The sequence below is a fragment of the Corythoichthys intestinalis genome, chromosome 2, assembly GCF_030265065.1.
Source record: "Corythoichthys intestinalis isolate RoL2023-P3 chromosome 2, ASM3026506v1, whole genome shotgun sequence".
Lineage (NCBI taxonomy): Eukaryota > Metazoa > Chordata > Actinopteri > Syngnathiformes > Syngnathidae > Corythoichthys > Corythoichthys intestinalis.
Window position 1 is genome coordinate 55,011,675 of NC_080396.1, and position 115,842 is coordinate 55,127,516.

The following is a 115,842-nucleotide window of genomic DNA, read 5'->3' on the forward strand; positions in this document are numbered from 1 at the left end:
ATCATTGAATTTTCGACGTGTTTTTTTCTTCTTCAAACTTTTAAGCCCTACTATTTACAAAAAGGTATTATCATATAACACACTAGTAATATGCAATACTTTCAATAATCAGGTCTGTCTTTTTTTGATTCTTAGTTCCCTTATGCCAGAGACAACCAAAACCTTGATCATGATGGACTGGTAGGTCTAAACAATGTTTTCAGTTGGTCGCATCCTCATTTGGGACATAAAAAAGTGCTACTCCTTTTCCTTTTTATTGCATTTTTTCTTTGATTATCATACAGATAAACTAATCAAGCTTTCGCAGACGAACCAATGTCAGAGCTTCTTTACCTTATCACCCACTCCCTATGGCATCTCGCGGCAGTCAGCCACACCTCTTGTTAGGTTTTGTGTTTGTTTTCTCCTGGTGTGACTTGTCCCTGTGATTGCCCATTGATTTCACCTGATGTGCCTTCTCCCAGTGTATCCTCCTGTGCTCACCTGTTCCTTGTTGTCTCGTTACCCCTTGTCTGCGTGTGTGTATATAAGCTCCCATTTTCGGCAGGCACGCCGACGGCCAGAGACTCCTACCTGGGGTCCCGTTGGGCCATCTATCGGGAACCCCCCCGGGGTGGTCTGCCAGGTCACCCAGGGTCATTGCGGCCTAATGAGGCTGTTCTGCCACCTGAACTCACTCGCCAGAAGCCTCGGCGTGGTCGTCAACGCCAACGCCATGCTGCAGCGCCGACTCCCAGCAGTCAAGTGCCTCCCGCGCCGACTCCCCGCAGTCTTGTGCCCACGCCGACTCCCCGCAGTCTTGTGCCCGCGCCGACTCCCCGCAGTCAAGTGCCCGCGCCGACTGCTCCTGTTTTCTCCTGCGACTCCGCTGCTGTCCCCCCAGAAGACTCCTGCGACTCCGCTGCTACCCCGCCAGCAGACTCCTGCGACTCCGCTGCTGCCCCGCCAGCTGACTCCTGCGACTCCGCTGCTGCCCCGCCAGCAGACTCCTGCGACTCCGCTTCTGTCCCGCCAGCAGACGACGATGACTCCGCTGCTGTTCCGCCAGCAGACGATGATGACTCCGCTGCTGTCCTGCCAGCAGACGACGACGACTCCGCTGCTGTCCCGCCAGCAGAAGACGACGACTCCGCTGCTGTCACGCCAGCAGAAGACGACGACTCCGCTGCTGTCACGCCAGCAGACGACGACGACTCCGCTGCTGTCATGCCAGCAGACGACGACGACTCCACTGCTGTCACGCCAGCAGACGACGACAACGACTCAGACGCTGTCACGCCAGCAGAGGACCCAAAAGCTGTTCCGCCAGCAGACGACCCCGATCCTGATCCGCCAGCAGACTACTCTGACTCTGTTCCTGGTCCACCCGACGACCCCGACTCTGTTCCTGGTCAGTCCGACGACCCCGACTCTGTTCCTGCTCCGCCCGACGACCCCGACTCTGTTCCTGGTCCAACCGACAATCCCGACTCTGTTCCTGGTCAGTCCGACGACCCCGACTCTGTTCCTAGTCCGCCCGACGACCCCGACTCTGTTCCTGGTCCGCCCGACGACCCGGGCTCTGTTCCTGGTCCGCACGACGACTTAGTTCCTGACCCTCGCCCCGACGATGCTGCTCCCCGCTTCCTGCCACGACGTGGCAGCAGGAACGACCGAGCACTACCTCGTCTGGGACGCCCGCCTGATCTGACCGTGCGGTCACCCAACGTCTGGCGCCCCGGGCGCCCTCCCAATCGACCCGTGCGGTCGGCCCATGTCTGGCGACTAGGTCGCCCGCCTGACTAACTCTGATGGGCTGACGTTGCGCTCTCCTCCGGGCCCTCTTTCTGCCCGCCATGTTTAGGTCTTTGTGTTTTCTAGAGGACGTCTGGGACCCGTCCCTTGACGGGGGGGTACTGTTAGGTTTTGTGTTTGTTTTCTCCTAGTGTGACTTGTCCCTGTGATTGCCCATTGATTTCACCTGATGTGCCTTCTCCCAGTGTATCCTCCTGTGCTCACCTGTTCCTTGTTGTCTCATTACCCCTTGTCTGCGTGTGTGTATATAAGCTCCCATTTTCTTTTCACTCCTTGTTGCGTCATTGTCAAAGCCTGTCTACGTCAATGTCCACGTCCATGGTCTATTCAGCATTATTCCAAACCCTCGTGTTCCGTGTAAGTTTTTCAAAAGCAGTCTTTTGTTAGTGATACTTTTGTTTGCCTCAGTGCTATCTTTTGATTACCACAGCCTTTGTTTTGTACTTTGTTTTTAGTTGGCTTTAATTAAATCATTTTTGCACCGTTATCTGCTACGCCTCAATTTCCCTGCGCTTGGGTCCACCTTGCCCGCCCGCACTTCCTGACACATCTGGATAGCAGTCAATCAATTTTTTTCTAATTAATTGGCTTCAAGCTGGATTTCTCTTGTCAGTGTATGGCACAATGACAATTTAAATGTACCCGTATGTGGATAGGGAAATCCTTTGAACAAACGCTCAGTTAAGTGTCCTCTAAAACTTAATTCTTCCATTTTATACTGCTTATCCCACTGGCCATCACAAGTCAGCTAAAGCCTATCGCAGACGATTTTGGATGGGAAGCCAAATAAACTACTAGACTTATTCCATGGACAATAAATCATTGTGGTGCATAGACATACACATATGACATTCACCTGTGGACAATTGAGAGTTTGCGGGGATGTTAACATGCATATTTTGAGGAAGTATTTTGAGAAAACCCTGACACTTAAGGGAATGACATGTATCCTTCACATAGAAAGACCTGATCTCCATGTAATATTATTTGATCAACACCCATTAGAGGTTAAAGATCAACTTGCTTTCATTCCAGTGTGCAAAATAAGACTGAATTAGTCAAATCCCTCCCATGACACTTTTGTGCCAATAGGATTGGCCACAGTGGGTGAACAGAAGGAGGATGTGTCTACCTAGCCTATAAGAAAGGTGAAGCTCAGGTAAAGCATCCTAGAGGTACAGTTGGTAACTTTTTGATACCTGAAGTGAACACAACAATGAGGACATCTCCAGTGTGATAAGGTATGACATCTGCTGTGATATTGCTTTTAATACATTACAAAATTGGTGTTTAACCCATTTTCTAGACTTATATTACATTTGCTGAAATAGAGACCATGAGTTGTTATTTTTAATGAATTTTTGTTTGCATGTCAATTCGTAACTATGTAGAAAAAAAGATCTCTATGATTACATTGTTGATTACACAGTGACTTGATATATACATATTGTGAAGAAGGTTGTGAATAGAGTCAGCTGAAAACACAGTTACCCAAATGTTGCCTGGTTAGTGCAGCAATAAACACTTGCATAAATTTGATAGTCAAATTGAAATACACATAGTTGTGGTGTTTCTGGGTATGAAATTAACTAGCTGAGCAAACAAAACGTTGAACCAAGTTGAAAGGAAGCATGCTCCCCTACATGTGTACAGAGGTGGAAAAAGAACTCATACTCTGTACTTAAATGGAAGTACAGTACGTGCCTTTGTGTGGTGGAAAAAAAACTTAATGAAAGTGTAAAATAGAGATTTTTTAAATAAAATATTTACTATCATCTTTTAACAATTCCTTTTTGACAAATATAAAATTTTCCCACTTTTGTACAGTTTTTAATTCACGTACTTTGAAAAATGAAGTGAGCTAGCATTCAGACACTGTTATTTTATCAGAACAAAGCTATATTAACATTGAGGAAAAAATATTAAATAGCTACAATATGTAATAAAACGGGAAACGGAAATTTTTCACTTTACCTGTATGCATTTTTTGTCCTCTTTTCAGATTTGACGGCAAATTTTGGAGTTGCCGATGCTGCTACATCCATGGAGGACATTAAACTACATTATACTATTGTCCTAAATTAAGGCCAGGAGTGGGGAAATTGCGGCAAATAAGTATCCAAAATACAGTCTCAATCAAGGTCTCTACCCTAGTGACGCAAACTCTTTTTATTTTCAAGCACTTGGACTAAAAAAAAAAAAAAAAAAAAAACGCTGTCAAAAAGGTAAATGTACTAGTAAAATACCTCAAAAATGATATGTGTTTTGTTACCTCCCACCTCTGCATATGGATTTAATAGTCTGAATATACTGTTGTATGGGTCATAATAAGTAACAATATTGTGGTCCACACACTGTCAAAAATAAAGATTAAACTAATGTCATATTATCAGAGCAAAATGCATCTGAACTAATATGACTTCTGGCAACCCATTGGAAAACATCACCTCCATAATTACCCTATGTTCCGTTATACGTTATGCACTATATTGGCCAAAGTATTTGCTCACCTGCTTTGACTCACTGATGAATTTTGTTAATGTTTTTTGCATGGGGTCAACCCATACTGTGTAGCTACAATAGCTTCAAATATCCTGGGAAAAATAAGGATATTATACAATATGTGAATTGTTTGATCATTCTTTCATAAACAATTTGTGTGGTTATAGGCCGATGTTGGATGAAAAGCCCTTGCTCTCAGTTCGGCTGTAATTCAGACCAAAGGTGTTCTGTCAGGTTGCAGTCAGGATTCTGCACACTAGTTACTTTAAATTCATCCTCACAAAAATTTGAACCTCCTTGTTCCAAAAGTTTTGACAATTCCATGCCCCAAACAGAACAGTTTGGTGAAAGCCTGTTCCTGTTCCAAAATGACTTTGTAAAAAGTAAGATGAAGACTTGGAGAGAGTGGTCTTTACAAATGCTGACTTCAAAACAATAGAACACATTTGGGATAAATTAGACCATGAAAAAAGATCCAAGCCTTGTATTCCAAATCAGTGCTTGACCTTACAACGGTGCTTCTGAAAAAATGGTCAAAAGTTCACATAAGCACATTCCAAATCCATGTGAAAAGCCTTGTAAAAACTGTAAAAAGTGGGCAAACGTCATACTAAAACTCTAGGTTATAAATGAGGTTTCACTTAAATTCAAGAGATAGTCACAGCCCGTGAGTGAATACTTTTGCCAATATAATTTATTTAGTTTATTTCAGCTTCAAGCAAGAGAACTTGAGGTCAATATTTGTTTCCCCGCCTCACCCTTTCTTTAGCAGATGGCTTATATGACAGAGATGAGGCTTGGTGGAGGTCGGGTGTCCTGGGGTGGAGTCGCCACCTCATCCTACCCAGAGGTGGACCTGGAGGTAATCGAGGAGTATCTGCAGGAGCATTCCCTAGAGATCCAGCCTGCACAAACACACACATTGCCTCTGACCAATGTGGTGCAGCATGTGAACACTCACCACTGCACCAGGATCATAGGTAAAGACGCACCTGGCATGTGAGAAAGAAATTACTGAACATTTTGTCAGCGTAGTTTCATCCTATTGACTCTCCATAGAGAATAGCTGGGCGGGTCAGCATGCCTATGAGTGGCACTGCGGTACTCCCAATAAGGAATATGAGCCAGAGGCTCCAACTCCAGCATGGCTCTATCCCCATCAGAACCAATGGGTAAGCTGAAAGTCTTGGACCTCCTACAAGTCCTAATAACTTTGTGAAGTGAATGCAGATATTTATTTCTATAAATGTCATGTACTTAATTGATTTGAGGATACAGTATTTGCAAAAAAAAAAAAAAAAAAAAAAAAAAACTTGCATATAATGAGGAAAAATACATATACAGTAGTAGCAAATGTGTTGATATATTATTGAACTCTTTTTTTTTTTTTTTTTTTTTTTTTTCCTCATTTCACGTTTGGATTTTTTGGGGTGGATGACATGCGATTGTGCTTTCTGGAACAGTAATGGTAATCTATATACCGTATTGGCCCGAATATAAGACGGCCCTGATTATAAGACGACCCCCTCTTTTTCAAGACTCAAGTTTGAAAAAAAAGATTTTTTTGAACACCAAATTAATTTTTGTTAGGGCTGTCAAAATTAATGCGTTAACGCGCGGTAATTAATTTTTTTAATTAATCACGTTAAAATATTTAACGCAATTAACGCATGCACGGGACGACCTACTCATGCATTGCCGCAAACAGACTAAAATGGCGCCGTTTTATGTATATTGGGAGCAAAGAGCCAACAATAATTTACAGAAAAATATGGCATATTTTAGAGATGGTTTGAATTGTGATTAATTGCGATTAATTTCGATTAATTAATTTTTAAGCTGTGATTAACTCGATTAAAAATTTTAATCGTTTGACAGCCCTAATTTTTATATAGAAAATAATTACAGTACATCCAAAACAAATGATTATAACAATACATTTGAGAGAAAAGCATGTTATTTTGCCTCATTCAAATCTTAATATCTGAACATTTAAATATGTAAACTAAAGTACAATCACATTCGTAAATGAATGGCTTCTGATTTTTGAAATGTAAATAAACCAATCTATTGTGATAAAACAACAAAATTGCAATAACTGCATTAACCATCAAAGTGAAGTCTAACTGTAACTGTAGTCTTGAAACGAATCTGAATAAGGAAAAACATTGCAATAAATTAATGCAAACTGGTTAAACTTGACAGTAGCTGAGAGCTGTCATGACAGAACATCGCTTCAATGATATCTGGCGCCATCTAGCGTCGTGAATGGGGAGAGCAGCTGAGATCTGTCATGACAGAACATCGCTTCAATGATATCTGGCGCCATCTGTGAATGGGTATCATGTCTAGACCACGAATATAAGACGACCCCCTCTTTTTCAGTCTTATTTCAATCCAAAAAACGCACTCTTATATTCGGGCCAATATGGTATATATTGTATAGATTACTCTATATTCAACACTCAGGATTGGTAATTTACGTATAAGAATTTTTTTTTAAATGAAAGAAATTTGATAAAAGATAGAAAGATAAAAACAACAATAACAGACCACATGTTGATTGATCCTGATCAAACTTGGCTATACAGTATTTCAAAAGAGTATTTTGACAGTGACGATCTGCAATTTTTTCAACGACCACATCATTGTGTAATTGTCACAACTTTCTAGGATCACGTTGCATGTCCCGATAAAGCCCAGGTATATATAGACTCAGACTCTCAGTCCAGTTGCTCCCAGTACCAGGAATGCCGTGACGACTCTTCTCCCAGCTCTGATTGTAGGAGCAGGCTGAACAATGATCAGCTACTTATTGCTCCTCTCTCAGGTACAAGTGTTGCCGGTTGTTAATACTCTACACACCCTCCATTGGTTTCCCAAACTCTTTTGCTTTGATGTATTCAACATCATTGTCCCTTCATTATTTAATTTACAGCCCCTTCCTCTTTGACAGGAAAGAGGAAGGAGCGACTGTTCCAGTTCCTTTTTGAGATGCTGCAGACGCCATCCATGCGAAGTTGCATTTGGTGGGTCCAGTCTTCTTTGGGCACATTTCAGTTCTCCTCCCAAAACAAAGAGCACCTGGCAGAGATATGGGGTCGACGAAAAGGGAACCGCAAGACAATGACCTATCAGAAAATGGCTCGTGCATTGAGGAATTACGCTCGCACGGGCGAGATCCAAAAAGTGAAGCGAAAACTCACATATCGCTTTGATGAGAAGACACTAAAAGGCCTCCAGGGAGACACCAATGCCATTTAGAATTAAATGTCTATATAAAAAAAAAAGAGTAAATTGAATACTGAGTATTTGAAAGGGAGAAAAAAATGAAACGTAACGTAAATCTGATAGATTGTCACATGATATCTACTTTATAAGTGGAATGTCTTTACTTCCTGATAGATATTGGGCCTCCTGTCTTTTAAGTTCTGTAATACAGATGTGTTAGTTATAAATGCATTCATTTGTGTCTATTACCTTTTTAACGATTGCAACATTGAATATTTTTAGAATTGCTTGGACATGTTTGTGTATGTGACTCCCCATCATCAGGCAACATCTTCTTCTAGTCATAAAACTCCTTAAAAGAGGTTTTTGTTTTGTTTGTTTGTCGGGATGATTTTCACTGTAATTAGAAGACTAGGAAACAGTATGTTGACCATTCAATTCAGGGGTAATGATACAGATTCACTTCATATTGTAATGTTTATTCAAAGTTAATAATTTAAATTTATTGCTCCCAGCTAAGGAAAACCCCTAACGATCTCTAGAAATTAGAATATTACATCTAAAACTAACACAATCTAACGAAAAAAAAAGGGGGGGAAATTAACCCCTTCTTGCCAAATGTGTCACATTTGATACTTAGAATTTCATGATTTTGAGACTAATTCAGAATTTTGAAATATCTTTCCTCAAATAAAAAAAAAATAATAATAATGGATGCAAGTCAACTATGTACACAAATATGTAACCCTTCTCCCAGTATGACTGGGTTGGAAATTGTATAATTTTAGGGTTCAACAAATCTAGATTCGGTAGGAGATTGGCAACGGCACTCAACAACATAAGACACACTGACAGAAGAACATATAGTTGAACACAACTGTATTATTGAATTTGATTTTGAACAATTTATAAACAGTAAAAGCAGTGGAAAAAAACTTTTTAACCTAAATAGTGACACCTAGAGTCAGTGAGAAAAAATAAAATTAAATTGCGATCGCTTTTTTCCCCTCTTTAGTCTGGTGTCAGGCCTGACCCCAAAAAAAAAAAATGAAAATCTGAGATCTCAGGAAAAAAAATTAATAATCCAAGGACTGCTGATGAATCCTTTTGTCCTACCGCCCTCAACGAACGTAGGTGGTCAAGGAACGTCTGCGTTCTCCTCTGTAGATTTTTTCCCCTACGCCTCTGGTGGCGTCCGTTGTTGGGGTTCAGTCCAGGTTACAGCAGGTAGTCTCTTCTCCAAAAGTGAATCAATCAACAACAAAAAACAACAGCCTGCACGAAATGTGCAGGTTCATTACTCAAGGTCCAAACAATGCAACACACATACCAGTAATGGATTAGCTAAAATAAAAATCTGCATGTTCCATGAGGAAAAAAAAAAAAAAAACAGAATGTAGCAAGGGTTATAGATATTAGAGCGCTTATTACATATATTATTATTTTTTCTTTATTACAAATTTGGAAAAAAAAAAAAAAAAAGGTTTCATTAAGATCTTATTTTTCAAATTTTGTGATTCTCTGACAATTGCTTCATATTGCAGGCATTAAGGGGTTAAAGGTATCATTATTATTATTATTATTATTTATATTATTATTATTATTATGGAACATTTTATGATATAATGCGTGAATCCCTGATTTTTTATTTTTATTTTTTTATAGATATGAACGTAAAACAGTATAGATTCTTGGTTAAAAGCAACAACAACAAAAAACGGGCGGCTAGCATTCATTTTATGTAAATATTTCGAAGTATGACACTAGTCTGTAATCCGACATGGCGGCTGTACAAAACAAATAGCTTTTTAAGTTGAAAAATCTTGTGAATAAATGTGTGAATCCCTGAATTTTGTATAGATATGAACGTAAAACAGTCTAGATTCTTCGTTAAAAGCAAAACAAAAAAAAAACGGGCAGTTATCACTCATTTTACGTAAATATTTTGAAGTATAACGCTAGTGAGCAATCTAATGTGGCGGCCGTAGCAGTTAATTTTTCCCATTGTATTCACGTTTCAAAATGCATGAATGGTGCGAAAAATATATTTACCTTGAATCCTTGACTAAGTCATTCTTGAGACACTCGTGCATACTCGTCCTGTTTCAACCTAAATCCGGCGTTCGAACGCAGCGTGTGTTTAAGGATAATAACTGCTCTCCCTGCCAGGGACCTGCCTCCTTCGAGAAGGCATCGCGCAATGTCTGGTGGAGGTTTCCCGTCAATTAATTATGAATTCTATGACACAATGTTTGAAGTAAAACAAATACTTTTTTTCCCGTGCTATAAGCCGCAAGGGAGTATAAGACGCACCTTCAATGAATGGCCTATTTTAAAGTTGTTTTAATATACCGGTATAGGGTGCACTGTCTTATCAGGCGCAGTAGTAGTAGTAGTAATAGTGGTCGCGGTTGTGTTATGCATCCACTGGATAGAGCTGCGCTAAAGGGAGTGTTATGCCATGATTAACTATACAGTGGGGCAAATAAGTATTTAGTCAACCACTAATTGTGCAAGTTCTCCCGTTTTAAAATATTAGAGAGGGCTGTAATTGTCAACATGGTTAAGCCTCAACCATGAGAGACAATGTTGAAAAAAAAAAAAAAAAACAGAAAATCACATTGTTTGATTTTTAAATAATTTATTTGCAAATCATGGTGGAAAATAAGTATTTGGTCAATACCAGAAGTTCATCTCAATACTTTGTTATGTACCCTTAGTTGGCAATAACGGAGGCCAAACATTTTCTGTAACTCATCACAAGCTTTTCACACACTGTTGCTGGTATTTTGGCCCATTCCTCCATGCAGATCTCCTCTAGAGCAGTGATGTTTTGGGGCTCTTTTGGGGAGTAGGGGTACAAAGCTACCTGAATGCACCACCTGGATAGATGCGATGGAAGTGATTGTGATTGGCTGAGGGTTAGAGTCATGGTAAGCCAATCAGAGCCGGTGTTTACACACACAAACCGGAACAACGCGTGCGGCAAACACACACGCAAAACAGATGCAGAGGGATATGATGGCAGAGCATTCAGAGGTAAATTTGTCTTTTACGAGGTGGAGATATAAACACTATTTCAAGTCAAAATACTTGAAGTACAGTAGGCTAGGTCTACTTGACCAGTTGTCTCAGGTTGTGAGAGTTAGATTTAATTGAAACTCACTTTATATTGTTTACTGCTGACTGTTATTTTATTATATTGTTTACTGTTTATTTTTGTTGCACTTCAAGTGTAGGATAAATCTGTTGCTGGTGAGAGGCAATAAATATTACAAGGTTCTATAACACAACTACCTGTCTGTTCTTTTCTATTCAACTGACTCGAATACTGCTAAGAAAATTTCAAATTCTTTGACATACAACAACTTCTTTTTAAAGAACCGGAAATAATTACTTTCCCTGTTAACTAGTTGTTTTTACTATAGAGTAATTCAGTAACTAACTCTGTTACTTTTTGGAAGAAGAAGTGAGTGACTATAACTAATTACTTTTTTAAAGTAACGTGCCCAACACTGGTAATTGCCACTGACTGCGCCAGAGTAACCCAGTCAAAGTGAATTTGATGTCTAGTCCTGTCATTGGCAGGGTAAGAAAAGGGTTAAAAATAATGAATACATTCATTATTTTATTTATTTATTTTTTCATTGATTTGGACAACAATAAACAATCTGGCTTGCCTCCTCGTCCTTAAGTCTTACAGTACCAACAAAGCATGGAGTGGAAGTGTGTATTTTCTCCGCTAGAGAGCGCACAAGACTGCTGGACCCATTGTGCTGTCGCCGTGCTTTAGCCACAGAATAATACGTTAACTTCATCACCATATTGGATGTGGAAAGCTCCAGCGATCTGTGAGGAGTCCTCGTTTATTTGCCGTGTCGCTGTAGTTACCTTTCTTAGGTAAGGCTGTTTAATGGCTTTTAAATTCTGTATATTTTACGATTTAGTCACCATAACAACATTTTTGAAAGTTTAATTTGCCGACTTTGCCTACTGTGAATTCTCCAATTGAAACTGGACTTCCACACAGAAGTATTGTCTAGTTTAGTGTACTACCAGGCCTCTAATTGATGTTGGAGGTTTGATCAAATTGGTAGATATTAAACTGAATGCACTTCAGTGGCGCCTCCAGAAATTTTTCATAGGGGTGGCCAGATGGGGCCACTTAAAATGTTGGGGTAGCCAAAACTAAAAGCCATAATTTCAGGTTTTCATTATATTATTGCAGTAAAAAGGTCAGGGGAAAACTATCAGAAAGACTTAAGGAAACGGCTACTGATATACTTTGGTGTATTGTGTAATATTTGATGTTACTAATGATTTAATGTGCATAGTCCATAACTGTCCAGTCAACATTTTGAGTTCCACAACAATTCTGTTTTATTGTGTTATGTATATATTAGGCATAAGGTGTACATTTAACTAGGGCTGTCAAACGATTAAAATTTTTAAACGAGTTAATCACAGCTTAAAAATTAATTAATCGTAATTAATCAAACCATCCCTAAAATATGCCATATTTTTCTGTAAATTATTGTTGGAAAGGTAAGGTAAGATAAGACAAGACGGATATATACATCCAACATACTGTACGTAAGTACTGTATTTGTTTATTATAACAATAAATCCACAAGATGGCATTAACTTTATTAACATTCTTTCTGTGAAAGGGATCCACGGATAGAAAGACTTATAAAAATGTGAATTTGTATATTGTGACTAAATATTGCCATCTAGTGTATTTGTTGAGCTTTCAGTAAATGATACTGTAGCGACTTAACTGTTCTGCCCAAATGCATGATGGGAAGTGGTGCAACCATGACTGTGTGTGGTGGCTGCAAATGCTATATCTTCTCTGTTTTGGGTATACTACAGGTAGGGGTGAAAGTGGCTAGAATTTCTTGCCGGAACTCCCCGACGTGAAAGTTGCCACAGAGCCAGAATTTTTTTTTTTTTTTTTCCTTCACTTTTTTTTGGGCGGGGGTCAAACCTCTTAAACTACTGAAATGCATAAAAAACTGTTTTATCACAGTTATTTCTATAAGACATAAAAAAAACTGATTTTCATTCAAAATTGTATTTTTTCAATAATTTGCAAAATAAAAGTAAAAATAAAAAATAGCAATAACCCCAACCTCCATCTCCTAATTTTTATTTTCCCTCATTTCCTCACATACTAAATGCCAAATCTCAATTTTAACTACTTAAGAACAAAGGATGTATATTAAAACTGAAGTTAATGTAAATATTTACTTTTTTTTTTTTTTTTTTTTAAATAATAAATATATAAGTAACATACATTAAGAAAAACAAGTACAAATGACTTATATTATGCAGAGTGAAATGGAATATATTTTGAAGATCACGCAAACATTGACTTTTTTAAATCATAAGGAATTGGCTAAGTAGCCTAACATAAATGAACAAATATAAGTCCAAAGTGCACATTGACAGCTAAGATGTTCGGAACCTCCCCATCAGAGCAAATAAAACTAAATATGATAAATAAGCCTCCTCAACGCTTTCGTTGCTCTCCATTTTGTGTTGCATTGCCCTTTTTTGTCACATCTATTCCAACATTTTTTTTTTTTTTTGCTGTTCCACAAAACATGCACATTTAAACCAGTTAGAGCAAACTATCTCTGCTGATCAGATATCAGTATGTCAGCCAATTGAACGGATAAATGAGTCCAGGTGTTTTGCTTTGCTGCGTGCATTTGCAGATTGACGTGACTCATCATCGTCAGACTCGGATAACTGCAGCAGCTGGGGAATAGAATAAATAATAAATATTGGTAGAAACGGATTACGCTAAACAAGCACTTTAATATGCTTGTTGTTAACACTTGTGTATGTAAATCTGATGTTGGTAGATTTTTTTCTTGGCGATGAAATGCATGTGTGGCATATTTTTTATTTTTATTTTTTTACATAGCGTTTTGACAGTTGCCGTTGTATTTTCGAAATCAAAGCACCGTGTACCGGAACAGCACTCCGGCCCTGAATCTTATACCGGAACTGTGTTTTGGCCCTGAATCTTATACTGGAACTGCGTTCCTGACCGTTCTGGCCCACTTTCACCCCTGACTACAGGGTGTTAAGAAAAAGATCAACTCCTGTCATTCTTCACCACATTGCTTCCCACAATATTTATACTTGCTGTGGGAGAGATGACAAAGCTTTTGCCAATTAAAAGCACGGCCCCAATGAATGCTTGTATCTACTCCACTCACTTGACACTGCCTCTTATCTCTGTATATAAGTAAATCGGCACCATTGTAGGCTGTTTGCGGCAATGCGTGAATGAGTCTTACTGCGAATGCGTTAATTGCGATAAATATTTCCACGTGATTAATTTTTAAAAATTAATTACCGCCCGTTAACGCGATAAATTTGACAGCCTTACATTTAACAAAATAAATGCATTCATTTGGGATGAAATGCATAACTGATGCTACAACAATCTAACGATATACTGGCAAGCGGGGTGGCCAACCAATTTATAGGGGTGACCGTGGCCACCCCTGGCCACCCCCTGGTGGCGCCACTGATGCACTTGTAGAGTGTTTATCATCATACTACTTAAAAAAAAAAATCACATTCGCTTATTTTGAGCTGAGACGTTTTGCCAGCCGCTTTGACCTGTCTATGTATATTTTTATTTTATTTTACCTATAAATAGACACGTTTCCTGAGCGAAACATGGGCGGCGCCATATTTGACCATTTCTGCTCCAAACTTCCGGTTTAGAAAGAACAACATGAAGTGCAGTGTGTTGAAAAAGTTTAAACTACAAAATCAAACCAGAGGAATCCACGGAATCTTCAAAAATGGATTCAGCTCGATGTGGATGAGACACTGTGACTTTCTGTGCTATGCGTGAACTCCTGGAAGCGCCTACATACGTATATGAAGTGGAATGTTTTGATCAGCGACCAGCTAGTAGCTACAATTCACCAGTGTGGATCTACCTCGCCATACGTCTTAAACCGAAACTAGCTGTAGACAATAAGTTAAGGATGTGCTTTAAAACAAATGATCCACCTAAAAGATTGTATGCTTGTTCGTATCACTTCGTTGATCATACATGGACAATATATAATATAACATCCTGTGCAGCCTTTGTTAACTTGAGGTGTATATTGATACGCAAGTTCAGTTCAGTTTAAGGTGCGTTTAAGGTCTCCTCCTGCTTCTGCCAGGTACACCTGCATTTGCGCAAATTACACATGCGTAGAAAGGAGCAGCCTTGTGTGTTACGTCATCGCCCGCGCAGTTTACCTCTGAACGGGAAAGTCATCACTAGCCGGCAGGAAATTTCAAAATTACGACACCTTCTAGACCAGAGGTCGAGAACTCCGTTTTGTGATCACTGTTTTTTTGTAAACGCAATTGAACGCATCACGCGGGAGCGAGAGTGAAGGGAGGCCATTCTCGGCTTTTACGAGCAGTCGCCGAGTTGTGATTGAAATAAATCTCTAGAAAACAACAAAAAGGAAAGCCTGACATCATTACTAGGGATGTTATAATCGATGCTCATTTGCGCACTCACCCCTTGGAAAATAACAAATAGAAACATATGGTGTGGCGATGGATGTATTTCCTGGAAGTGGAAACAGCAACAAGGAGGGCTTGTGCATAACAGTGGCGTTCCTGGAAGTGGCACAAAAGGCACATTAGTATAGCCCAGGGCCATATGTTAAGAGGGTTACGACACCCCCATAGGGATTCATTATACGATTTTACTTCGGGGTACTTCCGGGTTATGGAGCCTCGGGTAGTTCCAAGCATGGCCTTGACGAGGGCGGACCGCATTCATACGAATGGCTGGCTGTAAAGTATATTTGGAGGTAGGTTTATGAAAAAAAACGATCCCTTTTGAATTTTCAACAGTCTGTATTCTATCAGAGGCGCTTTATGGTGTATATGTTGAGCTTTATTTGTATGTGTGTGGCGCAATTATAAATATATATATATATATATATATATATATATATATATATATATATATATATATATATATATATATATATATATATGTACACATAATATATTTTATCTTGGTTGATGAGCGATTTTCTCCTACTTCTTAAGCTGAGTCTGCTAACCAGGAATGTATCGCCAGGGATAAATTCATTAAGTCACTACCTCTTTTAAATTGTCTACTCTTTCAGAGGCCGTTTGTGACGTACACACTCATCTGTATTTGTGAGTATTGGTAGAGTATTTGATTTCATCTTTTGACGACTGACCATTGCTATCCATTTTTTCTGCTGCTCTTGGTCCTTGGGGAAACCATGCTGCACTACCAACCATCACAGCCCACTGATCTGTGAAATGTTAGGTGTAAACAATGAACCATGACACCAATTTCACCAATTGTTCAATAGACAATGTGATTTTCTTTATCAAAGGGTAATAAGTTGTTATTGTTATACATTACACCATGCTGAGGACAATCATAAAATGTTGTTCCTGTCTCTTAATCATTTTGTGTTGCTTGGGTCCAAAATGAAAAATACCTCTCTTTTGCAAAAATTAGAGGCTATTTTCAAAATTTAGTTAAGTAATGCAGGAAATATTTGTTAAATGTCATTTCTTTGTGTTTCAGGTCAAACTAAGTTTATAAAAATAAAAAGGAAAATGTACACACACACACACACGTACAGTGCCTTGCAAAAGTATTTGGCCCCCTTGAACCTTGCAACCTTTCGCCACATTTCAGGCTTCAAACATAAAGATATAAAATTTTAATTTTTTGTCAAGAATCAACAACAAGTAGGACACAATCGTGAAGTGGAACAAAATTTATTGGATAATTTAAACTTTTTTAACAAATAAAAAACTGAAAAGTGTGGCATGCAATATTTTTCGGCCCCTTTGCGTTAATACTTTGTAGCGCCACCTTTTGCTCCAATTACAGCTGCAAGTCGCTTGGGGTGTTTCTATCAGTTTTGCACATCAAGAGACTGACATTCTTGCCCATTCTTCCTTGCAAAACAGCTCGAGCTCAGTGAGCTTGGATGGAGAGTGTTTGTGAACAGCAGTCTTCGGCTCTTTTCACAGATTCTCGATTGGATTTAGGTCTGGACTTTGACTTGGCCATTCTAACACCTGGATACGTTTATTTTTTAACCATTCCATTGTAGATTTGGCTTTATGTTTTGGATCATTGTCCTGTTGGAAGATAAATCTCCGTCCTAGTCTCAGGTCTTGTGCAGATACCAACAGGTTTTCTTCCAGAATGTTCCTGTATTTGGCTGCATCCATCTTCCCGTCAATTTTAACCATCTTCCCTGTCCCTGCTGAAGAAAAGCAGGCCCAAACCATGATGCTGCCACCACCATGTTTGACAGTGGGGATGGTGTGTTCAGGGTGATGAGCTGTGTTGCTTTTACGCCAAACATATCGTTTTGCATTGTGGCCAAAAAGTTCAATTTTGGTTTCACCTTCTTCCACATGTTTGGTGTGTCTCCCAGGTGGCTTGTGGCAAACTTTAAACGAGACTTTTTATGGATATCTTTGAGAAATGGCTTTCTTCTTGCCACTCTTCCGTAAAGGCCAGATTTGTGCAGTGTACGACTGATTGTTGTCCTATGGACAGACTCTCCTACCTCAGCTGTAGATCTCTGCAGTTCATCCAGAGTGATCATGGGCCTCTTGGCTGCATCTCTGATCAGTTTTCTCCTTGTTTGAGAAGAAAGTTTGGAAGGACGGCCGGGTCTTGGTAGATTTGCAGTGGTCTGATGCTCCTTCCATTTCAATATGATGGCTTGCACAGTGCTCCTTGAGATGTTTAAAGCTTGGGAAATCTTTTTGTATCCAAATCCGGCTTTAAACTTCTCCACAACAGTATCTCGGACCTGCCTGGTGTGTTCCTTGGTTTTCATAATGCTCTCTGCACTTTAAACAGAACCCTGAGACTATCACAGAGCAGGTGCATTTATACGGAGACTTGATTACACACAGGTGGATTCTATTTATCATCATCGGTCATTTAGGACAACATTGGATCATTCAGAGATCCTCACTGAACTTCTGGAGAGAGTTTGCTGCACTGAAAGTAAAGGGGCCGAATAATATTGCACGCCCCACTTTTCAGTTTTTTATTTGTTAAAAAGTTTAAATTATCCAATTAATGTTGTTCCACTTCACGATTGTGTCCCACTTGTTGTTGATTCTTGACAAAAAAATTAAATTTCATATCTTTATGTTTGAAGCCTGAAATGTGGCGAAAGGTTGCAAGATTCAAGCACTGTATATAAGCATTAGAAAGTGCAACAGTAGTCGTGACGATTAACCCAAACTTTTTGGGAAACAAGTGTTTTTATATGTCAGTGCGACAAAACAAACTTGTAACTACCACTTAGAACTTGGGAACAAGATATGTTATACATGGCGTTACCTTTATTATATTACCACAGGTTGGTGAATCAAGGAAATCTAGACATTCTCTGGAAAAACAGTATTCTAGTTGTGAAAAAAGAAAAACCTATATCATCTTGCATTTCAATGTAAAAGTCGATTTCCCCGTGCTCATGCTAACAGAAACATGATACGTTCACTCCACAAGATGGGAAAGTTCCCTTCTGCGTGTCAGTTTACATAGTTTTCAGTTGTCGCCTGACCACTCCAAATGTAAAACTAGCACTTACATACTGTATATGTCATATTGCAATGACATAATCAAAAAAGTACTTAGATAGGGGATTTTATCCATTTTTCCATAAATGTCGCAATTACAGCTGTCAGTTCCATTGCAAACCACTACAGCGCTGCTTGTGCTTGGAACTACTCACGCCCTACATGAATCACGTGACCACCTGCTGCGAGAACAAAGAGTGTTGTAACCCTCTTTCCATGGCCCTGGTGTAGCTGACATGCCGTATCTAATTACGTGTTTAAGGCAATTATCCGTCCTAGTGTAGACGTAGCCTAATTTGCAGAGCAATGGACACAACAGATTTTTAAATCAAATGATTTCCATAATGTCGACGAGGAAATGTATATCCAGATGCAAAGTAGGGTGTCGTCTTTTCACACTTCCAAAGGATGATGTGCTTTGTCAGAAATGGTTGGACTTTAGTTTTAAAAAGAACCCGTCTCCCAAAAAGATTTGCTAGATTTACACTCCACACACACACTCCAACAGAAACCTCACAGGTAAACTGAAGTCATTGTTTGCTTTGCTTTGAAAACACTACATTACTATCAGTATGCACTCGCTAGTTTATATTGTATGCCCAATCAGATACTTCCTGCAAGTCTCTCTCCGGGTTCAACACAAGATCATGAGGATTGCCCTGGAAAATATCTTCATTTGCCATTTTCCAAAAAGACGATTGTAAAAAAAAAAAAAAAAAAAAAAAACACTGCTGTGAAAATAACTAAAATAGTAAACGAAATGCTTAAGTCTTGAGGATAGCGTTGCCAACTCCCTGAAAAAAAAGGGACACCTGTATGGTAGAGCCAGCCAGCCCGATACCCGTCACTCTTTGGTAATTTTTTGTATGTGAAAAGTTATTTTTTATTATAATAATTATACTCAAAACTGAATCAATTAGGTACATATTTGAGTGATATAAGCACATGAAAAAAGATAATTATCAGCAATGTATTTTTAATACGAAAAGTACTACAATAAAATTAATATCTGTCATGCTAAATTTAAAACTTTATAATTTTCTGAGCCTGCTTGTGTGTGTGTGTGGGGGGGGGGGGTTGTGTTTTGGGGTGATATTTTTTTAAATACCTTTTTTAAAAAACGTGCAAACATTACTCTGAAGTTTTTTTTATTTATTTAAAAAAAAATTTTTAAACCAATTTAGGTGCGTTCATAGTCCCCTCAACAATAACAGTTTCACAAATGATCGCTCCAAATATAATGTGGAAATGCAAACTAAATTGACAGAACACAAAAGTGAAAATAAAGTACACAGAAAACAACAAGAAAACAAAAGATCCTCATTTAGAACATGATTTATTCGAGCTTCACTCAAACCTCTTATCTCCTAGGGGTCGGGAACCTTTTTGGCTGAGAGAGCCATGAACACCACATATTTTTACATGTAATTCCTAGAGCCATACAACATGTTTAAAACTAAAACTACATGTATTGTGTGCATTTTATGTAATTTCAACATTTTTAAAGTACAATAAGTGCCTGAATTTGTTTTTAATAACATTGTTATGCTGTTGCTAATCAGTGATGACTTTTTGTTACCATTAATGCGATTTCTGGTGCTGCATGGTTTTGCTGATGGCTTTGTAGTCTGGTTGATACTTGCTACTAAGTAGTACTTGATACTAAGCTTCATGCAGGCGTTGAGAAACTTAAGATGCGTCTCTTTTCATGTTCACAAAGAAGCGCCACGAATCCTGTTTTTCTCCACCATGCACAGAGCACCATCAGTGCACACCGAAACAAGTTTATCCATCAATAGATTTTTTTCTCAAGTGAACTCAATAAAGGACTTGAATAAATCCTCCCCTCTTCTTGTCCCTTTTATAGTCCTTAAAAAAAACCTTGCAATCATGCTGAACTGGGATAAATTGCTTACGTCTGTTGACACATCCAAAGCGAGAGAAGAAAACGGTGCCGCATTTTTGTCCTTCACTTGCGTTGCATCAATTTAATTTGACATCATGATGGTACGATCGTGAACAGTTCTTCCCGACAGAGGCATGTGTTTTATTCGTTTAATGATCTTGTCTTCATCCTGTCCATTCCTGCTCAAAAGTATGATTTTCCTTGTCTTTTTTTCCTTTTTGGCATCTTCTCAAAAGGGTTTCTAAAATTAGCTGACAATGGAGAAAACGAAACTGAAAACGAGGGAAGTTTACTTCCTGATCTCACACACATGCGCACATCGGCCACTATTTTCGACAGCAAAATACGGCAAACGCTCTTGAACAGTGTCTCTGCCTCATCTGCGTTGCCTATGCGATTGCTAGGTAGATAGACAGACAGACAGACAGACAGACAGACAGACAGACAGACAGACACACGACATGCATGTTTGCCACTTTCCCACCAAAATTAATGCGAACCGGCTTTCTAATTATGAGTGACCATCGCCTTTTTACGCAATGCACAAAGGGGTATAACGAAACTTTTTTTTTTTCTTTTTCAATAATTAAAGATTTGTCTGCGAGCAGGATGCAGCCGTCAAAAGAGCCAGATCTGGCTCGCGAGCCATAAGTTCCCGTCCCCTGTCCTACGCTCCTATGTTGTCGTCCGTTTTCCTCATCAGCCAGAGAACATCCTCGACCAATGAGATGAGCAGAATTGCAGCTCATTGGTCAGAAAGCAGGAGAGGCGGGGGAATGTGCTCCACTACGTGTTCTTGAAAAGCACCATATCAGTATTCGTTCGTTCTACAAATAAAACACTATTTTTGATTTTCATGATAATATAGAACAAATTCCATAATAATAATAGAACAAATTCCATTTTTCAAGAGACGGTTGGCAACCCTACTCAAGGATGACGTAGTGAAGAGGTCGCAATGAGGGAATGTGAGGAGGTTCAGAGGCAGAGTCCCATTTACAACCGTTTAAGACACCCATAGTGAGAAAGCAGTTTTCTATTAAGTTGTGTATGAAATACTTTATAAAGCTTTCACAAATCAACTCGACGTAAAATTCTTACTTCGATGTGCTTTAGGGGCAGTTTACATGGCGACTCTGGGACACAAAGACGCAATGACTGAGTAGCGGAATCGCCCCGCGTGCATATGGTGTCGGCGAAGACGGAAGGCAAAGACGAAAAATTCTGAATCCTGCCTCCAAAGTGGAAGAATTCGATTGCAGGGGATTGAGGGGGGCTTGCTCCGCATGAATATCAAAAGCTCCCGCAGCGCGAGACCGCGCCGATAACGTCAGCACTCGTACACATCAAATTGGGCGTGTACAGCGGTGCTACTAAACATTAAAAACAGCAAATATGGCGTAATGTCGGCTTTAATTTACTATTTTAATAATATTTTTGAATTAAATATCTTGAATGTTTCCATTTTTGTGCCTTTTTGAACAAAAGAAAAATGCCATTGCCTCTAGCGGGCGGGCATATTTTTTTCCGGGCTGAGGAGCTTGTTGGGTTCAAAGTGCATCATTCGCTGTCGCCTTGTAAATCTGCACTGCCCCCTACTACATCGTTTTCATGCGGAATTTCTACATTGTTCAAATGGAGACGGGGCCATATAAATGCAAATTTGAAATTTTTCGTATTCTGGGAGAGTCACCATGTAAACGGCCCCTATGAATGAGACTACAGTATAGGCCTGGAAAAATTCAAACAAGACTCTTTCCACTGGTCCTGATCAAGGTGTTGTCTATACCTTTAATTGGTCCCAATAATTACAATAACTACAACAAATAAGAGAACAAGAGTAGAACAATTGAATTATATTACACTAAATAGAATAGCAGTTGCTACGTTAATAATTAAACCGTATAAAGTCTTTGTCATTTATTCAACAGTAAATTTAATTTAAAAGGAAATTTGCAAGTGCAGTAAATTGACACAATGTTATCATTATCATTCATTACACAGGATATTCAATTTGAGATATTTTTTCTTTGGTAGTTTGCGGGTAGAGTTTTCAAATGTTAATACAGTATGTATCCCAGATTCCAGCTCATCTGTTGGTTGTTTGTGAGCTTGTCAAGGAAGGCAATAGACTGTATAGTTATCACCCGAGCAGGGTACAGACCCACTCACCAAACTACACAACCTACTACCTCACCCTGACAAAGCCCAGTTCAAATACACATCCACCTGTCAAGTAACCTAATAGAACACTTGGGAGTAAACTCACAAAACAGATCTCAGCAATCAACGGTATGTATGCTATCTGCACATGGTTCAGATTCAATTGAAGCCATTTTTACCAGGGAAAAGATTTTCTGAGTAAGCTGTTCCCTTGGGGAAGACAGTAGATTGCATAGTTAACTCGAAACGAGGCTACACAACCCTCACAACTATTCAATCTACTACCTCAGGCCCAAGGGCAGCATTCATGTTGCCTGATGTGGTGGAGCCATCAAGGTCAATCTCCTGTGATGAGAAGAGAGAAATTCACTGTAGGGTTATCAGGGTCCTCAACTCTCATACATTAATTGTGTTTCTCACACATTTCAGACCATTTTCAAGGCCGACGCCAGACCTTACCCCCCAAAAATTATGTGAATATTTACATTTGCTGTGCAACCATCATATCTCATAGATATAACACCGATAAGACTAGATGTCTAAAGGCGGAGTAAGTAACCCATGGTAACCTTACGTCAGGGAACTTCTCTGGCAGGCTATATTGTAGCAAAAGTAAGGTGAATGATTTTCTGCACTGAATTCTTAACAGATTTACAAAAAGATTGGTTTTCAACAAATCATATTGACATGGTACACAAGAAAGCCCGCCCATCTCATCAGACCATAGAACATGGTTCCAGTAATCCATGTGCTTTGTTGACATGTCTTCAGCAAACTGTTTGCAGGCTTTCTTGTGTAACGTCTTCAGAAGAAGCTTCCTCCTGGGGTGACAGCAGTGCACACCAATTTGATGTAGAGTGCGGCGAATGGTCTGAGCACTAACAGGCTGACCCCCCCACCTCTTCAATCTCTGCAGCAATGCTGACAGCACTCCTGTAACAAGTCACATTACATTTTGGAGGGAAAATGACAAGCAATTTGGACATTTAGGGATGTACGTTTTTTGAAAGGGGTGTACTCACTTTTGTTGCTAGGGGTTTAGATATTAATGGCTATATTTTGAGTTATTTTCAGGGGAAAATAAATAAACTCTATTATATAAGCTGCATGCAGACTAGTTTTCATTGTGTCAAAGTGTCATTTTGTCAGAGTTGTCCCATGAAAAGATCTACTTAAATATCTGCAGAAATGCCAGGGGTGTATTCACTTTTGTGATACACTGTATATTGATATTTTTACTGGACTGTACTTTAAGACAAAATCTCACAGCCCAAAGTTCTCAGAATTTAAGAAAAACATCCATATATAGGCCTGATTATAAGCCACATCTGTCCATGTTTTAATATTGGATATTTACATACACTGCTAATTGTACACAGAAACATTTGGTTGATCAAAAATATATTTATTAACCAAATTAACATCAAGACTCCAAGTGGTGCATGACACATGCCGCGGGCTGCAGAGGAAGCCGCATACTAAAAGGCCTACTCGTGTTTTTCAGTCAAAACCATAAACACTTAACTTTATGATAACAAGTCACTACATTTACAAATGGTAAATAGACAGTACTTATATAGCGCATTTATCTGCATGGTTACCATCCCCAAAGCGTTTTACATTAGCACACATTTACCAGAAAAGAAAGAAAGAAAGAAAGAAAGAAAGAAAGAAAGAAAGAAAGAAAGAAAGAAAGAAAGAAAGAAAGAAAGAAAGAAAGAAAGAAAGAAAGAAAGAAAGAAAGAAAGAAAGAAAGAAAATCCACTTAATCCTCTTAAAAATCCTCATCGTAGGCTATTTTGTTAACTTTGTAGCCCGTGTAATTGACTCGTAATTTTTTCGTAGCACATTGTGGCTATCCGTCCTCTTTAAGTCGGCCAAAACACCCAAGGCTAGCCTTAAACTGTTCTTCCGTAATGGCATCAAGCATCGGGACGAAGCCTTTGTCAGCAAAAACGTCCTCTGAATGCTGGTTGAAAATAGCTATCGTTGTGTCCTCTCCTCAGAGCAAACAGTGGATATGCATCGTTTAAAAGTCATTCTTTTGTAGCGGCACATAGCATCAGATGGCGCCCTCATCATAAAATCCTCATCTTTTTGATGAAGTCTGATGAGGCGACAGGAAAGCTTTGTCGCCGTTAATAATAGCAGCTGAGTACAGAGATGTCCAACAATCAAAGGTTCGGCTTAAATGATTCTTCTATTGTGGCAACATAGGTCTTCTCTTGTCAAGTTGGTATTTACATAGAAAAAGCTGACCTTCTTATGAACTAATGTTTTTTGAAGATGAAATACTAAAACCAAGCGAAGGATCCTAGTATATTTGCGTTAGAGCACACAAGAAGAGTGTTGTCATAAATTATGGAACACTCACACTGTTTGTGTGCCAGGCCGCAGAGTGAAATTAAATAAAATGGAGATGTCATTTTTACGTTTTTAATGTGAAAACATGAGGCTCATTTGCCCACCCCCCAAACACAAAAATCCATAAATAAGCCTCTTCATTATAAAAGTCGCAGGGTTCAACTTGAGAGAAAAAAGCAGCGCTTTAGAGTCTGAGAACGTATACAGTATTTACGTAAATTTTAAAATAATTTAAAATTTATTTATTTCTTCCCTGCTGTCATGTAAACAAAAAAGAAAGAGGAAACACTGTAAACATGCACAAACCCATGCGCACCGGTATGTACATCATCTCTAAACAATTTTTATAAATTAAGAACCCTGGTTATCTATCTGTGTTTTCTCTTTAATGCATTCAGGTAGGAATCTTAAATTCAGTTTTAGCCTGAATTGAACATTGAATTTAAATGATAATATTCATAATTAGGAATAGTGGTAATAGAAGAAAAGTATATTACGAGGTGCAGTAAAATATTTAATTATTAGTAAAAACATGAAATCCAAAAGCCCAGGAGAAATGTGTGAAGGACAAAGAACACGACTGAGAGAGAGAAAAGGGGAAAAAAATGATCAACTCCCTGCCAGGACCTAATTTCCGACTTTGCCAAAAACTGAGCTCATTCCAGCAGGCTATCCGTTTGGTGCTCCTAAGATAAAGGGTTCAGACACACACACACACTGGCACACCCACAAACTTGGCTGCCGCAAGCTGCCGCAGATCGGATACAGGGCTGGGATTCTTCCCTCCCAAAAAAAACAAGGAAATACAAAATGGCGACTTTCGCACCGGCCATTTTAGGTCTCCTTTTAAACCTTTTTTTTCCAACCCTGATGTTCCCAGATGCAGTTCATTACAATTAACGACAACCCGAACTTGTGCAAGGGGCTGGCACATTCACACTTGAAAGTCAAGCACGTAACGTCACTGAATGGAAGCTTACTAAGTATTTCAAATAGAGAAACAAATACCTGGAAGGTAATGGACTCATATAAGCGACTCAAACAGCCTAACGGAGGTTCGGATCAGCCCATCATTATTGTCCGCAGATACTTTTAGTGATTTGGAGTCCAGTCAGGCATTTTGCAGAAGTCGGGATATGTATTGGCATGATGCTAATAATTATACAAGTGCCAAAGGCACATTGACAAGCTAAATGTGTGGCCAAGAAGGAAACAGCCTCTGGATGCAGCTGTTTTCCACAAAGATAGGCAGTCATTGATATGAAAGAGTAAATTTGAGAGGAAAATATGGGTCATACGAAGGAATAGTCTCCTGTTGGGTAAATTGTGTGAAGTCATACCATTCCAGAAACTACTTAGTCAGTATAACTACTGTATATGCCAATGTATATTTAATTCAATTGTTCACTTAAGATCTACTTGTAGTAGTATGAAAAAGTATCCGAACCTTTTGGAATTTCTCACATTTCTGCATAAAATCACCATCAAATGTGATCTGATCCTTGTCAAAATCACATAGATGAAAAAACAGTGTCTGCTTTAACTAAAACCACTCAAACATTTATAAGTTTTCATATTTTAATGAGGGTAGCATGCAAACATTGACAGAAGTGAGAAAAATAAGTGAACCATCACATTTAATATCTCCCCCCCTTGCCAGCAATATCTTCAACCAAACGCTTCATGTGGCTGCAGATCAGTCTGGCACATCAATCAGGACTAATCTCGGCCCATTATTCTCTACAAAACTGCTGTAGTTCAGTCAGATTCCTGGGATGGTACGGCATGAATCGCTGTCTTTAGGTCATGTCACAGCATCTCAATGGGGTTCAAATCTGGACTTTGACTTGGCCACGTTTCAAAATGTGTATTTTGTTCTTCTGAAACATTCTGAAGTTGATTTACTTCTGTGTTTTGAATCATTGTCTTGTTGCAGCATCCATCCTCTTTTTAGCTTCAGCTGTCAGACAGACGGCCTCAGGTTTTCCTGCAAAACATTCTGATAAACTTTTGAATTCATTCTTCCATGAATGATTGCAAGTTGTCCAGGCCCTGAGGCAGCAAAACAGCTCCAAATCATGATCCTCCCTCCACCATGCTTCATGCTGGGGATGAGGTGTTGATGTTGGTGAGCTGTTCCATTTTTCCTCCACACATGACGTTCTGTGTTACTCCCAAACAATTCAACTTTGGTTTCATCCATCCACTAAATATTTTGCAAAAACTTCTGTGGAGTGTTCAAGTGCCTTTTTCCGAACATTATACGAGCAACAATGTTTTTATAGACAGCGGTGTCTTCCTCCGTGGTGTCCTCCCATGAACACCATTCTTGGCCATAGTTTTACATATAGTTGATGTGTGCAGAGAGATATTGGACTGTGCCAGTGATTTCTGTAAGTCTTGAGCAGACACTCTAGGGTTCTTTTTTTTTTACCTCTGAGTATTCTGCACTGAACTCTTGGCGTCATCTTTGGTGGACGGCCACTCCTTAGGAGAGAAGCAATAGTGCCAAACTCTCTCCCTTTGTAGACAACTTTTTTGACTGTCAATTGATGAACATCCAGACTTTTAGAGATGGTTTTGTATCCTTTCCCAGCTTTATACAAATCATTCATCCTTGAGCGCAGATCTTCAGACAGCTCCTTTGACTGAGCCATGATGCACATCCGACAATCAAGACAATTTTTACCAGGTGTGTAATTTATAGTAGGCAGGGCAGCTTTAAACCACTCATCAGTGATTGGGCACACACTTGACTTAAATTGTTTGGTAAAAATTGGTTTCAATTGCTCTTTCAGTCTCGCTAGGCAGGGAGTTAACTTTCTCTCTCTTAACTTACTCATTTTTCCTCATTGTTTGCATGCTATCCTCATTAAAATATGAAAGCCTATAAATGTTTGGGTGGTTTAAGTTAAAACAGACACTGTTTTTACATCTGTGTGATTTTGACAAAGATTAGATCACATTTGATGGTGATTTTATGCAGAAATGTGAGAAATTCATTAAGGTTCTGATACTTTTTCATACCACTGTAAATTTTAAAAAGACAAGGATGTGGGGACAAATATTAGTGTGTAATTATCAAAATTCATGAATTACAAAGCTGTTAATTAATTACATTTTTTTTAATCAAGCCCATCCCTATTATCTTTATTATTATTATTAATTTACAAATTATACCATCCACGGTGTTTGAAAGTGCCTATACTTGTTCCACAACTATTCATAATCAAATAACTTGTATCATTGAAACCTTGTTGTAAAAAAATATATATATTCAGCATTGATTGACTGTAACTCTGTAGTTTAAAAAAAAAAAAAAAAAAGTTTAACTCTATAGTTAAAAGAGCAGTATGTAGGATAGTCCATAACAAAATGCCATCATTTCTGGTGTATAATAGGCATTTTTTTCCAGAATTTAAAAAAAAAAAAAAAAAAAAAAAATGATGATAGGTTTTCACACAATTATGTGTGAAATACGAAAATTTGCTAAATTGTATTAGGGTTTTCCGGTTTCTCAGGATTGGGATTAAAGGTCTCTTTTTGTTCTAACATGATGTGTTCAACAATCTTATGTGAAACTTCGGAGTGGAGGAAAAATTCACTATTGTTGGATTGTCTTGAGAGACATACACTCTTATTGTAGAGCTTGGGCGTCAGATTGAATTTCTTAACGCAGCCATAATGTCTAAGGTCATACAATTTACCAACTCTAAAATACCGGGACATTGCCATTTTGCTATCAGCACATGACAAACATCGGCGTTCATCCGGAGACAATGCTCCAGTGTTGACAGCTATTAACTGTTAGCAAGGTAAGATAACACTGTACGCACAAAATATACTCAATTTAAGACCAGAAATCCCAATCTATCCAATTACTATACGGGCAAAAATTCAATTTTTGAGCTTGGATAATGGCAAATCGGGGGGAGTGCATAACTGTACAGTTTATACAAGTACAAAAGAAAATCATTTTATGAAGGGCGATTAAGGGAGTGCTTGCGTTAGTCAAGAAACTAAGGTATATCAATTATATTAAATGGTTTCAAGTGAAGGAAACACATTTTAAGAGATTTTTAATTATACTTGTATGTGTACAAGTGCTACGCCACTTAAAATAAGACCCCAGAGTTTCATTATATTTGCTACACTAGGCTATAGTGTCAAAGCGCTTTGAGTGTCTTAAAGTTGGAAAGGTGCTATGCAAGCGTAACTCCATTTACAATACAAAATAACTGCAGTATTGTAATGAGGACAGCACAGCCATTTCACAGTGATATTCATCCAATGGAAAACTTTTTGAGGTCAAGAAGAAAAAAATTAATAGCTAACTATAATAACTCAATAATAACTGTCTATCAATTGGTCATGTGGGACCTTCTCAATGTAGCAGTTGGTTGGTTACCGACTTTCAGCAGCACAGAAATGACTACATGATCTCATAAATCCATGTTGGCAACCTTCAAGCATACTGCTTGTGTACAGCACACACACAAAAAAAGAAGAAATCACCATTCCTTGACAAGATTGACGTGACAACCGTACATGTAATTTAGAAATAGCTGGAAAGTATTTTAATTTGCATCCAGTATCATGTTGGACTGGACTTAACTCCCTCATATTTTTTTATGTACCATCTTTACAAACATTTTTGGCAGTACTATGCTTCAAAATGTGGAGTACTCGTTTGTGGAAGGCCTCTTTCTTTTACGCAATCTTAACTCCATCCACTACTTTAGGGGTTAACAACATAGAAAATCTGAATAGAAAATTGAAAATAATCTTGATGAAATAAGCTGACATTAAACACTTAATTTAGCTCAAAGATTACGCTGGGTGGGTCACATTTATAAAAAACAAAAATAAATTCATGAATCAGAAGACATGAAACAGGCTGATCCAAGGGCGTACAGCAAAATACCCATCAGTCTTTTCTGTCATGAAGAATGCTTGGCACAAAAATGAAGCGATCACCAGACGACTGCAGAAGAATGTGCCTCTGTCAATCTTTTAGTCTCGCAGTCTCTCTCTGAGCGTTATGCCAAGAATGGGCAGTGTCTGTGTGCCTGGCAGAATTTCAATGAGGAAGAAGGGCGGCGGCATGGTTGGGGGAATTGGCAGAGGATTATGCCACATAATTGGATGAATGAAGAATTCCTACAGTTAAGATGATCTGAAAAGGATGCGTCTGGGTTGTTAGTTGCGTAACTTTACTTAATGTGTTTTTTCTCAATCCTTGACATCTTCTTAGGCAAAGCATTCCCTCAGTGCTCGCTTGGCATGAAGCATGGCACATGAGCACACAAATGCATGTAGAAGTAACACAGTTGTTTAACCTGAATCATTGGTTTAGCTCATCCTACTTTACAACAGGTAATTACATGGAAATACTGTATCTCTGACAGTTGTAAGGCTAACACATGTAACAGGTGGGCAAACGTAGTTTACTCAGATAATGTGCACATAAAGCGGGTCATTGCATCACTATCACATGGTCCCACTGTCTTTTCAAACATAGATAAGTCTATTCTAATAAACTGACCAAGCATAAACGTTGCAATCTTGATTTATGTATACATGTGAACTTGATAGCGGTTGAACCAACAAGCCGATTTTACTGCTTTGGATCAACATTTAGCACTTTTAAGTCTGCCCACTATTGGCCAGTTTAGAGAGGACTTAGAGTAAGACTTGCCTGTCTGTCATTAGACAATACTGTATGACTGAAAATAACAAATACATTGTAAAAAAAAAAAAAAGTAAATATGACAGAAAAAAAATGTAAATCTATCGCAGAAAAACATGTAAAATGGAAAAGTTAAATTAGCTGTAATATTTTGTAAACACAAAAACTGAATATAACTTTATTTACAATAAAAATTTGTTAAACCAATTTTTTGTATCTTTGACAAAATACTGTACTTCAAACGTAGAAAAAAAAATGTAGAACAAACAGTTGGATAATTCAGTAAAATTTACAACGTGATAGTGGTAAAATAACATTTTTTTGTCCAGTGCTTTTATTTGTAAACAAAGGATGTGCATGTGTTTATGTTCTGGTACTTTTTGATCACAAAAAATAAGGATTTCAAACATTAAAAGAAATGTTAAACAAACACAAAACATCTGTTGAAATGCATTGCGTTAACAGCAATTAACAGCAAACAATTAATAGCAATTGAATGTAAAAATGACTGAGGGGGGGCAGCTTTCTTCATGCTAATTTAACAGAAAAGGTCTGTTCAAGTTACAAAATTGAAATGTTTTACTAAGTTATACCAGTTAAAACTGTACAAATTAGTTTTACTGTTTTTTTACAGAGTCATTCTGTAACCCACAGAAAAATCTTAATGTTAATTCAACAGAAAAGCGCATTTCGATAAACATTATTTAAATGTTTTAATTTTACATACAATGTTTTTACAATTTTGTTGTATTTTAACAAAAATATTTTTTTGTAAAAACAACTTTTTTTTAATCTTCAACCTGTGTCATAATACATTTTATTCATATCCTCCAGCTAAGGCCGTGATGATACACGTATCAAAACCGAAATCTCGTCTCGTGGTGTGAAGCAATAGAATCATGGCACTCCTTCAAGCCGAGTTAAAACCAAATGTTCGCATTGGCTGGTAACTTGCAACGAGATGAACTGAGGCATTGGCAATGACCTGTGAGACTGCAAAAACATAAAGTGTTATAGCCCAACGAAGGGATAAAATTGCAGGTGGGTAGAGAGTGAAAGAGAAAGAGCGAGAGAGAGACTGCGTTTCTTCTCCATGCTACCCTGCGTCCTTGCACCTTTTCCTAAATTTGAGTCGGTGCCGTTATATTTCTCATTCACTCACATGTAAATTTGTCCATTTATTAAAACATTCTCATCAACTAGTTTTGTTGCTGACAAGTGATAAATGTCCACTTAGCCTTGAGCCGATTTGCCTGCAGACTAATAGAGCGGGCAAACAGTGGCGTACCGGTCTAAAATTTGTTTCAGAGTTGCAATGTTAGAAAGTGTACATTTAGCTCCAAAGTATGCTTAGTGGCTGTCAAAGCCAAAGCAAGGAGCACGGCCAAAAAAAAAATCCCCCTTTTAAAACTGACACGTGCTTCAGCAATATTCCTCTGTCTGTTTTAAGCAGTGAAAAACATGTCCAATCACAGAAAAGGCAAGAAAGGTGGAATTATTTCACATTGTTTAACATTTGACAAAAAGTCTTATTGTGAAGAAGTCATTTGCTGTAACATTTTCAAAATATGCTGCTAATCCATATGAATGAATGGATTCTCCAATATCTTTCTCTACTCTTCAATGCTGTTTCACTGGTAAAGGCACAGTGCATAACGTTCTTACCATGCCTATTCCGGGTTCACGATAAGAGCATCCCAAAGTTTTAGCAATACAATGGCAGCTGAGTCCCATAGTAAGATTGTGCCATGTATACGGTAAACAGTGTTATACTTGTATAGCGCTTTTCCAGCCTAAAGCCTTGTGGTAAATGGATGTATACTTGTATAGCGCCTTTCCTCCATGAAGGCACTCAAAGCACTTTGACACGATACCTATTGATGACGCAGCATCAGGAGCAATGTGGGGTTCAGTATCTAGCTCAAGGATACTTAGATGAGGTCACCAGGATGGGGAATTGAATCCACAACTGCTCTACTCTACTGTTTGCAACGTATGCTGTATCATATTACGTTTAAAAAAAGTTACATTAAAACTACCTATGTGTGCTCCATAGTTTATGCAGATTTTTGGTGACATTTTCAGGGACAAAAGTTAATTTTATCGTTAATATTTTTACGAAGAGAAAAAAAAGAATTGTTGATTTGATCAGTTTAACAAGCAGAAAGCTGCCAAAGTGTTTTATTTTTCACTTCCGTTTCAGCTAAAAGCACCACCCCTAACCCCCCAGCAAAACATTATTATTACTATTTTGGGGGAGGAAAATAGAGAATCATTATACTTATATTTATTTATTTGCATATATAAATTTTCAGGCGATTTGTTTAATAAAATGGTTGTGTCAATGTAATTTAATTTAAATATTTTTCACATAAAAAAATAAAACATTTTGTGTATGAAACTGTGGGTCAAGAATTGTGATACGAATAGGGTTGGGCATCGTTTGAAATTGAACGATTCTGGTTCCAATTCCGATTCCACGTTTCGATTCCGGTTCCCAACGATTCCCGATTTTGATTCCTTTAAAAAAAAAAATGCAGGGTCCAAAAAATTGCATAGTTTATATAAAAGTCTTAAGTTCTCGACATTTTTTTTAATTAAATGAACCTCTCACAGGGCTAATTATAACTTGTATATAAATATCAGTCTTTTAACTCGAGCAATTTATTTCCGCTCGGCGGTCAGGGCATCAAAACAAGGAATCGAAATTTATACATTCGAACAATTCTGGGAGCATTGGCGTGTTAGAATCGGTTCCCATTGATGCTTGATGCTCGATGCCCAACCCTAGATACAAATCGGGAATTTTTTTGTATCGTCACAGCCCAACAACTAAGATCACAACACTTTCATCGCTTTATGACACTGTGCCATTGTTGATTTGACCTAGACTAGACTAGTTTGACATATAAGGAAAAAAATGTAGAATCCAATTGGCTGGAAACTGGAGAAGTTTAAGTAGTTTACTCTTGAACGATAATATTTATATATATACATTTAGCAGTTTATGAGATGTTGTAGTTAGCAGAAGTATGAATGTGTCATAAATGTGCCAGGTACATCTAAGGTCTTGGAACTATGATGAGGATCATCAAATTTTACAAGAATGCCGTGCATTCTGGGGAGTGAACGTAGCTCAAAGCCATTCCCCGATGTTGTTATTGCTGCTTTACAGAAGAAACTAATGTTAGAAATGCCTACATTTTGTGAAACTCACCTTTGTTCTCCTCCTGATTGCAAAAGAACAGAGAAAGGTTCATTCAGACTATTTTTCCAGGTGAAGGAGGGAGTGCATTCATTCAGTTGTTAGATCTGTTGTATAATCATAGAACACATTATTGTTTGGGCCTTAAAAGCTGGGTCAAAATCATGTAAAATGGCATCATGAAATGGAATTTAAAAAAATATATTGAATGACATATAAACAGTAAAATAAATACATGCTAATTTTTTACAGCCCAGCTACAATGTCCCATCTTATAAAACACTATGCTACAGAGCACAAGACGGGACAAGCCAGAAAGGAATATTAACACTGATTAGTTCTATTTTCAGTCATTTGTTATTGGTTTTATGGTGAACCTTCAAATTGTGTCTTTACATGAAACGGGTTCATGGTTCAAAAAAAGTTTGGGAAATTTGGACTAGGCTACTGTACTGTGCTGAAAAAATATCAATGATGTCATCGATTAATTGATTCGAGTCATTGTCGTTACCTACTAACGATTAAGTTTTTCAACCACTAAAGCTTGCCGGTATAAATTACAATGCCATTGGCCTGTGTGTATGTCTCTTTTAAGCATGTAAAGCCATACACTGATATCATGATCAGATGTACGCTCAACATATACAATGAGCTTAATTGATTGATTACTAAGGCTACGTCTACACTAGGACGGATAATGGCCTTAAACGTGTAATTAGTTGGACGTCACGGCATATCGGCTACACTAGTATGCCTATTATCCGGATAAGTTGTTAGAATGCAGGCGGGTAATGTTACCTGCCGCCTACACGCCACCTAATATGGACTACTGTCTCGATGCAACATTCGGATACTCAGGAAGGGATGTCATGCGGTCGCTTTTTTTAGTACGGCATGACAGCGTGGTAAACAATTAAGACGGCCAGCTGCGGGGCTGGTCCTTCCTGACTCAATGCCGACCCAACATGAGTACTGTATATAAAAATGTGAAGAGGAAAATTAAACCCCGAAAAGTGATCTGCGTCGTACCCCCAGTCAAAGAGGCGCGCGATCAGTTTTTTTTTTTCCAAGATATTTCTGCATGTCAAAACTGTCGCCACTTCCAGGATCACCACTTTTATGCACAAGCAGTCCTGGTTGCGGCTTCCAGGATACGCAGCACCACACCATTTGTTTCTATTTATTTTTTTCCAAGTAGTGAGAGCGCAACTGAGCATCGATTGTAACATCTCAAGTAATGATGTCAGGCTTTCGTTGTTTTATAAAGATTTATTTCAGTCACAACTCAGCGCCTGCTCATAAAAGCCGCGCGTGCTCTTCCTTCACTCTCACTCCTGCGTGATGCGTTCAATTGTGATCACGAAAAAATAAGTGATCACAAAATAATGGTCTAAAAGGTGTAGTTATTTCGAAATTTGCCGCGGGCGAGTAATGAGTTTCCAGTTCAGAGGTAAACCGCGGGGGCGATGACGTAACACATGTGGCTTCTGCTTTCTACGCATGCGTAGTTTGCGTAAATTCAGGCGTACCTTGCAGAAGTGAGAAGGCCCTTAAACGCACCTTAAACGAAGTGTGGACAGCTATAAAAATAGTCGGCAAAATACCCTGGAGAAAATGATCTGTCCTAGTGTAGACGTAGCATAAGGATTACAGAAGGAATTCAGGGCAGATATCAAACTTTTGTTGATTGAACTTGTCTGTCATATTTTCTTTTTCATAATGATTGTGGCTTCAATGTATCTGATAGAAAAGATACTGTACATGGTCTAATGATGTATTGCTATTCTGTTCCATGGAAGCAACAGCACCTAGGGTTTGCACACACACAAGTACTGATACACAATTTCACACAAAGGCAAGGCATGAGTCAAATGAAGCAGCTGGAGCTTCCTGTTGGGGACCAGAAACTTCCTGTCGCCTTGCTACAAACAGCAACAGGTCAGCCACAATATCAGGCAATCGGCTTCAATCAGGAAGTTAGCCTGACTGCCTTCAGGAGAAACATTATGAGGAAACAGAGCAAGTTCATCTGAGGATACGTGAGGAGGCGGGGAGGGAGCTCTGCCACTCCCATTTCTCTTCCTATCTCCTGCACCCATGTTGTGTAATTTTTTTTTTCAGCGTTTTTCTTCTGTCAGTCTCACGTGACGTGCCTTACAGAATGACTGCCTGCTGAAGGCATTTATTTGCATCTAAATGCTCAAAAGTTTGACAGCAGGCTAATATGGCCATTTTAAACACGTGGCAACCAAGCGCCATCTTAGAATAAAATGCTATTGCAATATTAGCAAAGCTTTTAGAAACATACAGACTGTAGATATAGCTGTTCGTTTGTTCTGTTATAGCAAAATAGTCCCTTTTAGCCATCGAAATACGTATGGTGAGTAAAAAGACATTTTTGCTCATCCACACTTTATTCTTTTCTGTGTAAATTGGGTTCGTCCTGGCTCAGTTTCATGATTGAAATGATCAGACACATTCCATGGTTGAAGTCAAGACAAACAGTACAGTTACCCATTTCGAAAGACTGTTGCGTCGCTCGATTGTACAAACCAGTAAAAGATTTCCTCAAACACAAAAGTGCAAACATTGCATAAATGGAATGAGAAACATTGTGCTACTTATCACGAAAGCCATAGTGATAAGAGAATCACCAAGCTCCTCATTCACCCTGCGTTGTAGTTACTTTGAGAGTTAAAGTTATATTGACTAGAAAGCGTCCAAATCGTGAGGTTTGGTCAATTCTTTAAAAAAGTTCACGAACAGGACTGATACCAACCCTCGCCGTTCGACAGTGCGACACCTGCTCGCTGCAGAAAAATCATGAAAATATTGTTCACATCTTGCTCTGAGAGTGGAGAGGGAGGGGAAGACGAGATGAGAGAAGGGAGCCAAGAGAGTGTGCGGAAGGGACGGAAGAGACAGCAGGGAGTCCCGGAGTCCCTCTGAGCTTGACAAAAGTTTCTCCTGCTTTGACCATTGAGCAAAAATGGCGGCGTGCGGCGTGGCAGCTGCCGACGAGCGACACGTTTACAAGACCCGAGATCACGATGAAGGACGGAGAAAGTCGAAGAGCAATATAACAGGGCAGCGAAATAGACAGTGAGAGGTGTTTCAGGGTAAAAAGGGAAAAATACCTGGAGCCCGAATGTGAGCGGCAGCCTGGGCTGGAGGACTGAAGGAGAAGAGGGCCATGATGGCGGGAAGAAGGGAAAAGAGAGGAGTAAAGCACACCCTCTGCGAGCAACACCCCTTTTTTTCCCACAATCCCCTCCTACTGACGTGAGTGCGTCTGTTCATGCACAGGGTGACACACAGCCCTACAAATGCACATCCGAAACCAGCACTGGCAACTCGAGCGTACTGTGCACAAGAAACGAAGCGAGGCACCGATGCAAACTCTCGATGCGGCGGCACAAAAATGGAAACAAAACGGACACAATGACACAACATATGCATGTTGTAAACATCCGCATTAACAATTTGCCAGCCTTTGGATCGCCCTCTGCTCTGGCCTGGGTTGTTTGCCTCCATCTGCCTGCCCACTTTGGCACTGCTGCCAAGAAGGAAGCAGAGCGAAGGGAGGGTGTATGTATAGCTACAGAAAGAGGAAGGGAGGGACATGCTGTCGGAAGAGAGTGTGAGCTGAAAGAGGAGGAGTCGCAGAGGGGAAGCGTGGAAAGAAAGAGTGTTACAGTAAGAAGTCACATGAATTGTCATGAGCAGATGCAGTGGCACAAAACAGCAGCAAATTCAGCTGCTGGCGGCACTTGCATGTTAATCGCCTGAGACACACCGCTCGCCTTATTCTACCCGTATACTGATAGACAGATGGCAAGAAACGAACTCGCGCCATATTGTTTATCCTCCATGGTATTTGCCAGGTTCTAGAGATGCCAATGCCGCATTCCGCATGAAACAAAAGACACATAGTTAATTTTTGGTTGTGTTTTCCAGGCCCGATTTGAAATCCATTATGCATTCTTGCTGCTTATCACTTGGACATAGTTTCAGAGGGTATTCATTCATGAAACGGGTCCAAATTTGAGAGAAATTCCAAATTGTAGTCGCTGGTTTTCGGTGACCTCAGCTATTGGTGAAAACATAAATCCAGCTTCCCTGCGTCTGTCTGGCCACCAATCACCGGCCATGAAGTACATAGGCCAACCAATCTGATTTTACTCTGGAGCTGCCGTCTTTTCAAAAAAATGCAGAAAACGGGAAAGCATTGTTGTTTTCCCCCACCTACTTTTAACAAGCACTTGAGCACAGCACTTCATTGGCAGTACTGTACTACAAAACTCATGCACATATTTCCCAGGGTTCTCGCAGTCCTTGAAACACTCACCCAGGAGATAACAGAGAAAACAACGGTCCATATTCTCTGCTTCAACTCCACTTGAGCCTTTTCTTGGAGATAGGACTCACACAGGCAAACATACACACATATACGCACACACAGCTGTACTGTACTCAAACACACATGTGGAACTAACAATCCAGTTTTTCCATGGAGGCTAACAGCTTGGACAGCCCCTCGAACCTGACGTCACATCTCCTTTGTTGTTTATGAATTTATTTCTCTCCTCAGCTGAACTCTCTGAACCCAAAGTACCCACCAAGCTCCTCCCCTTCGCTGCTCCTGTCCTCCAGTCCTACAATTACCCCTTGCCAAAGAAGGCAGAGGCGTACAGTACAGCTCCAACGAGGCATAAGTGCCAACACAAAAGGGGGAGGAAGCTCGAATGTGACATTTTTAATGCTCGAGTCCTTTTTTTTTCTCGACGGCTGCCTCTCGTCTTTTCCTGCTCACTCAGTAAAAGTTTCAGCTGCATGGTGAGCCGGCCTCTTTTGGCACTTGTCCAACTACTGATTATTCTGTCCCTTTGTAAGAAAGAGAAGGCAGGAAGGACAACTATAGTGACAGCTGAACTGGTATTGGTAGTTGCTCTCAGGTGTTCTATCTTCATTCATACACAAAAAAGGAGCTTCTATTGGAACTATATGGAGCAAAAATTGAGAATTGTTTTTTGAGCTGGCTGTACAAAACTATACCAGCTGATAACAGGGGCCTTCACTGCTCACAACTAGTTCACAGAGGAACAAAATTGCACGCGCACTTGGCTTATTAAATGAGATAAAACATTATTGGCATATAAGCATCTCTTGCAGCTACAATGCCAGCTTCATAACAATAAAAACATAATAATCATTTTTTATACTTCATTTTTGGAGATGACATACCAAAGATTAACCTGAGAAAATCTGAATTTGAAAGGAAGAGGGAAACTTTAGCATACATGACATTAGATACTGTACATGCGAAATTTCAGATTCTTAGATTATTCACGATTCGGCCTTGGAAGATTCGAGAACGATTCACAATCATCCAAATTCCAATTATTTAACTATACCAGGTAAAGCGGAACTAAAACACAGTCAGCGCGGTCTTCGGGGCCCAATGAAGAACGGACCGAGAGTAAATGTCATGTTCAACTCATGCCGCTAAATAAAAAAAACAATAATACCTGACTGCGGCCGACAACCGCTACAAACAACGGCAGTTGCTAGTTGCTACAAACATACAGCCAGGTGCTACGGTAGAGTTCACATATATATATATGTATATATATATATATATATATATATATATATATATATATACAGTGGGGAGAACAAGTATTTGATACGCTGCCAATGGGAAAACCCATTGGCTGTGTATCAAATACTTGTTCTCCCCACTGTAGAACTAGATGCCAAATGACAGACGACGGCGGCGTTAGAACATGTATAGAGAAGTAGATGTGAAATGACAGACTTGCCGGTGTTAGTAAACAGCTGCCATCTTAAAGCAGTAGACTTCTCTGTAAGGCTCTGTTGTAGCGAACCTAATTCACTTTTTATCTAAAATACTCCTAAATCAGCTAAATCTTGAATTTATCTTTAAATGATGAAACAATTTTAAAAACGTTCACATGTCGAAAGTGGACAGAAGGGAAATTATGGAATAACGGGACCAATGTTAAAAACTTTAACGGTTGATTCACAACATTAAATTAATTGAATGTAGTTTAAAGGTGCTGATACAGAATGGGGACTTGAGTATTTTATTCACTGTTTTTAACCGTTAACTTGATACTGAAATAGTAGTTTGGTTTGGCCTGAGAGGATTTTTGAACAATTTTCGAACTAATCTACGAGACATTAATGGGGGGGGGGGGGGTGTCACGCATCAATAATGAATTTAAAATCGAATTGTAGCCTCTGAATCATAATCGAATCGTTAGGTGCCCCAAGATTCCCACCTTTAGGTAAAAAACGGTTGCTCAAAGAATCCGAATATGTAAATCAAAAGGGAAAATAATGTTTATCTACAGAAAATGACAAAACTCATGTGCGCTGCCATTTTGGGACGAATGTGGTGTCAGTTAAAGTATACCCAAGCTCAGTGCTTTATTTGTAAATCATAAGGTGCCGGAACGCAAAGTACATATGACGCAGGAATGACGAGACGGGCACAGGTCTCGGAACGTACGCAGAAAATGGTACTGAAAACAACAGGCAAATGCCCACTTGCCATGCTGTGGGACTTACAAGCCTCAACTTCAGATAATGTCCATGGTATAAATGTTATGACAACAATTTACATTTAGGCTATACTTCGCACAGCACGGGCAATTGCCCACATAACCACAGGTCGGACTGACAGTACACAGTCAGGAATTAATTTCTCAACAGGTATAACTTGTAAAACACACAAAAAAAAAAAAAAAATCAGAGATTACAATAGATAACACAAATCTCCCATTATTATTACTTATTAAAATAACGGGTGGGTTTGAGGAAACTCTCTGATTAGTCAGTTGCCATGTATTAATCACAATACATGGCTAGGGCCTCATCACCAAATGTATCTATTATAATTTATTCCAACAACTCAGTTGTAACTATTGTATAGGCCAGGGGTGGGCAAACTATTCCACAAAGGGCCGCAGTGGGTGCGGTTTTTGTTGCAACCCATTAAGAGGACACCTTTTCATCAATCTGCTGTTTTACAAGTGCAATCAGTCAATTGCAGTCAGGTGCTTCTCATTTCTGCTGAAACCTCATTGGTTAAACTATCTGTGCTGGGTCAGTTGGAACAAAGACCAGGACCCACTGCGGCCCTCGGGGACCGGTTTGTCCACCCCTGGTATAGGCCCATATAAGCAAGTAAATTGAAAATATTTCAAGGAACTTTCTATCAAATAAGTATACAAGTTTGACAGCAAATTAGCTCACATTATGAACATATTTTATGCTGATTTAATGTTGTGGTCCGTTATATAATCGCAATAGTACACTTAATGCTGTTGTTTAACGTCATTAGTGGTACAAGAGTGCTGGTAGCAAGTCTGCTTCACCTTGCACTAAGCTGCTGTCCAAACAGTTGTGCATCCCATCCCTGACCTGTTGCTGGATGTCCCACATTCTTGTCGCTCAGCACGCCCTCCTCTCCTGAATCTTCCTGTAAGCGAGCTACTGTCACGGTTCCGGCCTTTTGCTCTGGCTGATCTACCAGGCTAGCTGATGCCAAAGTACTGGCCTGTTGCTCCGGCTGTTGGTGGTCCACCTGGCTGACTGCTTGCGCTGTAGCTAGCCCCCACTCTGGGTGGCGCTGAACCTGACCAGCTGCTGCCACAGTAGCAGCCTCCTGTCCCGGCTTGGCTGGCTGTCCGTGAACCTGGCTAGCTGCTGCAGCGCTAGCCTCCTGCTGCCCTGCCCTCTAGCATGATCGCTGCAGCTGCCCTCATCGCCGGTTGTTGCTTTTCTGACTCGTTTTGAACCATCTTCCTTCTTTTTGAAAAAAAAAAGACAGTAAATGCAACGGTCTTTTTGGCATGTTGAAATACCATTTGATCCTGGCTGCTTGCTCCACAGATGCTGCAGATTTCCAAAGTTTTTCTTTTTTGTCACACGACAGGGGCCGGATCGGCCTAAATAAGTCCCGGAACACAGGGAACAGAACACATCCTCTTCCGGCAGGATCCAGCACAAATTAACCGCTGCCCAAGCTCCTTTGGGCTGGGATTTATGGACTGCTGGCCAGGATATACAGTACTTACTGTACTATGTTCTGAGGCAAAATAAAATGGCATATGAACTCCAAACTCATTTTGAGCAGTGAGTCTTTCTCAAGTTAATTCGTGTTAAAGAAACATGGGAACTTTTCCACCTTGATAAAATATTTTCATAACATTTGTGATAATATGTCGACTGAAAATTAGTTGAATGACACCTCTTTTATATCTTGAGGGGGTCTGCATCACTTTCACCAGCACTAATTTACTTTGAGGAGGATGACAGCAAACCACACACACACAAAAAAAAAACTATAAATGTGCTGACTGCTTTACGGCATACGTCACTTCCCACTTTCCCCATTCATTAAAAAGACAGAAGTCGATGCAAACGCTTTCCCGTGAATTCTGCAAAGATGGCAGAGCAACAAAAGAGACAAAAAAAATTGTCTGAGAAGGGGGAAAAAGAGAGAGGCTACTAGGATATAAACAAATTTCCTGAGCGAAACATGGGATGCACCATCTTTGACATTTTCTGCTAAGGATTTCCGGTTTAGACAGAAAAACATGAAGTGCGGTTGAAGTAAGCAGTGTGTAGACTAAGTTAAAAATACATAATCAAACCAAAGGAACCCACGGAATCTCCAAAAATAGATTCAGCATGACATAGATGAAACATGCGTTTGTTCTTATCACTTTTTTGATCGTTCAATTGACAAAATTCTAACAATCTGTGCAGCCTGTGTTAACATGAGGTGCAGATTGATGCGCAGGCCAGTTGAGGGACCAAAATGAGGCAAAATTACAAATAATATTACAGTTGCCGAATGCAGAAGGGCTGACACAGATTTTGTTGTTACAAGTTATTGTTCATCTGGTTAGATTATAGTTATGGTATTATGAGTTCTCACAAATGTACATATAATCACAAATAGTATGTCATTCTTTTTTATTGCAGATATTGATCGCAATATAACTTTTGGACAACATGATTCCATTTTTTGTTTCATTTAAAATGACTGGTGCATGCGCAAAACAGGTCAATATATCAACAATTTATAAAATTATTAGAAAAATATTAGCGAAGGTGGAGCATAAGTCAAGCCTTCCATCATCAAAGTAGAATGTACGTAGTCGCGATATATGTTCATCAACGTACAGTAAGTGTTGTTGTGAGGCCCATCAAGTTGTATTCCCTTACCTAACAGTGTTTTCCACCTGTAAATAAACAAACAAAAAACTCATAACACTTGCATTTATGCGTTTACACAATTGTGCCATCCTACACTGTGACATATTTACTGTTGCCATAGAGTGCACTTCCTGTGGGTGTGGTATTACAGTATAAAAGGAATCTCTGTGATGTCTCTGTGACATATATGCTGAGAAGCACACTGAATAAAGTGTTGTTCCATTCAAGTCTCGGCCTTACATGTACTTAGATTAAGGAAGTATATAACAAAAGTGGTGACGAGGACATCTGGACCTGCGTCAGCTCGGACGTGCTGTTTTGGGAGTTTGCTGCGGGTCGCGGTGCTCCAGCGGACAGACGGCGCCGACCTCAGCTTCCACGTCGTGACTTCGTGGGGAGGAGGACGAGCGGAGATTTCAAAGGGAGCGTAAAGGTGCTGTATAACCAGGCGCTATGGCGGGAGTTATCGGCTCTGTTGGTTCTTTTGATGAGCTTGTGGAACAGTGGAGCTCGTACACGGAGCGGTTCGGCTATTTCGTGGAAGCTAATGAAATAGCGGAAGAGAAAGTGGTGCCCACGTTTTTGAGCATTATTGGGTCAAAGACTTTCAATTTACTGAGAAACTTGCTTCAACCCGATAAACCTGGCAGTAAAACGTACAGTCAAATCGTGGAAACTCTTAATGGACATTTTACACCCAAGCCCCTTGTGATAGCAGAGAGATTTCGATTTCTCAGGAGAAATCAGGAAGAGGGGGAATGTGCCTGTCAGATAAAAACAAGCACAGAGAAAGATAAGGAAATGATAGACAAGAAGAAAACAAAGATGTCAAAGCAGTAGAGAGTGCCTCTACTTCCGAAGATGAAAGTGACGCGCACACCGTGCATGTAATGAATGTGGACCGGAAGTCAGGGTGTCACTGGGTAACACCAAAGTTAGAGGGTCACCCAGTCAAAATGCAAATAGACACTGGATCACAAGCATCGCTTGTGTCCTTCCACGTCTATAAACAGTGTTTAAGACACCTTCCATTAAGATCGTCAGACACTGTGTTCAAAGCGTACACTGGACACAAAGTGCACATTAAAGGAATGACTGACATTACTGTGCAATGCAAGGATCAAACTGCTAAACTTCCAGTGTATGTCACAAAAGGGAATTTTGCTTCCATCATGGGAAGATTGTGGATTAATGCACTTCGCGTAAATTGGCTAGAAGTTTGGCTTTCAGACAGTTCTTCACAACTACTAGTCATCCTGGACAAGAATGAAGAGGTTTTCCGTGAGGAATTGGGCAGCATGAAGGAAATTACAGTGAAATTGCACATTAAACCAGGAAGCAAACCTGTGTTTATCAAGGCTAGAACAGTGCCGTATGCTATTCATGACAAAGTCGAGGCCGACCTGGGTGCGTGGGTCAAAAGTGGTGTTTTGGAACCAGTCACCACCAGGGCGACACCAATTGTGCCGGTTCCGAAAAAGAATGGCGGAATTTGCACATGTGGCGATTTTTAAGTGACTTTGAATCTGGTGCTTTGTGTGGAGCAGTACCCACTTCCATTGATCGATGATTTGTTTGCAGGTCTGAGCGGTGGTCAAAAATTCAGCAAAATTGACCTCAACCAAGCTTATCTGCAGATGCATGTGGACAAAGAATCACGGGAGTGGCTGACAATTAACATGCACAAGGGACTTTTCAGATATTGCAGATTACCTTTTGGCATCACATCTGCTCCTGCTCTGTTTCAACGGGCTATGGATCAAATTTTGAGTGGATTGCCAGGAGTACAATGTTACTTGGATGACATTCTCTGCACCGGTGCCAACGACGAGGAGCATCTTCGCAACCTGGATGCTGTCTTAAAAAGGCTAAGGCAGTATGGTCTTCGAGTGTGCAAGGAAAAATGTGAATTTTTGAGACCATCGATGGAGTATCTCAGGTATGTGATAGACCAAAAAGGACTACACAAGTCTCCATCAAAGACAAAGGCAATTGTGGATGCACCCGCCCCAGAGAATGCGAGTCAGCTTAGATCTTTTTTAGGTCTATTGAACTATTATGGACGGTTTATTGCCAATTTGGCATCACTTCTTAAACCATTGCATGAGCTGTTGTGCAAAGATGTGAAATGGAAATGGACGAATGAGTGTAACAAAGCTTTTCGAAATGCGAAAAACGCCCTGATTTCATCAGAGGTCCTTACTCATTTCAAACTTTCATATCCAATACAGCTGGCATGCAATGCTTCACCCTACGGGGTGGGTGCTGTCATCTCCCATGTGTTCCCGAACGGAGATGACAGACCAATTGCTTTCGCATCGAGAACACTTAAAAAAAGCAGAGTCAAACTATGCTTAATTGGAATGAGAAGCATTGAGCATTATTTTTGGTGTGAGGAAGTTCCACCAATATTTGTATGGAAGGAAGTTTACTCTGTTAACGGATCACAGACCACTGACAACGATTTTGGGACCTCATGCAGGAATCCCTTCACTGGCTGCAGCATGTCCTCAGAGGTGGGCTTTTTTGTTATCAACTCACTCATACGACATCAAGTATCGCAAATCTGATTTGCATTGCAATGCTGATGGACTTTCGAGGTTGCCGCTTCCTGTCACAAAACATGAACCTACCTCAGTGGACATATTCTATTTCCGAAATGTTGAACACGCACCAATTTGAGCGTCGCAAGTGAAACGTGCAACTCGGAACGACCCCGACCTGTCAGTCGTACTGGACATGGTAATTAAAGGACAATCAAAGTGTGAGAACACCGCTCTCAAACCTTTTTTGGATAGGAGGTGGGAACTTTCTGTTCAATCGGGTTGTTTGCTGTGTGGGAGGAGAGTGATTGTGCCACAGTCATTGCGTGCTAAAATGCTTGCGCCGCTGCATGTAGGTCACAGTGGTGTTGTTGAAATGAAAGAAATGGCGAGAAGTTATTTTTGGTGGCCAGGATTAGGTAAACAGATCGATGAGACGGTAAAAAGTTATTCATCTTGCCAGAAGATTTGCATCAATCCACCTGCAGCCACACTTCTTCCTTGGGATTTTCCTGAGGACCCTTGGCACCGCATTCATATTGACTTTGTGGGGCCTTTTGAAAATTTGAATGTTTCTGGTTGCTATCAATGCCCATAGTAAGTGGCCAGAGGTAGCTATCATGAAATCCACCACATCGGAAAAGGCAATTGAGAAGTTAGGGGAGATGTTTAGTCGTTTCGGAGCCCCTGCACAACTCGTGTCAGACAATGGGCCCCAATTTGTGTCAAAATAAATGGTTGAATTTCTGCAAGCCAATGGGGTTCAACACATTAAGTCGGCTCCCTATCACTCGGCAACCAACGGCTTGGCAGAGAGGTTTGTGCAGACCCTCAAACATGCTCTCAAAGCATCACAAGGGAAATGTACACTCTATCAGAGACTACACGAATTTGTCCTCAAATACCGAACATCTGTGCATGCAACTACCAAGGTATCGCCAGCGAGCCTCATGTTTTCTCGAGAGATACGAACTGGCATGGATCTTCTGAAACCACCAACCCTGAGCGAGATTGTTCGAATGAATCAACGGAAGCAAGTCAAGTACAGAGACCTGCATTCCAAGAACCGAGTTTTTGCACCTGGTGACTCTGTTATGGCCCGGAGTTACCAGAGTAAGGAAAAGTGGGCCCCTGCCACTATCATTGCTCAAACTGGGCCTGTTTCCTACACAGTTCAAACAGCTGATGGTGTTTGGCGTCACCATGTGGATCAATTGTTGGGAATACCAGACACTACTCCAGAACTGTCTATTGATTGTGATGATGCTAGCAATGTAATTATATCAGAAATGTCTAGCTTACCGGATGTGCCAAAAATACTAGAAATGTCTAGCTTACCGGATGTGTCAAACCCAAACAATCCTGCTGTAATTGTGTCTAATTCAACCAATGCACAAACGGAACCTGAAACGGTATCGGAACCTGTTTCCACAAGTGGAAAATCGGAAGTGACTGTTGAATGTCGTTATCCTGCACGCGACAGATTGGATTTATAAGTAATGGGGGGAAAACAGGAGGTATTTTTGTGTTTATTTCTGGGACATGTTATGTAAGGGGTGGAGGAGATGTGACATATTTATGTCACTCTGCTGTTGCCATAGTGTGCACTTCCTGTGGGTGTGGTATTACAGTATAAAAGGAATCTCAGTGATGTCTCTGTGACATATATGCTGAGAAGCACACTGAATAAAGAAGTGTTGTTCCATTCAAGTCTCGGCCTTACATGTACTTAGAGTAAGGAAGTACATAACATACACGTACTGATTAGAGACAGGCTAGCAGCAGATAGCATGTGTTGCAGCCAAACCAGTACATTAGTTGTCGTAAATAATATTAAACATTATCATAATTACAATCATCATCGTAATAACAATATCAAAGACAACAAGTCATTTCATGCGCAAGAGTTTGGCTTTAGTATTTTTTGAGCGCTGGACACATGAAAATGCAGGGATAGGAAGATCATACCTTCCATAGCACAGCAGCAACATGTCTCCATAAACACCCCGTTTTTGTAATGGCACGGACTTGTTTCCACATCTGCCTTCATGAACATGTTGTCCTCCAATGTCATGTTGATGGCGGATGGATGTGAAATTTCCAAAGTGTCCTTTTTGAGGGATTGTGACAGCTCCACTGTTATTTTGGATAGAGAAAGTGTAAAACGGAAGTCGCGAGCAGAAATGTGGAAGTAAAGCGGAAGTACCTCGGAAACAAACATTGGCCAGGCTTTCACTGGTGGGGTGGTTAGCCACACGGTTGCTAACTGCCATATGCTATTGAAGGAATTTAGTCCTCCCAGCCCAAACCGCACAGGGAGGCCGGCAACAGAACGGAAATGTGCTCCGCAGCTCGACGCCCCCGAAGAGCCAGGCCAGGAGGAAGCTAAACTCCGCGCGTTCCTGTGTTAACCCTTTGCACACTGACTCCATGTTTCAAAAGCTTGAGGAACACTCGCCGAAAACAGGTTGACAATTTATTCGTCGACAATGGTAAAAAACAAGGCAAAAACAGACGACGGAGGGACAATTCTGGATCCAAAACAAGGCTACATGTTTCCGAGCAGAAGAAATCTGTCTTATCTCAGTGTCCAGTCTTTTTGAAGTCTTTGCTGATGCGGGTCTTGTCGAAGGCGTTTCTGGGCGTTGCTTTTGTGCCACCCCCGCTGTGGCCGGTTTTGGGCGGCTTAGGTTCGTGCGCGGATTGGGACGCCCGCTATCAACTTTGCTGTCCGGGCTGGTTGTGCTTGTTTTAGGACAAAGCGCTTTGTCCTTGGAGTTTTCTGGGAGAGCAGATTTGCCAGAGTTGGTGCGTCACTCCTGTGATAAGACGGCATTGTGTATCTCTTCTATTTCCTCTCATTAAACTATGGTGTTCTATTTATTTTATATTAGTAGCGTAGTCCTACCTTAAATATGAAAATGATACTATTTCCTGATTAATTATATTACGTGTGTTAGAGTAATGCAAACACTTAGACGGTGTCATATATATGTGTTAGACTATATATGTGTTAGACTAATGCAGACAATTATATGGTGTGTGCGATGACGATATCGTTTCCCCTTCAATCCCCCTCACGAGCCCCGACAGGGGATTGTAAAAACATGGTTGTGGCCTTAGAACTTAGCTTTGTCAAGTGGTGGAAGAAATGTAGCAATTAATGAACAGTTTAAACAGGGATGTGCGAAATTTGTCCCCCTCAGGACTCCTGTTAAGTACTCTTTAAAACAATATGATACCGCCTCAAAGGGTTAATCCTTGGTTGTCTTTGGTCCCGTGGCTATAGGCATCAGCTCACAGTGCCCTCTTTGTACAGGTGCATTGAGACCAATTTTTCATGATCAATTAGACGGGCTACCCATCAAGTTAGTCCTGTCGCTAGGAAAAATGAGATATACATTCAGTTAAATTTGGCCCCATAAAAAATAAAAATAATCTTTAGTTAGGAAAATGAGAAACACACTAAGCTAAATTCCGTCCATTGAATAACAACCTTTAAATCAGGAAAAGTGAGAACCGTACTGAGTTAAATTTTAGTCCAGTAAATTAAAATTTAACCGCCCCCCTTTTCAACTTCAGTAACGTTAGGGTCAACCACCACCTGTAGTAAGAGGGAACTGTGCGCAGCCCTGAAGAAAAAAGAATGCAACAGTGTGTCAAACATCTCAGAACAGCTTTTAAATGAAGAAAAAGAACAGCACTGACAAACTACTACATCTACAAACATGACACAGCAAAAAACATTCCCCCATTGACTAGAGAATGGTGAAAAAGCGGTACTGTACAAAAGCGGAATGTTGCAATACAGAAAAACTTGGACAGAATGAACTCGAAACTTGAAATAAACGTCTTCACCCCTTCCCAGTTGTTGAAAATGATGGACACAGACGCCTGTAGGCAAACTTTATTCCACCCCAATTAAAGAAAAACTTTATTCCGCCCCATTCACCAAAAAATGAATAAATATCCTAATCAAAAGTATATATATAAAAATAATAAAAGTTATATTCTCCACCCCAAATGACAAATATGGCTAAAGGCTAAAGAATAAAAACTGGGACTTAAAAATGGCACAAATCTACCGAGTACTATGATTTAGAACCTAACGAAAAAATAGTAGTCTTTGAACAAAAATCCCAAGAACAAAAATGAATCTATGGTGATTGTGGAAATATAAAACAACCCAGTGAACTTATATGACATGTGTCGAGGAATTACAGAACCCAAATGTGACTGCAAAAGATCGAAAAATGTGACGGAAAAAATAAACCCCACTACATAAACAATGTGTATTCCCACTACTTACCAACAACGTCAGGGGCACCTTTCCACACCACATTTCTAACAGCAACATCCGCATGTGAAATCAATAAAAGGGAAAAAGGAAAGAAAATCCAAACCTTATAGTGAAAAATAATATTAAAAAGAACAAATAAACGAGAGCACTATAGCGACAGGGACCATGACGCTAAACCTATTTATTTCCATAATCAACTGTCGCTTCCTAGGACATGGGTCGTATGGGAATTTGTTTATTTTCTCCCAGTCCGGATCCGTCATGGTTGCCCCCCACCCGAGTGGATCCTAGTGTAGCTGTAATCTGTTCAACTCAAAAGAATACAGAGCCTCCAACATATTTTAAAACACTCCCTAATTAAAGCATAGCACGACTTTGCCTTTGTGTAGAACACAAACAATGAGTTTAAGGTGTCTAAAATATAATGTGGTACCTACAGGAAAGTTAATCATTAGAAAGTGAACATAAAATAATAAAAGTAAAGAATCTTAATCAAATACATCTGGGACTATGTGGTGTACTTAAACTATGTCACGTACTCAAGTTTTAGTTTTTTTGTTTTTTTTACTGCTTGTCGAGACGTCTGAGGCACGGTAATCTCTCTAACATTTAAATACTCTCTCAAACTCAAAAAGACCGGAAAACATTCACCTCGACGAAACACAGCATCGTCAGCTGGGGTGAGTATAAAACCGTGGGGACAGTCGTGACGGCTGTCCCTTGGCGATGAACCATTATTTTGTGAGCACCTGTTCTCACACAACCACCAGCTCAGGGCTCGTGCGGCACCGCAGTCACAGCCCTGAGGGAATAGGTGGGGTCTGGAATCAAACCTTTGATCCTCCAACCATTGGCGATCCCTTCTCCCACCCGCGCAACCGGTGGTCCGTGTGCCGGTGCGATGGCTCCTCTTGTCACACCCAGCTCCAGCTCAGCTAGCGTTCAGGGTGAATGTCTTCCCATCCTGTCAACATACACATCTGGTGTTTCAGGGGATCGATGAATAGAAATAAGGATAAACTCAAGAATAGCCGATTTGTCATACTTACTTATCATAACTGGGCCTCTTTGTAACCTTACCACCTGAAACGTCCCAACAGCACCCGTCTCAAAACTCCAACATGTGATGTGGCAGATTATTATCCTTAACCCTTGAAATCTTTTGGGAAACAATGTGGTCAGGGAAAACTTTAGATCGTTGTAATGGCCTCTGCGTGCTCCTAAAATGTGTCGTGCTATTAAAGCAATGTGTGAAACTCCATATGTCTAAATGAGATTATGAATAGTATTATGTTTATAATAATTAACTGTTTTTTGGCCCTCAGAACTGTATGTTTAGAGTTGAACAGACTGTACAAGTCAATAAAAATTTACAGTTGTCCGCATCCATATTAACTTTCAGTAATGTTGTAAGTAATGTTGGTGTTATCTTGACCCACTTATATTAGCTTAATAATATTGATCGTCAACAACCCTAGTCACAAGGAATCATTTTGTCGAAAGATGGGAGTTATACATTCATTTCTACGGTGTGTGGTTGTCTACTACACGTTTAAACTGTTCAATGGTTACCATTGCAACAATCAACACAAAAACATTTATATGTCTTATTATTTCCAGTTTACAAACCCCTCATGTCCAATTCAGATCCCAAACAAAGCCACTCAGCAATAATTAAAATATTTATGTCTTGGAAAGTGATGCCTTTTCCTTTGTTCCTTATGTCGTTCAAAATATGTATCTTTCTCCCCTTTTGTGAAACAATTAGGTCCCCCGAAAATAATTGCAAAATAACAAACCAGTGAATAGGATCAATAGAATAAATGCAAGCCAACCAGATTGACTTTTTATTTAAAAAATGGAAAAAGAATAGAAATAGATAAATGAAAAATACAGTTAGCACAGACATGGAACTACACAACACTTTCTCCAATCCTTTTTTTTTTTTTTTTTTTTGAAAGATTATTCAAGTCCTTAAAGATAAAAAATCTGTTCCATAAAGGTGTCCAAAGGAATGGAAAAATATCACATGAGGATAATTCATCAAAAGATCAAAAACAAAAATCAAAAATCAAACATGAAAACATAAAAATTGTCTTCTACTGGGGAAATTGTATTTATAGGCAGTAGACTTGGAAAGGTATTCTGAAATTAAATTAACTCATCTCTAGATTCTATCTAATTATCGTTGTATCTTTCGAGTATTATTCTTAACTTTTAACATAAGCCATTTCCCCAGCATAATAACTTGCATTTGGCACGATGCCCATGTTTGTTTACATTCTCAAATTTAATTCCTCCCCTCTTATGTAATTTGTTAATTCGATTTCTACTGTGGTCTTTCTCTTAAAAAAAAAAATTGGTTGCTAATTTCCCCTATAATTTCAAAGCAACAAAATTTACCTACATTGGTCTTGTCTTTTCATCCCAGATCATGAAATTGGTGAAAATGTCTTATTCCCCTTTTTTTTATTTTATTTTATTCATTTCTTGATTTCTTTTTTGCAAGGATAGCCCAATTCTATCCGCAGGTGACCCAAAAGATTATATTTTAGTGAAATCTGGCATTTCAAGTCTTTTTAAAAACCTAAATCCACTTTTACATTGTCCCGTATATCAAAATTAACACATATAGGAGATTCTCCCTCCGCATTCTTCCGGGAGTCAATAGTGGCTAGGGAAGGACTGTCTTATCTATTGTTTTACCAAAACAACCAGAGACTTGAGCTTGAGATGACCCACTTTAAAACTTTGCTCTTTCCTAAACTTTAACCCTTTAGGCAAGGCATCTCAAACTTAAATTAGCTTCTATAGACTCCACATTAAACGGAACTACAAAATAACTCCAAAATCAGTTTTACGAAAGTGCAAAAGAAAAAGAAAATATACTAAATGAAATTATTTCCTTCAAGGGTCAACAATGAAAAGCAAATATCCAAGTTAAAATAAAAATGAAAACTAATAAGACTTACAATTTATCTCATTCTGGGAACGTTATCTCCGATGTAAATTTGGAATCGTGATAAGTGTTATGAAAGAACCATTTGCTTTTTTTTTTTTTTTTTCAAAGATGTTCTAGTTACTTTAAGGGGTGTTATGAATGTCAATTAGCTCAAATATTTACAATTCTTATATTGCATTGTTACAGGTTTTATAGTCACACCCTATTTGATAATTTGTCAATTAACTTTGGTCATGGCCTGTCTCGACAAAGTTGGCCACTTATTTCCTACTCTATTTTCATAACAGCAAAAATTAGTTCAATTTTAATTGTCTTCTTATATCAAAACTAAAATCAATAAAGTTATCCTGTTGTTCTTTGGATCCCAGCTGAATTCACGACAGCCAATTCTATCAACATGTGATCCAAAAGTGACACTTTCCCCATATTCATCATGCTCGAATCCCCTAAACATTAAATTTCAAACTATTCGTTATACTAGAAGCGAGCCATGATATCAATTCCCCGTTACTAATTTTAAGGTGTTCTTTGCTTGTTCGGTTTGCATGTTTGTTATTCTAATAATTGTAAGTTCGTGGTTGAGCGCATCACTTTAATATTCTTTTGTTTCTCTACATTCTTTTGTGAGTAAAAAACATCTTGTTAGAAAAAGCTTTTTTTTTTTTTTTTTTTTTTTTTAATCTATAACTTTACCAAACATCCAGGGACTTCAGCCCTCCTTACTCTGCTTGGCCTGAACAAGAGCAAGAGGGGCCTCCCGCCCATCGGCCCGCGCACCTCATTTTGAACACTGTGTTCCTTTTCTAATCAGATCTACTGATTTTTTAGAATTTTTTTACATGTTGTCCCTTTTTTGCTCTCAATTTTATCTTAAAGTGTTAAACAAGGACTGGAAAATTCCCAGCTTCAATTCTAGCCTCCCCTTATAATCAATTTTGGCAAAAAACCCAGCGGATGCCGTCGAGGACCCCATGTTGCAAATAGGGGCCACCGACGGCCCGCCCTCCTTATTTTGAACACAGTGTTCTTTTCTAATCAGATAGCCCAACTCCAGGCGCCATGCCAACGGCTGTCTCCCAGAACGTTAACAGGGGCGCTTCCTATTTTTTCGGCTTCATTCCGAACAACACTAAGCAAAACAAAACGTCCAATTACTTTAACAAGAGACTACACGACACCATAGCAACTTAACATTTAAACAGCAACAGTGGCAGTCCACCCCGGCTTCCCCATTTTAATTGTCATTTTTTGTCATGGTCAATCTTAGTGCATTTGTACAACCATCCATTCCGGGTCCCTAACCTATATTTCCGCTGGGCGAATCTAATCATGGCCATGTTTTTTCTCTCTCGAGGCTCTCTCTGCTGCTGGGCGTCACTCCAAGCACGGCCTTAACCTATCGTGTTTTGTCGTAGGAACCTGGGGCCCTCGTGAGCCACAAAAGGTGCCTCAAGACGCCACAGTGTGCCTTCCGACGGGTCTTGCACCCATCTTTTAAGGAGGGACCACTCCCCAGGGCGCCGCCACCCAGCTCACAATCCTCCGCCTCGTCAGACACGAGGTGGGGAACCGCCACGTTCCAGTCCGGGCGAATTTGACCCGGCCTGACGCTGCCTCGCCAGTCAATTCACTTCCTTTGGACAAGTATATGTCTATCCATATAAATATATATGCACAATTAATCACATATATATATATATGCATACACATACTGCGGGCCACAGCCCCCGTGTCAGATCGGAAACCAACAGTCACAATGAGCTTGCAACTGCCGATCCCTCGCGATCCTATTAACACTCGGAGGGGGTTCTCACGCACTAATCTACAATCTAATCTACAATTCCATATACATGCCCATATCTATCCCATACACATATATTTATATGTATATGCATACATGCGCATGTATATATTACGTGTGTCCCACCAGATCAAATCGGGAAAACAACAACCATCCGATGATTGTGTCGCCCAGACGCCAACCAGCATTAGGAAGGGAAGGTTGGGGTTTGGGGAGGGAGGGGGCGACTCACAACCCCTTCTCAATTGCCGTCTCTCGCAATTTAATCGGCTTCCAGAGGACACCACGCTTCCTAACCTAACTTATATTACGTGTGTCCCACCAAATCAAATCGGGAAACAACAACAATCCGGTGATTGTGTCGCCCAGACGCCAATCAGCAATAGGAAGGGAAGGTTGGGGTTTGGGGAGGGAGGGGGCGACTCACAACCCCTTCTCAATTGCCGTCTCTCGCAATTTAATCGGCTTCCAGAGGACACCACGCTCCCTAACCTAACTTATATTACATGTGTCCCACCAAATCAAATCGGGAAACAACAACAATCCGGTGATTGTGTCGCCCAGACGCCAACCAGCATTAGGAAGGAAAGGTTGGGGTTTGGGGAGGGAGGGGGCGACTCACAACCCCTTCTCAATTGCCGTCTCCCGCAATTTAATCGGCTTCCAGAGGGCACCACGCTCCCTAACCTAACTTGTCCTTTTATTTTACTTTTTTTTAAAATTATTTAAATTTTTTTATAGTTTTTTTGTGGGTTTTTTTTATTATTTTTTTTTATCTATCTTTCGCCCAGCCTAAACTACGCAATGGATGTTGTACTTCATGCACAAATCTATAAAATACCCCTCTAGTGTTAAGACTACTGTTACCAAACTAATTCCCCATATGCCAGAATGCAACATTCACCGTTAGACAAAACACAAAATGGTCGAAGGTCGCTTCAAGTCAACTTTCACCCGCCTTAAATTATGACAAAACGTCTTTTTACCTTTTCGGCTTTTAGCGGTGCACCTAAAAGGGCTCCAGTTGACTCTTCCGCAGCCGTTCGTCCATCCCCTCCGTCGTCTGGGCCTATCACGTCGTTGTTTATCCACAACTGGATTCATGACCTTATTACTACTCGTCCTACACACAGCCGCTGAGAACAGAAATGTTTAATCCGTCTGCAGGCAACCGGGAGATTGATTTTTGATTGATTGATGATTTTACGACACTGTACGGGTATGCGCCGGTCTTCACAGGAAATGCAGCGCTGGTTATCATGGCAAACACAGTCTTTCTTAAGGCAAAGCAGTACCGCTTTGTCCACCAGCGTCGCTTAAGTTGACTAAAACTGAAAACTTACAAAGTGGTGCTTTAATGTGTGCTGGCTTACAGTTTGGCCTGAGCCAAGACATAGCGTTTTCATTGGGAGATGAAAAATCAACAAATAGTTTAACATACTCACTAGTACATACATTTCACACACTGTTACATATCAATGACAAATATTTGGATGTTTACACATCATAAAAATTAAATTCTTTTATTTATTTATTTTTTTTTAAATTGTTGTACATTTTTGGGGGAGGGATCCACTTGGTCCATGGCTTCTCTCTTACTCTAAGGCAGTGCTTCTCAATTATTTTCTGTTACGCCCCCCCAAGGAAGACGTAAATGTTGCGCCCCCCCCCCCCCCAACTCTCTGCCACCACTGTAAATAGTATCATTCGTCTATATTACTATTATAAGTACGCCTCAGCCTAACATTGTGTCCTTTTTTTTTTCTATTAAAGAAAAAAAGTAACATAGATCAACTTATAATAAAGTATAACTTTTTTAACATTGTGTTGCTTGTAACAGAAAAGACTTAACGCGCATCAATTTGCCTGAAGTTAAAAAAAAAAAAAAAAAAAAAAAAGTCACATCCAAACTGTAAAAATACACTCAAGGTACATTTTTGACCATTTGATACTGAAAAATAAAATGTAATAAAATCAGTAAATAATAACAAATTCAAATTGATTAGAAACATTTACTCTTCAGGGCAACGTGCCAAAACATTTGACCGAAAAACAAAACTGAATAGAAGGGGGGGGGGAAAGTCTTTGCACAGAAGGAAAGTTTTTATTTTCGCTGATTCACCACAGTGCTCACTGGTTTACTGATATAACACTGACAAAGCGGGACGATTGTGACAATTGGCAATATTCGGCACATTTTCGCTGAAAAACAATCAAGCGACTTATCAATGAGATTGAGGTCGAATGTCTTTAAGTGGCGTCTTAACTGATTTGGCTTCTCCGCTATAATCATTTTTAGACTCAGTAAACAGTGGTCTTTCCTCATTTCCCACTATATTAAAAGTCAAAGGCAAACGGCCCCAAAAAAGCGCATTCTCGGCGGCCGAGGTAGAACCGTAGGTGAGGGCGGTGGTCGTGACGATCCCAAGCCGAAAACGGCACTTCTCGGCCGGACACGTGAGAACCGAAGAAGACAGTGGGTCGCTGCGTGAGTCCAGCTCTGCATGAGTCTCTTCCGTGTGCTCTTGCTTACTTCAAAAATACTGCACGCACTTTGAAAATGAGAGCGCCACTGCCACCCACGGAGTGGATGTGCAAGTACACTTTATTCTAGTACGGCAAATAAAAAATAAAAAAAATAAAAGCATGTTCCCCGAGGTCACTCGCGCCCCCCCTGGCATCGCTCTGCGCCCCCCTGGGGGGGCGCGCCCCACCATTTGAGAAGTACTGCTCTAAGGGAAACATATGCTGAATTTACATAACATGGTGTCAACAAATCTTTTTTAAGTTGTGAGAGGTAGTAATAAGATGATGGAAATGTCAATTGCATATATAATGAACATCTGAAAGACCAATTATCACTAATTAGGTCCATTGGCAACATGGAAATAAAAACAGCTTTTCAGAGTGGCAGAGACGCTCATCATCAATTCAGGATCATCAATTCACTTAATGTTGCACCAAAATATAGTGCAGCAATATCAGAAATATGTTTCACAGTGGAAAAATTGCAAATAGGTTGAAGTCACTATCATCTTCATCTACAGTGTATAACATCATCCAAAAGTTCCTGAGCGTGAGGGTCAAGGCCGAAAAACCATACTGGATGCCCGTGATCGTTGTGCCTTTTAAAAGGCACTGCGCCACAAACAGGAATACTATTGTAAAGGAAATCATGGAATGGGCTGAGGACGACTTTCAGAAAGCATTCGCGATGCAACATGAATTAATTGCAACATCATGGCTGCGTAGGATAAGAATCCAAGTGTTGAAATGGCCAGCCTGCAGTCCAGATATTTCACCTGTAAAGAAAATTTGGCGCATCATAAAGAGGAAGGTGCAAAACAGAAAGCTCAAGACAGATGAACAATAAGAGAGTTGTATTTTCAAACTGTTTTAAAAAGAGTAGTTGTTGTTTTTTTTTTAAGATTTGTTGACACATGATACAGTGGTACCTCTTTTTATGAACGTCTCTACAGACAGAATGTTAAGGTTAAGACACGCCTCGATGGGAAATATTGCCTCTTTTTCAGGATAAGAAAGGCAAAAATACAGTATGGCTGGTATTCGTAGCTCCCGGAGGTTACTGAACATAACATACTTATTGCTGCTCTGCCATTGGTTATTGCCAAGCATTTCTGACACCCAGTTGGATAAGTGGATGTGTGTATCCCAGCATCCTCTTACTCCCCTTGTGTTCCGACAGCTTTACATGGGTGTATTAACTTTTATTTTGTACTCTTGGTTTTGTTACATTATGAACAATCAGATTTTATGTTTATTGTGCAATAATCTAATTGTAACATGTACAGTGGGGCAAATAAGTTTTCAGTCAACCACTAATTGTGCAAGTTCTCCCACTTAAAAATATTAGAGAGGCCTGTAATTGTCAACATGGTAAAACCTCAACCATGAGAGACAGCATGTGGAAAAAAGAAAAACAGAAAATCACATTGTTTGATTTTAAAATAATTTATTTGCAAATCATGGTGGAAAATAAGTATTTGGTCAATACCAAAAGTTCATCTCAATACATACCTATGTACCCTTTGTTGGCAATAACGGAGGCCAAACGTTTTCTGTAACTCTTCACAAGCTTTTCACACACTGTTGCTGGTATTTTGGCCCATCCCTCCATGCAGATCTCCTCTAGAGCAGTGATGTTTTGGGGCTGTCGTTGGGCAACACAGACTTTCAACTCTCTCCACAGATTTTCTATGGGGTTGAGATCTGGAGACTGGCTAGGCCACTCCAGGACCTTGAAATGCTTCTTACAAAGCCACTCCTTTGTTGCCCTGGCTGTGTGTTTGGGATCATTGTCATGCTGAAAGACCCAGCCACGTCTCATCTTCAATGCCCTTGCTGACGGAAGGAGATTTTCACTCAAAATCTCTCGATACATGGCCCCATTCATTCTTTCCTTTACACAGATCGGTCGTCCTGGTCCCTTTGCAGAAAAACAGCCCCAAAGCATGATGTTTCCACCCCCATGCTTCACAGTGGGTATGGTGCAATTCAGTATTCTTTTTCCTCCAAAACAAGAGAACCTGGGTTTCTATCAAAAAGTTCTATTTTGGTTTCATCTGACCATACCACATTCTTCCAGTCCTCTTCTGGATCATCCAAATGCTCTCTAGCGAAGCGCAGATGGGCCTGGACGTGTACTGGCTTCAGCAGGGGGACACTTCTGGCAGTGCAGGATTTGAGTCCCTGGCGGCGCATTGTGTTACTGATAGTAGCCTTTGTTACTGTGGTCCCAGCTCTCTGTAGGTCATTCACTAGGTCCTCCCGTGTGTTTCTGGGATTTTTGCTCCCCGTTCTTGTTATCATTTTGACGCCACGGGGTGAGGAAGGAGATGAAAATCTGTGTTGCCCAACGACAGCCCCAAAACATCACTGATCTAGAGGAGATCTGTATGGAGGAATGGGCCAAAATATCAGCAACAGTGTGTGAAAAGCTTTTGAAGAGTTACAGAAAACGTTTGGCCTCCGTTATTGCCAACAAAGGGTTCATAACAAAGTATTGAGATTAACTTTTGGTATAGACCAAATTGGTATAGATACTTATTTTCCACCATGATTTGCAAATAAATTATTTAAAAATCAAACAATGTGATTTTCTGGTGGTGGTGGGGGGGGGGGGGGTTTCCACATTCTGTCTCTCATGGTTTAAGTTTAACCATGTTGACAATTTCAGGCCTCTCTAATATTTTCAAGTGGGAGAACTTGCACAATTAGTGGTTGACTAAATACTTATTTGCTCCACAGTATTTGTTATATGTTATGATGCATTTTTATGAGTTACAAAGAATTTATGTCTAAATTTGGGGGGGCTTGGAATAGATTAGGGCATTTACATGGAAAACACGTCTCTACCTACAGAATTTTCAAATTAAGAAACTACTTTCAAAACCAATTAATTTCGTAAGTATGGGTACCACTGTACTTAAAATCAACATACAATCCCAATTCAATACAATTATAAATGTTCGCAGTTTAAATTTTTATCCTGCCATCTGTTTTGTTCTGAACAGTTTTGTTTTCGTCAAGGATGATGATAACGAAAATATTTAGTCAACGAACACTTTTTTCATGACGATGATGAGCCGATATCGAGCTAAACATGTGTATTGGGAGACTAAAACATTACGAGACTAACGCCAGTTTTTCATCTGACGAGACGAGAACGAAACGAAAATGCACAATAGTTTCTGTCATGTTCACGATGTGTGACATTTCATGTATAGTAAGCCTGCATTGTAGCAGTGTCTGGTTGTGTCACTCGCGCTGTTCTGCGCCCCGCCCACTGCCTGACTCACCAGTGTCGTATCGAGTCACTCCAGGTTACATACACACTGTACACACAGTAAGATTTGTTTTCTGATATTGGCCAGAGAGAATATGCAATGTTGCTTTAGCTTTTAAAGGTCTGTGCTGAGTGATCATCACACACTAAATGTAACTCTTAGCGTTAATATAGCATTTGTGTTAGCATAAAGCTAACGCTAATGGCGAGAATTCTCTTAAACTCTCGTATAACTTTATATTTACATACAGTTCGTGGCGTCCACCCATCCAGGTGGGTATAATTCATTGAAAATAATGTACTGTTTTCCTGCTGAGTATGTATTATCACAAAGTTGGCGTTGTCCTTGTAGACGCTACAATTTGTGCTTGTCTGTCAATATTAATTCAAAGTAGTTGGAAACATTTATTTATTTATATATTTTTGTAATTTTAAAAAATGTTATTGATGAAAATATTTATAGTCAATGTCAACAACAAATTGGTCCAAATTAGTCTTGAGTTTTCGTCAACAAAAAGTAAATGAAGACAAACATATTTTGAGATGGCTAAAATATGACTAATATGTATTATGCTTTGAAAGACTAAGATGAAAATTAAAAGTGCTGCCAAAAACAACACTGGCTCTGAATAAAATATTGATATTTGGCACTTCAACATAATTGCATTCAGTTTTTATTGACAATTTGTATTGGTCCCAACTTTTTGGGAAAACGCTTTACAATAAAAAGCCATCCAGCAAACTATTGAATGACCAAATCTAGTGGGGAAATTATAGAGAAGTCAGAGTGCAACCAGAGTAATTGATTCTTATTTTTCCCTGAATGCAGAGTAAGTAGATATTTGAATAATTTTCTCAAAACAGGAAGTTAGTCACCAAAAAACCTGATCTCCACTGAGGCCTTAAGAACTCACAAGTTGCAAAAACCATTCATCATGTTATTTTAGCGTGGGTCAGACTGAAATACAAACGTTTCCCCCTCCGACTTCTATTAAAACTACAATATGTTACACATCTCCCAGGCGGTGTAAAACCAAATTTAACCATGGTGGAAATTTTCTAAGTCTTCTGGGTCAGTTTTATACAAGGCTCAACATGACCAGGGAAATACTGACATCTAGTGTTCATATGAAAGTTCAACAATTCCACTATGTCAACAATTTATATTGTTCTCTAAATCGTTTCCTCTTGCCATCATTTTTGTGTTAACGCTCATGTTCAAATCCTGTCACCATTTCTGTAGGCCCAATCCCTATAAAATTTAATCTGGGAAAAATACAAACTATGTCATAGTGCAGTGCGACTTTAAATAACATTCTGCTTGCATTGATCTAGTTACAGTGAGTGAAAATGGGCCAAACTGCAACTATAACACTTGCGCCACAAATGCTTTAATCTGCCTCACTGAGTTTATTGCAGGCAAGGATAGGTATATCATTTTAAAATCTTGCGTCGATCCTGCTACCGTTTGCCAACAGGCTGCTGTATCTCTACTATTTTTACATGTGTTAACTTGTACATTTTCTCATATTACCTTCGCCTTGTGTGATGTAAATCATTAAACAATCCTAAAGCAGGCCGATATGTTTTATTGTCTGGTGCAGTTACTTTACATGAAGTGTGGTATGTGTCTTAATGAAATTGTGTCATTGATCTTTTGTGTAATGAATGTGACTGAATACAAATCATTATCTATTTTTACCTTCCCTGTTCAACTGCTTGCAAACGCAGAATGGTAAATCCATACGCCTTTTAACGCTGAAACAATTTTAAAGTGTAACATAGGTGTTTAGTACACTCCCTTTCATGGCTGTTTAAACTGGGTGTTTGTTAAGAAAATGCAGCTGGACAGAATATGGTTTAACCCCTTCTTGCCAAATGTATCACATTTGATACACTCAGAATTTCATGATTTTGAGACTAATTCAGAACTTTGAAATATCTTTCCTAAAAATAAATAAATAAATAATGAATGCAAGTCAACTCATGCATCTGCAGGTTCCAAGAGAAAAAAAAAAAAAAACTATTTAGCAAGGGTTATAGATATTAGAGCGCTTATTACACATATTTTTTCTTCTTTTTTACAAATTTGGAAAAAAAGGTTTCTATACGACCTTATTTTTCAAATTTTGTGATTCTCTGACAATTGCAGGCATTAAAGGCTTAAGGCAGGGGTGAGTAACCTTTCTGACTTAAAGAGCCCAAAAAAACACATTTTAAAAATCGGATTCCTTGAGAGCCAAACCGTGTGTGTTCCTGTGCATGTGTACTGTATATTAATAATGTCACGACACTAAAGTATTCAATACAATTATCAGTACTAAATAAACAAAAGAAAATAATAATAAAGCACAATAAAATATCCTCTACTACCGTTACGATCAAGAGTAGCGCAAAATCAAATTTCCCTCAACAAAACTAACCATGCTCGACTGTTATTGACCTATGTGTGTGTGATCTAAGGAGACTACAAGCCCGCTGATGCTGTCTCATGTGAAGAGTGATACAGTCTCCATAGTGAGGAGAGGGGGGAGGCACAGCAACGACCATGTGGGTTGACTATTGATTCTTTTGCAATCAAATATTGTATCTGAATACGACATTTTAGTATTGATACATACTTATGACATGGTACAATTCCAGAGACCCCAGGTTTGAAAATCTAATTATGGGAAGATGTTTATCAACCCTATCTAACACCCCTCCTCCACCCATCCCAACAAAGACCCCAACTGTGTCTAATCCATACAAACTAGTTCCACTATTTATTTTTTTTTTAAATAAATTGATAATTACAAATCGACAAATTATTCATAAACTAAATATTGATTAATTAAAGGCATTTTTAAATTAATCTAGCCCTGACAGAGAGTTATAACTTGAAGGTTGAAGACAGTAAATCGAAGCCTGCCTGTCTCTTTGAATAATTTTGCTCAATAAACCATTCAGCGCACCGTTTCTCAAGCAGTCCGCCGGAAGCACTAACTCCCTCACTTTAAATTGACATGCATGGACATTTTCCCTCGCGTTGTCATAAACATTGAATAAAATAAAAGACACTCCCTCGCATAGTCGCAAAATCTCGGATATTTTATCCAACTTACGCGCATCAGGGATGAAAGCCTTATTGTTTGTTTGTTTCTAGGGAGTTTACAATATTGCGCGTTGTGTTATGAGAAGTGTTGTTAATAATGCCGTAAGAGTATAACAATGTTTCTAATGGCATTATTTTTTTCAGTAGTTAATAATCAAATTAATTACTTTTTCCATCTTTGCAACGTCGTTACAGTTACCGAGATTGTGACGGTGCAAGTTACTACAATCTGGTTGAATGAAGCGTGAGTTGTCTGATTTTTGTCACACATCAGCTGCCTGGGAGAGAGCAGAGCTGGAGAGGGGGAAGGAAGGGGGTGGTGACACCATTGCAAACGCGATGATGATTGGCTAACTGGGCGGATTTTGCCCTGCTTCACTGCACTCTCTGGCAAACACAACAAGACAGCAATAATGGCGACGGGCCAATACTTTACGGAATATTTAAGGATAGTGTTCTGCTTATTGTGCAGTAGGGCTAACATACAATTTCAGAGATTTGCGCTGGTTAATGGTCAGTTTACATTTGTGTTTTCTTAACAGACTAATATATTTGATCCAAAGAATACATACTGTTCTAAAATACTGTAAATTGTGTATTCAATCAGTTAATATACAAATCTTTGATGTGAAAGATGTTATACAAAGTATATTGTCGGACCCGTGCGGTCCATAAGGCGAGCTAGGCAAATGCCTACGGGCGTAGCAGCGTCCAAAAGGGCATCAAGAAAAATGTTCAAATATTATTTGATGATAGCAGTATTCAAAAAAAATATACAAGACAATAAAACAAAAGAACAACAAACCATATCGTAATAAGTCTTTAAATGATAATGAAATTATTTTTGTAGTGTGCCCTCTGCCCGTTTCTCTGTTTCCTGTGATGCGGTAACTTCACCACAGACTCTAGTCCCACTCACCCCCCAGCAGACCAACGAGCTACCTGAAGGTGCTGTTTTCAGTCTCCGCAATCAGGCGACATTACGGTGACAAGTCGACGTCATGAAAAGACAAAAGCCCTCCGGGTTGCATTTTGGAAAGAAGAAGAAAGAAGAGGAGCATAAACGTGAAAAACACAGAAGTTTGTAGTGATGAAAAACACTTTTTTCAACTGCATAAACACGTATACTTGGCGCAAATGAAAGCTAGCGGTTATTTAAATAGAGTTTATATGACATACTGTTAAAGCTAAATTATATTAGTCTGTATCATAGCCAGGCTTCTTGTTTTAAAAATATTTTCAGTATTCAGCTAGCTGTGGATTACTTTCAGTTAAATATACTCCCCCTCCCATTTTAGCGAAAGTTAGACAAAGTGTATGGAGGTCTAAAATTGTCATGCTGTTTTTCATGTGATGTGAAGCACTTTTATGTTGTGTTAAATTGCGCTATAGAAATAAATTTGCCTTGGCTAAAAGTGCCAAAGTTAAACAAATACACCATTAAATATGCAATCAATAATTTCGTAGTTCTGTGGTATGGAGGGCTAAAAGTGTCATGGATTTAAATGCAAACAATTTTCATTAAATGTGTCATTAATTCATTAAAATGGCAATTCCGTTCATGTAAAAAAAAAAATTAAAAAAAAAAATGTTTTTTGGTTGTCATACATTATTTAATTCATTATTATTGGATGGTCCAGTGTAGTTGCGGTGCTTCATGTATTTATTTTATTTTTCAATCTCGCCCGACAAAGTTAATGGCCAGATTGGAACACCTGATTGAGCCAGGTACAGTAGGCTGCTATAGTTAGGCGCTATTATGGTTGTGTCATGCTGGTTTCACAATCAACAGCTATATGACTACTATGATGTAACATCCCACTTTCGTTTCTTTGTAGATGCTCTTCTGAAATATTTTCCTTCCACCTCTACATCCTGGGCCAGTATCTTCCCACACACAAACTGCCAGTGTATAAAGAAGTGCACCTTCCAGAACAGCAGTCATACTGTATGTGCAACAGATGCTTTTGCATCTGTGAAGAAAAGGCGAGTAAGGTTATAGGTCAAGGTGAAAAAAAAAGTTGCATTTTAAAGTGTTCTGCGTGTGTGTTTAAACTGGTAAATAATATTGTAATAATAATTGTAATTTATTTTATTTAGTACGTTTGTTTTTGAATTATCAGAGCATTTTTCTTTTAATTTCTGCATTTGTTCGTTGCTGTTTTTTATATAATAAATTACAAAGAGATAATGTGCTTTTTCAGTGTGTTTGAATATTTGTTGTGAAAATAGCTATGGGGAGAAGGGGCGCCAGCAAATATGTTGCCTAGGGTACCAAATTGGTCAGGAACAGCCCAGCACATTGTAATAACGTGTAGAACATGAAGGGAAACGTCAGTTACTTTGCTGAGTAACTAATTACTGTTACAACGAAGTAAATGAGTTTCTAACGCAGTTACTTTTGGGGAGAAATAATTTGTAACTGTAACTAATTACTTTTGTTAAAGTAAGATTAGCAACACTGGTTTTGAGCACACAAATCCTGAGATTGCACCTGTCCCGTGTAGCTCACCTGCACTGACTTAACAACCAGGTAGGCAAATGTCTGAGTTAGTGATTTCAAAAAGTGTCTCTTGTTTGGAAATCATTTTCGCGTTGCCCTTTCACCACTTGGCCTAAAGCAAATATAGACATTGTGTGTTAGAAAGATGGAGCCTCCCAGTGCAATCTTTCTCACCTGGAAGTGCGACATTTAGGGAGCTTTCACACTACATCAGGAGGACCAGGGTCCGAATGGAGAGCTACCTCACAGCAACACTTGCAAATGAGTTTTTGAAAAGGTTCAGTTTTCACATTGTGCCAACCGAACTTTCCGAGTAGCATCACGTGGACAAATAAAAGAGGAAATACAGTACCTCCCTCCTGGGAGGGAAGGGGAGCGTGGAGTGTCACAGCATGGTGCTGTGGTGCTGTGACACTGCACGTAATCTAGCATAGCATAGCAAGTCACCGCTCAGCCAGCGGTGGGGTCGCTCCCTCCTTACACAATGATGAGCTAACTGGAGTATATAAAAAATGCATAGGGGAAATTAAACTACGAAAGAAAACCATGTGGTACCCCAAGTCACACAGATGTGCCATCGCTCTCACTGTCGTGACTTTTTGGACTGTCAAATTGTCCCTTCAGCTCCAGGCTGTGAAGCTGCACATAAAGTAGCAAAAGCGGACCCTGCTCCGTTTGCATTCACAAGCGAAGACCACCGAGACCACGATTTTTAGGCGTGGGAGAATGCTCGTTTTTTTTTCGGTGTGCTAAATGAGCATTACTGTATTTCAATAGTCGGGGAAAACTGACCGTATCTGTCTGGTTGCATGCTCATACAACTTTGAATACACATTGAATAAACAGGGATTATTTATGTCTGTTATTTGTGTCCTCTTTTTGGAAATCAAAATATGATCACCCTAGAATGATGTGCCAGCATGTTTAGTCATTTGTTTTGATGTTTTGATGCCTCTGGGTCACTTTCGTATGTCATTTAAATCCGATGCAACATTTTTCCAGAATGTAGCGCCAGTCTGAACTGTCAAGTCTCCCAAATCGGAATTCATGCAGCAATTACGTCATAAAAGAGCGAGAGAGACAGGGCGCTACAGTAGGGGTGCAGCTGTGCATTAGTGTTAGCTCCTTGTTTGGTGAAGGAGCAGGCTTGACAACAGTCATAAAAAATAAAATGGGTTAAGGATAAGCCTCAGAATGCTCGGTTTCTCTCTGCTCCAAATGAGCAATACTTCAAGATTGCTTACACGGCCGGGAGTCAGGGCAAACTGTCCATATGTGCGTGTGTGCATCATGTTCATCATTTGTTTCGATGCTCCTGCGCATGCGGGTCAGTTGCTCAGCGCGTCTCAGACTGCGAATTAGTGCGCATGTGTGATACCTGAAAGGCAGTCTGAACGGGCACGCCAAAAACAGATCCGACAAAAAACCTGAATTGTGCATTAAGACCTGCGGTATAAACCTAGCCTATGTGCTCCACGCGTTATCATTCTTTATTTTTAGCCCCTATCTCACGCCCACCCGAACCCTCTTAATGCCCGCAAATCGGGCCCACTAGAGGCCCAGGGGTGGCTGTACCCCTAGCGCAGGCACCAATATTGTTAACACTTATCAAATGCATTTAATTGTGTGCATGCATTTTTGTATGTGTATTCAAACTCCACAAAGGAGGTTCACAAATTCTAACAGCCACATTTGCACCTATCATAAAATCTGAGCGTAAAGACTCTGGGGGTCCAATTAAGAGGACTAAGAGGAGGGTGGCACAGTGAGGGGTTAACACATCTGCCCCACAGTTCTGAAATCAAGGGTTCCATTCCAACCCTCTTGTGTGGGGTTTGCATGTTGCCTGCATGGGTTTTCTCTAGGTATTGTAGTTTCCTGGTAGGCTGATTGATCACTCCAAGAAAAAGTATTGTTTGAAATCAGTTTAAATTCAGTATTGTCTAACAAGAAAAAGAGATAATTTTTATGATTTCGCAGTTTAAATCAAGCAGTTTTCATTTGATTTGAGGGTTTTCGGCACTCTCGTTTACCATAATTTGATTCTACAACCCCTAGCAAAAAGTATGGAATAACCAGTCTCAGACGAGCACCCACTCAGACATTTTATTATTGAGAACAAACCCACATAAAAACCTTGAAAAAATAATGAATTAGTTCAAAAGTGCAACTCATTGGCATTTAGAAACACTAAAAGAAATGAATAAAAAACATTGTGGCAGTCAGTAAATGTTACTTTAATACAGTGCTTCTCAATTATTTTCTGTTACGCCCCCCCAAGGAAGACGTAAATGTTTCGCGCCCCCCCCAACTCTCTGCCGCCACTGTAAATAGTATCATTCGTCTATATTACTATTATAAGTACGCCTCAGCCTAACATTGTGTCCTTTTTTTTCTATTAAAGAAAAAAAGTAACATAGATCAACTTATAATAAAGTATAACTTTTTTTAACATTGTGTTGCTTGTAACAGAAAAGACTTAATGCGCATCAATTTGCCTGAAGATAAAAAAAAAAAAAGTCACATCCAAACTGTAAAAATACACTCAAGGTACATTTTTGACCATTTGATACTGAAAAATAAAATGTAATAAAATCAGTAAATAATAACAAATTCAAATTGATTAGAAACATGTACTCTTCAGGACAACATGCCAAAAAATTTGACTGAAAAAAAACAAAACTGAATAGAAGGGGGGGGAAAGGTCTCTGGACAGAAGGAAAGTTTTTATTTTCGCTGATTCACCACAGTGCTCACTGGTTTACTGATATAACACTGACAAAGCGGGACGATTGTGACAATTGGCAATATTCGGCACATTTTCGCTGAAAAACAATCAAGCGGCTTGTCAATGAGATTGAGGTCTAATGTCTTTAAGTGGCGTCTTAACTGATTTGGCTTCTCCGCTATAATCATTTTTAGACTCAGTAAACAGTGGTCTTTCCTCATTTCCCACTATATTAAAAGTCAAAGGCAAACGGCCCGAAAAAAGCGCATTCTCGGCGGCCGAGGGAGAACCGTAGGTGAGGGCGGTGGTCGTGACGATCCCAAGCCGAAAACGGCACTTCTCGGCCGGACACGTGAGAAAGACAGTGGGTCGCTGCGTGAGTCCAGCTCTGCATGAGTCTCTTCCGTGTGCTCTTGTTTACTTCAAAAATACTGCACGCACTTTGAAAATGAGAGCGCCACTGCCACCCACGGAGTGGATGTGCAAGTACACTTTATTCTAGTACGGCAAAAAAAAAAAAAAAAAAAAAGCATGTTCCCCGAGGTCACTCGCGCCCCCCCTGGCATCGCTCTGCGCCCCCCTGGGGGGGCGCGCCCCACCATTTGAGAAGTACTGCTTTAATAGAGCAAGTGCAGGGAAACAAATATAGAATCACTCCATTCTGAAGAAAAAAAATATGGAATCACTCCATTTTGAGTAGAAAATACAGACACACCCAGTCAATTTCCTTTCCTTAATTGGGCCCCTGCCTCAGATTAGATCTGCTCATTAGTCAGCAGTTAAAAACAGTGCAGTTATCACACCTTGGAGGGCTGCTGGACCAGGTGGATTCACAAGAATCATGGCTCCAACAAGAGAGATGTCTCTTAAGACCAAGGAGAGGATTATCAAACTTCTTGAAGAAGGTAACGCTACACGAATGGTTACCAAAGATGTGGGCTGTTCACAGTCAGCTGTATCAAAAATCTGAACCAAGTACAAACAGCAAGGTTGTTAAAGTTAAGCGTACTTGTAGACCAAGGAAGACATCCAAACGTCATGACAAACAACTAAAGCCAATATGTCTTGAAAACAGAAGATGTACAACAAGACAAATGAAGAAGAAATGGGAGGAAGCCTGAGTCAAGGTATTTGGCAGAACTGTGCAAAATTGCCGAAAGGAAATGGGATTTTCATACATGAAAGCTAAAAGGAAACCATCATTGATACTTATACAGAAAAGAACAAGACTAATGGGCTAAGGAGAGGCAATCATGGACTGTGAATGACTGGATGAAGGTTATTTTCAGTGATGAGTCAAGAATCTGCATTGGACAAGATGATGATGCTGGAACTTTTGTTTGGTGCCGTTCCAGTGAGATTGACAAAGATGACTGCCAGAAGAAAAGATCAAAATTCCCTCAGTCCTTTTCGATATGGGGCTGCATGTCAGGCAAAGGCACTAGGGACATGGCTGTGGTTAAATCTTCAATAAATGCACAAGTTTACTTTGAAATTTTAGACAACTTTCTTATCCCTTCAGTTAAAAATATGTTTGGGGATAATGAAATCATTTTCCAAGATGACAATGCATCATGCCACAGAGCTAAAACTGTTAAAGCATTCCTTGGAGAAAGACTCTTCCAGTCAATGTCATGCCCTGCAAATAGCCCCGATCTCAGCCCTACTGAAAACCTGTGGTGGAAATAGAAAAAAATGATCTACAGCAAGGCTACGACCTGCAAAGATGATCTGGCAACTGCAATCAAAGAGAGTTGGCACAAAATTGATGAAGAATACTGTTTGTCACTCATTAAGTCCATGCCTCAGAGACTGCAAGTTGTCATAAAAGCCAGAGGTGGTGCAACTAATTACTAGAGATGTACAGTAACTTTTGATTATTATTTCTGTTTCTCATGATTCCATATATTTTTTCCTCAAAATGGATTGATTCTATATTTATTTCCCTGCACTTGTTCTATAAAAGTAACATTTACGTATCACCACAATGTTTTTTATTCATTTCTTTTTGTGTTTCTGAATGCTAAATAGTTTCACTTTTGAACTAATTCATTATTTTTTCAAGCTTTATATCTGAGTTTGTTCTACATAATAAAATATCTGAGTGCGTGCTCGTCCGAGACTGGTGATTCCATACTTTTTGCTCGGGGTTGCATTAGGAGTGGGAACCTCGTGGTACCTCACGATACGATTTGCCATACAAAGCTCACGATAGCGATGATCTGATGATATAGCGATTAGAGATGTCCCGATCGATCGGGTCCGATCATGTCATTTTCAAAGTATCGGAATCGGCAAAAAAATATCGGCCATGCCTTTTTTTTAATATATATATATTTTTTAATTAAATCGTTTTCTAATTGTATTTAATGTTACAGACATAATATGTTGCACTCATCCAGAGTCTTTAGTTTAGGCTTAAGGTAGGGTTATCAAATTTATCCCGATAACGGCAGTAATAAGTTTTTTAATAAATGTATCACATTAATTTTAACGCAATTAATGCATGCGTTGCACGACCCACTTACGCATTGTCGCGCTCAGTCTGTAATGGCGCCATTTTACCTATTTAGAGAGATAAAAGGCAGCGTAAAATGAGTAGAGTACATTTTGGCAGCCTTTGGAGGCTTATTTTAACTGGCTAAAGCCTTACAATCCCTCTCCCTACAATTAGAAATATCATGGGACACAATGTGGGGAAGCAAGGTAGCAATTGATATTTATCTTAACACCTTATTTTATTTCCCAATGCAGAGAAGATATATAAATTGGTAGCACTACGCACAGTCATGGTTCCACTTCCCATCATGCATTGGAGCATGTCTACAATATCATTTATTGAAAGCTCAACAAATACACTAGATGGCAATATTTAGTCACAATATACAAAGTAACAAGTCTTTCTATCCGTAAATCCTTCTCACAGAAAGAATGTTAATAATGTAAATGCCATCTTGAGGATTTATTGTCATAATAAACAAATACAGTACTTATGTACTGTATGTTGAATGTACAGTAGCCTATATATTCGTCCGAGTTTTATTCATGTTTTTCTTAATGCATTGCCAAAATGTATATGATCGGGAAAAATGATCAGAAATGACTGGAATTGAATCGGGAGCAAAAAAAAGCAATCGGATCGGGAAATATCGGGATCGGCAGATACTCAAACTAAAATGATCGGGATCGGATCAGGAGCAAAAAAACATGATCGGAACAACCCTAATAGCGATACAACAATTTTCGATACATTGGTCAGGAAATCAATCTAGGATATTCTACAAAAAACTAATAAACATAAAAACAAGCTTTTGCTATGAATTGGAATGAGTTTATCACTAGTAGACGTCCAATCCATTTGAACTGGGAGGGTGGCAGCGAATGAGCATTCGTTCATTCGCTGCCATCCCTCCCACTTCAAACGGATTGAATGTCTACGGCCGTCAGTAGCAGCCAGTGCCAGGCAATGAGTAATTTTGGGCCATTTAACGTCATTTACCGGATGATTTTCAGTTTTGGGGGGGGGTATTTTATGGGTCACTTGTTGTTTATTTTGTGTTAAAGAGCAGGAAGTGACCTGGGAATCACCCAAATGAATAGGCAGTGCCTCAAACTCAACAGGAAATTACCTGTAAATGCCCTAAAATAAAAAGCAAGTGACCTGTAAATGCCCCGAAAATCAGAACGAATGACTGTGAATGCTCTGGTTTTGAATGAACGAACGTTCCCAGTCTCAATGTATTGGTCGTCGAGCACAGTCGATGGCAGCCTTTTTTTTTTTTTTTAATTGTCACCTTTTTAAAACGATATCTCGATTCTTGACAGGAGCATATTGATAACCTTTTGGGATACAAAGTATCACGATATATATCACCTTTTCGATATTTTGTCACACCCGTAGGTTGTAGAATGGACTGCATGATTTGCTTTCCATGAACTGCACCCATAACACGCACAGAAATACTGTACATAAAATTGACCACCCCCTGATTTTTTATTTATTTATTTATTTATTTTTAATTTTATTACAATTCTAATGCTGTGCATACCGTAATTACAACTGTGTGTTTCATCCCATTTGTGTCGGGCGGAGGGGGGGTTATAATACTGTAAGTAATGTGTTCAGCCAGTGTGATGGGAGGAGTTTGTGCTGTTGTGCCCGGCCAGCAAAACTTTTGCTTTTGCTGGTGTTCGGGACGCCACGCCTCTGCCAGTACGTGAATCGCGCGCTCTCATTTCGTCGCGAACTCCTACTTGGCAATTCCGCCTTTGCTGTCAAATACATTGTTTTGCATCTTGTTCTCGCGAAGGGAGCCCCCCCACCCCCCTTTTCCTCCGTGGGCCGACCGAGAGGCGGCAAAGGAGGCAGGAAAGCCGTCTCAAGGTGAGCACGTCTTCTCCAGCAAACTTTCTTTGTCTTTATTGTGTCCTGCAACTTTCACGACTCGCCGCGCGATGTGTTCGGGGGTTGTGGGATAAGACACCGGCATGTTTGGCATTGTTCTCGCCGGTGTTTTGATGATTCAGAGGTTCGTGTGTGTTTGTGTTGTTGGGGGTTGCTTCGTGTTTCTCCCGCCTCCCAGGCAACTTTTCCCCAAGTCTTTACCAACTTTACTTTAACTTGCTTGTGGTATAATTAGCACGCGAGCTAAGCGCTTAGCATGCCTGCATGTTAGCTGTCACTTACGCGGTCAATTTAAAGCCGTATTAATGGGTCTCCACTTTGTGTCCGAGCCTTGTGGCGATACTCTGATTTCGCGTCCTCTTTTCTTTTTGGTCTATTTTGAGCACCTACCCGCCTTTTCTCAACCAACGTCAGACAGTGCGTTTTTTTCAGGCTAGCAGATGTGACTCCTCTGCTAAGAAGTTTTCACGCATACGTGAAAGTTGTTTTCCGATTTGAATCATTTGTACGCTAATGCAATCTCTGCTGCCAATTTTGCAGCTCATTGAGAGCTCGAAAGAAAGGTGGAAATCAAAACTTGAATCCTCCATTCTATGAGCGTGCGAGTGGTGGTCTTGTTTAAGCAAGAAGCTTGATGTTACAGTAGTTTACGTGAGTGTCTTGTCAGCGTTTGCTGAGCTCATTGCTTTATTTAGCCGTGGCCGCTATCCCGTCTCTCTGCTACACCAAACACCTGACCCTGTGGCCACAAGAAGCTACTGTATTCAGTGCGATAGAACGCTGACATTTACTGATCTTAAATGTACAATAGGGGTGTGACAAAATATCGAAATGGTGATATATCGTGATACCTTGTATCCCATAAGGTTATCGATATGCTCCTGCCAAGAATCGAGATATCGTTTTAAAAATGTGTCAGCGTCTTAAAAAAAATATACGTAAAGTAAAAAGGAACCAACAAGTTGCTACCAAAATCTTTCACCATAATAGTGTCTCATTGACGGTGCATGATGCCCGATCCATTCAGACTGGGAACGTTCATTCATTCGAAACCAGAGCATTCAGTCATTCTGTCCGATTTTCAGGGCATTTACAGGTCACTTGCGGTGCATTTTAGGGCATTTACAGGTCACTTCCTGTTCTGTAACTCAAAATAAACAGGAAGTGACCCATAAAATACCCCAAAAATCAACAGGAAGTAACTAAACATCAACAGGTAAACGACCTTAACCGTCATGCGAGATTTACATATTTTGTAACGTTTTTGATGCTTTCTTCTTTTACATCAAAGAGTAAGCATAGAAATAAAAACACTAGGGCAGGGGTCCCCAACCTATTCCACTAAGGCACACTGTGGGTGCAGGATTTCATTCTTACCAAACAAGATGACAACACTTTTTCCCCAATCTGGTGTTTTACAAGTGCAATCAGTTGATTGCAGTCAGGTGTGGCTTGTTTTAGCAGAAGCCTCATTGGTTCAACTGTCTCTGCTGGATCGGCTGGAACAAAAACCAGGACCCACAGTGTGCCTTGAGGACTGGGTTGAAAACCCCTGCACTAGGGATCTGAATAATCCCCCGGATTGCTTAAAAAAGCAGACGATCAAAATGGAACTGTGCCGTAATTTCTAAACTGTTGCATTAAGTGGCTAGAGAATTTGAGTACGTATGAATTCAAATTACATAATATGTAACCATTGACTTCCATTATAATTCATAATTTTTGGTTTATTGTACACCTGATAGGGCTGGGCAATATGGCCTTAAGCACGTATCACGATAAATTGAGCAGATTTACCTCGATAACGATAAATGACGATAAATTCACCCAAGCAGACTGTTATATAATTTGAAAATCTGAATCAATGCATGAAATACAGATTAACCATTTCTTGTTGATTTATTTAGCAGCTTTCAATTTAATATATTTAACAATTGTACATGCAGTCTAAAAATTGAGTATACAAAAAATTATTGTAAACAATAAGAATTCAAGTATGAACATTTAAAACAGCTTGTATGGCTTGAACAATGTACATTGTCAAAATTAATATGCCTGTGCAAACATGTCATTGTAACACAAATTACTTACATCTTGAACAGTACACTTCAAAAAGACAACTTACTGTTAATGGCTGCTGTGACATAATTACTCAACACAAGTGTTTACTGCAAGGTTTCAGGTTTTTTTTTCCCAGTGCATTTTTTAATACATACACACACAATAAAGCTGCATTGATCTAATGAAACAAAATTAAGCACATACAGAAAAATAGCTGGGGCCATCAAACAGTTATAATTCTCACTATTAGATTGCACTTAATGCTGAATGCTTTACCATCACAAAAGCTATCAGAGAAATCACACACAGACAAGAGATACACAATAACGTGATAAACTAATGCGGCATTCCAGAGAAGTGGGAAGTCGGATTTATCCCAATCGGATGGTACCATTTCCGATCTCAAAGCGTTCCAAGCAAATGTAAACAACAAAGATGGCTGATCGCGACGAGGTGTTTTTTTATTTTGGCCATCCAAATACATTTTGACCTCCAGCGAACATGCCTTCCTATAAGCGATCAAATAGTAGAGGAAAAACGACGGCTGCGTTATAGCCCACACTGTAAACTGGTAAACGGGTAGTTATTTTTTCTCCGACTTCGCGACTTGGACCTACCAGTTCGAGTGGCGTTCCAATGATATTTTCCAGCTCGGAGGTCGGAAAAGTCCGACATCCCACTTTTCTGGAACGCAGCATAATTGCTAGATGCAGTCAGAGACCAATCCACTCATTAAATTCAGCTGTTTCAACTAGTTTAGAGCCGCTATCTGACTCCATCACGTTCATTTGTAGCGTTAACCGCTAGCGTTAGCCACTAGCGTTAGTCTGTGGCTTGGCTACCAGTAGAAAGCATTGAAAGCATCCTCTTTGGAAATCGTGAGAACAAGGGAGGACAACGGGTGAAAGTCCGTCTGGGTGCCGCCAAGAGTCTATTTAATCTCGGGTGAAAGTTTGGCGAACCTCCATTAAGCAACACTCCATCACGTTTGCTTGTAGCGTTAGCCGCTAGTGTTAGCATACCGGGCTCGTTTGATTGGCTTCCTGATAACCACGTGATTCCATACGTAAGCACAATGTCTGGTTTCTTAAAGGGGAATGAACATAGCTGAACAACACAGAGTCAAAGCGGGATGAAAAGACTATTTTTTTGTTTTTTTAAATTACCGAATTTAACGTCATGGTCAAAATGACGTCGGTCATCGTAAAGAATTTCGGTACCGGTAAATTTTCGGTTTACCGCCCTGCTCTAACACCTGATGTAATTCATTGCAATTTCTGTGATTTTTGCATTAATCTATTCAAAGGCGGTCAAATACTGTGCGTGTTGTGCTTAAAGTGTGTTTGGACCGCTGAACCAACAGATAGCGCCAGAGACCAATTAGTGATTTTCCTTGCAAACCAACGCAAACATTGGTGCCCTTCTTTCGCTCCCCTACTGCTTGCTGCAAAACTTCATGGTCACGCATGGCTATGAATGGACGTGCATGTTCGTGCTCGCTCGCGCACGCTCCTGCACGCGCGCCACTTGCAGGAAGATTGAATTGGATAAGTGATTGACGGAAGTTTAGTGTCAAATGAAATCGTGGGGTTGTGTGGGTGTGTGCACACGCAAGTTGCAAGTTTTGTTTGAAATCCTGCACTTTCATTGGTCGAGACACCAGCCCATGTTTCTAACATCAAAGGAGAAGGAAAGGCAGCGATCAAAGCCCAAAAAAGGACGGGGTACTTCCTTGAATCTCAAATGTTATTGGTCCAGCGTTCGAATTTTGTTTTAAACTTATTGGCTCGTGAACTTTTCAGTAAAGTATATAAAAGGGTCGACCATTGGAACATTGTCCCAACTGACTTAGGCAGGATGGAGCGAAGATTCACAGCGGAGATAGCGATGAACAGAATTTATGTCAGTAAAACAACTAATAAACAATAACAACAATAATAACAAACTACTGCAACTACTAACTTTCAACAAACAACAATAATTACAACTACTAACTTTTTTTTTTTAACAATTCCAACAGTCTCTTTGTGTGCTTGTTGCATATAGCAACCCCACATGGGTTAAAGCCCCATGACGTTCATCACGGCATCGGGGAAAAAACAAATCAAAGGCAGTGATGGGGCTGCTGCAAGCATTATTCATAACATCCTTTCGAAGACGATGATTCATGATTGTGATGTGTTTGTATGATGTACTGCAAAAATGCCTCAAGTTGTCGCTATGTGCCTTGTTATGAATAATGCTTGCAGCAGCCCCATCACAGGCTTTGTTTTTTCCCGATGACGTGATGATGGTCATGGGGCTTTAACCCATGTGGGGTTGCTATATAGACCCCACTCACCAACGTCACACAATGACGTGTCGCTGTATTGTGCTGCCATATTGTCCGTCATTGTGTGTCCGTATTCTCAATGGTCTCAATTTATCGTGCAATTTATAGTGCAATTCATGGAAGCCCCGGTGCTTTCAGACACTGTAAACTCATTGGATGTGTTGCATAAAATGCGTTATGTGGAAAAGCTTCGGTCGATCCATTCGCCAGATCCATATTTGATGCCTAAATCGATATTTTTCGACCCCCTGTCTTCGCCGCGTCTGCCTGACATCTGCTACCCTGATATCTAAAACTATCTTGTCCACACGAAATCAGCCTATTCTCACGAAAGTTTGAAAAACTTTAAGAGCAGCACTCTAAGCAACATTACCCCGTGTGACCCTTGGCGACAATCAATGAAAAAAAAAGTTGACTGCGATGGCCGACGCTTCAAGGATAGGTGGATATTGGACTATTTCTTCAATAAGATACACAAAAACTGTGTCTGCCTCATTTGCAAAGAGACAGTCGCTGTTTTCAAAGCGTTCGATGTGACCCGATATTACCAAACAAGACACGGTGACATGTACAACAACATTACAGGGAAGATACGCAGCGAGAAATTATAGCAACTTGAAGCTAGTTTAATTTCACAGCAGCAGTATTTCGCAAGAGCCCGAGTGTCGAAAGAGAACGCCACAAAGGCGAGATTGTTGAAATTATGAATTAAAAAAAAAAATAATAAAGCAAATGTGACACACAGAAGGGCTTGCTAAAATTTGTTTAAATATATTGTTTTACGTAAATCAGCCAAGGTAGCCCCCCACATTTTTACCACGCCAAATCTGGCCCCCTTTGCAAAAAGTTTGGACACCCCTGTTTAACTGATGATCCATAGACGAGGCCAGCTTCTTTCACTTGTTACCAGCTAAATATTATTCAAAAAATAATGATGGTGGAAGAAATAAGCATCTTGAATTTGAAACTGTATGTTGTCGGCGATTAGCCTCGCAATGATCTTAATTGTGGTTGTCAGCCCAAAACCCTCTAAATATATATTAAATGGATCTTACCAGATATAAAATGACTACTACATAATCTGTGGTGATCGTTTGGTGCCCAGTTTTCTCGTCGAATTGCAGCAGTCCATCTCGCTCTCCTCTCCAGGTCTCTCGGAATACGGTAGAACTTCAAGTCTCTCCGTCTATCTTCTCTGTTACTGCAACCAACCGCCACACACACCTTCACCATTTTGATTATTAATGTTAACGAACAGAAAAACACGCCATAATAGGAGGAATTTACGTAGCGCTAATGCGTAAACACGACGAGCTGACGGACAATATGGCGCGGAGGCGTGGTTGTGATGTCATGTGAGTGGGGTCTATACAACAACCACACAAAGAGACTATGTTGGAACTGTTAAAAAAATAAAATGTTAGTAGTGGTAATTATTGTTGTTGTTCGTTGAAAGTTAGTAGTTGCAGTAGTTATTATTGTTGTTATTGTTTGTTAGTTGTTCAATTGACATAAATTTTGTTTATTCTAAATTCTTATTTGTGACTTTTTGACCATTTCAATGTTTTGTTTACATTGTAAAACATTTTCCACGTACATACACAATATAGGACATAATTAGTTCTAGTCACAACACAATGCTGCTACTACTACTTTTATTTTCCATAGATGGCATCAAAAGTAAATAAGTTGATTAAAAAATACATATGTAGGGACGCCACCGAACATTTGGAGTTGTTGAAATATTCAAAAATGACTTAGTTATCACACCTCAAAGTAGCCTTACGTATTTTGTAAAATAACGGAGAGAGGGGTGTTTTCAGTAAAACTGTCATTGTCAAAACAATTGTCATGCATAGAAAATGTTGTTGTTATAACTTAATGCTTTATTCAAAGCTCTAATTATGTCAAATGAAGTATTCAAATTTTTTTTCTACATATATTCAGCACAGTTAGTTTTCTCCATAGTCCTTCTATGGCAGTGGTGTCAAACCGATTCCACAAAGGGCCGCAGTGGGTCCTGTGGCCTATAGACCCTACTCACATGACGTCACAACCCCGCCTCCGCGCCATATTGTCCGTCTACTCGTCGTGTTGATGCATTACCGCTACGTAAATTCCTCCTATTATGGCGTGTTTTTCTGCTCGTTAACATTAATAATCAAAATGGTGAAGGTGTGTGTGGCGGTTGGTTGCAATAACAGAGAAGATAGACGGAGAGATTTGAAGTTCTACCGTATTCCGAGAGACCCGGAGAGGAGAGAGAGATGGACTGCTGCAATTCGACGAGAAAACTGGGCTCCAAACGATTACCACGGATTATGTAGTAGTCATTTTATATCTGGTAAGATGCATTTAGTATATATTTAGAGGGTTTTGGGCTGACAACCACAATTAAGATCATTGCGAGGCTAATCGGCGACAACATACAGTTTCAAATTCAAGATGCTTATTTCTTCCACCATCATTAGATTTTGAATAATATTTAGCTGATACCAAGTGAAAGAAGCTGGCCTCGTCTACGGATCATCAGTTAAACAGGTGTGTCCAAACCTTTTGCAAAGGGGGCCAGATTTGGCGTGGTAAAAATGTGGGGGGCTACCTTGGCTGATTTACATAAACAATATATTTAAACAAATTTTAGCAAGCCCTTCTGTGTGTCACATTTGCTTTATTATTTTTTTAATTCATAATTTCAACAGTCTAGTCTTTGTGGCTTTCTCTTTTGACACTCGGACTCTTGCGAAATACTGCTGCTGTGAAAAAAATAAACTAGCTTCAAGTTGCTATAATTTCTCGCGTATCTTCCCTGTAATGTTGTCGTACATGTCAGCGTGTCTTGTTTAGTAATATTGCGTCACATCGAACTCTGAAAACAGCGACTGTCTCTTTGCAAATGAGGCAGACACAATTGTTGCGTGTTTTATTGAAGAAATAGTCCAATATCCACCTATCCTTGAAGCGTCGGCCATCGCAGTCAACTTTTTTTTTTTTTTTTTTTTGATTGTCGCCATTTTAGAAATCACACAGGGTAATGTTGCTTAGAGTGCTGCTCTTAAAGTTTTTCAAACTTTCGTGAGAATAGGCTGATTTCGTGTGGACAAGATAGTTGTAGATATCAGGGTAGCAGATGTCAGGCAGAGAGGGCGAAGACAGCGGGTCGAAAAATATCGATTTAGGCATCAAATATGGATCTGGCGAATGTACAGACTGAAGCTTTTCCACATAACGCCTTTTATGCAACGCATCCAATGAGTTTACAGCGCCTGAAAGCACCGGGGCTTCCATGAATTGCTCTATAAACTGAACGACTAATTGAAACCATTGAGAATAGGGCTAAACAGAGACGGACAATATGGCGGCCGGATACAGCGACACGTCAGTAGGGTAGTAGGGTCTATAGCAACCCCACATGGGTTAAAGCCCCATGACCTTCATCACGTCATCGGGAAAAAACAAAGACAGTGATGGGGCTGTTGCAAGCATTATTCATAACATCCTTCCTTTCGAAGACGATGATTCATGATTGTGATGTTTTTGTATGATGTACTGCAAAAATATCTCAAGGTGTCGCTATATGCCTTGTTATGAATAATGCTTGCAGCAGCCCCATCACTGCCTTTTTTTTTTCCCAATGATGTGATGAAGGTCATGGGGCTTTAACCCATGTGGGGTTGCTATATACAACAAGCACACAAAGAGACTATGTTGGAACTAGAGCTGAAACGAGTACTCGAGCAACTCGAGTAACTCGAGTTTAAAAACTGATCCGAGTAATTTTATTCACCTCGAGTAATCGTTTATTTTGACAGCTCTAAGCATCACGTTTTGCTAGGACTACTTTTAATGCGGGACAACGCGCTGTCACGTGCGGAGAGGAAGAAGGGAAAAAAAAAAAAAACTTACCGCAGCCGACAGCCGCCACAAACGACGCCGACGTTGCTAAATACTAGCCCGCACAATGCTACATTGGTAACAGGCAGCGTCTGGCGCGTCTCATTGAGATCACATGTATGTTGAACTAGATGACCATTGACAGACTCGGCCGCGTCTGGGCAGCGTTTGTAAACAGCCGCCATCTTAAAGCAGTACAGCGCTAAGCGCTAATAAAGAGCGCTAATAAAGAGCGCTAAGCGCTAATAAATAAGATTAACGTTACTGTCGCTACTAGCTCACGGAACGTTAGCCCTGCGGAGGGCTAGGTTTCAATTAATTATGACCACTGTCGATGCGTGGCTAACGTGTCTTACATACAGGCTTTAACATAACATAGCATTGTGGAGTGATGAGGGTGTAAAATAAAAACGTAATCATGCTAACTATCAATTTTAGCTCAGTAGTCATTGCTGGATAAAACACCAAGTAGCACTGGTCCCTAATGTGCTCCAATACAGCCTGTATCATACATTTATTTTGAACACTGCAAAAACTCAAAATCCTATCAGGACTTACAGTTTAGACTAACTTAAAACTTAACTAGAACTTAAAAATGGCTTGACACAATGAGAAATTCAATTGAAACACGTGGGGAAAAAATCCAAACTTTTAAGTGATGTGTGTTATCAAGCGTAACGGCATTTTTAGGTAAGATATATATATATATATATATATATATATATATATATATATATATATATATATATATATATATATATTAATAAGATCTAAAAGTTTTTTGAGTGAAAGCAGTGAATTAGTCTTTTTTTTTTTTTTTATTCTAGTTACACCTGAGATGCAATTGTTGGCTGTTTTCAACAATATACAACGAAAATAAAGACATTGATTGACTGAAAATGGTTCAAGATTAGATGAAATGTCTTGTTTTCTCATGTATATGTATAATTGCTCTTCACCTAAAAATATATTTGTTTTATCCGATTACTCGATTAATCGATAGAATTTTCAGTCGATTACTCGATTACTAAAATATTCGATAGCTGCAGCCCTAGTTGGAACTGTTAAAAAAATAAAATGTTAGTTGTTGTAATTATTGTTGTTGTTGTTGTTCGTGAAAGTTGTTCAATTGACATAAATTATGTTCATTCTAAATTCTTATTTGTGACTTTTTGACCATTTCAGTGTTTTATTTACATTGTAAAACATTTTCCACATACATACACAATATAGGACATATTTAGTTCTAGTCACAACACAATGCAGCCTGGTATGGGAACACTTTGGCTACAGAAAAGTTACAGATGGCCGCGGCTTAGATGAGGAGGGCCAACCGACATGTAAAACGTGTTTGCGGAGGGTTACTGCCAAGGAGGAAATACCTCCAATATGATTTCGCATTTATACAAAATTAAAGGTTAGCAAACACTGTCATGAATGTTTTCAAACAGTTACGACAGTTAATTCCAGCTTGTTTAGTGTGTCTAGCGGTGGTAAAACGTGGTGGGTTTTTTTCTCTCTGGCAACTGTCTGTGTTGAGAAAGAGCGTGCGTGTATAATGTAAACATGATACGAGTCATACACACGTGATTTTTATGGAAAATAATTCAATTATTTTTGTTCTGATGGTAATAATGTTGCGCTGTGGCTGTGGGTTTAGGCTCACCTAAAGGACTGCATATATTTTATTTAGAAAATTTCAGTTATTTTTAAATTATTTTAAAAAAAAAAGTATTTTAACTTAACACTATACTTAAGTTCCAATTTGACAATGTTTTGAGAAAAACAAAATCCTGTTCAATGGAAAAAAAGTTGGGGTTTTTCTTTTCTTAACCCAGATATCTCAAAGCAACACATTTTAGAGCTGTAATTGCAATATCGTGAAACCATGATATTTTGGCTTAAGGTTACCGTATTTTTCGGACTATAAGTCGCAGTTTTTTTTCATAGTTTGGCTGGGGGAGCGACTTATGTGTGAAATTATTAACACATTATTATATCATTTCACATGTTATTTTGGTGTTTTGCAGTGACACTGATGGTTCGGTAGCATGTTCTTTATGCTATAGTTATCTGAGTAACTCTTAATAGCTACAGTATGTTACGTTAGAAAACCGGCCTTGTTTGCATTTCGTTGTTCATGCATCAGGTAACATCCTACTGTACACTTATTCAGGATGTTGTTCTCTAATGTATTTTTATTTTAAATTGCCTTTCAAGATGACATATCTGTTCTATGTGTTGGATTTTATCAAGTAAATTTCCCCCAAAAATGCGACTTATTTTTTTTCCCCTCTTCATTGCGGATTGTTAACCTGGTGCGACTTATACTCAGGTGTAGGGCTGCAGCTATCGAATATTTTAGTAATCGAGTAATCGACTGAAAATTCTATCGATTAATCGAGTAATCGGATAAAACATTTTTTTTTAGGTAAAGAGAAATTATAAATATACATGAGAAAAAAAGACATTTAATCCAATATTGAACCATTTTCAGTCAATCAATGTCTTTATTTTCGATGTACATTGTTGAAAACAGCCAACAATTGCATCTAAGATGTGACTAGAAAAAAAATTCACTGCTTTCACTCAAAAAACTTCTAGATCTTATATTAAAAAAAACATATCTCTTACCTAAAAATGTAATTACGCTTGATAACACACATCACTTGAAAGCTACGTGTTTTTCCCACGTGTTTCGATTTAATTTCCATTTGTGTCTACTGTAAGTACTGATAGGAGTTTTTGCAGTGTTCAAAATAAATGTATGATACCTGCTGTATTGGAGCACATTCGGGACCAGTGCTACTTGGTGACTACTGAGCTAAAACTGACAGTTAGCTTTATTATGTTTTAATTTTAAAACCTCATCACTCTACAGTGCTGTGTTTTTACAGATTAAATAAAGCCTGTATGTACGACACATTAGCCACGCATCGACAGTGGTCATAATCAATAGAAACCTCGCCTGCCAAAGGGCTAACGTTACGTGAGCGAGTGACAGTAACGTTATATTTATTAGTCTACTTTTAAGTCTACTGGTTAAAGATGGCGGCTGTTGCTGCCCAGACGTGGCCGAGTCTGTCATTCCGCATCTAGTCTTAAATGCATGCAATATCTATGAAACGCATCGGACACTATCTGCTACCACACTAGCATCATGGGGGCGTAGTTTTTAGCAACGTCGGCGTAGTTTGTAGCGGCTGTCGGCTGCGGTAAGTTTTATTTTTATTTTTTTATTGCTTCTTACTCTACGCACGTGACGTCAGCGCGTTCTCCAGCATTAAAAGTAGTCTGGGAAAAACTTGATGCTTAGAGCTGGCAAAATTAAACGATTCCTCGAGGTGAATAAAATTACTCAGATCAGTTTTTAAACTCGAGTTGCTCAAGTATTCGTTTCAGCTCTACTCAGGTGCGACTTAAAGTCCGAAAAATACGGTACTTACTGTCAAAATCTCATACCAGCACATGCCTAACCAGCATAATATATTGAGATCAAATACAAAAACTGGACAGTCCACCACACGCTTTGGGGGTTGGGGCAAGAACATATCAGCGCGCTCAGGTAAAAACAATTAACATTAGCCTTTGGTGACACTTGGTACAGAGGAACTGATTTTAGATGATTTGAGTCTGAAAATTTAAACTAACGTTTTTTTGGGGGGGGTCGGGGCGGTCACTACATAATTGTTATCAGAGAAAGATGTTGACCTGAAACTTCGGAGTTTGCCATCTTAGGCACCCCACGATTTGATTAGATTACGATTCAGGGTGCTACGATTCGATTATTGAACGGTGATCACGGTTATTACAATTATCACTATTATCGATGCATCGTACATTACTGATTAATCAAGTAGCCAAACTAATTTATGTCCATTATTTATTTAAAATAACCTAATAATTCAACAGGAACAATGGAAACATGCCCATACAACAAAAAGCTGCTCTTAAACTGCTTTTTTTTTTTATATACAAGAAAGTGCAAAATCATTAACCATTTTAAAGGCAGTACTTATTTCTCAACATGTCTACACAAAACAAGATGCTCTTTTTCACAAGAAGGTACAAAAACATTAGCTGTTTCAAACAGCAGTACTTATTTCTCTCAACAATACAATAAAATCTACAATGGTGGAATGAATTCCACATTTTCTGCAAACAAAGTGTCTTTAGAAATTAGACTTAAACATCATACTTTGTTTTCACAGATTTCTGTAATATTACGCATGTTTGTAGTGTTACCACTGTACTTAATCCTGGTTTTACACGTTCTGCATCTGGAATAACTTTTGTACACCACCAAACAACGCACAAATTGACACGTCAGCAAATTTGCTAATTAGCATAGCGCTCGGCGCTAACTAGTTACATCTCAAAAACAACATCAGTAAATGCCAAGCAGTACAAGAGGGTTTGTGTACTCACCTCTGATAGACAGACACGGGTCTTAGCAAAACACTAGGGACTTTTTCCAATTAACACAACATGAACCTACTGCTGGACAACTGAAACACAAGGAGCAACAAAACATGCAATATCTATGAAACGCATCGGACACTATCTGCTACCACACTAGCATCATGGGGGCGCAGTTTTTAGCAACGTCGGCGTAGTTTGTAGCGGCTGTCGGCTGCGGTAAGTTTTATTTTTATTTTTTTATTTCTTCTTACTCTACGCACGTGACGTCAGCGCGTTCTCCAGCATTAAAAGTAGTCCGGGAAAAACTTGATGCTTAGAGCTGGCAAAATTAAACGATTCCTCGAGGTGAATAAAATTACTCAGATCAGTTTTTAAACTCGAGTTGCTCGAACGAAACATCTCCCTTCCCCTCTCACTCTAAAAATATTTAATAAAGACAAGCATGACGTAAATGTGTTGACGAGCTCAACATCCCGTCGACGGTTAATGAAGGGTTAAAAAAATAATCATTAAAAAAAAAAAAAAGTAGAGATGCACGATAATATCGGTCACCGATAATTATCGGCCGATAATGGCAATTATGACGTCACACAGATAATCCAGATAAAACAAAATTCAACCGATAATGCAATCCGATAATTATGTACTTGAGTTAGCCTCCAAATGTGCGCAATCAACAGTTTTGTCCAATTCTGCTAGTTTTCAGGAGGTGTTTTTGCAGTGTAGTAATGTGATATAGGTTAGGAATGGCTTACTTTTAAAGGCATTTTTGTGCAACTTGGGTGTTTACTCTCTAAGTAATTGTTGCCAAAAGCTTACCATTACACATTGTCATTGCAATTGTTTAGTTGTTGGAATTTACTACTTGTTCACATTTGATGTGGGAAAAAATAGCATTAAATTACATTTTTGCACAGTAACATTTGATCTTTTTATACTTTAAAATTTTACATACATATTTGAATAGAATTATCGGCGTGACATTATCGGGTGGAAGAGGCAGGAAATTATCGGTTATCGATATCGTTTGAAAAATGTATTATCGTGCATCACTAAAAAAAAGTAGATGCGCGGAAAGTTGAGAATCGCGGACGCTAGGTATGCATAAGGGAAAGCGGCACTAGGCCAAAAAAGCACACCAGAGTGGCCAAAGCATGGACATATTTAAACTAAACAAAGGAGGGTACACTGTTGTGTGGAGTCTCTTTAATGCAAGCTTGCCAGCACGTCAGCCGTGAATGAACACCTGAAGCGCCGCCACCCAGTTGTAATTTTGGAAGATGATAGCAGACAACAAGCTGGCAGATCATGAGTCCATATAACCAGTGTTGTTAATAATGGCATTAGAATATAACCGTGTTATTTTTGTCAGTAGTGAGTAATCTAATTAATTACTCTACCATCTTTGCAACACCATTGCCGTTACTGAGGATGTAAAGGCTTGCGCTTGCAATTTGGTTGAATGATGCGAGAGATGTCTGAGAGACACTGGCAGAGCGGGAGGGTGAGGAGGGAAAGGGCTTGTGAAACCATTGCAAACGTGATGCTAGGTGGCTCGGAGCATTAGCATAGCATTCGCATTCTTGATAGCGTTTAGCATGGCAAACGTCTTTTTAAACATTCAGGCAACTCTTTTTTTACATACAGTTCGTGGCATTGAGGTGGGTACAATTAATTGAAAATAATGGACTGTTTTCCTGTTGAGTATGCATTATCATGACTAAGTGGGCATTGTCCTGGTACATGCTACATAATAATTTGTTTTTTATTACCAAAAATAGTAGCCAGCCATAAAATTTTCTTGATTGACGTATCCACCTTGTGTGATTTTGTTGTTGTTGTTGTATTATTTAAATTGAAAAACTGGCCTGCTTACTATAGTCCATGACTGCACTAATCTTACTTACTTTATATTATAACGTATTGTTTATACATGTAGTAGTATACTATAATATTAATGCTACGTATTTTTTATGTTTAGTATTTTTCAGGTGTCTTGAATCATGTTGGAAAGGAAGTCAGTGTTCTGAATCTCTTTACCTTCTATTCTTTTGCACTAGTTACGGCTATCAGCATTTGACCTCATTGTTTATTTGTGATTTGTTATTGTTATTTTTGTGTTTATTTGTACTTTAATTAATAAATTAAGTGTTCCAAAATGCTTTTTGTGAATTATTAAGCGTCAACAAAAATTGAATTGCTGGATAAGTTAAAAAAAAATAATAATAATAAAAAGAAAAAATATTAGAATAGTCGACTAATCGTAAAACAAGTCTGCTGACTAATCAAGAGAAAAATAGTCGTTTGGGACAGCCCTAGTTGAAATCAAATACGAGTATATCCGCTGCTGCTGTTTTCTTCCGGTACATGCGTGACGTCCGCGTGTTGTGCAGCATTAAAAGTAGTCCGGGCAAAACGTGATGCGTAGAGCGGGCAAAATTAAACGATTCCTCAAGGCGAATAAAATTACTCGATCAATTTTTAAACTAGAGGTATTCGATTCGTTTCAGCTCTAATCGGGATGGATTAGTGACCTGTGAATCATGATATGAATGGTATCGCCAGATATGAGGCAATAGACACCTCTAGTGACCAGTAATGAAAGCTGCATGTTTGGACACAAAAATTTCCCTAAAGATTTTTTTTTTGTACAAAGTAAGAAACTATTATTGCTTATCATTATCTGCAAAACTATGTATTTTTAAACAAATGTATATATTTTTTCCATGAAGTTGAATGAATATTTAGGATGCTGGATTGAGGTGAAAACATCAGAGCTCTTCATGGACCCATAACAGTTATGAATTCACCACTGTAAAATCAGTTAAAAACATACAAAAATGCTATTTAGGTAACTAATCGTAGACTGGGCCAGATAAGACATGTAATAACCATGTTTCAACTAAAATTGAACTGTTTCTGTTTTTCATGACTATATTCCTATTCCTAACTCTTCAAAGACATAGAGTTGGTTTGCTTCATGAGAATCACCCTAATGTGCAGTCCTTCCCTGGATGTCTCTCTCCATAGCTGCAGGGGCTTGGGTCTTCCCTGCTAAGAAATCCAGCATATGCCAGTTTCTATACAGAAAGACCTGTTCCAAAATATAACACATCCAGTAAATTTCTGCAGGAGTTCTTAGTAGGGTTGGCAAGTGCCAACTTGCCTCTTTTGGATGTGAGGTCTAAGGTGTTACAAGATCTTTCCCCAGCTCTTCAAGATGTGCTTAATGATGAGCGCACACACCAACCAGAAAAATTCTCAGTCTAGATGACCAATGCAATGTAGGCTGCTATAGAGATCATGTTATGAAATGGCCAGTGCATGCTCATTTGATTGGTGCAGTAGGATGCTGATACTTTGTCCAAGTTGTCAACCCCCCCTTTGGTGGCATTATGAACTAAGACCATGCTTGGTTTCTGGTCCTCTCTTGTTCTGACAGGAGCATTTTTTGTGCACAGGGCTCATGAGCAGATTTTTTTCACAGGGGCAGTAGGATGCTGTAATGTCCTTGAAGGAAAACATGGAAGGTCAAGGGAAGGGACCCCGAGTTCTGGATTACTAACACCTTAGCAGGAAGTTCAGCCATGTTTTTACGGACCGTTCCGACATATGTAAGATTTCTCTTTACAGGACTATCAAACATTTTTTGGGGGATCACATTATTGTTATGGTTTCCTGCTGAGGGCCGGTATGACTGTGAACCCACTGGCAGCTACACATGGCTCAGCGTCGCGTATCATATCACCAAGGGTCCAAGCAATGGGTGTACACGGGCTGATCAGCTGGCTAATTCACCACCCACAGTCATAACTCCACCTTGCAAGGCGGGTGCTAGTAGAGTTCGATATAGTTTTATATATACTGTGTACTGTATATATGAGTCGTAGTAAGAACGTAGCTCAGGAGATGACAGTGCTATAAGTAAATGTGAACACACAAGGCTAAATCATGAACTGAATGAGGGTGCGTTGAACGAATCCATTAGAACAGATTCTAAGTATTAATACAGTCGACAGAAATGCCTTTTCCTTAACTAACACAAACAGACTTTGAGGAAACTACTTTTAAGAACTTGTTGCACAACAACTTTTAAGTCTGTCACGTATTCCTCCCCCTCTATATCACAATGTTCTTTAAGAAGTTGCCCTCTCCTGACCGTGTCGCTCTGAGTCTGCCCAATTTCTATGGTAACAGCAGAGTCCTGTCGCCAGTGATTGAAAATAGGAAAGCCCTGTGTCGAGTGTGTCCAGAAAGCCTGCACCACAGCAGGGGAAGCTGTGCAACCACACTGATCCTCTGTGGGCCCGACTGTGGTGTGAACCATGTTAGCCGCACTCTGGAAAACATTACACACCAGTCGAAGTTCTGTTGCAGATGTCTGCTCGTGTGTTTCATGAGACTTGGAGCATCCTCAACAATAACAGAAGAATGTGTAATTTCCTCATGTGGCCTGTGCAGACAAGGGGTCAGGTTATTTTTTTTTCCAAGTTAATATGGAGTCGATTTTGACTCTGCTAGCTAAACCAGGGCATTTCGTTAATGTAACTGTCAAATAATGGAATCAGGCTACACATATCAGAGCTGTTTTTGACACCATGTTCAGGGCTCGAATTAACTTTTATTTTTTTACTTGCCCTGCTCTATATCCTAATTTTTGAAAAATATAATGAGAGAATTTAAGGAAAGGATTTTATTTAATTAAGGTCGTAACGATACCCGTGTTAAAACCGAAATCGCGGTACTCCGAGGTGTGAGACGATAAAATCGTGGCACTCCTTCAAGCAGAGTTAAAGCCAAATGTTCACATTTGCTGTTAACTTGCAACGAGAGAAACTGAGGCATCAACACGACCAGTGAGATTTAAAAAATGTTAGATGTTTTACCCCAACAAAGAGAAAAACAGCTGGCTGTGAGAAAGTGAAAGAGCAAGAGACACCATCCCTTCTATACACCACCCTGCCTTCTCCTAAATGCCAAATGAATCAGTGCCATTATATTTTTCATCCACTCACATTTAAATTTGCCCGTTCATTAAAATATTCTCATCAACTAATTTTGTTGCTGACAAGTGATAAATGTCCACGGCCTTGAGCAGTTTTGCCTGCCGCGGACTCATGCAGAGGGCAGACAGCTGTGTACCAATCTAAAAATTTGTTTTCAGTTGCAACGTTAGAAAGTGAACAACATTTAGCTCCAAAGTAGGAGTGGGAGCCTCAGGGCACCTCACGAGACAATACGATTCGCGATACAAGGCTCACGATAACGATTATCTCACGATATCACGAGGCAGCGATTATCGATATATTGGTCAGAAACTTGATACATGATATTCAACGATACAACTGTTGAAAGGGAAAAAAAAGATATTTCAAAATAGAAAAAAATACTGTTTAAGTCCTTTATTAAACAGTGACACCTTTTCTGTGCAACGTTGCTGTAAAATATGAATCTACTACTGCAAATTGTTTACCTGCACATATAGAGGAAACAAACGACAACCACTGATATCTCTTGGAGAGATCATGATGAATGGCACCCTTAATTTCTTTAAAGTTTCAAATCTTCTAAAAAAAATTAACAGTGCTGTAGGTGTCAGTCAGCAGTTGAGCTTGGAGTTGGGAAATGATAAAATTGGTGGGTCTTGTCTTCGTATATGACCTTTGTTGCCAAAAGCATTGGTTTGAGCACTTCCACCATCTGCTTCAGCATTTGAGAAGTCGGACTCAGTCAGTCACATTCTTCCTCACCTTAAAAACAACAAAATAAAACATAAAATATTAGCTACTTAATAGCTTTTGAGTTGAAATCCTGATTTTTTTTTTGTGTTTGAAGTATTGAGTGAATTAAATATGAATGAATTGAATGTATAGAAATAAAAAATAATTACCTATTTTTAATATGTAGGCTACATTAATTATCATGCACATCACCTTATATATCTTGAAAGCTATTCGAACCATTTTTATAGCTTTTATTGTATCAAAATAGCAGTAATAACAGTTTGTGTAGTAAATTAGATGGAAAGTGGTTCTCAAATGATATCAAATAAATCAGTAAATTCATGTAGGCTTGTTCAATATTCATTTTCATCCAGTTTAGGGTCCTGGTTTATTTTATATCACTCAACACCAAATGTCATCAAAATAATACATGTAAATCAAAAAATCAATAACATTGCAAAACTTTCTTACCTCAAGTGACGAAAGCGAAGCAGTGAAGAAATTCGTATCCACTTCGTCACCAGCTGCCAGTGAACCTTATCTTTGTTAGAAAATTCTTGCATACAGCAAAGTCGTTGTTCACCATACTTACTTTCTTGTTGGTGTAAAATCTAAAGTGTGTCCACATGTGTGATTTGTAGCAATATTTTTCTCACTTTTTCCTCCACCGTTCTCACAAAGCTTTTTTATTTTTTTCAACTCACTTGGAGCTTCCTTTCTTCTCTAGACAACTTGTGCGCACTTTACCTTCACCGCCACTCTTGAGCGCCCCTAGTGGACCGCCAAGGAATTGCTCAACAAACATTGAGCAGTTAACAGCATTCATACTCCATTGTATGGCCAATATGTCTAATAAGAGTATCGATACTTGGCGGGAGCATATCGATAACCAATTGGGTTGCAAAATATCGCGATATACTGCTGTAACGAGATATTGTCACACTCTTACTCCAAAGTATCCTGAATGTCTGTCAAAATCAGAACAAGCAAGCACGGCCCAAGTATATCTCCACTTAAAACTGATATGTGTGGCAGCAATGTTCCCGTCTGTTTTAAACAGTGATAAACGTGTCAACGCACACAAAGGGCCAGAGAGGCGGTCTTATTTCACATTGTTTAACATTTGACACAAAGCCTCATAGTGAAGAAGTCGATCGCTCCTACATACATCTAGGGCTGCAGCTATCGATTATTTTAAAGTCAATAAATCGATGAACTAGTTAGTTCGAATAATTGAGTAATCAAATAAGGAACATAAAAAAATAAAATACCTGAGCTGAGTCTCAAACGTTATTTAAAAAATAAATAAATAAATAAATGAGGATCTAAGTACAGCAAAAGATCATTGGCTAACTTACATTGCAAAAATCCGCTAGCTTAAATGCTATAAAATGCTAACTTTTTTTTTTATTACAGTGCTCTTAACAAAGGGTTCAGACATATATTCCCACAAAAACGGCTAAATATACCTAAAAACTAAATGACGAATCATTAAAAAACATTAGCTCAAACAAAAACTTAGCTTATGTTTGTCTTAACAGGGAGCAGCTGGATTCAGCCATGTGAAATGAGTCTGACTAGAGGGCAGTGTATCCACCCAAATCAATAAAACTAAATGCAAACACTTTCAAAACAAACCATTACAACGCCACTTTGATTAAACGAATACTCGAAGCAGCAAAATTTAGTTCTGAATACTCGAGGTAATCGATTAGCCGTTGCAGCACTACATACAGTGGTACCTCTACATACGATCGCTTCGACACACGAACTTTTCGACATCCGACGTAAAATTTGAGTCGCCATTTGTTTCTACATCCGACGACATGCTCGAAATACGACGACAATGGCAGCACCGCAGACGAATGCACGGCGGATTTTCTTGTGTGACAAATCAACACTGGTTTCAGAAAAGGTTGGTACAGGTGGTGAAACAAGGAAAAAGTTGACGCTTACCTTCTAAATGAAGATGCAAATGACAGAAAAATATGAGCGTAGGGTGGGCATCCGTGAAATGGCTCAAAAATACATCTCCACGGTCCTCCTCCGACCATCGTTCGCCAGTCTTTATAAGTTAAGCTGACAATTCCTTTTGTGGTAACATCTCCAGAGAAATCGCCAACTTCGCCACGTTTTTATCATTTATTTCACAATTTATTCAAAACAAAAACACCTTCTGTCTGCCGCAATTGAGGCGTTCTCAAGAAAACATTCAAAGTGAAAGTGAAACTCAAGCTCACCGGTCTGTCTCTGGCACGTGAGCCCCGCGGTGCGTTCAGGGTCAGCAAAAAACGTCCGCCACATTAGAACCCGATTCGTTACATTAATACAGGAATTATTATTATTATTATTATAATTATTATTATTATTATTCCGATTTTGATTTATAATTTATTTGTTTTGCTATGTGTAATTGCCATTTGTAATAGTACCAGCAGTATTTTTTAAGGATTTAGTGAAGGTTTTTGGGCTGTGGAACGAATTAATGGAATTATAATGTATTCCTATGGGAAAATCCTGCTCGACATACGACCATTTCGACTTACAAACAAGGTCCTGGAACGGATTAACTTCGTATGTAGAGGTACCACTGTACATCAAAATCATGTAAGTCGCTAATCCATATGAATTAAAACATTCTTAAATGTGCTCTGTGCTCTTTAATAATGTTGAACTGGTCAAGGCGCAGTACATGAGTCTTACCGTGCTACTTCGTTTTTCATAATAAGAGTATCCCAAAGTTTTAACATTTCAGCGGCAGCCGAATCCCATTGAAAGACTTTCATGTTACAGTATAAAGCCTAAAGCGTATGCTATATTACTTAGAAAAACAAGTTAATAAAACTACCTACCTGTGCAACATAGTTTATTCAAGTTTTTGGTGACATTTTCAGGTATGAAGGTACATTTGTTCATTAATGGTTTCACGAAGAGGGGGGAAATTGCTGTTTTATATCAGCAAAACAAGTTTTGACGTCAAAATCAGCCAAAGTGTTGTTTTTTTTTCACCTTAGTTTTTGGCTAAAAGAAGCCCCCCCAATGCATTATTATTAGTACTTTGGAGGAGGGGGTATAAAATTGTTATACTTACAGTGTATCACAAAAGTGACACCCCTCGCATTTCTGCAGGTATTTAAGTATATCTTTTCATGGGACAACACTGACAAAATGACACTTTGACACAATGAAATGTAGTCCGTATGCAGCTTATATAATAGAGTTAATTTATTTTCCCCTCAAAATAACTCAAAATATAGCCATAAATACACGTTCTGGAGTGGCCAAGTCAAAGTCCAGACTTGAAGCCCATTGAGATTCTGTGGCATGGCCTAAAGACAGCGATTCCTGCCAGACATCCCAGGAATCTGACTGAACTACCGCAGTTTTGTAGAGAAGAATGGGCCAAGATTAGTCCTGATCGATGTGCCAGACTGATCTGCCTCTACAGGAAGCGTCAGGTTCAAGTCATTGCTGCCAAAGGGAGGGGCACAAAATGTTAAATGTGATGGTTCACTTACTTTCACTTACTACTGTCCTCAATAAAATATGAAAACCTTTAAATGTTTGGGTGGTTTTAGTTAAAGCAGACAGTTTTTTTCATCTGTGTGATTTTGACAAATATCAGCTCACATTTTATGGTAATTTTATGCAAAAATGTTAGAAATTCCAAAAGGTTCACATACTTTTTCATACCACTGTATGAATACTGGTTGTGCTTAATGACCTTAACCTGGATGACATGAACCTATTTTGTTGGCGCATAAATATACTGCTTCAGTAATGTGCTCAAGATACACATTCATCAAACCCCGGATTAAAACAAAATATAAATACATTATTCATAAATAAAACAATGATTGCATTGTTAAAAGAAAGGACAAATCCAGTACATTATTGGACTACCGGTATGCTCCTTATCAGGTGCGCGTCATGTATGATAAACTTGTTCAGTGATGGTGCGTCTTATCGTTTGAAAAATCCACTGAACAGTTGAATTTAACTCTAGTCATCAATCAGGATGAGGGCTGAATGACTATTTGGGCAAATAGCCTAATTGCTTTTTAATTTTTTATGTTGTAATTTAGCACACATTTTCTCCATAATGACAGATATAATAACATCAAACATAATAATTAGTTGTCTTTGAGTGGCAACTACTACAGCACTCAGAATGAGTAAGACTTAAAATAGTTTTCTCTTGAATATACTGTATGAATATGTGTATAGACATATGAAGTTGTGCTGCAACATAAATGTATCCAAAAGTGACACAATAGCATACATAGTTTTCTCAAATGTAAAGATATTTAATTATCTACAGCACTAGGTCTTACAGTGAGTAACATTGATTTGCTATATTTTCATTGAAAGCATTGTGTTACAAGTACACAGTATTTGAAACGTCGTGCCACAGGACTAGAGTTGTGGCATATCAGTCTCCTCTGATGATTTTATATTTTGTTTGGTGATGTAATTATTGCAAATGTTGTCCTGGGCCTACATAATATAGGCCAATACATGAGTAAAGGAGTGTATTGAGACAAAAAAAAAAATGCGGTTGGAAACCGCTGCCGACACTATGACTTTATTTTATTTTATTTTATTTTTTACATTGAGTCAGTGACTCAAAGTCTGCCTTGTAAACTAGCTGTATGCCAGAGCCACCTCTCATAGCTCCCCTACCACCTACCATAATGTCAAAAATGAAACGGCACCATATGACCCAAACCTACAAATACAAATAGACGAGTGGATATGGATGCATTCCACTCGAGCGGAAAGGTGAGCACCTCCCCAACACATAATGCACACATTAAGAATAGCCTTTATGGAACATTTGCGTACATGTTTGAAAATTCAAAAAGCAATACAGTAATTAGTGGCACTTAAACAAATGTCAAATGTCTCTTCATTTATTTGAAATGTCTTGTGTTTTCAAGGTGTGGCTGGAGCCGTCATCATTGCGTCGGAGTGGAGTTGCCGTAGCAGCCCTGACGGGGCGCAGGAGGAAGGTGGCGGCGATGGAGAAGGACTTGGTGATGGGGGAGACCGGGCTTTGGACGGTGACCCTGAGGGAGTTTGGAGTCCAGACATTGAGCAGAGCTTTCAGGAAGCCCTGGCTATTTACCCTCCCTGCGGCAGGAGGAAGATTATACTTTCAGATGAGGGCAAGATGTATGGTGAGGAAAAGAACGTTAATCCATTCCAGTCATCAATTTTCATTTGCAATCTTCCTATTTTAAAATACCTGCTCAGTCAACGGAATACGTGGATACTGTACATACACAGTGTGTCAGAAATGTTGTAACGCCAGTCTCACTGAATTGTGGAGGAAACAATCAACATGCACGTCTACAAAGAGAGAAAAAAGAGGCAAGAAAACACATCAGATGTAGCAGAAAATATGCTTGCTCACAACACTCTGAGCATTTTACAGTTCCTCACAAAAAGAAAAAAAAAAAAAAAGAAATTCTGAGTAACTTCCCTAACCATCTGATCAGGCTTATCTATATTTTCTTCCTGTCCTGATCATGACTTTTTACTAAACTATGAAAGGGGTCATCAAGGAGACCAGTGAGAGATATGATGACAGAACAATGGTGTCTCCTGAAAGAGGGCTTTAACGAATGTATGTAGCCTTGGCAGGGAAGCCTAGGCAAGTGTGTCAGACCTACTTAGAAAGGGATGACTTGAAGTTTCTATTTGAAATGCAATTCATGCATGTCCTGGAACTTGTTTGTCTAGCACGCCTAACATATATTTTCAAACGATTAACTTAACATTTTGAAAACATTTTAAAATTACAAATTTTGCTTACCCAAAATGAACTGTTGCACCATATAAACTAAGTAGTAACTGGACAGGAAAAAGTATGCCTTATAAATAAATGCGGCGAAACGTCTAAACAATGCTCAGCGCGCTAGCGCAAGCATCGGCACGCATGCGCACATCAGTTAGAAGAGGCGAGTACTCACTATTTGGTTTTATTTAGTTTTTTTAAGAACCTTTTCATTGCCTCAAAGATACTTTTTGCATGTTTTACCCTCTAATACTTTTAACCATTGTATTTTTTTTGTGTTAGCTTTGAAGCAGTTGACTACATTAGTCACGTAGCATATTTAAACTGTCCTTATTTGATATAACTACGTTTAAGTATTCTCTTAAGGCATTTTTTAGTACGTTCTACCTGTATGCATCTAAACAAAACAAGTTTAGAGTGCAAGGTAGTACTTTGGGTGTCAAATTCGACTTAATGTAGGAGATTTTGGCAGAACACCGGTACATCAAATTTCAAGGTGTGCTTGCGTCAAAAAAAAAAAACATTAAAAGGGCTACTCTTTTGAAATCATGACTGACATTTTGTGATGCCGTCAAATATTTCTACTGGAGGGATTTACGTTCACTGAACTATAGTGCAAACAAAGGTGCAAAAGCTTTTAATTTTAAGTCCTCTTATTTAACTCCTGAAACATCTTTTAGTAGCACATCAATATCGGTGAAATTGTTAGTGGCTACCAATTCAGAATGTCATTGAAGGGGTCATCAGTGCAACACCAATTGGACACAATTAGCAACAATCATTACTTTTTTTTTTTTTTTTTTTGTAGTGAATTTGTTCTCTATTCACACGCATTTTCCTCCTCTAATGAAAAAGTAGAAATGTCTCCTCAAGGTGCAGTGGCATACTCCAGCTAAGTGTGTCCTGTGTCCTCTTTTGGGAAGTGCAGGTGACTGCTGTGTTTCTTAGTCAGCCTCTTTTGTTAGATTTGGAGTAGTCTTTGTTCTGGTAAACAGTCCAAGCTGATATGACTCAGCAACAGGAGTTCCCAGAAAGAGAGACAGTGATGTTGATGATATTAGCGAGTGTGAGTTGAGGTCTGGATTGGATCAGACTAGTCAGGCTTACTTACATCACCTTTGTCACTATCCTCTTTTTTTGCCGCAGCAATGATTTGACGAGCAGCTGCTTGGGTGTGGTTATGATCCAGGCAGGCTGTGAGAGAAATAGCTGACCGTGCAGTTTGTCCTAACCACATTTTTGGAAACCTATTAACTATGATGACCTCCATTTGGTTTTCACTTCATCTCCCATGGACATGTGCCAGCAATAACTACTAACTTTGATTTCAATTTAAGGGAGTGTTTAAGTGCCCTGCACTAGTCTAAACTTAATCCTCCATATGCTTCCTTACTATTTTTACTGTTACATCCATCTTCAGTGCTTCGTTTCAGGTTCAGTTTAAATGGACACACAAAAACAATTTTGCCTTTGCGCGATTGCATATGACTATGAAACAATGCGCTTTTGTGGTAGATGTACATTTTTCGTTGCTAGAATATTTTCATTTTGTTGGTTAAATACTGATTGAGAATAGGCCAACAGTCTCTGAAAAGCTGACATTGTTTGTTGTTTTAGTTATTAAAGAATAAAGCTCTGATTTTAGAATTATTTTAGGCATAAATATAACACATGTACTGTAGTTTAAGACAACGATATTAAACTCTTTGGTCTTTGGTCAAATTCAGCATTTTACTTTTTCGTTTTGGGGTTCAATTTGGATGTAATTTCTTCTTTCTCATTATAGGTCGAAATGAGCTGATAGCTCGCTATATTAAGCTACGAACAGGAAAAACACGCACGCGCAAACAGGTATGTGCACCAGAAAAGTTACAATAATACTATTATAAGTGATTTTTATCAGTGCCTTCACCCCAGTAAATGTTAAAAAGAAGGGGGAAAAAATGTAAACCCTCCGTGTAAAACATACTCTGTACTAATACTAACCCTGGCCGATAGGTGTCTAGTCACATTCAGGTTCTGGCCCGCAAGAGGGTGCGTGAATACCAGGCGAGCATCAAGGTGGGCACTTGCCGGTTTAAATTCACCCTCTTATTTATGTTCCATCTCCTTTTTCTTTTTCCTCTTCATCCTATCCTCTTTGCTGCCTTCCTACTTTGACATCCACCTTCAGGTCTCTAGTCACCTGCAAGTCTTGGCCAAACGAAAGTCTCGTGAGATTCACTCTAAGCTGAAGGTACACGCGCTCAATGTTGCAGCCATGCTTCCAGCTTTGCTCTGCATGTCAAAACAATCTGTTAACTCTTTCAATGAGCTGAGGCATGCCCTCTTAGTGTATGAAATGGGAATAACTTTTGCTACATTAAACTTGAAGAACGTGTTTATAAATAGCCCTTAAAGCACTTAAGTGACAAGAATAGGCAATAACGACTTTGGCTATGACCCATAGACCTTAATAGTGGGTTCTCAGCATATTAAAATTGTTTTAGTGAGATAAATGACAGATATGGTAGATATAAGGGGTTTAATTATATAATATAGATAATATATAAATATAATTCATTTTAATTAATTTACAATTACTTTTTATTGAACAGAAAAGTTACCATCATGTTTATTACACAAAAAAATACAACATAAAGGGGAGAGAGGGTTTAAATACACTCACTAGTAGAGATCGACCGATATGGGTTTTTCAGGACCGATACCAATTATTAGTAGTTAGAGGGGCCAATTACAGATTTTTGGAGCCCATACTTATTTGCAGTAAAAGTAAAAATTTGCGTAATCATTTTTAATAATGCAAATACTGAACTTAATTGAAATGCCTAAAACATGTTTATTGAATCACACAATTACAAAATAATAGCTAATAATAAAATAATAGCTAATAATAGGGGGTGGCGTGGTTCAGTTGTAGTCGTTCCCCAAATCAGAGGTTGTGGGTTTGATTCTCTGCCCTGATGACCTCGTCTAAGTATCTTTGAGCAAGATATTAAACCCGACGTTGCTCCTGGTGCTGCGGCACCAGTACGTAGATGAGGATATAGTGTGAAGCGCTTTGAAGGCCTTAAAAAGGTGGAAAGGTGCAATACAAGTGTAACTCCATTTACCATTACCATTTAACCAGTCAGAGGATGGGGTGAATACTAGTGCTGGAGAGAGAGGCGCGGCTGCATCAGAGCCGAAATAACCCAGTTTTAAATTGATTTTTTTTTTTTAATATCGGCCGGTCGGATAATTTTTTATTTTTTATTTTTTTTTTTAAAGGCCGATAACGATATACGTCAAATTTCCAAATATCAATAATTGGTCTAGCTCTACTCACTAATATCGGTGTAGTTGCACGATGAGTCAGTGAAAAGCTCGTAATACCTGACTAGCCTCATCTCATCTTGTCTGAGAAAAATATTTCAATAAGCAATAATCTAGAAGTGATAGTCAGCAGAAAATGTAGTCAGCAAATACTGTACGTAATAGCGTGCAGCTATGAACGTTAACCTAATCAATTCTTTCAATTCTTTACTCGGACTAGTGAGACCGAGTTGGCATGGGCCAAACCAACTTCAACTACCGATAGGTTACAGTATGTAAGGTTAGCGATTCATCAATATATTGCGAACGTCTTTTTAACTTTAACAGTGTGGAAATGAGACATGAGGGACATTTATACTTCAAGTGGCTTGAAACTGCAGTTAGGTACTATGGGGATGGGTGTCCTCACTCATCGGCTATTTTAACCCAGCAAGTATCATAACCACGTTATTACGGTTTATTATAAATTAAGCTGTTTGTAAATTCGTTAAGAGTATACTCGTGGAGAGAATCACTCACCTTACGACCGCTACAATAGAGGCCGCCAGAGAAGTCCCCCGACGCAAGGTGGCCTCCGGTTACTTACGGCGCCGACTCCATCATAGACATCTCGCCTTTTGCGTGTGATGTATATCAGCGGACCACATAGTACTGACAGTGCACGTTCTTCAGTATGATGGTTGGACAGCAAATGTAAATGGAACGGTTTTACGATCAGCAACTTATTTTTATTTTTACAATCTAACCATGGTCTCTAAATTTTTGGGGGCGTGAGAAATGTGAGGTGTGGCGTAGGGCAGTAGAATGGCCTGAAATGCGTGAGAGACACGCTCAGCGCGTGAGAGTTGAGAATCCTGTTATTACGATTTGGTATTACATTTTTTTGTCGACATACTGCAATTCAGTATATTATACATTTCTTGAGTCTAGTGACAAATGACCGGCCAAAGTGCATTAATGAAAAGCCTATCGGGTAATAATTTAACTAGGGCACCCTCCTCATTTTCTTTCCATTCTCTCTAAGCATCAATGAATTAATGTTGTTTTTTCGAGGTATGTGTGGGATGATTTTTTTTTTTTTCCATAAAGCATGAAAATAATGTTGGAGTGCTTGCATGAGATTATTTACTTGGTTGACAAATGTCCCTGCATGCACGCACAAATGTTGAGGGAATTTTGATGAGCCCTCACCCATTCGTACTTGGAACTTTTTCTTCTTTAATGCATTTCTCCAAGTTCACACTCTTGGGCATTTCCCTGAGCTCTTCAGATCTTTCCTGGTTTCAAGTTTTATTTTGGTTTTGCCCTGTCCTGTAATCAACATTCTTTGTCAGCCAAATATATTTAAGTACCTGTTAGTGGTCAGTTTCTTTTCTAATCTTACTTGACAGTCGCTTTATCCTATCATGTAACAATGTATTTTAGGGTTGTTGGACAATACTGTATGTGTTACAAGTACAGCAAGATGGTTCCATTTTTTGACAAACAGCGCCACGACTCTTAATTGGGATGATGCTGAATTTTTAATTCATGATATTTCTTCTTTGCCTTAGGCCATGAACTTGGTAAGTTTTGGTCGCACTACTACAGTATTCTGCTTTTGTGCTTAATCGTTGGCCTCACAGTTAACACTTGCCCTGAATGCAGTGCAACTTCAGCATCAAACATATCTGCTCATTTGTTCTTGTTTTTTTCTGATGTGGCTTTAGTACAGTAATGGTGGTGGCTGCAGTTTTCTCTACTAGCACCAAAAGCTTTTTGGCATCTCACTGTATCTGCTTTGCGCTCTGTTCTGAATCCCTAGTACTTATTGCATCATGCTAAAGTATTTTAAAACATGCATGTTAGGTTTTTTTTGAAGATTTTAAATTATCCATAGGTGTGAATGTAAGTTGTCATCAGTCCAAGATGGCCAATATTCAGTCCATTTTGACAAGATATAGGCTGTACAAAAATGGATGGCTGGAGTGTTGTCTATACAGGCTGGTTTGCTGTTAAGAGTGGCTCTGAAAGTTAACTCTGTGGAATGTTGGGTCAATATCTCTGAATTTGTTGATAAGGAAGAACAATGTTTTTGTTCATGTTCAGGACCAGGTTTCCAAAGACAAAGCACTACAGACAGTGGCCAACCTTTCATCAGCTCAGATTGTGTCTGCGAGTGTGATGAAAAGCCAAGCTACTTTCCCTCCACCAGTCAGGGTAAGAAGACACACACGCACCCGCACACACCAAATTACATTTCTTACATCTGGATAAAAGACTCTGTAATACAGTCTGCTGTTTGCCCTCTCCAATGTTTTCTTTGGTCTAGTTTTGGCCCGGCCATGTGCCAGGACAGCCTGGACATTCTCAGGAGTAAGCATCCATTTTCCATAACATGGTCGCTGAAGTGAATTTACAATCTTTTCAGTGTCTACTTATTTTCTTTTAGCATCAAGCCCTTTGCACAACCACCATACACAACACTAGCAGCTCCTGTTCCTGCTCCCATCAGTAAGTATACACATGCAATTCTGGTAACTATAGAGTAGTACATGCATAAAGTGGTGGGTAAGATTGCGACCGCAGGGCCAGCAAGGTGAACATTTTTTTAATACTGAGAAGTAATGAATTCAAATGTCAATGCCAGAAATTATTGAACAGGTAGTCCCCGGGTTACAATGTACCTGACTTACGTGATTTCGACTTTACGACGCGGGAGTATCATCCGCCATTTTGTCTCCAGTGGTGTTGTTTGTTTTTTTTTTTAAAGCCCCTTCCAGACTTAGATCCCGCTGAATTCCCATGTAATGTGAGGCGGGATTTACCCCTGTCATGGCTTTCCGACATGGGGAGATTTACCGTGAATTACTCGGGTTGGACACTTTCAGACTTGTTTCGTTTTGGCAACTGTGCAGGGAGGGCGGGGGACGGGATTTTAATACCCAAACATTAAATCATTTTTGGTTGGCAACAAAACAAACCACACATTTCCTTTTATTTTTTAACACATTTCCAAAGATGAACGATGGGCTGTCTCTTCCTCGGCTCTAAGATCCAGTAGCAATTTAATTTAGTCATGTTTTAATTTTAATTTTTCTATCTTTCCAGTTTGGCATGTTGATAATTGCAATGTTTGTTTACCAATTTTCGTCTTACTGCGGAGAAAGAGGAAATGACGATCAGCCCGCCTTGATATTTTCGTCATTAGCCTTGGCATTGTGACCCAGGAATTAACTGGCTGCTTCCATACATGCCGCGGTTAAATCCCAGACATTATACTAGGACGCGACCCGGTAAATGTCCGTGCCAGTGGACCCGGGAAATTGCTTTCAGACATAAGGGCTACCCGTTTAAATCTGCTCAGCCTATGTCTTAAAAGTGCTTAACAGTAACACCTCTCAGCATTGAGGGTATGAAGAGTATCTTTTTTTTATTTTTTTACTTTATTTTATTATTATAATATACAATACATGTTTTTGGATAGTTATTTTGAGATTTAGGGTGTATTTAGGGGTACTTAAAGGGTTAATTCCAATTCATGCAGAAATTGGGGTTACGTCGCCAGCATAGGAACGGAACTCGTTCGTAACCTGGGGACTACCTGTATTATAACATTTGCCCAGGAGTGCCCCCCCCCCCCCCCCCTTGCCCCGGGCAATCAGGAAGCACTTAACTTCGAGATGTTTTTAACTCTTACCTATATCTTCCTTGTCTTGTGTTTTGAATTTACGACAAGATTCACCATGATGTTTGCCTTATTTATGACGGGAAATCTAAGGTTAACAGCAGCACATTTCCATCTGTTTGGCAGACTATGAGCCCCTGCCCCCCCCTCGCCCAGCAGCAATCGCAGCGCCTGTGTGGCAGGACAGAACCATTGCCTCAGCAAAACTACGGCTTCTGGAGTACTCTGCTTTTATGGAGACTCAGAAAGACAGAGAGATGGTACAATAGATGTTCATTTCCGTCTTTTCTACTTGTTTCCCTTTCTTACCCTTTTGATTGTTTCTTCTCTTCTTGTAGTATAAGCATCTGTTTGTGCATATTGGCCCATCCAACCCCAGCTACAGTGACCCCGTACTGGAGTCGATAGACGTCAGGCAGATTTACGACAAGTTCTCTGAGAAGAAAGGAGGCCTAAAGGAGCTTTATGAGAAAGGGCCCCACAATGCGTTCTTTCTTGTCAAGTTCTGGGTTAGTACCCTTCACTACAGTAGAGTTGAGAGAAAATACAACATTGGAATTTGGGATGCTTATTTATTTCAAAAGACCTAAGTTTTAGTAGTGATGTTTTGTGCACTTATACCCCACTAATCAACTAGGGGGATTAAATGTATCAAATTTACCACTTGGGGTGGAGTTTTGTTTTTTTCATAATTACAATATGTTTTGTTCTCTGTAACCCAGCATTTTAAAAGAGCTGTGTTTTGCTAATTATTTAGGCAGATCTGAGTAGTGATGTTGAAGAAGGCTCCAGTGCATTCTATGGTGTGAGTAGCCAATACAGTGGAACGGACAACATCACAATCAGTGTGTCAACAAAGGTCTGCTCCTTTGGAAAACAAGTGGTGGAGAAGGTTGAGGTAAGCAAATATTAAAAACTAAAAATTATACAATATTAAATCAAATTGAAACGAAACGTTTTTAGTGCTGTCTCCTCCCCACACTGCAGACGGAGTATGCTCATTTGGAGGGTGGGAAGTATGTGTTCCGCATCAATCGTTCCCCTATGTGTGAATATATGATCAACTTCATCCACAAACTTAAACATCTACCAGAGAAATATATGATGAACAGCGTGTTGGAGAACTTCACTATACTACAGGTTGGTAGAAGTGGCTGCCGTTGTTGAGTTAATGCTGATCGTGTAAGAAAAAGTTATGTCCCTCGAAACTACATTCAAAACAAAAGGGGGCTTAAAGCATACATGCATTTACTGTACATCTACAGCACTATATGTCAAAATAAAAACATGTTAGCCGAAAAGAAAAAGAAGACACTAAGGCTAGGTTCATACTGCAGGTCATATTGAACAAATCTGATTTCTTGTCAAATGTTTTTTGGGCCCGTTCAAGTATCACGCATGCGCACTAATTCGTAGTCTGAGATGCGCTCAAGAAACCTACCCGCATGCGTAGGAGCATCAAAACATGACCACACATGCTGGCTCAACGTCATTCAAAGGTGATCGTATTTTAATTTCCAAAAAGAGGACAAAATTAACTGACATGACTAATCCCTGTTTAGTCTCATATTCAAAGTTTATATGGATCAATAGCATGCATGCACTGTCTGTTCATAAAACACACACACAGATATGGATTGTTTGCCCTGACTCTCGGCCGTGTAAGCTATCTTGAAATATTGCTCATATGACGCAGAGATAAAACGAGCATTCTCAGGCTTATCCTCAACCCATTTAATTTTTATATGACTGTTGTAAAGCCCGACCCTTCCCCAAAAGACGTGTCCAAGGCAAGCTAGGAGCTAACGCACAGCTTCACGGCTACCGCAGCGTACTGTCTCTGTCACTCTTTGATTACGTAATTGGTGCATGAATTCCGATTTGGGAGACTTGACAGTTCAGACCGCCGCGACATTCTGGAAAAATGTGGCCCAGATCATATTTAAACCATGTACGAAAGTGACCCAGATCTGATTTGAAATGGTCCATTTCTATGAGACTTGTCCTGTTCAGACTGTCAAGTTAATGCCTGACTCGAGTCGGAAAAACACACACACAAAAAAAAGATTCGTTCATTAAGTCGGCTAGCACTAGCCTAGTATATCAGCTTTGTTGAAGCATTTAGTTGTAGCTGTGGCAATCCGTCCTTATAGAATTAAAACAAAGTCAAAACACCCATGGGTAGCCTTAAACTTTTCTTTTGTAATGGGCTTAAGCATATGACAGACCCATCCTGGGCAGTAAAGTCCTCTGATTGCTGGTGGGGAAATGGCTAAACTGCGCTTAGATCGCATTTTTGAAGTTTTTGATGAAGTCTGAAGTAGCTTCAGGCAAGCCTAGTCAGCGCTCGTGTTATAGTCTACAGCTATGTCATGGCAAAATTTGGATAATTATAAAATGTTTTTATTTTTTAAATATCTTACTTATCCATAGCTATTCTGGAATGACAGCAAGGGTCTTCTCTTGAAAACAAGTTGGTATGTACCTGAAATTAATTTTTTTCACCAACGGAGCCTAAGGAACTAGCTCAGGGTGCGTTTGGAGAATACACACCAAGGTCAAGGGTCAATACATTCCAGGAATAAAATTTGTGTTGCAATAGCTTGTTTTAAAGGTATTCAAACCAAGAAACTACAAGTATGCCCAAATTTTTACACATGGCTTCTTTTGTTTAAATAATTATTGTACACTTTAACTCGTAAAACCTTTTTTGCTTTTCAGATAATGCTATGCGATGTGATATATATATGTATATACTGTACATATGTGTGTGAAATTGCTGATCCATACAACGGATGGTTTAGGAAAGGAAAATATTGAAAATGATCAGGGGTGGCCAAAACTTTTCATACCGGTGCATATATATTATTAAAAGTATTGAAAATAAATTTTAGTTTTGGCCTGCATTAATACTATAAAGTACAGTGTATCACAAAAGTGAGTACACCCCTCGCATTTCTGCAGATATTTAAGTACATGTATATCTTTTCATGGGACAACACTGACAAAATGACACTTTGACACAATGACAAGTAGTCTGTGTGCAGCTTGCTGCAGAGATTGAAGAGATGGGGGGTCAGCCTGTTAGTGCTCAGACCATTCGCCACACTCTACATCAAATTGGTGTGCATGACTGTCACCCCAGGAGGAAGCCTCTTCTGAAGACGGTACACAGGAAAGCCCGCCCGTCTCATCAGACCATAGGACATGGCTCCAGTAATCCATGTGCTATGTTGACATGTCTTCAGCAAACTGTTTACGGGCTTTCTTGTGTACAGTCTTCAGAAGAGGCTTCCTCCTGGGGTGACAGCCATGCACACCAATTTGATGTAGAGTGTGGCGTATGGTCTGAGCACTAACAGGCTGACCCCCCCATCTCTTCAATCTCTGCAGCAATGCTGACAGCACTCCTGTAATGAGTCATATGACATTTTGGAGGGAAAATGACAAGCAGTACTCAATTTGGACATTTAGGGATGTACGTTTTTTTCATAGGGGTGTACTCACTTTTGTTGCCAGGGTTTTAGATATTAATGGTTATATTTTGAGTTATTTTGAGGGGAAAATAAATTTACTCTACTTATACAGTATTTTCCTGAATATAACGCGCACTTTTTTCCCCAAAATTAACTCGTAAAATCATGGGTGTGCGTTACTCACGGGTACAGGGACAGAGACAAGAAAAAATTTGTCATGATTCATGTTCCATTGTAAGCATGGACCAGCACAATATTACCTAATCCGAATGACAGTGATATGATAATCAAGTTTCTTCTTGTAAATAATTGTTTTCATGATATTTTTCACGTCTTATAAAATTGAAATTTTTTTTTGTACTATTCGTTTATTATTTACCGGTACATTTTTCTAACCTTTGCGTTGCAACATGCTGGCACACGGCGATGTTGCCTTGAAGTGAACGTATACGGCGATCCGTTTCGTATAAATGTTGACCGTGTGGCGAGCTAGGAAAGGAGTCTGAGGAAGAGTGTCGAACCACTGAGCCAAGCCACGTTGTTTTATTTACATTGAAACTCACAAGGTAACAACGTACGTCTTGCACACAAATCGCGAGACATTTGTTTACGTTTGGCTGTTCCCTTAACTAAAGCCCCCCGCCCCCCCCCGGGAACTACACAACTTGCCAACATTAGTTCCGCTGGTGAATTCTGTTAAAACTCGCTACAACTCCTTACTTTGTGAAAATTGTTATCGTATACTGTGAGCAATTTTACCACAGAAAATTAATACTCTATTTAAAAAATAAAAAAAAAATTGACAAAAGGATTAAAAAATGCTGCAACCGCGTACTTTATAAAAGTTCGAGACACCAGACTTATATTTATTGGTGCTAAAATTAGGGTGCGCTTTATACTCGGGTACAAGAATTTTCCCTAGATTTTACAGGTAAAGTTGGGGTGCGCGTTATACACGGGTGCGCCTTATATTCGGGAAAATACGGTAAGCTGCACACAGGCTACTTTTCATTGTGTCAAAGTGTCATTTTGTCAGTGTTGTCCCATGAAAAGATACTGGTATACTTAAATATCTGCAGAAATGTGAGGGGTGTACTCTCTTTTGTGATACACTGTACGTATATATTTTTTCCTTTTAAATCTCAAAGTATTTCACTAATTCACAGTCATTAACTGTGGTAGAAATCCAATCCATGATTGCTACAAGCCTCTCCCGGTCAAAATTGGTTGAACGTCAATGGCAGCCAATGAGTGAAATGATTGCCCTATAAAGGGTTTAACCCTGGTAATACACCAGGCACGTCTGCGGCATGTCAGCGTTACAGGCGCATAAATGCACCACTGACGCTTGCCCCCAATTTCCACAGGACTCGTTTTACGAACAGAGCTTTCTGTGGAGTGGCTTGATCAGTTCACGCGAGGATTGCAAAATCGCACGAGAGTAGCGGGTTTTTAAAAATAATAATACAAGAACCATTTGCCTTCCAGACCCCGCATATTGGTCAGCTTTCTTTCTGAAAGATAGAAGAAAAAAGAAGTCCTGTGCTAAAGAGAAAAACAATCGCAATGACAAATATTTCAACTTGTATTTTACAAATGAAATGTCTCAATGAATTATTTTTTTTCTTATGAACGGTTTTCAAAAGCTTTATTGATGGATTTTCGGGGTCTATTACCGGGGTAAGAAGATATTGCCCTAAGGATGATTTGAGATTCACGTTCTAACTGGCACTTTCTCCTACTTCCACCAGGTGGTGTCCAACAGAGAGACTCAGGAGACTCTGTTGTGTATCGCTTTTGTGTTTGAAGTGTCCACCAGTGAACATGGAGCACAATACCACGTTTACCGACTAGTTAACGACTAGTACATAACGGACATGTAAAGACTGTCTTGTCTGACGATTATCACATCAGTCAACCTTGTTTTAGCTCACTCATGCAGACTGACACACACATAAACAGTGTATGCCTCACCATTACTGCAAAGTGCCGTCAAGGCCGCATCCCGCTGTTTTAAACACTAAAGTCAAAACAATATGTAAGAAACCCTTTAATGATTAGTTGTCTTTGTTATACAGTTTGACTACTTTTCAGTGTCTTTAATAAGAACTTGCCTAAGAATGGCATGCATAAAAGAAAACTGATCAAAATGTGTTTTAAGGTGGACATTTGTGAGTGTGGCAATGCTTTAGAAGGCAGCCCCTTCATTCAAAGCATGTAAAATACGTCATTGACATAACCAATAAGAGTGAATGATTAATTTGAGCTTACCACAGATGTAGTCTGCCAACCCCTGTTCAAAAGCCAGGTTTTTGTCATACGAAAAACTGTAATTTATAAATAAATAATTGTAAAATGGATGTACGATTAGGCCAAAATGTCACGAGTAGCCTACTAAAACGTCTAATCAGAGGCATTTTTAGTGGTGGCAGGTGTGCAGACTCCCACTTAAAATTTTAATGTGAATTCTGAACAGTTTTTAGAGGGTGCAATTGCTGTGTCTTTTCATTTTCAAAAACTGCATTGTACTCATAAATCGAGGTGGGAACCTCTGGATACAGTACAATTTGTGATGTAAGGCACGCGATAATGATTATCTCACAATATGGCAAAATAGTATTGGTCAATACATGGTTCAGGAAATCAGTCTATGATATTATACGATACTATTACAAAAACCAAGCTATTTCAAAATGGGCGAAAAAAGTTTATTTTTTGCACTGTCCTGGACAATCTGTCAGACCGTCGTGTTCCTTACAGACTATGAGAATATTTCAGTGCAACATTTCTGTAAATAAATATACCAATGCAATGAGTTAATATAGACACTATCTAGTTGAGGCTATTGGAAAATTTTTGCTAGCAACCTGTTAGTTCCTTTATTAAACAGTGACGTCATTTTAAAACGATATCTCGATTCTTGGCGGAAGCGTATCGATAACCTTTTGGCATACAAAGTATTGCGGTATATCACCATATAGATATATTGTCACACTCCTATTCTCAAATAAGTTGTATAGGTTGCAACTTTTTGGTCACATTAATGACAGGGGAAATAATTAACTGCTGTCTTGGTCTCATTTTGTTCACAAAAACATGGCATTTGGACAGGACTGTGTAGACGTTGGAAGCCATTTTAGTAAGATTCCCAGCCCCCTCACCCCGCCCTTTATTCTATTACTGTAATCATAACTACTACAATAACACTTTTCAGATGTTGTTTTATGACACCATATCCTGAATCTGTCAAATTTAGAGAAGTTAGAATCGTGACACGTAAAAAGATGGGAATTCATATCTTGAATTAAACTGTGAGATAAGTTGGCCCCTTTAGATTGGCTTGGAGTAAGAAAAGATCAAACCTTAAATGCAAGACTGCTTTAGCCAACAAACTAATTCACACGAAGGTGTCGGCGTTCTGAAAGAAAGACTGTTTCTTTTGCCTTTGCTACATTATTTCTACCTCCGTGTGAGTTGGGATTCAATTGTGCTTTCATAAAGCCCTGACCTGAGGAGCACTGAAATATAGGATGTGTACACTACATTTTTAATGGTACTTTTAAAGGCCAAAATGACTTCAATATTAATGGCCGCCTTTTTTTGTACATGCAAATAATATTTTTACCAACACATCTAGGCTTAATACTCTTAAAAGGATTATATTTGTTTTTTAATTGTTTGCTTTTGTTTTATTGTATGTTAACATAATACAGGTACAGTCCATGCTACAGTCATCAACAGTGCACTGGGGTAAAGTCCTGTGAACTGACTTTTTTTTTTTTTTTTTTAGTATTTCTCCTTGGAATTTCTGACTTTCCCATTATTTAGCAACACATGTTGTTTGACTACATACCCTTATTTACTAGCAGGATTATCAATTATGTGAACAATGATGTGTTGTGATGTGTTTTTTTGTTTGAATCAACTCGTTCATAACCACAGTCACTGTGTGGAGCCGTGTGCTGCCATTTTTGTCATTTTCTCTTTCACATTTATACATTGAATACCTGCTTTTTAGGCTATGGAAATAAAATCTTTCATAGTGTTTACAGGAGCAACAAAGTACAGTACTAGTCTAATTCTTTCATAACCTTTGCTTACAAATGTCCAAACTGAGAAAGAAGTATGTCTTTTAATAGTATATTTGAAATCAATTGTGCAAATGAGGGGATTTTATTCTAAAACAGCAAAGACACTTTTAATCGCTTGTGCTGGATGTACTGTACAGAGCAATATATAGCTACTAGGTGGCGCTATTGCCTCACGTTTACTGAAAGGTCATTACAGCAATTCTATCAACGCAATTGATGAAGTAGATAAGGCTGTGTGTCAGCTGCTTTCTGAGATAAATTTGCATAGTGAATTTTTGGTGATCAATGACTTTGCGCCGAATAACTTATTTTTATGTCATACACTGGCGTTGCTGCGGTTATTAAAACATGTGTCCGTTTTATACTGTGAGATTTCCTTAATTCAACTCGGTGGTGTTGGGCTTTGTAAAAATGCACTGAATTTCAAAACTGAAATGATAAATCCCTATTAGAGGTCGACCGATTTGGGTTTTTCAGGACTTATACCGCTTATTTGTAGTTAGAGGGGCCGACAACCAATTTTTGGAGCGAATATTCATTTGCTGAATAGTGTAAAAAATTGGCATAAAAACATTGAATAATGCAAACACTGAACTTCATTGAAATGCCTAAAGCATGTTTATTTGATCAGAAAATTGAAAATAATAGCTCCAGAAGTGCCTGATTTTCCTTGACTTGAAATATCTCTTAAAAGGTTGAATAACAGCTTAAATAAATAGATTTCTGAAAATTTTCCACAGAAAATTCAAAACAACAAAAATACAGAGAGTTCTCGGCCTGAGCAGTATCTCTTGTAAAGTTAAATAAAATCTTAGATAGTAGCTCCCTGGTTTCATCCCCAATAAATAAAATAAAATGTCAATATAACTGAATTTAACTTTAATCCAGTTTTAAATAGATTTTTTCATATCGGCCTGTTGGATTTAAAAAAACAAAATTAAAAAAAAAACAGCCCATACAGATAGTATACTACATAGGCGGAGTTTGATTTTGACATGTTGATGACCCCAAACAGTGTAAGCAGTCAAATTAACTTACAAGATTTATGCTCGGATAGTAGCTTAGCCCATGCTCGTACATACAGGAAACCCAACTGTGTGTGCATGCATGTGTGAGCATGCGCATTTTCTAGTGGGGAAGTAGATGCCGCATCCTTTTTAACTAAATATTCCAGCCATGAATATTCATAATAATACGTTGAAAATTAGCTTTTTTTTCCCCCATAATTTTTAAGGGGAATTCTCAATCAGGCTGCTTAGGAAAGCTATGCTTGGCCAATATTGTCGTCCATTCACTATGGTACACTCGGTGGTGGCTCTGTTGTACAATTAACGTCTTTAGTGGGGCACACTGAAACTCTGCTCACCATTTTGGCGGTGCTCTCTGGCATTTCCTGGTCCACATCTTCAATCCTCGGTTCTCGCTCAGTCATTGCTATCGCTTTTGAAAGCTGTGGTTTGAAAAAATTATGAATATCCATCTTGCATCTTTTGTCCTCAGGTGGTTTTCACTAAGCAAAGCAAATGTCCATCTAAGGTGCTAGTCAGTTCTAGTGTGCGAAAAGTAATTTTAACCTATTATAAAAAATATTGTTTTTGTTAATTTCATCCATTTTTGTTGCTTGTTTTATTGCTTTTCAAGTTTTATAGACAACAATTTTTTGTTAATTTCATCCATTTTTGTTGCTTGTTTTATTGCTTTTCAAGTTTTATAGACAACATTTTACCGGCAATGTCTTGATTTTAAATTCCTATATAGGAAAGTCAATTACATGCAATGACATTTTCGGCCAGCGGTGGGGGGGTGGGGTGGGGGGGGCATTACACCCCGATGGCCGAATATCGATCCAATCCGAATAACGATCCAAATACCGTCGCCACTAATCGGTCTCTAATCTCTAATTCCTATTTTCTATTGTAATTTTACAGTACCCCAGGACAAAATTGTTTTTCATTAAATTTGGTTATAGCACAAGACAGTGCCTCACATACTACAAAAATCGAGTTTATGATTAGAGGACCCAAAGGCTGAATGACGTCGTAATCTAATCCACAGTTATTTGAATATTAGGACTGCACTTGCATATAGAGAAGGTTCAACAATAAATGTGCTTCAGTAAATCAATGAATGCCCAAATTGCTCCCAAATAACTTATAACGGACAATTCTTATATATTAAATGCCAATATAGTTAACATGAAAGTTAAGTACAGATGAACAAAAACTATATTCAGGCAGTGATTCTTTCCTTTACCACTTGAGTGAGACAGTGGTAAACAGAAGGCAATACCATGCTTTTTACATCTCTGGTGCTGACAGCAGACGATGGCGTCGGCGTTACAATAAATTTAGGCCAAATCTCTTGTTTACAATTTAATCACTTGCCCTCGTTTTTTTTTATCTTCTCTCTGCATCTTTAATGATATCCATTGCTAAATGTACTGTAACTTAACAGGCCGATCATTCGATTGTTACTTTGCATGTGTAAAGGGTGTGGTGGAACTGTAGGCAAAAACATACATTACTGTACTTCATTTAATCTACTCAACTTCATAACAATGCTCTTTACAAAGCTGACTTCTGCTGTGACCCGTTTCACTCCTAAAAGGTGAATGTAGCGGTGAAACTGTTTGAACTGCATTAATGGTTTGGTCGAGATTGGTGTGTGATGTAAGTGAAATCTGGATTTCTGACCATTTCTGGAAAGTGGGCGTAACTTTTACAAAGGAATTTTGGAGAGTGAGTAATTCTTAGTTTACTGGCTACGCCGGCAGAAAGAAATGGGTGGAGAAGATCACAAAGCAGTGAGTCATGATAACCCGACATAACAACAAAGGTCAACCTGAACCTGAACATGTCATCGTTGTCTGGTGGTTAAATCTCCAAAGCACCTAGCATAAATGATGACTAACCTCCCACGGTTTATTTTTCGTCTAAAAATTATCGGTGACTATTTTATGGTCCAGAAAAAAAAAATGTTTTCATGAAGTGAAAGCTACAGTAGACAGCAAAGCTTCAAAATGGAAATGTGTCAACGCACATCTGTCTACCTGCAAGAGTGTTACTCAAAGGGGCATGGAGCAGCAAGCACAAAGCTGTTCAGCCTTACAAGTATGGACCAGCGACTTCGAGTAAATGTCAGGAATCAACCTCAAGGCAAAATGATGCCATCTCATTACCATAGTAGCTAAGCGGTCTTGGCCTAATTGGAAAAGTAAATAGTCCATCCCAAGAGAATCAAATCCATGGTCCTCAGGGAAATGCCAAGTGTTTTATTGTAAATGACACAATCGTACTGGCCAACAAAGGCTAATCTTTTTCTGTGACTCTATATAAATATAGAGAACAACTAGTGACAATGATCCTGACGTTGCTGTGCAAGGCAAAACCGTTGTGGTACAAGAATTTAAAATCTTTGCAATAACTCTTGATCCACAACTTATTTTCATTATATTTTTTAATCTTTGTTAAATTCAATTGATTCAGTTTAAAGTTAATTAGGAAATCTTGTAACTCTTGAGTAAGCAGAACTATATTTTGATACTGTGATCATGTCACATGTCATTGCGTACAACTTGGACAATGGTTTGAAAGACAACACCTAAGAATTTGCGTGAAATAAAACCAGGTCAAAGCAGGTCAAAAAGAGCTGGTTTGAGAAGCCACTATAGTTCCTTTTGTATTTTATTTTATTTGTTTGTTTTTTAAAAGAATCCCTTTAGTCAAGCCACTTTTACTGTTCATGATTCTTAAACATGTAATTCAATTCTAAACACAATATGTAAACTGACCTATTTTACTTTCTTAACGCTTGGCTACTGGAATTTATACTTTTCCATTTTCCTTGTTTTCTATTTTCTGTGATTTTGTGTTGTTGTTGTTGTTGTTTTTTTTTTTGTTTGTTTTTTTTCCCCATTTTAAGGAGACGTTTGAACTCTGCATTTGCTCTTCCTGCCTACTAGTCATCACTGCTAACTATTCTACTTGTCGCTACTGTTGTTTTAATTAATTTTATTATTTTACGTTGTTGACATCAACGTACTAAAGGTGGACAACATTAGCCGATGGCTATAACCTTGCATGTAGAGTACAGGCTAAACCTTCTCATTTGTGGGTTTTTACTTTGTAAATTCTCACTGAAGGTAATAAAATTAAGAATGACCACATGTG

General features: G+C 39.2%; 2 protein-coding genes across 3 annotated transcripts; both read left to right on the forward strand.

Annotated features, from left to right (window-relative positions):
• Positions 1-2,087: 2,087 nt before the first annotated feature.
• LOC130912034 (transcription factor Spi-B) lies at positions 2,088-7,965 on the forward strand. 2 transcript variants are annotated; one of them, XM_057829798.1, is made up of 6 exons: positions 2,088-2,151; positions 3,797-3,935; positions 5,066-5,276; positions 5,356-5,468; positions 6,970-7,126; positions 7,253-7,965. In XM_057829798.1, the coding sequence occupies exons 3-6, from the start codon at positions 5,069-5,071 to the stop codon at positions 7,558-7,560; spliced, it is 786 nt and encodes a 261-aa protein (XP_057685781.1). In that variant the 5' UTR covers positions 2,088-2,151; positions 3,797-3,935; positions 5,066-5,068; the 3' UTR covers positions 7,561-7,965. The 2 variants fall into 2 exon arrangements, with proteins under 2 accessions (XP_057685781.1, XP_057685782.1); XM_057829799.1 differs by lacking the exon at positions 2,088-2,151 and adding an exon at positions 2,983-3,035.
• A 35,238-nt stretch (positions 7,966-43,203) lies between these two features.
• On the forward strand, positions 43,204-113,478 carry tead3a (TEA domain family member 3 a). Its single transcript, XM_057856623.1, has 18 exons — positions 43,204-43,516; positions 43,981-44,157; positions 44,332-44,689; positions 65,095-65,204; positions 72,722-72,871; positions 96,265-96,504; positions 98,911-98,975; positions 99,123-99,185; positions 99,298-99,360; positions 101,993-102,004; positions 102,528-102,638; positions 102,751-102,794; positions 102,871-102,932; positions 104,233-104,366; positions 104,445-104,615; positions 104,864-105,004; positions 105,094-105,246; positions 109,334-113,478. Exons 1-18 carry the CDS (start codon positions 43,204-43,206, stop codon positions 109,445-109,447), a joined length of 2,481 nt encoding a protein of 826 aa, XP_057712606.1. The 3' UTR covers positions 109,448-113,478.
• The last annotated feature ends 2,364 nt before the right edge of the window (positions 113,479-115,842 follow it).

Bases quoted from the DNA above. Each gene is read 5' to 3' on its own strand.
- LOC130912034 (XM_057829798.1), top strand. From the start codon at position 5,069: ATGGCTTATATGACAGAGATGAGGCTTGGTGGAGGTCGGGTGTCCTGG. The intron at 5,469-6,969 runs GTAAGCTGAAAG...ACAACTTTCTAG, and splicing joins ATCCCCATCAGAACCAATGG to GATCACGTTGCATGTCCCGA. The intron at 7,127-7,252 runs GTACAAGTGTTG...CCTCTTTGACAG, and splicing joins ACTTATTGCTCCTCTCTCAG to GAAAGAGGAAGGAGCGACTG.
- tead3a (XM_057856623.1), top strand. From the start codon at position 43,204: ATGGCGGGAGTTATCGGCTCTGTTGGTTCTTTTGATGAGCTTGTGGAA. The intron at 44,158-44,331 runs GTGCGTGGGTCA...ATTTGTTTGCAG, and splicing joins CAAAGTCGAGGCCGACCTGG to GTCTGAGCGGTGGTCAAAAA. The intron at 105,005-105,093 runs GTAAGCAAATAT...CCCACACTGCAG, and splicing joins AAGTGGTGGAGAAGGTTGAG to ACGGAGTATGCTCATTTGGA.